A 144,179-nucleotide genomic window follows, 5' to 3' on the forward strand; every position below is an offset into this window, starting at 1 on the left:
TATCTTGGATAAATTCCAGATCATATATGTGTTTAATATCAGTAGAAACAAATGAACTTAAAGAACTTAGACAATTTAAAAATCAAAAGACATACACATGTTTCAAGTATTTAATTCCGCAAATGTCATATATAAGCTAGATCATTTATTTGTTTAACTGAGTGGGAGGTTCTTGTAAGCATAACAAGTTATCAAACCCCCATTTCAGATCAAGTGGTATCAGAGCAGGTTGCTTGATTAATAGAGCAGTAGGTTGCTTGTTTGACTTGAAAGGTGTTTAAATAATACAAAGAATTTGACTGTTTGACTATTTTTAAACTGACTGTTGCTTGAGTTTATGAAGGAATAAGGGCTGAAGGCATTCTCCTTACCCAAAGGACCTCAAGGAAACCCTTGAAGCACAAGAGGGTTTGTTTGCAAAAGGCTGCCTGAATAAGAGTTTGACTCTACGGCCATTATTTCTTTGAAAGCTTTGTGAATTTTCTTGAAGTTCTTTTGTTCATTTCTATATTGACAACTTCTACAAGTGAGTTTTCAAAATCCTCCTTCTTCACAAGATTCTTTGATGAAGACATGAACTGAGACTTGTTCATCATGATGGATAAGATGAAACAAATGAATGAAGATGAAAGGAAGTGCAACAAACTTCGAGAGCAGTTGAATTCCATGAAGGAAGAGAAGCAGTAGCTTTTTGACAAGTTGCAGGAAATGGAGAGCCAAGTTCATGTTGCAAATATGAACCTAGAAAGGATGCATGAGTTGGAGACACAGCTCCTTATTTCCAAAGAAGCCTTAGTCAAGCATCAGTTTGAAGAAGAGGTAAACAATCCTAGTTTGTCTTCAATTTCCTCAAAGAATGTTTATGTTGGTTACTTTGAAAAACATACAAGAGGCATAGGGTCCAAGTTGATGTCAAAAATGGACTATGAAGGAAAAGGATCGGGAAAACGGGCACAGGGCATTGTTGAGCCAATAATGGTTGAGGAAAGGCCTAAGTATTTGGGTCTTGGCTCTGGACAATCTTATTGAGAAAGTTCCAAAGCAACTATGAAGGCAATTGAAAATGTTCCTAGAAGGAGTTTCATTTTAGGTTATCTACCTCAAGTCTGTAAAGATTGTATTCATGGGGAATGCAATTGTTTGAAACATACTTTGCAAGAATAAGGTGTTCATAAGCATGCACTCGAACAAGAGAGTTGTGAAAGCTCTAAAACCATTGAAGAGATTGATGGTGTTCCAAAAGGAGCCAATTCTTCATTCAATTCACCTTCTCATGAAGGCAACAAAGGTAAAAGAGAAAGGTATAAATCTGATTTCAATCATATTTCTTTTGATCATGTTAAGCATGGTAAATTTCCACGTAAGAATTGGAAAAAAAATTGCATTTTCCTTTTGTGGTTTGGTTAACGATAGTGTTCCTAGATGTTGGAAGAAAATGGCCACATACAGGAAACTTTGGAAGAAAAGGAGGCAAGAAGCCAAAGGTCCATTGGACAAGGAAAATTATGCTATAAAGAGGATGAACATGTGTTGCAATTATTTCCATAATCAAGGACATATTGCTGAAAAGTGTTGGATTTTGAATCCAACAATGCTTCCACGAAATTTGAAGAAGGTGGAAAAAGAAAATGGAAAGAATGGAAAGGAAGTTTCCATAATTGATGTCTTCCAGGATGATGCACATGTTGATGTCAATATGCAGTTAAAGGAAGCGCCTTTGATGTGGATTGGTAAGAAATGGTTAGAGTTCTTATCCAATTAAAGTTGCATGTCTTTTGATTTGATACATTTCTTTGCCAATGGAATGCAAGTTGCAGGGTTTTACCAAAAAGGTGAATGAAAAAGTTGAGTATGAGACTCGCTTTATTGCAACAAAATTATGTTCATTTCAGCTTTGTAAGTACATTTACATATGATTGAGGATCTTTTACTTTTGATTGTGCTTGAGAGAAAGTTGAAGAATGAAATATATGCATGAGAATGGTATGTATGAACAAAGGAATGTTGATGATTTCATTGTATTTGAACATGTATGTGTAATTGAATTGATAGTCGATTTCTTTGTTTAAACATGCATGCAATGTCATATCGACTTGGAAAAGTTGATTTTGTCTCCAAGATTGAAAAAGGGAGATAATGATGAAGTGTTTCACAAGAGGTGGAATTCTTGCTACTTTGAAAAGAGAATTGTCAAGTTCTTTTTGTACATGCTTGACTTGGAGAGTCAGTTGTTTGAAAAATATATGCTTTTTTGGCTTGTGATTTAGTTGAAAATTTGTACAAAAGATGTAAGGGACATGATAATGATTCAAATGATGTGAATTTATGTTGTCAAGTTGCTTCTTACATTATGTTGTCTTTGACAAGATGTCATAAGAAGATTTGCAGTAGCAAAAGTGACCATAGAAGTGGCTTGGTAAGAAGTGATTTGACTTCTTGACATAGAAAAACATACTTTCATTGGTACATATTGAAATTTTAGTTAAGTATGCATATATTTATGATGTAATCTCACGTTTGTTTGAGTCACCTTGGGTCGATGATTAAGGAAGCGATGTTCAACTACCTTTTGTAAACTTCTCATCAGAAATTCTGAATGAGTTCAAGGAAGACAGTGCTTGACAGGACGACAAGCGCATACAGGAAGGGAAGTGTCGACTACCTTCGAGTTTTGGTTCAAAGGCACTAGCCAAGAAAGGCAAGTGTATGGAGGCTGAAAGAAAAGGGTGTTGTAATCTCATCTACAATATATATTAGTATATTAGTCTTTTGGGGTCCAAAAGATTCCTAATGGGGAGGAGTGATCAGATATTGATTAATGACCTTAGTGGTAGCTTATATTTCAAAGTGTTTTAAAGAGTGTATAACCTAAGTTACTGGATAGATCTCGTGTTTCTGATTTTGGCACCATGAACGGTTCGAAAAACTGACATCATATGAAGGATTTATTGCAATTTGAAAAGTGCAGTAAACTGCAATTTTTGGACATTTGACCAAGAATAATTTGACTTTTGGAAATATTAAAAAAAGTATATTCCTTGGAATATTCCCTAGAATATTCCCTTTTTGGGACCAATCAAGGGCCGACACGTGGCAAGCCCAGAGGCCATCACATGGCCCTAGAATGGTTATGTAAAATTTTGTTGGGGTCTGTTATCGAGAAATCTAGTGTCCACTCGAAGCTGCTAGTCCCACTAAGACTAGTAGCTATATTAGAAACAAACAAACTAAAACTACTTTCATTTTCTTTTATGAGAAGTAGATAAGAGGGGAACAAAGGACACCAACCTCAGCCTTGCGCTTGGTTCCTTGCTTGGTTCCTCTCCCTCCTGACAGGTCTTTTCCACTCCTCCTTCATCTACCCAACTTCAAAGAGCACCTGTGGAATCAAAGCAGCATAACAGTATCCAAGAACAGAGATCTACAATCATAAACAATATAGGACCAGATATATATTGACCACACAAGTGCATATATCGTCAAACATACAAGAATGTGGAGGAAAACTTGAATAGCTTTATTAATATAGAAAAGAGGATTACAACCAATTGTTCTGACCCAGTGTCATCCTCCCAGCATGAAAGCCCTTCTTCACCTCATGAAAAGCTTAGATCACCCAACACTATGATTTTCACCAAGAAACCAACAACACTTCCTTACAAAATACAAGATTCCAGCCTCTGGATCTCTGTGATGAGGGATCCATATATAGATGTTTACAGGGGGGTGAGTCAGCTGATGGGTTTTTGATTAGTGTCCTCTCTCTGATAGTTCTTGGTTCCACTTGGAGATTCATGATCTCTTACTCATCCCTAGGCGAATTCAGAGAGGCAAGTGTCATTGGAGAAGTTTCTAGAAGATTCCCTGAGTATCCACCTTGCAAATTGTCTTTCCAGTATGCATCGCACCCTTTACACTGAGCAGGTGCGATGCATCACACCCTTTGCAATGAGCAACCTGTATGGTCCAGTTTTGACCAGTTCTGAGCAGTTTTTCGTGGAGAACTTCTGGGAGAAGATGTAACCAGCTAAACTTTTTCTTTTAGGGTGTGAAGCAACACTTTTAGGGACTTAGAAGCCCTTGGTTTATGGACATGTATGATTGGGGTTGCAGTGCCCAAAAATGTCTATAATAGTTGCCCCCTAAAGCATGAGGTCGTTAATCTTTTGATGTCGGGTGAAATGCTTTATCATGAGGATCTGAAGTCTTTTCGAGCTGGAAGGTGACCTGTAATAAGATACAATACAATAAATTATCTTCGTAATATTTTCATGATCTGGATGAGGCGGGCATTCCCATGCTCATCTTTATAAATTCATTTTCATGTACATAGGACAGACAATCGTCTGTGTAGCAGACTGATGATTCGGATGGAGCCATCATCCTTTGATTCGGATGATCATCTTTTCGGCAATGATGTACATTTGATGTCTTTATATTCCTAATATGTCGCATCCCGAATGGATGAAACTAGATCCGGGTTCTTCAAACTCGTTCAATCTTCACTCAGAGTACAAGTCGATCCATGTGAAGGATGTTCTGGAGTCGAACATGGAAAGACATCGCCTGATTACCAGCCAATGATGTAAGCTGTTAATAGGCGCAAGAGGAATCACCGATAATGGTGATGACCCTCAAGGTACTACAGTACAATTCACGTGGTGTGAAAAAGGGACTTGGCGTCGAATTTCACGTAAAATCTTTCAGTCGAAGGCCATTGATCTAAACCTGTCGCCAGAAGTGAGAAAATTTCCATTGAGGCATGCAAGCTTCAAAGTACTGAAAGGGTTGTTCCTAAGTCGACTTCTTGGATAATGAGCTGATGTCGACAAGAAGCGACTCGTCGTAGGAGGGCCTTAATGAATCGCACATCTACGACACGGAATGGAGCAAATGATTTTGGAGGTGAAAACAATCTGATGATACAAGGTTCAGGGTGGCGGTCATGAAAGAATGGAGCGTGAATGTATTGCAGTAGATGAGACACAAGTGAATTCTCTGAGTGACTTATCTTGAACATATTGGTGACACTGACATGGATTGGTAGCATTAACCCCAAAAATGGATGGTGTGATGGACCAATGGTGATATGACTGGTGAACGGAATAACCCAACTCGACTAGGACGTGGAGTGAAAGTGTCATGTTCAAGAGCGACTTGCTACCAATAAAGTTTCTTCAAGTTTTCTTCCCAATTTTTCCCCAGTCATTGCTGACCAGTACCTCTTTATTTTTTATCAAGCTTAAGGAGGATAACATATGCTTGTTCTATAATTTTCCCTTCGGGCGAACCCGTCACTATGTTTTAACGAGCCTAGCGACAGTGAAACTCGATCTCGTCTATGCGACGAGTTTGTCGCTATTGATTTTAACGAGTTTAACGACAATAATAACTCGGTCCTTTTTCAATTTTAGAGAGTCTAAAAAGGGACGGAAAGGAAACTCCAATAATCCTTTTTCGTCATATAATCCCATAAGTCTGAAAAAGTATAAAATGATACGAAAGGGCTGAATTTTCGATAGTTTTAACGAGCCGAACAAGACAAGCGCTCGATCTTTTTGTGTAATGATCCCTCAGGTCCAAAAAGATTAAAATCTAGAAGAGGGATAACACTTCTACGAGCTGGAGAGGCCAATTGCTTGGCAATCTTTTCATATTTTACGAGTCAGTTGAAGAGAGCTTAAAGGAGACTCATTTTTCGAGGAACGAGTGATAATTTCGGGTAGCAGTTGATTTCAGGTAAGGTTTAGAATTTTCCAATCACGGAAATGTCAAAATGATGGCTAGCAGATTCACTCATTGCAGTTGTTCCTCCAAAGGGTAAACAATCAAATGGAGGCATATGATCAGCTAAAACAAAGTGGAGGTGATGATGAGAACACGACCAAGGCTCAAAAGCTGATGATAATGCATTCACAATGGTTATTTACGGAAATTGGTTCATTTTTTAATGAGCTTAAACTCTAGGGGAACACTTTCTCATTGCTTAGGTTTAATTTTTAACGAGCTTGAACTTCACATAAAAACTTCTCGTGCCAGTCATATAATAATGACGTCTCATCTATAGATTCCATTTTTATGGAGCTTGCACCTTTCAAAACTTTGTCCCACATCCTTTCTTTATGCCAGCTAGGAACGACCAGTCCTACGAGTTTAAAGGGTTTGAGAATCTACAAACTAAGAAAATAAATGGTCACTCTTCGCTTGCACGCAAAAAGGTTCGCATGCCCCCAGGTATAGTGAAAGATTTCCAGGCTACCATATAGAAGTTCTCGTATTTGCAAGACAATTTCCATCCACACCGCAGATAGAAACACTTCCTGGCTTAGTTCATTTGGACAAAGGCTCCACCACCTAACCTTGACGAGGGAATCTTATTCTGGTCTAATTCCCACTTCCTATGCGGACTGGTATCGGACTAGTCATTTTCCTTTGTGGAAACCTACACTATACCTAGAGTTTTCCTGACGGAGCAGGTCAGGGTGCATGCCCCCTGGGTTTCAGTCATGTCCTCCCGAATTACTCACATTCTTCAGGTGGATAGACTGGAGATTGATGAGACATTCCTTGCATGAAAAGACCATTTAGGGATGGCATTTGACTATTAGCTATGTGTAAGTGGGGAACGAAAGCTGGTCTACGAACTGGACCACTCGGCCTTCGTGCGGAAAACACATTACTCTAAAGAGTGAGGAGACAATGGCTCCCATGCAATAAATATAGTCACATCCAAGGAGTAGATTATAATCTAGAGGTCCTTGGACTACCATTACGTTTATGTGAATGGTTTTCCTTCTCAACGTTATCGGCACATTGGGAAGGATCCCTAACGGTCGACTAGTTCCTTTGTCAAAGCCTGTCAGATTTCTCATCTCAGGCAAAAGCGATGGCGAACCAAGTGCTTTCCAAGCAGTCGAGGAAAGGATACTCACAGAAGCCCCTTCATCAATGATGGTACCGGCCATGACCATTCTATATACTTGTGCAATGATTTAGAATGGTACACTAGCCGGTAAACGGGGTCTGCCTAGAAGATTCCAATCGAAGGAAACGACTAGGTTGCTTGGAGGTGGGACCGAATATACGGCTGGATATGACTCTGACGAACTTCCTTCCTGCGGTAAAGGAACGGGGAGATTGCCCCCATGTCCATCAGAGTCTGTGTTTACGAAAAGAATTTGAACGGTGTCGTTCTCATTCCTTTCGGTGACTGCATCATCTAAAGATGGACCTTCTGAAAGCAAGACTGGGTCAACCGCCACCTCGACCTTTTGACTTTCGTCTGGCGTGGATTCAGAGGGTTCATCTTCAACGATGGATGCTTCGACCGAACACAATGGGGTGTCAGTCGGATTTTCAACTAGTGATGGACTTGGCAAGAGTTTCTTGTATCCAGGAGGGAACCGTAGCAGTGAAGGCGGATAGTTATCCAAAAATCTTTTAGCTTCATCTAGGAAGGGACAATGGTGGACGACGTGATCGCCTTCACACAGTTTACAAGGAAATTTACATTTCCTTTTCTGTCCAAAAACTTTGCTTTCACTAGTTGACGGTGTACTTTCAACATGATCTTCAGAGGTTGATGACACCAGATTGTGAAAACGACGAGACCAGTCCCTTAAGATCCGAGGGATGCAAGGACAATCTTGATGATAGTGGTCTCCTCTACAAATGACACATGGAGATTTAGGCTTAGACGGTGCAGTGTGTGGATTTTCGCTAGACGATGCATGGTTGCCCCCTTTTGCTTTTAGCTCCTTCTTCTTCTTTTCCTTCTTCTCCTTCCGCTTCTTCTTCTTCTCAGTCACTTGATTTTTTTCTTTACCAGCTTCATCAAGCGAAGAAGAATGAGGGGAGGGAGAAACGGACGAAGTGGAAGGTTGCGGGGTAACTCTAGCATCATCTAGTTGTTGACTTGATTGTTTAGGAATCACGGTGTTCTGAACGACAGAGGTCGAGAAGAGCCATATGGGCAAGCCAATCGTCAATCCTGGCAGTGACAATGTGGCCATATGGGGTGCAACAACATCTCCCCAAGAGGAGAAAGGACTAGGATTCCCTCCAAGGGGAAATCCTTGGTTGGTGGACTCCATTTTTCTCAACCTAAGACCAACGCAGGAATAGTGATGTTATTCCAATTAAAATAAATTTTAGATGCTTTGACACAACTTGTTTTTTCAATTTTTAAGAGTTGAGAAAAAGCAAAAGATGACTCTAGTCGCCTTCGATTTTTAATGAGCCTGAAGTGACAAGTGCTTAGATGGACCTTTTCCTTTAAGGAGTCTGAAAAGAAACGAAAGAGACTACTCTGGAAATCTAGACAGAGGGATTACCAAACCAATCACAAAACTGCAGAATACTTTTTACGGTACGGCAGTCAATCTTCCCGAATGTTGTGTTCATTGCATTGCGATCGATAGGGCGGCAGACACGGCTTCCTAAGGTTAAAGGATATATCCTATTGTGGTCTCCCAATATATACTCGATGATACATGGGAGCACAAGTCTGTACTGGCACTTGTTGTCTCAAAGAGGAGGAATCACCCAACCAGCAATGAAAGCGATAGTTACCAGGCTTTACGACGTCAGAATACGTCTCTAGCCTAAACTTCTAAATGTTGTGCGTTAGGTTCCAAAGCATTTTTATGTTCATTAAATTTATTTTACAATTGATCTTGCTTAAGAAATTTCACTTTCAAGTTCACCACGTGATGTAGATGTATAATTCCTAAAATGCAATCTAAGATGATAAACAATCGTTTAATCTTCTTTTTGCAATAAAAATCCTAGCTACTAAGGAAATAGGACTGAGATTCTTTCAACATAGAGCATATAGCACACACTAGATGCACTGTCCTAAATCAAACCAACAAGAAGTCTAAATTCAAATGCACATGCATGTATTTGTTTTCCGCCTTCTTAATGTGTGAATGATAGAAAGAAAGCTAAGCACAAATCTAAATTATCTTTTCAAAGCAACAGTACTAACAAATTTCTCTTCAAAACGAAAGGAAGATAATGACGACACTTTGCGATTTCGAATTGAAAATTGCTTTCAACACTTGAAAAACTACTAATTCAAATCAAATACAAGAGTAACTGTTTAATCAACCATCAAGAACAATATGGTTCTCTTCTATGACTGAAAACAACACTTATGACACTTTCAGATCAAGAAACGACAGTTCGATTATGCTACTTCTTTGTAAAAGAGAACTGCAAATGGCACACAATACACAAAAACACTCACAGTTCTTTGCACAATGGAGGCAGAATGATGGAAAGGAAGAGGGTTTCCACAGTGATATACTGATCATAGACAACAAAACCCCTTAATAGAGCTGAAGAGAGTGAAAAAAAACCAAAAATATGAAGGCAAACTTAGCCTTTTCTAACCATCGCACCTGTTACACAGGGAATCCAGTATGCATCCCACCTACTGCACACGGGAGGTGCGATGCATACTGACTGCCTTGAAGAGAGGGTGCGATGGTACAGTGCGAGACTTTTACTTGGTCTTTGGTCACAGTTTGCAGCTCAGTTCAGGGATTTAGGCCGAGCAAGTGATGTTCAGTAAATATAAATCACAAGGGTCGATCTAAAGAGGTTACTAGAGCCACCACCAGGGAAATTAGAATGTTTGCAAATCAATTGTTCAGTTTATAAACAAAACCCGGCAATAGACTGAAGCAGCATTGATCTACTTTGCACTTGCATAGCAAATGCAGTTCGAAGGCTAGCTGGCTTGACTTCAGGCTCTGTCTGTAAGTTTATAAAACAAACAAATATAAGAAAACAAGCTATTCATTCCCCAGCAGAGTCGCCATTTTGTTATCGGGAAATCTAGTGTCCACTCGGAGCTACTAGTCCCACTAAGACTGGTAGCTATATTAGAAACAAACAAAATAAAACTACTTTCGTTTTCCTTTATGAGAAGTAGATAAGAGGGGAACAAAGGACACCAACCTCAGTCTTGCGCTTGGTTCCTTGCTTGGTTCCTCTCCCTCCTGACAGGTCTTTTCCGCTCCTCCTTCGTCTACCTAGCTTCAAAGAGCACATGTGGAATCAAAGCAGCATAACAATATCCAAGAACAAAGATCTACAATCATAAGCAATATAGGACCAGATATATATTGACCACACAAATACATATATCGTCAAACATACAAGAATGTCGAGGAAAACTTGAATAGCTTTATTAATATCAAGAATAGCAAAGAGGATTACAACCAATTGTTCTGACCCAGCGTCATCCTCCCAGCATGAAAGCCCTTCTTCACCTCATGAAAATCTTAGATCACCCAACACTATGATTTTCACCAAGAAACCAACAGCACTTCCTTACAAAGTACAAGATTCCAGCCTCTGGATCTCTGTGATGAGGGATTCATATATAGATGTTTGCAGGGGGGTGAGTCAGCTACTGGGTTTTTGATTACTGCCCTCTCTCTGATAGTTCTTGGTTCCACTTGGAGATTCATGATCTCTTACTCATCCCTGGGTGAATTCAGAGAGGCAAGTGTCATTGGAGAAGTTTCTAGAAGATTCCCTGAGTATCCACCTTGCAAACTGTCTCTGCCATTTGTCCACTCTCACTCATCGCACCCTATAGAAGGGCTTTCTAGTATGCATCATACCCTTTACACTGAGTAGGTGGGATGCATCGCACCCTTTGCACTGAGAAACCTGTATGGTCCAGTTTTGACCAGTTCTGAGTAGTTTTTCATGGAGAACTTCTGGGAGAAGATGTAACCTACTCACCTTGTTCTTTTAGGGTGTGAAGCAACACTTTTAGGGACTTAGAAGCCCTTGGTTTATGGACATGTATGATTGGTGTTGCAGTGCCCAAAAATTTCTATAACAGGGTCCGACGGAATCGAACCCATGACCTCCGGAAAGACAAGACATCACTCTACCACCTCCACCCGACAATGTTCCTTGAGCTGTTATGGTTGTGGTGTATATTTGTTTCATAACGGTTTGAGGTTTTGGGGTTAGGACCACCAATGGTCTTACCCACCATCGGTCCCCCGAAAAACAGTTCACATGTCACGACTTAACCACCGATTGTAGCACCCAAAACATAGTTTCATTTACCATGACAGCCAACATTATCCCTAACTATCCCTTGAAATGTAGTCACATGCGAGTGCATGCTACCCAATCGCCAGATGTATGCAACATTCTCCCTAACCACTAGGGTTATACCACTGCATATGCATGCTAAACAGTTAATGTAATAGTCACCTCTAACGATTTAGTTTGGTGGAGCAGCTAAAAAGGTGGTTATGCTAAATTTAACTGGAGTTAAGTACAGTTCATCAAATTTGGTGGAGTATCCCTAGGGGATATTGCCTAAATGCACTCCAGGAGAAGTTTTCGACCAGAGAGAGTGAAACAAGATGCTAGCTAGGCTAATTGGAGCCTTCTGAAGCCAATGGAATGGTCCAGAGAAGCTGAAGAAGTCATATTCATAGTTATTTTCATCCAGGGAGATTATGGAGCTCAGGGCCACCAAGAGTTGGAGGCAATTGTAGGAGCTACCAGTACTCATTATCAATGAACCAATAGTCATTATTAACTATAATGAGCATTATGAATCCATTGTAGGGATTTGCATAAGAATTTGAAGACTTCTAAAGGACGAGATGCTACAGAAAAGTTTCAGGCAGCCGAGTGCCAACCGTGGAGGAAGGCCTATTTTGGGGATGCAGTGCTCATTTTGAGAAAATGATCAGTCTATTTTTGGTGTCTGATATGTGACAGAGATAGTAGATGAGGTTTCAGTGACATTTGGAGAATTCTGAAGGAGTTAGTGCCATCAAGAAGTTCAGGGTAGCTCAGAGAATTGATGGAAGGAATCAAGTCTAAGGGAGCTTAGATCTATTTGCAAAGTGATGATAGCCATGACAGGGATACAGATGGTATTCTAAGCCCATTGGTTCAGTTCAGTAACCTTTAGAGTTAAGTGTGGAACTTTTAAAAGAAACTTTGCCATAATCCCAAAGAGCCAAGTCAAGATGACAAAAGCTCAAGGAGACGTAGCCCACGATATTCGAGTGAACTCCTAGATTAAATTTGTTGTTATGTGTAGATGTTTATTTGCTGCATTATATGGCTGTTATATGTGTTTAATATCAGCAGAAACAAATGGACTTAAAGCACTTAAACAGTTTAAAAATCAAAATACATACACATGTTTCAAGTATTTAATTCCACAAATGTCATATATAATCTAGATCATTTATTTGTTTAACTGAGTGGGAGGTTCTTGTAAGCATAAAAAGTTATCAAACCCCCATTTCAGATCAATGTATGTATGGATGGAACTTTCACTCAATAATATAACTGAGCCAACAGGTTTTCATGCATATGTTGTTATTGTAGTTGGACTATTCTGGTTTCTTTAGCAATGTATGTTGCTTAACTTAAACATTTGTGTATGAACTATTTTATATGCAATTGCATGAATCTTGTTGAAGGCATGTTATTGGATTAACCTGTCATTTTGGTTTGTGGACTATTTCACTTCTAGCTTGTGATGTTATTCCGCTCGTGTGTTACTTTCAGGCTGCGTACTAGTACAGACTTCTAAGGGGCACACTTCCTTTCCCTTTCGTGTGTTAGAACCCCCATTCATCTCACTTTACTTGTTGCAAGGTCACACACTTGCTTCAAACCAAAGCTATCATACTTACCTCTGCATGCTACCACGATCAAGGAACTACATTACCACCCACTGTTGGGGCTCCTACTTGTTGGGCACAACCCAACTTGACCTAGTTTTTTATGAAGACTCCACATTTTGTGGAGCATAGTGCCTAGTGGAGAAGCGGAGTGTGAAGTGGACCACGCAGTGGAGCAGTTAGAGTATATTGTGTGGTATAAGGGCTTCGGATGAGGTGAAGCGCCTCCTTTTTGTAAAATGTATAAGAATCAATGGTTTTTAGTTGCTCGTATTAGGGAGCCCATCGTATATGGAACATGGTATTGTAATGATGGACCTTCGATGTAATAGTATAAAATAGGGTCAAATCGAAAAGAGAAAAATCATCTTATGATCCAGATCTACGTTTATGGTTATATCTTTGTGATTTGTGGTTTGTGGCAAAGGAAGAGGCTCTGTAGCTGAGTGCGCAGAAGCCTGCATTTGCAGCTGAGTGCATAGACGGCCTGCAATTGAGTGCGTAGGTCAAGAACTATTTATTATATAATGATTATTATTATAAGAAACAATTCTTATGGATGTAGTCCCACATTAGGATGAACCACGGTAAAAATTGTGTATTCACGTGTTCATTTGCTTATTATATGTTATATCATATCAGTTTATTTTAGTTTCATTTTATTACAGCACAATGATGGTTTATGAGTTTATATGGTATGTTTAAGTGATTGGATGAATGTAGAAAAGTAATTTATGAATGTTAAGTATAAAAGAACCTAAAAATACCACATCGCATTATCCCTCAAGGCTACAGAAACCTGGTTCTGTATCCTCCCATAGTCACTTCGGGTGAGACTATGATCTACTTGCGGTTCATTGCCGAAAGGGCGAGTGATTAAGAGTTTTGTTGGTGTGCATTATAGATTGAACCTCGGTCAGCCCAACCTTACCCAACACTACTCCAAACAGTCTGAGTTCTAGTTGGGGCTTCTTACTAGGGAGATCCCCTTGACATGCTAGTGGGTCTAGCACCATCAACATTTATGGTGCTAGAAGGAGGGCCAGATGGCAAGCTAAGCCCTCAAAGTATTAATTCATCACCAGTTTATGGAGAGGGAGCAGAGACAAAGACAGAGCCTGTTTCAAAGACATAAGGAGAAGCAATAGGGGCGGAAGCATCAAAGGCAAAGGCGTTATAGTAAGCATAAGAGGCAGAGCCAATTCCAGGCGTAGTCCAGTAGTGGCTTCATCAGCACCGCCATCTCGCTTGCGTACTGAAAGAGAAAGCACACAGAAACGGTGCGTAGGAGGAAATAGTCGAACTTGGGGCGGTTAGAACACTTGGAAGTAGGTAGGGTACATTGATTGACCGTTAATGTAGAGCGCTTAGGGAATACTATATGTGGAACATATTTATACCCGTGAATGCTACTGATTGATGATACCACGCTATCTGTCCAATGCCAATGGGCGAGGTGCTTCTTTGACTTGGTACTTCAGGATATCTACACATTATTCATGACTTACATCACAATCTCAGCTCCGACATGTTTTTCTCATGCACATGATTTCGAAGTGTCAAAGGATGTCATCGATGACTTGTCATGACTCAAATACGATGGTGAAGGTGGAATAGCCTTGTTAAGACACAAAGTTTCCTTTTTGGGCTTCTGTGAGAGAAATGAAATGCCCTCGAACGACATTGCATGTGGGTTGTTCGCTTGTACGTTCGAAAGGCGCATTAAGCTATGGTGTCTCAGATTGACCACAACCTCTATTCACTCTTTTAATCACATGATCAAAGAGTTAGGTAATGCTTTCTTCCGTTATGACTGTAAAGCACTTAATAAAAAAATTATGGAGTTAAAAAAAGTGCCTAATGAATCTATTGTGAAATTTTGGGAATGCTTCCATAATATTTCTTTTCAAATCCCTAAAGATGAAGTTGATTGGAAATTTATTAGAGAAATATTTCAGTATCTTCTTCATGTATCTGAAAATCCACATGAGTTAGAATCATTCGAACCCCTCCCAACATACCTTGGTGTTATAGCTTCCAAATCTAAGACAAGCAAGGTCGTTGTCACGAGTGAATATCCGTCCTTTTCTCATCAAATAGCTCTAGCTCTGCAGGACGAGTTGGGAGAAGTTATGAACCAATCTGTTGAACCGTCACCTCCTCCCATCCCACCTGTTATGGATATCTACGTAGATTTGGACTACAACCTTGATGGTTGTCACGTGATCTCGTTTTCTCAACCTCTATCCTCTAGTTCCTATGATCCTCTAGATTTTACTGTGTTGTGTTCATCCGTTCCAGACTCCAAATTTGTTGTTCAGTAGGATGAAGTTGTCGACGGAGTTGGTGTTGGGAAGCCAACCTACATTGTCATTTTTTATGATTATGCGTGGGAATTTGACGAGGAACCTGTGGTGAAGGATGACCTCCTTCTGTCCACACCTTATCCGCTCTATCCTGACATCTTCTGTGATCCAGTCATTTATGATTTTTCTTGTGAAAATTCATACCCAAATGTTTCTACTTCTGATCATTCACAAGACACACAGGATGTCAATCCGTCATTTGATTGTGGAGAGGACAAACCTTTATTTCCAAATCCACTCAATCTGCCATCTTTCATTTCTGGAAATTCAGAGGGTGAAAATTTTTGTTTCTCATCAACCCCTTTGTATGATTTGTCAAATCATGAGGATTTCGATGCACATGTATAATTTTCTGATCGCGATTGTCGTGATCTTTTTACTCATCCATTTATCATGATTCTGATTCACTTACTATTGATCTTTCTAAGCCACCAATCTTTGATGATACATCTTCTGAAGGAGTGGAGACCCCTCAAGCTCTCAAGGCACTTCAGCCCGAGATGATGGTTATGTCAGGTTCTCATAGTCCTCAGGATAGTTCCACTTCAAATAATAAATCTGTTGAATCACCCTAAGCTCCTCATCACTCTCTTGTTCGCATTGAAAATCAATCTAGTTTACAGATTTCACATCCTCCACCAGAATCACACAATCTGATCGCTCATGCATTGGAGGAGTCATACATAGCAAGTCATGTTGCAAAATGAAATTTTCTTCTTTTTGAATGTTTTCTCATTTTTCAAGGTCAAAAGAGTGTACATTATTGTCATCTACGCACAGTGTGATACAAAACCATGATACATCTGCAGAATTTTTTCCTTGTGCTTTCAATCATTTCTTTGTTGTAGACGCATTCAAGCTTCAAGCATGTTCGTTTTCATCGCTTTATCTTTTTTTTTTCTAGTTTGCCTAAATATCTTTCTTTTCAACCATACCATCACTTACATGGGCCAACCAATGTGTCGATGGTTGCATTGGAAATATCACTTCACGTGAGTAGGCCCATGCATTGTTTAGCTTAGGAGTAGGAGTAGTGTTTTCTTTCTTGTTTTTATTTTGCTTACTGGTTTTTTCTCTCCTTTTACTTCTTTCCTTTTCTTGTTTGTTTGCTTGAACATATATGGGATTAGTTTCCAATGAAACCATGTTTGGCACCTTGAGACAAGTAGGGTGAAATACAAGAGGACTTGTACAACTACAAACATTTTGTTATCTGCCTATTCCCTCTCTTTATGAATATTTTGTGTTTCTTTAGTCAATGATACCCCGATGGAAAATATGTTCCTTTCAGAGTGAGTCTTGGTGAAATCAAGACACTTTCACTTTTAACTAGTACTGCCTACTCTAATCAATTTTCTATATTCGGTTAAGCCTTGTCAACTCAGTCAAGTAGAGTAAGATGAGGGGGGAAACCTTAACAAGTATTTCAGAGGTATACATAAATCCTTCTCTGAAGGGACAACCTCTCCTGCTCCCAACAAGTCGGGATCCCTCTTCCGCCTCAAGAAATAAATAAGTGCCTACGCGTAGTTCTTTGAAAAAAAAAAATTAAAAAAATTAAAGGTGAAAGAAGAGAAAGGTTTCCTGCGCAGAGAAGTGAAGCAAGTACCTCTATCAAGGTGTTGTCTAGAATCACTGGTAGCAGAGCAATGTTTTTGTTCCTGAAGTGACTCCCTCGGGGTACTATCCAGGCCTGCTAGCAGAGGAGCAACACTAGAGATGAAACTAAAAATCCAATAGTCTATGTTACTTGTGCATCAATATACCCCTAATCCATAATAAAAACAACTCAGTTGACTTGGCTTGGTATGTGTGTTTCAGATAAAGAGAATGGTAGGGCCTACATATTTAACTCAATCTAGTGAAGAAGCCATGACGATCAAAGAATCAAACAATACTTCCAGAAGAGTTAGACTCACTTTACATGATACAAAGTCCACACAGAGAGATGGAGTGCTACCAGCATGCAACCAATGTTGTAGCGGTTACAACCACCCTCCAAAACTTTTCCTATGCTTTGTTTTGGAGCCTCCCTCACAAACTCACAACAACTCATCTTACGTTGACCCAGGTACTTGTGCTTTCATCGAGACTTATCTTTTACATGTTGGCTTGTGTTTTCTTACTTGCTTTACTGTCTAACCCACAAGCCGATCTCTTGACTTGGTTTCAACCTGGTTTTAGGATTACCTTAGTGAACTGCACAATCCTTGAGGGAAACCAGCCTTGCTCTCAGGAATTGTGCATTCCAAGCTAGCAGTGAGCCTTCAGCTCCATAATTGCGCAAAGCTAGTTGATAGCCACCTTTAGTTAGGAAACCACACAAATCATGAGAGGCATCTCAGAGTCACTCAACCCAGAAATTGCACAAAAGTCTTTCTGTTTAGAAGGTGATTAGTGCATAAGCCAGAAGGTTGCACAGTCCTTCCCAGAACTACAAAATCTCTTTGGGCAATGCATGGCAACTTTTCCCAGAAAATAAAGAGGCATCCCTAGAAAGCAAGGATCTATTATTAGTTTCCCAAAGGTTGCACATTGCCATCATTAGAAGTTTCCACCATGTCACTTTTCTCCTTGATCTCAGGCATACGCGTCATAAATTCCAATTGGCTAAATTCTATGTAATGGATGCCTCTAGAGCTCATTTGTACATTCGATCATCAAGATCTAGCATGCCTGAGGAGATAAAGGAACCTTCAGAGCATCGTTGTCACTTTTCTGGGTGTGTTTTTATTTTATCATCTTGTGCCACATTTTTTGTTGTTTTTTTCTTGTTTCATGTGTGAGAGTGTTGTTTCACTTGTTTTATTGAGTGACTACTAGAATTTTAACTTGTTTTAGCTTGTAGAAGTGTTGTTTCAAGTTTTTCATTTCCTTAACCAAGTGTCACATGCATTACACTATTTTTGCACTAACGGTCGTTGTTGCAGTGACTCCCTCCACATGCTTCGTTCTCCTTCTGTTTGATTGATCCCTGCACTTGTTTTACTTGCATGCATCATAAATCAATCATATATGCACTCAATATCACACCATTCTTCATATCTTATTTATTTCACACTCCCCTTGGGAAGATATGGGCTCCCCTTACCCAAATCTCACATTCACTTGCATGCACTACATAATCTGGTAGCTCAAGGCCTCTGCCTTGGCTTCTGGAATTTCACAGAGGTTTTCTTGGCCTGGCTCCAACTGTGTACTGTGCAGTTCAAGGATCTAGTCTCATAGCTGGGTCTCTGAGACTCCAGAATGCGCAGTCTCTCCTAAGCTCTGCCCCAGACTGAACTATGCATTACACAGTTCCAGTCATCAAGATTCCACATTAATTGTTGGGACTGCACGGTGCACAATTCCCACAGTCAGTCATTCACCCATGTTTGTCAAAATTGTGTAATCCCTCTCATTAAATTCCCTGATCGTTGCTTGATCATGCTGTGATATTAGATTTGTAAGTGCCAATGTTTTCTTGCCATGAGTTTCTTTTCTATCCCACATGTACCACACTTCTGAAGCACTTCTCTCCAATAGTAATTTTACCTTGACACCAAAGAGAGTTGCCTCAAGAAAGAACACTAGAAGCAGTACCAGGGAAGCAGTTGAGAAAGTGGCAATTAACTTGCCAATATATGTAGACACTCAATTTTCCATAGAAAATGAGTCAGCACTAACATGGTAGCAAGTCCAACAGCAGTAGCAGAAGGAAACAATTCACTAAAAGATCATGGAAAGAGGAAGTTGTTGACATAATACAGGGAGAACAAAGCTATAGAGTAAAAGTGTATTCCATATTCATGCAAGAAAATTTAGCAGTGGAAGCAAAAGGAAGCAGAGGACATTGACAACAAAGTGGAGGAAGAGAAAAAGAAGAGCTTGTAGGTAGCAGAACTTAAGTTGCAGGATACTAACAAGAATACAAAGGAGGAACAAGAGCTGAGAAGAAGAGAAAGAGAAGAAAATCATAAAAAAGAGGAAGAAGAAAGGCAAGGTGCAATGACAAAGCAAACAATGCCCATGCAGGTTGAGGAGTTAGAACAACTAGTAGATGAGGTAGATAGTGAATATATGCAAGATCGGGAAATTGATCAATAGATTGAGTAGATGGTTGAAGCAAAAAACATGGAGTTGGGATAACATCCACAAGACCAAGATACCGACCTCATGCCAAGAGCACCTGAGGTCGCCCCTCAGTCTCCACCACCTCCAGTGTCAGAACCAGTCTCAAGCGAGCAAGGAGAGACTATTCTCCTTGATGATGATTGGGTGATGGATGTGTATAATCTATCCTTTGACGAGTTGCAATAGAAGATTGTACAAGCATGGAGAAAGAATTTCCCAAATGATCATGTGTCACCTACATTTATGAAGGAAAGAATGATTGTACTAGATGTCAGAAAGAATCCAGTTGCCATGGTTGATGCCACTATGGCTCATGTATGAGCCATGAGCTAAAAGGTCAAGTTCCTATTAGCAGAGAATGAATAGATGGCAAGGGTCCTGAACTTCTGGAGCCGTTTTGAGGCCCTAAACGACATTTTTTGGGAAATCTGGGGGCCCATGGACCCATGTTGCCTCCCAAAGTGGTAGTGCTCGGATAGATCTTTCTAACGAGCTATTGTACGCATCAAACGGAGATCGTATGCCAAAGTTACAACCCCGGGAAATTGATGTAATAAATAGGCCTTCGAGCCTCCTTGTAACACAGTTTTAGAACAGTTCAGAGGCATGTAGCCGCCACATCTCTTCTCAGAGATAAGCTACCATCACCCTAGTTGGTTTATTTCCATTTATGGTTGTAAGCATATTTCAGTATTTTCCATTAATGAAATGAAGTATTCTTTCCGTTGCATATCTGTGTTTATGGTTATCTCTGTAATTTGTTGCGTTCCTGTTTCAGTCCGAATCGGTGGTATCAGAGCAGTCTGCTTTTTCGCTGTTTTTCTTTGCATGTCCCCAACGAGGTCGGGATATAAGGAGTTAGGGCTTGAATTGGTTGAACCTTTGCAAGACCAGCCTCACAAATCTCGACGACCTCTCATGGCAGATGAGAAGAAAGACAAGGGGGCAGGAGATCCTATCAAAATCTTGCTCGAAGAAGCCCTCGAGTGGCAAAGGAATGCGATGATGGATAGCTTTGCGCAGATCCTTCAGCGGCTACCCAGAGGCGACGCATCGGCTTCCAACAGCTACTCTAGAAACGCCACAATGTTTAAGGTACAAGTTAATTTTGAAATCCCCATCTTCGAGGGTCAAATAGACACAGATGTCGTAGATAAATGGTTAAATCTGCTAGATGGGTATTTTTCTGTTCATGAATTTTCAAAGCGGGAAAAGATTGTTTTCGCTCTTCTCAAAGCAGCCCCCACGTCAAGGACTGGTGGGAAACCTACTGCAAGCAGAAGGATGAAAGTATAGGCTCACTATTTTCAACTGCACCCACTTGGAATGACTTCCGGGATGCCATCAAGGAGCAGTACTACCCTGTCAAAAGCTACGAGGACAAATACATCAAATGGACCACACTGTGGCAGGGACGAGACCAAGATGTGCCAGAGTTCACAAACATGTTTCATACCCTTCGCACACAGTTGGGTATCAAAGATTTTGAGCTGCATCTGGTACTCAAATACCGTGGTTGCCTGCACAGATACATCCAAGAAGAGATGGTGTTCTTGAACATCTCCTCGCTCGGCACGGCGTACCGATACGCTGTCAAAATCGATCAAAAGTTCAAACAAAAGAAGCGAGACTTTGGATCTGCAAATCCGAAGCCCAAAGGACAAAGCCAAGGCAGGGTGACCCAAGACAACCCGTCGAAGCCGCAAGAAAAGAACAACACCATGAAGCCGAAGAGGGACACAGGGAAGTGGTGTGAGTTCCACAAGAGTCCCACTCATAACACAAGTGAGTGTCGTACCAAGCAGTCATTGGTGGCTAAGTTGAAGGCTTCCGAATCAGATGCATGTTCCGACCCTGAGCCAGAACCCGACAAGGGGAATGGCAAAGGGAAGCACATCATTGATGTGGATCCCAGTGCCACTATTGCCACCACCAAGATCCAAAAAGATGAGCCCAAAAATCCAGAGGAAGGGGAGCGTATTTTCCACTCACAAATGTGGGTGAAGGGTTCGCCGCTACAATTCATTGTCAACAGTGGCAGCCAAAAGAACCTCATTTCAGCAGAGGTCGTGAAGCGGTTGGGCCTACCGACTACACCGCACCCGCAGCCGTACAGTATCGGGTGGCTTCATGAAGGACGAGATCTCAAAATTCGCCAGTAGTTCCGCCTTCCCTACAACATCAAGCCCTTCACAAACGAGGTATTGTGTGATGTTACACCTCTGGATGTTTGTGATGTATTATTAGGCCAACCATACTTGTGGAGGCGACATGTTGTGTATGAGTCAAGGCCTCGTGCTGTAATTATTTCTTTAAATAATTCATTATACAGGATACCGGAGGTAGCCCCACCTACTGCCACATCTTTGATCACTGCTAAGAAAGGCAGCAAGCTCATCTCCCAGACCAGGAAATTCATCTGTCTGGTTCACTCCCAAAGTAAGGGGAAGATCGTTGCTACATCCATGACCCCCACAAAGGGTTCGTCCACGCAGCAGCAGCAGCAAAGGAATACGGTCATGACAGAACACAGGAACAACTTCTCCTCACCCACAGGGGGACCACACAAGTTTCAGGTGGGCGACAAAGTTTGGTTACATCTGCAGAGAGAACGCCTTACCAGAACCCATCAGAAACTCAGACCACTCCGACATGGTCCTTACACCAGTACCAAGGCTATGGGAAACAATGCTTTGAAGCACAGAGTTTGTCCATTCCTTCGCTTGCACCGAGTGTTCAACGTGGACTATCGTCGACCATGCTTCCCACCATTTCTGGACACATCAGAGATTACAGAACAACTCACCAGAGACCCAGATCAGCAAAAGCTTCCTCATCTCAGGGAGGAACTCAACGCAATGGGGACCATTGCTTCCTAAGGGGGGAGGAATGATCCAGGTGGATGTTGGTGGCCACCCACCTATCCCATTTGGACCCCCACAACTGTCTATTTCAGCTTTTTCAGTTTCCTAAATTGTAGCACAATTTACTATTTTTAGCAGTTTTTCGGGTCTTGAACTTCCGAAGTCGTTTTGAGGCCCTAAACGACGTTTTTTGGGAAATTTGGGACAACATGGGTCCATGGACCCATTTTGGTCCATGGACCCATGTTGGTCCATGGACCCATTTTGTCTCTCAAAGTGGTAGTGCTCGGATAGATCTTTCTAACGAGCTATTGTACACGTCAAACAGAGATCGTATGCCAAAGTTACGACCCTGGGAAATTGATGTACCAATTTACCTAAACGGGGCCCACAATTTGGCGTTTCATCTTCTAGGGTTAGGTTTTGGGATGTGAAGGGTTTTCCATTGTTTCTCAACAATAAATAGGCCTTCGAGCCTCCTTGTAACATAGTTTTAGAACAGTTTAGAGGCATGTAGCCGCCACATCTCTTCTCTGAGATAAGCTACCATCGCCCTAGCTGGTTTATTTCCATTTCTGGTTGTAAGCATATTTCGGTATTTTCCATTAATGAAATGAAGCATTATTTATGCTGCATCGCTATGTTTATGGTTATTTCATCTCTGTATTTATGGTTATCTCTGTAATCTATTGCGTTCCTGTTTAAATCCGGATCAACCCAGAAGCCATGGAGGCAAGAGTCTGCATTCAACAAGAAAATATTAGGCAATTTGGGGGCACCATCATGCAATACCAATCTTGGAATGTGATCAAGAAGCACCAAGTGGAGGTTATCGAGTTGGTCTTTCCCCAAAATTCAGAGATAGTGTTTTTGTCTTGGTAGGTTGTCTCTAGCCTATTTTTTCTTACATGGGTACATGTGAAAAATGTATATTATTTGTACATATGTTGTAAGTGAAATTCCAGGTGTCATTAGTTGAATGTGAGAAAACACTATGTAATGTAATGAGTTATTTGTAAAGGAAGTTGAGGAGTCATGAGGGTAGTCAAAGAGTCACAAAGGGGAATGTCAAGAGTCACGCCACCCTTTGTTATAAATAGAACCTCATAAATCATACAAGGGGCTTTTGGGAGCCAAGATTTTGGCTAGGATTTGGCTTAGAAAAGTCTTGGAGAGTATTGTTAAGAGCCTTGAATTATTCACAACGTAGAGAGAATACACTTCTTTGCAGGAGCAGGTGGTGTTGACTGTAATGTTCCACTACTGGGGCTAATGGCTATGAATGGTGTATGTATGGATGGAAATTTCACTTAATAATATAACTGAGCCAACATGTTTTCATGCATATGTTGTTATTATAGTTGGACTATTCTGGTTCCTTTAGCAATGTATGTCGTTTAACTTCCACATTTGTGTATGAATTATTTTGTATGAAATTTTATGAATCTTGTTGAAGGCATATTGTTGGATTAACCCGTCACTTTGGGTTGTGGACTATTCCACTTCCAACTTGTGATGTCATTTTTCTTGTGTGTTCCTTTCAGGCTACTTATTCTTACAGGCTTCTAAGGGGCATACTTCCTTTCCCTTACGCATGTTAGAACCCCCATGCATCTCACTTGACTTGCTGCAAGGTCACACACTTGCTTCTGACCAAAGCTATCATACTTACCTCTGCACATTACCGTGGTCAAGGCACTACATTACCACCCACTACTAGGACTCCTACTCCAAATGGTTTGAGTTCTAGTTGGGACTTCTTACGGGGGAGATCCCCTTGACATGTTAGTGGGTCCAACACCGTCAACATACCCATATATGTTATATTATTTGTGTAAGTTTAGGGATAGTGTATGATGCATTGAAACAACCAATTTAAATATAGCATTAGGCCATTATCTAGTCTCTCCTAGATATAAAGCCACCATTTTTATTCACATCATCGAATTTACTAAGGGATATTTAAAGACTAAGAAACCAACTTAAATGAGTTATTGTATTTCACTCCATCATATTTTATAGTATGATTCTGAACAAAAATCAAGACAAGTGACTCTTAAATATTCCATGTACATCTCTTGCCTGCCCTTGCTGAGGGACTACTCCAGTTCATTGGCATACGACTTTGTTTTTCCTATTGAGAAATCTAGGGGCAACTTAATTAGGTGAGTTCTCTTACCTTGATAACTCTTTGTTACGTTCTTTTACTTAAATTGTTGTAATTGTTATTATATTCTTCTTCCAATTGATTATTATTGTGTCCTTATCATCAAACAACTACCAAAATATGAATATCAAGAGGACACAAAAGGTAGGTTGCTAGTTAGGGCCAAAACCTCTCTTCTTGAGAGGAGACCCATACGAATTATTATCTTCTTATAGAATCTTCAAACGATGAATTCTAATACCTATGAACTAAAATAAAGATACCTCCAAGATCAAGTCAACCTCTCCTTTGATGATCCTTCTCTTCCACAAAGTCAACACTAATCAAACTTGCTCCAATGCTTCAGATTTCATCCTTACTTTAGAATTTTGCCTTGTTGCTTCATGACTGCAATTTTTGGGCTCTATTAGTAGAAACCTTAATTGGCACATGTGAGAGGAATGATGGTGAATTGGGCCTCCTTTATTCTTCACTTATCTATCCTTCTCTTCCTTGAATACTTGACTTCCTAAATTAATTTGAATGACACCAAAATTTGACTTCTTTTAGAGGTCTAAAACTTCAAATATGTAGCTGCAATATGTGCCCTAAAACTTCGCACATGTGGAATGTGTAGCCCAAAACAAGCTTATAAAAACTTCATTTCTTTCTTCTCTTCTTCATTCCTTCTAGGTATCCTTTTCTTGTCCTTTAATGAATTTCTTGGATCCTATCCAATTGAGGTTTAGTACTTCTTATATATATATATGCTTCTTCATGGTGGTTGAATGGCCCTAATGATGCTGACTTCACTACTTTGTAGGCCGACTTGTCTTTTGTAGGTTGATTAGGTATTGGAGGGTATTTATGACACTTTAATGACTCAAATAAATTCTCTTGACATAATGCAAGATTCCAAATGGGGTCTTTCATATATGACAATGACTCAATCTACTTCTTGACTCTATGACAAATCATAGAAGCAATCAATGGGTGCTTAACCTACAAATAAAATTGACCTTGAGCATGAAACCCATGCTACAAAAGTAATAATATCAACTTTTCTTTCTTTTAACAATATACAAGAATGAAGAGTATATTTCATATTTATGAAGGCCTAACTTAGTTACATACTGCAACACTCCCTCTTAACTAGGGATGTATTCATAATACATACAAGGTACTTGGACATTACTGAAGAATTATCATAAGAAGAGTCGGATAGGTAATCCATCTCAAAAGCTATCATATCATCTTATATAAGTCCATCTCATCATATCAACTAGTATTGTCACATAGCAAGGCCTTGACTAATAAATCTATCTCTCCACAATATTAGAGCATAATGTTGGCGAGACAATGAATTTTAGACACCTTCATAATTTTCTCTCAAGGAACATACCCCATCCGGATGTTCACAAGGTATGTCCTTCTAGGACTATTCCTGTCTTGAATTAACACATCCTAAAGGAATTTCTTCTTTGACTACTCTTACCTATTAGATTCCCTACCTCATCCTCAAATAGTATCAAAATTTAGATGCTTACCCAATCCTCCTTTCTTCTTCACAAAGTACACAAGAATGATGTTTCTATCTCTCCCTCTCAACTAGGGAGGATCCATACATTCCTATTAAAAGGAATATACCTAAGCTCCCTCTTACCTATGGACTTTCCCAAGCTCCCTCTTAACCAGGGACTTGTCATCAACAATAACTATCTACTCTTCGGTGGAGGTCATTGTACTATCAATTGCTTATAGAGTTCCTTCTTTCAAAATCATGTCATGAACTTCAACTTATTTATCATGGAGACTTATTCTTCTAGAAATTATTCATAGGGCATCAATCATATTCTCCATCACTTCCCTTCAACGAAACATAATGCAATCCTTCATACAACTACCTCTTCCAAGTCATGTTTCTTTTAGGATCTTCCATCCATTCTCATGAGTACTATTTGTAGGTGACTTTCTACAACCCTCTTTCAATATCCCTGTTACAACCCAACCATATGATTTCTCAAAAATTAAAATGAACATTAAATCAAACTTACCTCTTTATGATGGCCTTTTGTCATGACATCAACTTCTAGCAGCATCAACATCCTGCACATGTATGAATCTATCTCCAAGACCAACATTCTCTTTTTCTAGCATACATATCAGGGTCTTCATACCTTCTTCATGGAGATGTCACAACTAATCCTTCTTGTTATCAGATGTTGATCACTTATATTTTCTTACGTGACTATATATACATCTTTCACAAACTCTTCTTTCACCTTCTTTTCATAAAGATTCCTTAGGATATTCTATACATAGCTCCTTCATCATAGGAACCATAGTTTCCAACTTCCTCATGTTATTCATGAGGTCATATTATGTTGATTTCATCTTGTCAATATGTAGAATAGTTCAAGGCATATTGTCTACATTCCTTCATGCATCTTTCTAAAGGAAGATTTTTACTCATCATGCTCGTGAGATAGAGCATTCTACCCATTCTATCTACAACCTTATGATCACATGACTTTCTCTATATATTACCAAATATATGCATACCTCTTCCTTCATGTGGCCATCTAGACTTCCTTCAGACAAATTCGTTTTCTTGCTTGAAGATGAAAGCACTTCAACCATCTTAACATTTTGTACATCTTGTCATCATACCACCATTCTTCTAAATTGTGGATCCCACATGTGGAATGTAGGCTATCTATGTGACAACTACTTCTTCAAACAATGATGAACCCTTCTAACAAGGATTCCAATGAAGGATCTTGATAATCCTTGTTCTGCAAATGATCCTTAATGATGATGACGTATAATGATATTTCTATATTCTATCTTGATAGATGATTTTCTCCAACAATATAGAGTACTACTTTGGTTTTCCTTCTATGAACTACTTCCTTTCTATCACGAACTTTGACTGCTTCAACCACATAAAATTTTTACTTTGGCTATCCTTTCATGCCTCTGTCATAATGTCATTTCTATATCTTCTATAATGCATCCTATAATGTTGGTGATGCTTTCGATCTTCTACAAACTGAAAGAAACTAAATATATGATGATATCTTAGTCACAATAGAAGTCTTTTACTTCCTCCTTCTTTTAATTCTTCTTTTTTGGTTCTTCTACTTCTTCGGTAACATGGGATTTATTTTTTTCCTTTCTCTTCTTGTTGTCCTTCTTAAGTTTAGGAAAATTCCTTTTGAAATTCCCGTATTAATTACATCCATAACATTGGATCTTTGAAATATCTATCTTCTTTTGAATCCCTTTCTTCTTTGCCATAGCTACAAATGCTTGAGTTTGTTCACTTGATCCAACATTTTTCCTCACTTTTAATCTAGTTCCCCAAATATTTCATAATGAACATAGATCATTGAATGGAGTCTTTTCCTTCTTCCCATAGATGCTTGATACAAAAGCACCCCATTCATCAGGTAGTGAACTAAGCATGATGGTGTTCATTTCTCGATCAAACATTATTTCTCCTAGTATTTGTATTTGGTATCTTATTTGAGATACCCTCATAAGGTATGAAGCTACCCCTTCATCCTTTGGTACCTTGCCCTTGTATATTTCTATTATTAATGACATGATTTCTCCCGCGGTGCTAACAGAGAATAATTCTACCAGCTTTTCATTGATCTCTTTCTTCAATTTTTCCACATAAGGGATGAGAAAATCCTTTATTGAATCTATGAGGATCCTTTGAGCCCTTCTTTCTCATTTCATGTACTTTGATTGAGCTTGAGATTTCTCTTGAGGCAGTTTGGTGATTGATCCCATGACATATTCACTAACTTCATTCTCTATGAGGATCAAATCTATTCTCTTCTTCCATGGAAGGTAATTTGATGACCCAACTAGTTTGTTGTTCTCCTTGCAAAAAGAATTCATTGTATATTGAGACATAAAATATAAAATACTTACTTTTCAAGTGAATATGCTCCTTTTGATGATGATATCTTCAACTTGATGCCTTTTTGATGATGTTGACTTCCACTACTCCTTTGACAATGGAAGGTTCCTCCCTGATGATGATTTCTTTATGATCCTTTTCAAGCATGAATTAGTTGTTGTAGAAATTAATGTGTAGATTCTAAACTACTCATGAAATTTACTAAATAATAAGACTAGAAGCTACTCTACTGATCCACAGAACAAAATTAATGATCGAGAACACAAATCATTAACATGCAAGAAAAAAAATCACACATGCACAAATATTTATCTAGGGGAAATCATCTACTCAAAACCTCTTACAATTTGTATTTCATTAATCAAAAAATCTAGATGAATACAATACGCTTGCTCAAGCTTGAGCAAAACCTGAACCTGTATCTTCTATCCTCTTCCCATTGAACCTGACCAATACTTGGAAAAAATTTCAAGCCTCCAAGCTCTTATTTCCTTGCTCTATTCCCTTGGGAAATTTCCCAGGCTATTTTTTACAAATTTCACACCAAGGAATTGCACAATTACCTTAGGTCAATTATCTGACTACATGCACCACCTGTAAAACTTGGATTAGTTTACACTTGATAGTACACTTCCCTTGAACTCCAATATCAACTAGGTAACTTGAATTCTCTACATGCATCAGTTATTGTGGGTTGATTGATCAGTTAACTGGTTGATCACTCAGTGTGGTTGAAGTTCCACTTCCACAACTTGACCTCCACTAGTTCTTCTGACAGATAGAACTAGTTAAACTAACAATAACTCAAATTAACTGAAATATATTTCTACAAATTAGTAATCAATCATGTAGAACGAAACTCAAGTGTCTCCATTTTGAATTAAATGAGTTAACTAAGTGATAAGAACCATGTCACCTCGGTTAACTACCTCCAAGTATTATGCTAAAATTGAAATTCAAATTTTAATATAGTTTGACCAAGGCAAAGTCAAAACTAGATTTTCTTGCTGCATTTTCAACATTCTCTCTCAAAAAGAAATGGATTATATGCCACCCCAATCCTGCCTCTATGGAACTCAAATTTACCTCTTGAAAAGGCTTTTGTAAAAATCTCTACATCTTGTTCCTCTGTCAGAATGTATTGTAACAACATGATCTGCCTCTGCACACAATCTCGTAGATGGTAGTACAGATATCTATTTTCTTGGATTTATCATGAAAAATAATATTTGTAGAGAGGTTGATGCAACTATTATTATCACAATAAATAACCCTAGGATCCATCATCTGATAAAATAAACCATGTACTATGCTTCTGCTGAGCTGAGTGCCACATATCTCTTCTTCCTATTGTACCAAGAAACCATTGTAGACAAAACACTAAAAATTCCTCCTGATGTGCTCTTCCAGTCTGATGGACTCGCCACCCAATCTACATCTGTGAAGCCACATAGCTTCACTTCATCTATCTGTCTGTACCATAGTATAAACTAAGTTGCCTCTGAGGTACTGTAGAACATAATTAGCGACCCTACAAAAAAATTTGCTTAGTCAAACCATGGCTTAGTTCAACTGATTGACTGCAAAACACATGTTTGGTTGTATGTTCACAAGGTAAATGAGTGAACCCACCAATTGCTTGTGCATGGTATCATCCAATTCCTCACCTGAAGTGACATCCTCTTTCCTCCAGTTGGTCACTAGAGGAGTCTCCATGAGTTTGCTTCTGTCCATGCAGAACTTCTAAAGTATATCCTTGGCATACTTGCCTTCAGAGAAAAACATTTCCCCTTCTCTTATCCATACTTCCAAACCGAAGAAATAGTGCATGAGACCCATGTCCTTCATTTCGAACTCTCTTTCAAGGTCCTCCTTGATTTGGCCAATAAGATCCTTCGTGCTTTGACCACATCCTTCTTCCAATGAGAAAGATTACGGGCATCAAATGCTTGGTGTTTTTCTACACCTTACTTGATTTATTATAGCAGGCCATTGTCATCTAATACTACCTCCATGTGGTCCTTCCATGCGACAAAGTTTGAGGTGCCTTCCAAAGCATACTCAAGCCTGAGTCCAATGAAAGCCATCTTCTCAATCCTAGAGAAAACCTGTAACTTTGATCTTCAAATTCGAATCTCCTGCAAAGAAAACTTCAAAATATCCTCTACTGTGAATCTAACTATGATACCATGTAGAAATTAATGTGTAGATTCTAAACTGCTCATGAAATTTACTAAATAACAAGACTAAAATCTACTCTACTGATCTGTGGAAGCAAATTCACAATCAAGAAAAAAAATCATTAATATGCAAGAATAAACATCACACATACACAAATATTTATCTAGGTGAAAGAAACTGCTCAAAACCCCTTACTATTTGTATTGCATTAATCAAAGAATCTAGATGAATACAATATGCTTGCTCAATCTTGAGCATAACCTGCACCTGTATCTTCTATCCTCTTCCTACCTGACTAAACCTAAACAATACTTGGCCAAATTTTCAAGCCTCCAAGATCTTATTTCCTTGCACTCTTCCCTTGTTAAACTGCCCCTATTTTTTTAGTAATTTCATGCCAAGGAATTACGCAATTACCATAGGTCAATTCTCTAACTGCATGCACCATCTATACAACTCATATTAGTTTAAAACTGATACTACACTACCCTTAAACTCCAATCTCAACTAGGTAACTAAAATTATCTGCATACATAAATTATTTTTGGTTGATTGATCAGTTAATTGGTTAATCACTCAGTGTGGTTGAAGTTCCACTTCCACAACTTGACCTCCCCTAGCTCTTTTGACATATGGAACTAGTTAAACTGACAATAACTCAAATTAACTGAAATAGATTGCTGCAAATTAGAAATCAATCATGCATAACTGAACTCAAGTGTCTCCAACTCGAATTAACTTATTTAACTGAGTGACAAGATCCATGTCACGTCAGTTAACTACCTCCAAGTATTCTGTTGAAATCGAAATTCAAATTTTAATCTAGTTTGACCAAGGCAAAGTCAAAACTAAATTTCTTATTTCATTTTCAACAGATGTGATCCTTTCTTCAATGAGAGGGAGATCACTTTGATTTGGTGATGAATTTCTCTTTCTTGATTCCTTTGATTGATGATTGTAGGATGTGTAAGCTTCCCAATAATGCTTCAAATGTAGAGTCCTTTGAGTGGAGGTAGGGTATTTGAGGTCTTCTCCTTCTTCCAAGAGTTGCTTCCTTCAAGATGATGTGTAGATGATATGATCCTTGAGATGGATAGTGATCCTTGATGATCTCCTTATGCTCGGTCCTTGTGTATCCTTCTTCAAATGGATAATCTTCAAGCTACATTTCCTTGTTGTTATCACCTTAGCTCTAATACCGTGTTGAGAAATGTAGGGGCAACTTAATTAAGTGATTCCTCTTACTTTGATGACTATTTGTGATGTTCTTTTACTTGACTTGATGTACTAGTTATTAGCTTATTATTCCACATGATTATTATTGTGTTATTATCATCAAACAACTGCCAAACTATGAAGATCAAGATAACACAAAATGTATGCTACTAGCCAGGGCCAAAACCTCTCTTCTTGAGAGGAAAACTCACATGAACTGTTCTCTTCTTATAGAATCTTCAAATGATGAATTCCAAGACCTATGACCAAAGAAAAACATCCCTCCAAGACCAAGTCATCCTCTCCTTTGATGATCTTTCTCTTCCACAAAGTCAATGGTAATCAAACTTGCTCCAATGCTTCATATTTCAGCCTTACTTCATAATTTCAACTTTCTACTTCAGGACTACAATTTTCAGCCTCTACTTGCAGAAACCCTAGTTGGAACGTATGAGAGGAATGATGGTGAATTTTCCTCCTTTCTTATTCACTTATCTAGCCTTCTCTTCCATGAATATTCGACTTGCTAACTTGATTTGAATGACACAAAAATTCAGCTTCTTTTAGAGGTCTGAAACTTTGGATCTGTAGTTGCAATATTTTCCCTAAAACTTCACACATGTGGAATGTGTAGCTGAAAACAAGATTCCAAAAACTTCTTCTCTTTCTTCTCTTATTCATTCCTTCTAGGTTTCATTTTCTTGTCCTTTAACAAGTTTCTTGGATCCTCTCCAAATGAGTTCGAGTACCTCTTATATATATGCTTCTTCATGGTGGTTGAATGGCCCCAGTGAGGCCGACTTCACTGCTTTGTAGGCCGACTTGTCTTTTGTAGATTGAATAGGTATTGGAGGGTATTTATGACACTTCAAGGACTCAAATAAATTCTCTTAACATAATACAAGATTCCCAATGGGGTATTTTATATATGACAATGACTCATTTTACTTCTTGACTCTATGAAAAATCCTTGAAGCACTCAATGGGTGCTTGACCTACAAATAAAATTGATCTTGAGCATGAAAGCCATGCTATAAAATAAAATAAATAAATAAATAAATAAAATAAATAAATAAAACTTTCTTTATACAATATACAAGAATCAATATTATATTTCATATTTATGAAGACCAAATCTAGTTACATCCTTCAACACTTCCAATCTAATTAGGTCTCTCCTCTCCTTTTGTTCCATGATGACACCCCATTTCTTGTCTTCTTGAGTAGTCCATTTTTGTTTCATATTTTCCATGAATTCTATAATATGTTTGTTCTGGATCATCATCAATCTTCCCAAAATACTTCAACCCATCAGTGAATTCATGATAGCATATATATTTCACAGTAAAATACCTCAAATTCACTCAGAAATGTAACGTATATTAGGGTGAGAATGATATTGATTCTCTTGCATCATGCAAATTAGATATTGAAATGATGATAAATTTTGAGTGTTACAGTTCCAGTTAATTGTGAGTCATCTTTACATGTAACCAACTCATAATTATCTCAATACAGGTTTATAGCTCTTTAGAGTCATGTTATGCCTAGTGTCATTGGTTCTTCATCCAAAACCCAATGATTACATAAACTTGAACTCCATTGAGGCCAATTGTTTGATGTGATTAAAAAAAAATGATATGACCGAACTCATGTTTCCACATTGGCAAACTACAAATTAAGAAAAATAACTAAATAAAATCAAGATGATCCAACATAGTTTTCCTCCATGATTTTGCATTTTAGAATCAAATCTCTTTGATTATTTAATTGCCTTCATATTCCTTCAATTTTTTCTTTTGGCCACATGAAGTCATAGTATCACTATGCCCTACAAAAGTGTTCAATAATTATAGGCATTTCTGAAATGGTCTTGTTAACTTATTAACTAGCATATTTGAATGCTAATCTCGAACTTCGCCTTCAACTGCATCTGTCAATCCCTCCATCAAGCATAAGAGATGCAACCGAGAAGCTAATTATTGGTTTTGTTGAATTTGAAGATAGTTTTGGCTTTGATTATATCACTAACTCTACATCCCTATCCAAACCATAATTGAATACAACCCGCTACCACATTCACTACTGTGATCCAATAACATGTGAAAAGAAATGTTGATAAGAGAAGAGAAAAAATAAGACCATATATGTATATATATGTATATATATATATGTGTGTGTGTGTGTGTGTGTGTGTGTGTGTGTGTGTGTGTGTGTGTGTGTGTAGAGAGAGAGAAAGAGAGAGAGAGGTATGTTTAATAACGTACAAAAGTGTTTTTTTTTCCATGGAAAAAATTGTAATTTTATTATCATAAGTTCATACATAACAATTGACTAACATATGGAGAGAAAAGTTAAACTTTTCTCCATTTCTTATTTTTCAACCTCTTTCCATTCTCCTTGAGATGGCGTGGATGAAACAATAGCTAGCTGGTTTCCTTCTATTCTTGAAGTTTCCTTGTCTGAATTTGAACTATTAGATGCATTATGATGTTTTTTTCCTCCAGTGTCCTTTGCTTCAAGTATCATCATAATATGTGCCTTAGTGATTTGTAATTCTGATGGTTCTTGAGATATGTCCCCCTTCCCTTCTTTTTCTTGTATAATTTGTTCTTCCACATTTGGGATGGGATCATTTTTTGCTTCTTCCTCTTCCTCCTCTAGCTCATTTGGGGGAAATTTCCATCCTTTGGATTGCTTCCCTGGTTTCTTCTTTCCTCACTGCTCTTTCTTGTCTTCATGACACATATTTTGTAGATGACCTGTTTACCGACATATTCAACATCTGAAGGTTGTGTTCTCGAAATCTAGGAATTAATTCCAACTCTGGTTGTTGTGTGACAATTGAATGTGATCCGATAGGCGTTTACTGAGGTCCACCTCCACACATATTTGTGCAAAAGTATAGATCCATTCTTCCATCCTTTGTATCTATGTCTTTATGAATCATCCTAAGATATTCCCAATGCCTTATAGAACTTGATTATGCCAGAAATGAAGGGGAAGGCTATGTAGCCCAACCCAAACCGGCATTCTTGATACAATCATGGTATTAACATCGAAATCTGGGAACCATGGACTAATGAAAAGTCTCGTCGATCCCCAAAACCATGGGCCTTCCTAAAGGATAATTTCTCGTTCCTCTGAGCACAAAATTTACAATGAAGAAACCTTTAGAGAAAACGTGTATTCAACAAGTTGTTTTCCAATTGATGAAGATCTAATGGAAAAGATCCATTGGTTTTGGACAAAAGATGTTGAATCTACAAATTATGGCTTGTGCTTCATAGGAAATGCGAAGATCATTTTTTCTAGAATATCTAAGATCGGATCTAGGAGATAATTTGCTTGCTCCACTATGTAGGGGCTGGGAATATTATGTGTTTGTTCTAATTTTTCTATAGATGATGGTTTCCCTTGGGGGATGTTTTTGAAGGAGATACCATCATTTATGCATTCCTGATTCAGTTTTGTACCTTTGGGTAAGCTAGATCCAGCAATACCTCTTGATCCCTTTGATTTACTTGATCTCATTGCTCCTCCTCTCAATCTCAGATTGAGGATGATGGTGGTTGCAGGTAAAATTTTGTATTCATGTAGACTGTGATCATCCTACAGTGATCTGCCACCATAGATACATTGTTGCAAGTGTGATGGATAACGTAGATTTTGCATAATATTTTTCTTCAATTGAAAGACCTTGTTAGAATCTTGTACCCATAGTAATGATGAGTTACCAGCAAGGGATTTTAAGAAAATTTGGAAGGATTTTTGTTCTTTCTTCTCTCAGATATAAGATGTTTCAGGATTCAAATCGGTGTCGTATGATGTTTCGATTCTCTCTAGTAGGGATTGCATTGTAGGTACACTCGTCGACTGCAAGATCCTTGCTGTTCTATGATCTATTAAGTTTGAGGGCAGATCCGATGAGAAGCATTCAAGAGACCTCATATTAGGGCCCAATCTGTCTTGTTTATAATTAGATACGCCCAGGATGAGTGTATATCCTAGATACGATATGGTAGCTCTAAGGTTTGTATATTGTTTGTCAATTTAATTGTCTTAAATTGATTACATAAATTATCGATCGGAGTTGGTAAACTTATGAAGTGAAAGTGCACAATATATGCTAGAAGCCTATTTATTAAGTTGGATTTATTAATTGATTGAGTTATTGGAAATGTGTTTTTAAGTTTTGTATTCCTATTTCAAAATATTTTTATCTAATGAAAATAAAATGATTGTGAATTTAAAGCTATATTTCTTACTTGAAAAATGAAACCATAAAGAACTCACACTTGCAAAATGAAAACTATATTAACTCACACTTGCAGAATGAAAACTAAATTAACTCACACTTGTTGAATGAAAACTAAATTAACTCTTACTTGATCAATGTATATTATATTAACTCACTCTTGCTTCAAAATTGAAAGTTCAAGAAAGTAACTTGCAAACAAACCACTCTTCTTCTGAATTTAAACTAAGAAAAACTTTTGAATACAAATGCTCTGATCATAAAGCTGAAAGAAATCTATATACCCAAATATATAAAGAGAAACATCCTATGCTATGAAGTTGAAATTCTTTTAATGAAATTCCAAAGACATCACAGGGAATTAGCTGGTATTTTGATGATTTAAATCAGCTTCAGAAACTACAAAAGATAACTGTAAAACTACCATAAGAAGATCAAAATTATAAATGGCTATGATTAATATTTCTATTTGATGATTAAAAAAAAACACTAATAGAGAACTTCGCTACAACTTTTATAATCAAAAGAAATATCATTTCTTCTATCCAATCTAAAATTAGACTAAGAATTATGAAATAAACATATACGAAAATACTACATCAAATAATAACAGAAAGAGAAATCTATAAGTTAAGAAACACTCATTGTTTGCAAGGGCCCTCCGCAAACAAGTGGTCTCAAGCTCCAATGAACGATTAATTGTGCATCAATTCTTCAAAGGTGCTTCCATTAAATAAAAGCACACAATTTTAAATGATAACAGTCTCCAAATATTCATTCATGTCATCCCTTGTTTTGTCCTACCTTACGGTATTTATAAAATCCATTTAATAAATGTTTGATGCTTTCATGCCTACTTTCATCTAACAATGTTCTAATTTAACTATCAAAATGAGAAATAGATAACGATTCTCTCGCGATTTTCTATTCGGAAAAGTAAACCATAAGGCATTTTCATCTCGGACTCTCGCTCATCTCGGAATCTTGCTCACTTGCTCCAACCTTTGACCACATGATTCGGGCTTTATTCTAACGATTTGGTGCAGATGAATAGGAGGAGATCATTGAGGGGATCAACCTCTTTCTTCCCATATCTCTCTTTCCTTGAATGGCGCCTTGGACCCTGTTCAACAATGGAGTTGGCTACAAAAACGGATGTTAGCTACAGAATTGCACGAATCCAGTAGCCAATGCAAAATTTAACTTAATAATAAGGAACATTTAGGAAATATGAAAAATAGGATAATTACTACCTTACCTATGTCAAAAACCTACAATTTGATGCCTATCAAGTTAAAATAAATGGTCAAGGAGAAGGAAAATGAGTGAAGAAGAGTGTCAAGATGAAGCATTCATGAGGCTCTACATTCCCCCACATGGAGGTCATTGCATGTCCTCATGAAAAAATGCAAAAATTAGTGCCCTTGTCAGCTACTGCATCTCCTTTGAAACTTGAGCTAGCACATCCAAATTTGTCTTTTTCACCTTTTTCCTCGCCACTGCCATCCTTGGCTTCTTCATCAGAATTTTGTATTTCAGATTTATCACTTTTCTTTTAAGGACCTTATTCTTTTGTTTCAGCTTCTTATTTTTCTTATACCACATGCTCAAATGTAAGAGAATATTGTCATTTTGGGTCCTTTGGATTTCATTGGCATCTTCAAGGATTCATATTCCCTTTGTATGTGTCTATTTAGCGTCTCCAGCTCAAAAATTTATTGTTTTAAAATATTTATGATTGGAGGTTCATGTGGGCTACTAGATTGATCTTCTTTTTCATGCACTATTGAGCCAGATATCTTTTCTACAACTTTCATTTCCAGAGATTCGATATAATCATATATATCTTGTTGTACTATATATATCTCTGGTGTTCTTCGGTCTGGGCTTTGAATGGGTGAAATGACAGTAGATGAGGGAGTCCTTTGTTTCTTTGTTTCCTCTTAATAATATTCTATGTCTTTTAGACATGGTTCCTTCAGTGTTATATTAAGCCTGGAACTTCTTCTCACAATTCATGGAGGAGGGCTTTTAATTCTTTTCTTTTATTTTCTATTTTGATCTCTTCTCTTTCCTTGGATGTGTTTTCTTCTTCTTTGTTGACTTTCTTTCTTTTAATAGTTTTCTTTATAATGATTCCTAAAAATTTTGCAATACAAATTTCATCCTTTGATTGTTCCTGGGATTGTTGTTGAGGTAATTTTTTTATAGGGCTTTCATACGCTCTTTTCTCCCTCTTTTTCCTTTACTACTACTGAATTTTTCTTCTTCTTCCTCCTTAAAATGGTTTCTAAGTAAGAAGTTTTCCCAATCATATCCTAAACCCTTAAGGTGGAATTCAATAATAATTTTGATGAAGCCATGATGATACATAGTGGTTTCTATAAATTGAATCTTTTTCTGTACATTTCTTGACATTTTTTTTAAGCTATTCAACAAAACATATGGTAGATTGATCTCATTCCCTTCTAGAAAATGCATCATTAGGTGAATGTAATAAAATAACACGCATAAAACCTTCCTTCACAAGAGATAATTTTTTCAATAACCAATAATAAATTTATCCATTTAATTTTAAGTGCAGTGCTGGGGATTCCTTTCTTGAAAATGGATATGTCCATACCTAGATTCTCTAAGAAAATTCTCCATTCTTAACTTTCTATGCCTCTGTTTTTAAACCATCGTTCTCCTCCTCTATATAGGTCGGTAGCTTCAGCAATAAGGTACTTTATCACTACGAATTTGATATCTTCAATCTCAACTTCTATTCCATCAAAATCTCTAGCGAAGGATTTGGTCACCTCTTTGTTGAAACCATCAAATTTCTCCATGAAATGTAGCCACTGTGCTTTCTGCAGCATCTCCTTCACTTGTGGGTAACCTTCCATGAACTTTCTTCCATTCAACTCAGACCTCACAATGATTCCCATGAACGGAAATTTTTTCCTTTGACTTGCTTCTTAATAGAAAATGGACCAGGGTTTTAGAATGAGGGGTTTCGGCAAGGCTATCAATGAAAAATGAGGGCAAGAGAGGACTAAATGAAGTGACCGTTCTAGAGGAATTAATGAATGTAAGTTTTCAATTTTGACGATCTCTTCCATGAATTATAATTTGAGTTAGAAGTGATTGTGAAATGATTGGAGACAATGGTTGTGTTATGGTCATATGACCAAAATATTTTTCAACCTTAGGAAATGATGGTTTTTAACCGGCAGTACAATCATCATAAAATTCATATACTAAATGTTTTTTATCCTTATTACTAAATTAAATGTTTTCATACCTTTGAATACCTTTATATTGATATTTCTGACCTTCATTTTCTCCTTTCTTCATTGTCTTCAGGTGCTTTCAAGAATGAATTTGATCACTGCTTCAATTGCCCAATTGGTGGTTCCTGTCAAACATCAGCTGCAGAATTCTGTAAAAGCTGTAGATTTCTTGCTATTCTGTAGCTATTTTATTTTTGAAAAGAAAAGAGTGGGATATAAAGAAAATGGGTTTAGAACATGTATGAGGAAAATTTAAGGTGTCAAAAATTGATTTTCACCTTAGATTTTTTGTATAAACATGCCAACCATTGTTGGTTTTCAAGTTTATACATTTATTATTATCCTTTATATATATATATATATATATATATATATATATATATATATATATTTCTGAGAAAGAAAAATACTTTTGGAGATCAAGTTGGGGAAGAAGGAAAATCCTTCTTCACCAACTTTAAATTAGTATTATCTTGCAAATATTTGATAAATGACTTATGATAGATTCTCATTCGATGACCATTCATAAGAAAATTGGTCCTTTCTTCATCAATAATTCTGATCCTAACTACACCATTATCAAATACTGTTTCAATCTCATAAGGCCCAGGCCAATGAGTTTGAAATTTCCCTTGGAAATCTTTGAACAATAATGCCTAATATCCTAGATGGAACTTTCTCTTTTTGATATATTTGTCATTCCATCTAGATCTTCGTTGTTGAACCAGATTGGTTCTTTGGTTTACATCTTGTCTTATCTCATCAAGTTCATTTAGCTGCTCCATTATTATTTTTTGTGCCTTTGAAGGATCAAGACCCAATTTGATTGTTGTCTTGAAAGTTTTGACTTGAAACTCAATAGGAAACAAGACTTGTTTCCCATAAAAAAGCTCATAGGGAGTATGCCCTGTAGTATTTCTCCATGTGGTACGGTATGCCCATAAAGGTTCTGGAAGATTTCCTTCCTAGTCTCTTCTATGAAGATGCATAATTTTGGTGAGAATTTCCTCAATGAATTTATTGGTGGACTCCACCTGTTCATTTTCTTGAGGATGATATGGAGTAGACTTCTGATATTTGATTTTGTACTTCTCCATTATCTTTTGTACCAACTTGGATGTAAATTGAGTACCTTGATCTATTAAATTTTTTCTTGGGACACCAAAATGAAATGAAACTACAACATTTTCAATAGCAAAACGTGTAGAAATTTCTTTACAGATCAGCTAGCTCTGATACCATGTAGAAATTTTGACTGTAGATTAACCTAATAATGCAATATAACTAAAGCAAAATACTTAATCTACTTCTACAATCAAACTTGCGGAATCTTAATAGATTTGAGCAAGATCAAGCAGAACACATATAACCAGAAGAAGAATCAAAGCACATGAAACACAGAAGAATAATTAGGGGAAAGCCTCAGCTAAAACCTCACTATCTATATTATCATACAAGGTGGAAACACATCAAGATTACATAAAGCTTTAGCTCTCATAGCTAGCCAGCTCTCAATACAATCCTCCTCGATGCTCACAGGAAAACAAGGCTTCTCACAAACCTTCTCCTCTTCGCTCCAAGCCTCCTATTTCCTTGCATTGTCTCTCCTGGGTGATCCTACTGTTACCAAGTGTAACACTGATCACTCACACTGATCTCACACCCTGTAAAATTGTGCAATCCTCAAGGAACCTTATTCCTTCTGCATGGATGAGTTTCCTTTATAGGAAAACTCCTCCAACTGATAGTACATTTTCCCTGTCTTTAATCTCAACTGGGTCTTTGTCTGAACTGACATGGATGAGTTATTTATGAGAGAATATTCAGTTATCAGGAGTACACTAGTTTTATGCATACATCATTAACTGACTGAACTCACAATTAGTTCCTCGAACTGTTTTGAACTAATTTAACTAGACTTAACTCAGTTAACTGAGCTAACTAATTACAACTCAAATACAACTCATCCTTATCTCCTTAATTAAGGGATAATCTCCTTAATTTAAGGGATATCTGTTTCATGACTTCACAAATATTTCTAACTTGAATTTCTCCAACTAGTTAACTCAAGATGAATTAATTAATTAATTTTTCAAGAAGCTGGTGAGACTAAATTCGAATTTTATTTCAAGGATAAATTAAAATTGGAATATTATGAATGCTATTTTTATCATTTCTATTTTTAGCATTTATTATTGCTATTCTCAATACTCCCTCTCAACAAGAAAGTAATTCAACTCGATCCTAATCCTAAACCTTTTGAATGTTCTGCATGCAACACTTCTCTCTAGTGTTGTTGCTCTAGCAACTCCAGAAACAAAAAAAATATCCAACCAGAATCAGAATGATGCCTCTGTCATCAAAGTCTCTGACTGCTATTTCCTCTATCGACTGAAAACTCTTTGCTTCTGCTGACTCATCCTTTCTGCACTGTTATCAATACTTCTCTGCGCTCTTCAGCATCTGACTGCTCTAGCCTTTGTCACTTTGATCTTTGACTACATCAATCCCACTGAACCCTTCCTGCTACTATATACGATCCATGAGATAAAACCTCTCAATGGACCCTACCCATTTTCAGCCTTCTTGGGACTATCACTTCACATCACCCCACCTCACACCAGGAGGTATGGCTGCATGTGATCCCTCTGCTGACTCTAATTCTGGCTCCTCCACAATTTTCTAAGACTTCTTCTGGGACTGCATGTTGAGAGGTAATGTACTCTCACTCTCAACCACCAAGTCTCTAACATTTTCGTTGCTCCTCAAGGCTTTGCATGCATCTTGAACCTCAAGAGCATACAAGTTCTTGACTCGTGAACCGATCTGTTTCACTTGTCTCATGGTGATGTGTCTAAGGAAAACCTTTCCCTTACTAAAAACAACATCGTAGCCTTTGTCCTCCAACATTGCGATCGATACCAAATTCTTCTTCAGTCCAGGCACATACTCTTCACAGCTCCGATAAACTTGGCTCTGATACCATGTAGAAATTTCTTTACAGATTAGCTAGCTCTGATACCATGTAGAAATTCTGACTGTAGATTAACCTGATAATGCAATATAACTAAAGCAAAATAATTAATTTACTTTTACAATCGAACTTGTGGAAGCTTCATAGATTTGAGTAAGATCAAGCATAACACATATAACCAGAAGAAGAATCAATGCACATGAAACACATAAGAATACTCAAGGGAAAGCCTTAGCTAAAAACCACACTATCTATATTATCATACAAGGTGGAGATACATCAAGATTACACAAAGCATTAGCTCTCACAACTAGCCAGCTCTCAGTACAATCCTCTTGGATGCTCATAGGAAAACAAGGCTTCTCACAAACCTTCTCCTCTACCCTCAAAGCATCTTATTTCCTTGTGTTGTTTCTCCTGGTTGATCATATTGTTACCAAGTGTAACACTGATCACTCACACTGATCTCACACCCTGTAAAACTACACAATCCTCAAGGAACCTTATTCCTTCTGCATGGATGAGTTTCCTTTATAGGAAAACTCCTCCAACTGATAGTACATTGTCCCTGTCTTTAATCTTAACTAGGTATTTGTCTGAACTGACATGCATGAGTTATTTATGAGAGAATATTCAGTTATCTGGAGTACACTAGTTTCATGCATTCATGCATTAACTGACTGAACTCACAATTAGTTCCTCAAACTGTTTGGAACTAATTTAACTGGACTTAACTCAGTTAACTAAGCTAAATAATTACAACTCAAATACAACTCATCCTTATCTCCTTAATTTAAGGGATAATTGTTATATGACTTCACAAAGACTTCTAGCTTGAATTTCTCCAACTAATTAACTCAAGATGAATTAATTAATTATTTTTTCAAGCAGCTAGTGAGACTAAATTTGAATTTAATTCAAGGATAAATTAAAATTGGAATATTCTAAATTCTATTTTTAGCATTTCTTGTTTCTATTCTCAACAAAATGAAGTGCTTTAGCTTCTACCCATTTTGCAACATAATCAGTGCAAACAAGAATGCACCATTTTTGCCTCGGTGGTGGATTGATTGGACCAACAAAATCCAGGGCCCATTTTTCAAAAGGCTCAATAAGTACTTGAGGTTGTAGAAGTATCTCATCAGAAGGAACATGTTTCCCCATCCTTTGACAACTATCACATCTCTTAACATACTCCTTGGCATCCCTAAAAAGGGAAGGCCAATAGTATCCTAAGAGAAGGACTTTGTAATAATTTATTTTATCAACGAAGTGTCCTCCACATGGCTCATCATGACAAGTTTTCAATATCTCTGGTACTTCATATTCTCTAAAACACCTTCGGATGATCAGATCTAGCCCTGTTTTATACAATTCTTCATTTATCCATCAATAAGAGGCACTAATTTGAATTACCTTCTTTTTTTCTCGAGGAGACAAATGTGATGGTAATTTTCCTATAGCCAAATAATTATCAGGAAAAGATATTCGTCAAGAAAATTATCTTCTACAGGAATGTCATCGTTATCATTTTGAATCCTTAATAAAAATTCAGCAACTGTATTTTTTTTTCCAGGTCGATCCAAAATAGTAATGTTAAACTCTTATAATAACAAAAACCATCTAGTGATTCTGCCATTAGTGACTGGTTTATTCATTAAGTATCTGATTGCAAAATGATCAATATGTATAAAAGTTTCATAGACAGAAATATAATTTATGAATTTATTGATAGCATGAACAACAACTAAAAACTCCTTCTCTGTGACATTATAATTTAACTCTGCAAGAGTCAAATTTTTACTGGAGTAATAAATGGCATATGGAGTTAAGTATTTTTGTCCTAGTACAACTCCTAAAGTTGTATCTTAAGCATTAGTTGAAATGTGAAAAGGTAATTTTCAATTTAGTCCTATAAGAATGGGTGCTTCAGAGATTTTCTCATTTAATGACTCAAAGACCTTTTGGCAATCAAAATTTGAATTCACAGTGTTTTGTGAGCGGTTTGAAAAGTGGATATGCAATTTTTGTAAATTTTTCTATGGATCTTCTATAATAACCAATGAAGCCAAGAATACTTCTAACATCTCGTTGACAGGTTGGAATTGATAATTTAGAAATAACTTCTACTTAGATGCTTCCACTCTAATTCCATTTCCTAAAATATGGTGTCCTAAAACAATTCCCTCAATAAACATCATAAAACATTTTTCATGGCTTAATGAGAGATTTTCCTCTTTACATCTAATGAGAACTTTTTCCAATTTTTTAAGAGCTTCTTCAAAAGAATTTCCATAAACTGTAAAATCGTCCATATACACTTCCACTCAATCATGAATTAGTTAAGAAAAAAATGCCTAATACTTCTCTTTGGAATGTTGCAGGTGCATTACATAATCCAAAAGGAAGTACTCGGTAAGCATAAGTTCCCCATGGGCGGGTAAAGGTAGTTTTATCTTGGTCTTTTGGGGCTACTTGGATTTGATTATACCTACTAAATCCATCTAACAATGAAAAATATTTATTTCTTGCCAATGTATCTAAAACTTGATCTATGAAAGGAAGTGGAAAGTAATATTTTAAAGTGGATTTATTCAATTCCCTATAGTCAGTACACACTCTCAATTTTCCATTCTTTTTAGGAACAATTACTAAGTGTGAAACCCACTGACTATCTGATATTGGATAGATGAAATTGACATTCAACAGTTTTTGTAGTTCTTCCTTAACAATTTCCCTTAGATTTGGATTCATTCTTCTTTGAGGTTGTCGAATTGGTTTGGCATTTTCTTCAATGTAGATATGATGTATACAAGTATTAGGATAAATTCCCTTCATGTCAGTATATTCCCATGCATAAGCAGAGGAATGTTCTTGTAACATCTTTATTAATTCTTTCTTTTGAAATTCTTCCCAATTATTGTTCAAGGTTTTTCTTTGAAAGATTTCAATTGTAGAAGTGCCAAATATTTCCATAGAATGCAAGAATAGTTGACAAGATGATAAATATTCAATATTGCATTGTTCTTGAAAACTCTTACTAGATACACAATATGATGAAAATTCATTATTTTCCATTAAATTCAAAATTTGATCTTCCTCATCTATTTGTGAAGTAGAAAATATTGGTCTTATATCAATGTCATCATCTATCCATTCTTCATTTTCAACGTCTAATGTTGTTTTTTCTTATGGATATAGTGTGAATTTCTTTGTTGATCTCCCATCAAAAATGAACATATCACCAGATCTACAACTTATAAAAGCATCAGTTGTAGCTAGCCATGGTCTTCCTAGAATCAATGGATGTCCTCCTAAGTTATTCTTGGGTGTTAAAATCATAAAATCAACAGGGTATTCCCAAGAATATAAGGATACATATATGTCTTCTAATGCACCATCAGGTTTGATTACAGATATATCTGCAAATTGTAACAGTGTAGGTGTATATTCAAGATTAGAAAGTTTTAATTGATTCATAGTTTGTTTACTCATTATGTTTATGGTTGCTCCTAGATCAATCAATGTATTTGGGATATCTATACCATTGATGTGTGTTTTCACAATGGGACTTCCTGGATCAAGATATTTCTGAATTGTTGTCTTACCCATCATAATATCTACAATATTTCCAACCAGTTGGATTCTTTTGATTTCTTTTCTTTTTCTTCCTGGTCTTTTTATGCTCAAGTCCCTAATTGTATTTGCGAAAATTGGTATTTCCTTAATGGCTTGTAGCAAAAGAATATTTATGCAAACATTCTTCAGTTCATCTAACACGTCGTAATAAGACAATAAAATATGTTTTTCTACCCCTCCAATTTTTAATCTCTCAAGAAAAGGTGGTTTTGAAATAGATATTGAAGGTTGTTCCATAATAGGAGTTGAGATATTTGAATGTGTAGGAGTAACTTGTTTTTGAGTTTTTTCTTTTTCATTAAGAGACTTTTCTTCTTCAGAGATATTTTCTTTTTCACTTTCTTGAATAACAACTGATGGGGACTTCTTTTCTAATATTCTACCAGATTTAAGTTGAACATTGTTTAGATCTAGTGGAGTTATCATGTAAGTTTCAAAATTTTGTCCTTCCATATTGTAAATAGGTTGTGAATTTTTATTATTGTTTAGATTTGGGAGTAGTTGGGCAGGCAATTGGTTTGGTCTTTGAGGAAATGGTAATGAAATTTGTGGATTCAAATTGTGAGGTTGAGTTTGTTGAACTGGCTGAGGATAATATTATGGAGGAAAAGTAGGATATGATTGTTGAAATTGTGAAAAATGAGGATATTGAGGGTACTTTCCATAAGGATTTTTCCATCCTTGTGACCAAGGTTGTGTCCAAGATTGCCAAGGCATTGAGGTAGTGCAATTACTTTGTGATGATCGTGCAAATGGTTGAGTGTTAAAACCTTGAGTTGTATTTGGCTATGGATTCTGCCAAGGTCTTCTAGCAATAAAACAAAGAGGATATACCTGATTTGGTACTCCTTCTTCTTGATAGATAGCTTTAAGACCTTATATTCAGGAACTTTCTTTTGTATCTTGATTTTACGCACAAATAACACAATTTTCTACATGCTTTAAATCGAGAGGACATTCTCTCAAGGCATGTTTCTTTCTGCACTTAGAGCAAAAAATGGACAATGCAACATTTTCAATTTTTTTCTTGTTTTGTATTTTAAGGGTGCCAATTTTTTCACTAAGTCTTCGTAGAATATTTGTTTTAAAATTATCAAGCAGATTTCCTAATTTTTCTCTACTTACTGTCCCATCTGTAATTTATTAATCCTTGATAAAATAGGATCTCTTGGATTTTTTCTGATTCTTGCTTTACCTCTTAAAATGTGTATGCACAACTCACAAATTTCTCCTAGTGACCACTGAGAAATGTATCCCTTACCCATTAGATTGAGAAGTTCAATCCACTCATCTCTAATGGATTTCAATAGGAAAGCTTTCAAAGTTTCCTCATCTAGATTATTCATTTTTGGCATTTTAACATTATAACCAAATCTTTCAACGAAGTCTTCAATATTTTCATCTTCTTTCTATACCATTTTAAAGCCTTCATCCTTAATATTATGGGGCATATAGTATTTCCTTTTATTTTTCTAAGAATGTAGTTTTCATTTGTTTCCATGTTCTTATGGAGTTTATTCCTAAACTCATAAACCATTTTAATGCTGCATATTTAAGGGTTGTAGGGAATAATTTCATCTATTGAGAATCATGCAGATAATCATATGATCGGCAAAAGACTTCAAATTCAAAGAGAAATGTCTCAGGATCTTCACTCCTTAATCCATGAAAGTTTGGAAGGATACAGGGTGAGATATTTTTCATTGTCACAGTTGTATCTTCATCGAGGATAGGAAATCCAAAGCATTCTGGATTTATATTTTCTCTTCTTCCTCTTCCTCTTCCTCTTCCTCCACATCTTCCACCTCCTCTTCCCCCTCCAATACTAGGTTTTTCACCATTCAAATTATGTACCTCTCCTTCCCCTTCTCCGGCCATTGTAGATTATTCAGAACTAATATAGGGTTCTGGTTCAAAGATTGGTCTTTCAACTTCCTCTAGTTCCTCTGGTTCTTCTCTCAATGGTTTGAAATAGGTTTCTTCTTCCTCTTCTTCATTAGGAACTTCCAACTCTTGAACTAGAAGTTGTTCTCCAATCGAAGATAGGAAAATTACTCTTGTTTTTGGGGATATGGAATCTTCTTCTTCTATTATGCCTTTTGTTGATGAAGTTGGTGAATCTCTAGGTTGGATTTCAGATCTTAATACTCCAGGGAGTTTATGTTTGCCTGTTATGGATGGAATTCAAGTTTGTGTGGGTGGTGTGGCACTACGAGGTCGTGGTGGGGTAAGTGATGTTGTTGGAATTAAGATCTTTCCTCTACCTACAAATCTACACCTAGAGTCTCTTTCCCTATGCATATCATGTTTTTGTTTTTATTATTTGTTTTTTCTTATCCAAAAGAAATCAAGACTTCTATTTACAGCTCCCTGACAATGGCCCCAAAATGTCTGTCAATCTAATTGTCTTAAATTGATTACATAAATTATGGACTAGAGTTGGTAAACTTATGAAGTGCAAGTGCACAATATATGCTAGAAACCTATTTATTAAGTTGGATTTATTAATTGATTGAGTTATTAGAAATGTGTTTTTAAGTTTTGTATTCCTATTTCAAAATATTGCTATCTAATGAAAATAAAATGATTGTGAATTTAAAGCTATATTTCTTACTTGAAAAATGAAACCATAAAGAACTCACACTTGCAAAATGAAAACTATGTTAACTCACACTTGCAGAATGAAAACTATATTAACTCACACTTGCAAAATGAAAACTAAATTAACTAACACTTGTTGAATGAAAACTAAATTAACTCTTACTTGTTGAATGGAAACTATATTAACTCACTCTTGCTTCAAAATTGAAAGTTCAAGAAAGTAACTTGCAAAAAAACCACTCTTCTTCTAAATTTAAACTAAGAAAAAATTTGTATACAAATGCTCTGATCATAAAGCTAAAAGAAATCTATATACCCAAATCTATAAAGAGAAACATCCTATGCTATGAAGTTGAAATGTTTTTAATGAAATTCCAAAGACATCACAAGGAATTCGTTGGTATTTTGATGATTTAAATCAACTTTAGAAACTATAAAAGAGAACTGTAAAACTACCATAAGAAGATCAAAATTATAAATGGCTATGATTAATATTTCTATTTGATGATCCAAAAACAAATAATAGAGAAATTAGCTACTGCTTTTCTAATCAAAAGAAATATCATTGTTGTTATCCAATCTAAAATCAGACTAAGAATTATGAAATGAACATATGCAAAAATACCACAGTAAATAATAACAGAAAGGGAAATCTATAAGTTAAAAAACCATCATTGTTTGCAAGGGCCCTCCATAAACATGTGGTCTCAAGCTCCAACAAACAATTAATTGTGCATCAATTCTTCAAAGATGCTTCCATTAAATAAAAACATAGAGTTTTAAAATGATTAGAGTCACCAAATATTCATTCACATCGTCCCCTACTTTGTCCTACCTTACGGTATTTATAAATGCCATTTAATAAATGTTTGAGGATTTCATGCCTACTTTCGACTAACAAAGTTCTAATTTAACTATCAAAAGGAGGAGAAGGAGATGATGATCATTAAAACACGAGACGTTTATGTAGAAGAAGAAGAAGAAGTCATGTCAATTTACTTTGATGAGTACATAACCTCTAGCTAGATTAATTGCATCACAATTGTGATTGAGGAAATTGGATTAAACAATGTTATTATTGTACATATCAATAGTTGATAAACCAACATTTCATACACTGCTATAGAATTATTCCTAAAATTAATAATTCTCATCCATGTGAATCTTCCCTTAAATGTCATAAGGAGTAAAATATCTTATACTAGTAGTTCCATGTGATGATATTTTTACTTACAAAATAAAAGTTATAAAGTAAATCAAAACCTAAGGTAAAAACACTTTGTGATGATGTTTCATTGAATCCTTGACAAGTTGATTAGAGTTGTAAGTAAATCTGTGTTACATGTTGATATGAACATATGGTGGAAGTGAAACATTTCCAAGTATAGATAGGATGTTGGGTTCTTGCACGTGTTACAATAGGCCCTTAAACTATCGTCTCATTACAATTTAACTAAGGCAACTTGATTTTGATTTAAAACAGGTGTTATGGATATAAGAGGAGCCGCAAGGAGTAGGGATACTAGAGAGCGCAACATGGCACCACCACAATAACCAACTCTTGTCACCCCACCCAATGATGGGGAAAACATCTCAATGCAAGAACAGATACCTGTCGGAGAAGTGTTGAAATTAATAAGATCATTCCATCACATGTCAGAGGCATTAATAAACTGTCTGGAATGGGAGAAGGGAGGATATTTCACATAGAAAGAAGCGCCCAAAAACACCACAAGGAATGATGTGTGTCAATATTTGGAAATGGTAAAATTTCCAAAATTTTGGGGGTCCACAAATGGTTAAATTACAGAGGCATGGCTAGAGAACATGGCTATGTGCTTTAACTTAAGGGACTACACCTCAAATCTCAAGGCAAACATGAGTGTATTCTAGTTGAAGGGAAATGCATTATTTTAGTGGAAGACATTATTACCCTAGTTGGAGATGGATATATTTAAATAGGTAACTTGGGATTTATTCAAAGAAAGGTTTAGAGAATGCTACTTCTCAGAAGAGTTCAATGAAAGACAATTGAATGAATTAAATGCATTGAAGTAGGGAAGTCGATCAATGCCTGAGTATGAGGCTCACTTCAAGGACCTACTTTGTTATGCCCCTCACTTAAACATTATAAAAGCTCAGAGGGAACAAATTTGTGTATGGACTAAATTTTAACATTCATGCTAAGGTTAGGATATTGATGCAAGTAACTCTGCCAGGGTATTAACCAATATCGCTGGCAGCAGAGTGATGCTTGTGTTCCTACGTGACTTTGTCAGGGTACTATCCAGGCCTGTTGGCAGCGGAGAAACACTAGAGATGAAACTAAGACTCTACCAACTATACTACTTATGCATCAATATACCCCTCAACCCCAATTGAAACAATTGTGTTGAATTGGCCTGGAATGTGTGTTAATCGACTAAGATCTTGGCAGATGCTACATCTTACAATCAAGCTAGTGTGAACACCAAGACGAGATGAGAACTGAACAATACTTTCAAAGGTGTTAGACTTGCTTTTCGCAAACAAGGTCCATTCAGAGAGCTGGAGTTCTACTAGTTAGCAACATGTCTTGCCTTTCCAAGTACACAAGCTTTAGTGATTTTCTTGGAGATTGCAAGCCTGTGCATCAGAGCTTGTTGCATCCCTCTCATAGATTGTTTCTCCGCACTTGGTCCAGCTGCAGGCTGAGTAGCTCCCATGATAAATTATGCAATTCTAGAGGGGAACCAGCCTTCCCTCTAGAAATTGGACAATTCTATCTGGCATCCTATTAGGCTCTAGAATTGTGGAAATTTTTCTGTCAAGCTTCACTGAGAAAATTGCACAATTCCTCCCAACAGGGCTGCTCATCCCAAAAATTGCAAACCTTTTGGGCAGTCAGCCCAACTCCCTCCCAGAAATGCTCATTTTCTCCCCTCAGCTGAGTAGGTTGTTGCATGTTCATTGAGTTTACCGGTTCCACTTGGGACCGAGAGAACTTGACTTGCATGTATTGGCTAATTTTTCCCAGAATAGCAAAAAGAAACATGCAAAAAGCATCCCAAGATTTTAGGGAGCTATTTTTAGAAGCTGGAGGTTACATGCAAAGATCGTTTTAGAATCTTTCCTCCAGGTGTCACTTTTTCCTAGATTTGTGGCATGTGCGTCATGAGCCTCAAAATTATTTATTCAACACTTTAGAGCTCACTTATTCACATTGATCCTAGAGCTCTGACATCCCACAACACATCCAGGAGTCTTCGACACATCCAACTCAACTATTCATGGGTAAGTCATCTTAACTTGTCTTTTGCAGCATTTCTGTCGCTTTTTGTGTTTTGGCTTGTGTGAGTGTTGTTTGCTTGATTTCTATGAATGCTTGCTATCGTTTACATGCATACTAGCTTGTACTAGCACCATTTCAGTTTTCGTTAGCATCTCACTGCTATCACATGCATGAAATTGTTTTGCATGAACAGTCGTCGATTCGGTAACTCGCTTCACCCACATGCATGTTGTTCCATTTTCTGTATCTTTCATTTACTTTTTTCATGCACAACCATTCACTCCTGCTTACACTTAGTATCTCCATGCATTCACATTCATAATTTCTTTCAATTGCCCGTCGATGGGTCTGGGTAGCCTTGGCTCGGACTCTACCTCACCAAGACAAAATTGCACAATCCTGAGAGGGAAGGCTCTATATTCCTCCTAGGAAATGCACATTTCTACCCAGTGATTGTCCTCCAGTATTGCATTGCACAATTCTAAGGGACAATGATTGTTTGCCCAGAAAATTGCATAATGCAGCCATTGGGCTTGTAACCACTGCCAGTTGAAATTGCGCATTGAGCAGTTTCAATAGCTAGAAGGCTAGATTGGATTGTGCATTGCGCAAATCCAATAGATAGCCAACCTCCCCAGACAACCCAGACTACCTTTTATGTAGTTCTGGAAACCAGTCTCCCAACCTCCCAAGAAAAATTGCGTAATCCTTGCCAGTCAATCCCAGGTATGTTGCATGTCGTTCCTCAAGTTTGCTTTGGTTTTAGCTGATATATTTCTTGCCATGCATGTCACTTTGCCTCTACATCTAGCAGGTGATCATCTGCCTCTTAGTAGTTCCGGATCAATGGCTTCCAAGAGAGCAAGATCAAAGGACACTGATGAAAGTACAACTGGAGCAGCGGTTGAGCGAATGTCTACAAGTCTATCGATCTATGAAGATACCAAACTGATTGTAGACAAGGACATCAAGCTAAAATGTTAAGAGGTCAATGATGCATTTGCAGGCACATTTGGGGAATACCTCAAAGACCACCAAGTCTATGTGAACATCCACAAGTCTAGCTTGTATCGGATTACATGCAGGTATCCCATGCTCCCATGCGCAGACATGATACATTGGATCGTCTCACACACTGACCCCGAGATGATGACATTGAACAGTGTTAGCAGGACGAATATTTCTACCTTCAAGTCATAGGATTATGATGAAATGTATCAGATGTCAAAGCCCATGATCACCATGGAGAACCCTTCAACATACCCAGCAATAATGCCAACTCTAGAGATATCTTGAAGAACTGTGTAAAGGATCTGACCAAATTCAGGATGACATGCAACCAGGTCTACAAGACAAAGATATTACAGAAGGCGTATCAATACTTGGTCATCTTCGCATGTCATCTGTATGGCCAAGAAAGCACAGAAACCTTCGTACAGATTTCGGTGATCACGTTGGACCAACTCGCCAGAGAAGGCAAAGCATGCAACTAGTCTGACATGTTGGCTCATCAGCTGAAGGAACAGGTAACAAGGGCTTGACAACCACCCAAAGGTATGCAAACAAGAATCTACATGTCCATCTACATCTTGGATGCAATATGTGCCCACTAGAAGTTCCGGGGCTTGAATTGGGCATGGACACTGGCGGAGACCTCTGTGAACACTTATTGTAAGATGTTGTCCGAATGCAGCTTCAAAGGAGTTATCACACAGCTATCTGATCATTTTTTCACCCCAGTTTACAAGATGATATTTGAACAGGATCCACCCTCCATGTCGAAGGCAACAGTGGAGGCATTGATTGACATAGCTGATTGGTATGCCTCACTGTCTAGCACCTTCATACAGATGTATAGCGTGAAGAAGCCTTCGCATGTTCTACCGAGGTTTGCCTTGGACAAAATCGTCATGCAAGAAGTATCATATCACATGTCAGTAGGATTGACAGCTAGGCTACACCGGAAGAAGAAGGCACCTTGGCCCACTCTTCCGTTGTGGATCGGGTTATATGAGATACGAAGTTTCAAGCATGCAAATGTCGAAGTAGAGAAGATGAAGAAATATCCATTTGACCTCTAAAGTTACAATCTGATTGACCCGCATTATCTTGTGAAAGACCACTACACGATAGTATAGTTTAACTATATCCACGGGGCATGTCATTAGGTGGAGGAAGACCCATGGAGATATTGTGTTATGAAACCAGCTCAAAAAAAGATAGAAAAGAGAGATCCACGCCTTACTCTTCGAGGGGCCAACCTCCTTTACATTACATAAATGAACAATTCTTGGATGATACAAATGAAAATACCTCCTTTCTATATATAGGAGTCTAAGTGGTCCCAATACAATCAAAGCCTACATAACAATAATATTGTAGGGCACAACAGTAACAATGGTGGGCTTCTATGTGGCATAATAGTAACAATATGGGCACTACATGGGTACATCAATATAATAAGTGGGTTATACTAATAACAATAAGGGGTTACACTAGTAGTATAGGGGCCTAACATGGTGGCATAATAGTAACAATATGGGCACTACATGGGTACATCAATATAATAAGTGGGTTATACTAATAACAATAAGGGGTTACACTAGTAGTATAGGGGCCTAACATGCTCCTCTCCTTCAAAAAGCATTGTCCTCAACGCTTGAGTAGTTCTTGATGCTTCTATATAAAATTCTTGTCCTCCCATGTGGAATATTCAGCAGGTAAGTTCTTCCACTTGATGAGATACTCTGAAATTGATCGATTTCGTAGCTGTCGGGTTCTTGTTTCTGTGACTGCTCCAGGTTCCAATATGATTTTTCCTTCCTCTTCAATTTCTGGCAATATTGCTTGAATTGGGATCTTTTGCAACTTTTGAATAAGTGGCCATACTTCTTCATTCTTCTTCCATTCATCCGTTGCTTCGTTTATCCAATTTGGTTGGATAATATAAATAGCACAAAACAATGCTTCCACATCCTCATCCTTGAAGCATCTTCCCATTCGATAAGGTCGCCATTTTTTAAGTGCATGTAGTATTGCCAACATTTCCTTCTCATAAATAGCTTGCTTGAGATGTAGCAGTAAAAATATCAAATCACTCACATCAAAACATTTTTCACTACGATGTTGATCTACCTGTTGTTTCATTTGATTTTGCACCGAAGTGGCGTTATCCTTTAAAAGTTGGAGAACTTGTTGTTGATGCTCGATATGATCTTTCTCTACTTGAACCTTTTTCTTCTTGATATGTCCTTCTATCTTTTGAGGAATGGTAATTTCTTCCAGTCCTTTACAAGATATGGTCGGATTCATTTCTTGATGCTCGATGTGATCTTTCACTTCTTGAACATTTTTCTTCTTGATGTGTCCTTCTATCTTGATAGTTTGAGGAGTGGTAATTTCATCCATTGAATTACAAGATATGGTTGGATTCATTTCTTCTTTCTCGATGTGATCTTTCACTTCTTGCACCTTTTTCTTCTTGATATGTCGTTCTATCTTGAGAGTTTGAGGAGTGGTAATTCTTGCCAATGCTTTACAAGATATGGTCTGATTCATTTCTTCTTTCTCTGGGGTGGTGTCCTGACATATATCCTCTTCTTTTGATGTTTCTTGATCCTTTTCTTCCTCCTCTTCATATTCTATGTAAAATAATTTCTTCTCAGCACACCTATGACCTTTAGTGCATTTGCTATCACAATTGTAACAAAGCCCTTTTTCTCTTTTTTCTTCCAATTGTTGTGGTGTAACCCTTGTAGGCTGTGGAAGGTTGGGAGAAACAACACTTCCATCTTTATAGTTGTGAGGGGTATGCTTCCTGGTTTCCATAATTTTGCTTTCCATTATGTCACAAAGCCCTTTTACTCTTTCCAATTGTTGTGGTGTTGCTCTAAAGAAGGTGTTGCTCTTTATATCCTCATAATGTGCTATCATTACCTCCGTGAAAATTGACCACGTAACAAGTTTTTTACGAGAACAAAGCCCTTTGTACCATAAAAATTGATCTGGTTCTAAATATGAAGATGCAATACATACCTTTTGTAACAGTTGTACACCATGTATATCAAAATATTGCTCCATCTGAAGTATCCAATTTACCGGATCCTTGCCATCAAACTTCCTCATCTTGCTTTTTCTTGATTTTAGGAGCTCTACCTTGAAACGACTGTAACTCTGTACTTTCGGATCTTTAAGTTCTGAAATTGTGACCTATAGTAGCCCTCTGTGTCCTCTTTCCAATGCCACAAGTCTGATCCAAATTGGATTCTCCAAGAAAGAGTTATGCACAATCTCCCGCAGTGACCTGATTATAGACTAGTTCAGTAGAGCGAACTTGTATGAAGTTCCACGTGTCACTGTTTCAACTTTTGACTCTGAAAATATATATAAACAGAAACTGCAGTCCGTCCTCTTTCTGTACCTTCTTACTAAATTTCAATCTGATGCTCAGAAAGAAAGTTATGATGATTTTCCCCAGGTCACCTATTTTGAGTGTAATTCAGGAGTCTGCAAAAAGACCAAATTCCTCATATCATATCTCCGAAAATATCAAGTAAAAATATCTGAAATTTTAACCCAAGGTTCAGCACGATTTCTTCTCAAATGGGTTTTTTTTTCAACTTCTGAAACATCACAGAAAAAAAGTTATAGCGAAAATGTCACGATGACCTGTTTGGAGCAGCGAAACCCTAGAATCCAAAGCTCTGATACCAAATGTTATGAAACCAGCTCAAAAAAAGATAGAAAAGAGAGATCCACGCCTTAGAATTCAGCCTCTTCGAGGGGGCAAACTCCTTTACATTACATAAATGAACAATTCTTGGATGATACAAATGAAAATACCTCCTTTCTATATATAGGAGTCTAAGTGGTCCCAATACAATCAAAGCCTACATAACAATAATATTGTAGGGCACAACAGTAACAATGGTGGGCTTCTATGTGGCATAATAGTAACAATATGGGCACTACATGGGTACATCAATATAATAAGTGGGTTATACTAATAACAATAAGGGGTTACACTAGTAGTATAGGGGCCTAACATGGTGGCATAATAGTAACAATATGGGCACTACATGGGTACATCAATATAATAAGTGGGTTATACTAATAACAATAAGGGGTTACACTAGTAGTATAGGGGCCTAACATATTGGTACAACTCCTCCAGACTCAATGAACTGGTTGGCCTCGTTGTGGAATGGATAACGAAGCAGCGTGAAGCAGCATCCGAGAGAGCAGCAACAGCAGAGGTGAACATACCAGTGTGCGACAAGGGCAAGAGGAAGATTGTCGACAACATGGAGGAAGAGCAAAGCTGCAAGTTCCGAGTAGACCCACTTGTGCAGAAAACAGCTTTGGCAATAGAGGCAAAGAGGCAACAACGCGACAAGAGAAACACGCAAAGGTAGAGAGAGAAATGGAGAATGGAGGAAACAGAGAAGGAGTTGCATGAGTTGAAGGAGAAACTCCGGAAGGAACAAGAGTTGCACAGACAAGAGAAGGAAGTGCAATAGTAACAGGTACAACAAGGGGCGCAACTTGTAAAGACAGATGAAACTACATCCGTACAGATAGTAGACTCGTCAGAACAACTGGCATTAGGCAGACAAGGGGAACCATCACAGGAGCAGGACTTCTCTCAAGAGATAGAGCAAGCACTTGAACAGATGGATACAGAAGAAGAGAAAGTCCCAAGCGACCAAGGAGACACTGAAATCCTTGGAGACAATCCAAAGGAGGAGATGCACAACATGTCATTTGACGAGTCCCAACATAGAGTTGTGCAATCTCGTAGAGTGTCAACTTCGGAGGATAATACATCTCCTACGCAGTATGAGGAACGAGTTATTGTGTCTGGCATGCGCAAACATCCAGTATCATTGGCCGATTCTACCAGAGCATATGCCAAAGCCAAATTGTTCGCTTCCTGATAGCTAAGAACCAGCAATTTGGAAAATGAGCTAAAGACGACCAAGCAGGGAGGAGAATTGGTTACAACATTCGCTCAAGTAGAATTGAAGAAGGCAATACTGGATGAAGTATCGTCCCTTGACATAGTCATGTAGGCGTTGTATTCCAAGTTTGGTACCGTTCATAAGGTATTCGTCCATCTCAACGGTTGGCAGCAGCGATGTGCTAGAGGAGCACGTATCCCGTCGAAGGTGCATGTTGTTGTTGACCACATGCAAACATGGACGATGAGATACAAGGGGGCCTCACTTCACTTGCCTAAGATGATGAAGCCCATAGCGATCAAGCTAAAGGCACACATCTAGAGTCATATCTAGAACTATGGAGATCTCCCGCAGCTCATCACTAGTCTACAGGCTTCCCATGCATGTGTATTCAAGAGTATGTATGTTTTTGTGCACGCACATGTGATCCCATCTATTGGGGCACTCAACGAGGTGAAGATAAAGGCACAAATCCAACTAGAGCTTCACTCATATTTTGGCAAGTTAATGTGCATATCCACTAGTCCACACTTGTCAATCTGTGTAGACACCATGCACAAGTATGTTGTTGGTCTGGTCGCACTCAAGACAATGATGCGCATGCTATTAGACGAGTTGGACAGAGGAGCCTGAGCAGTGTACCCAGATTCTATGGAGGCAAGAGTTCATTTCCAAAAAGATGTCACCTTAGAGTACACGGACACCATCGCAGACTACCAATCTTGTCATCAGTTCACTACTGTCAACCACCGTGAGGATGTCGAAGAGCTAGTCTTCCAACAATTCTCTGAGTCATAGTGATGTCTTGCATGGCTCTCTCAAGCCATTTTGTCTCACATGGGTACATGTGCATTTTAATGTAACGTCTTGTCAAGTGTAAGTTCAAGTGTCAATAGTTGGATGTAACAGTCATAAAGTAGATGAAGAGTCATGAGGGTAGATGAACTATCACAAAGGGGAATGTCAAGGGCCACCCCACCCTTTTCTATTGTTGGGATGGGGTCCCCTGGTTCAGTTTTGGGGTAAAAGCCCAGGTTTTGATGTAAAAAGATGTGAAGTCTCCGCGAATTGTGGACGCGGAGCATGTAGTTAGTTAAGAGTCGAAAAGGGTTTTTACCCTCATTTATGTAAACTTGAGTCAGTTTGTGAGATCTACCCATGGTCTGTAGACCATGGGATGGCATAAATAGTTGTGTCTTAGTGACTCTAAGGCAAATCGATGTTTGGGTCTATGGGTGCAATGAAAGGAGTGTAGACAGTTACTATAGAGAATTAAGTCTTAGAGGGGGAAAAGGCTCTGCAACCGAGTGTGCAAAGGCCTAGATTAGTGTCTGCATCTGAGTGTGGAGACCCCTGTAGCTAAGTGTGCAACGAAGTTTTGAGTCTGTAACCCTATACTAAAGATCAATAAACAAGATTGTTGCAGAAATTCTTCTTTTTACTTGTTTACTTTTGTTGTTTATGTTTTCAACTCATGCTGTGATAAATGAATATATTTTTGAAATAGTAATGTATTAATGCGTGAATCTAGTGGATAAGTCTTGTTAATTGACCGCAATGCATGTTTAGTGTTTACACGAAGGTTAAAATACTCTTTGTTATGTTTATTAAGCACTTAAGCAAGTATGTGTGGAATCCGATATGAGATTAGTCTATGGTGTGCGTAATTAGATAACCTATCTATTAAAGGTCTGCAGAAGTCAATCGCAGACCATTGCAAAGGTCTAAGGGCCAATGGAAGGGAATTATAGCGCCAAGCCTTAAGGGCTTAGAGATCTGCGTGAAGGTAGATCTAAGAAATAAAAGAACATCACACTGATCTTTGGGTGTGGAAACTTGGTTCCAACACCCCCCCATACTGCTTCAGGTGAGCCTTCAGTCCGCACTCCATGGGTTGATGTCGAAAGGGCTAGTAGTGTAGGGTTTTTTTTGGCACAAATAACTCTGAACCTGGTTTGGGACGCACTAAGCCAAAAAATGGTTTTGTTACTAGGACCGGGATCTACATAAAGAGATGTGTGATGTCACATCACTGGAATCCAACCAAAAAGGAAATTGATAAGTGGTTGGATAGGAAGATCCACAAATTTGAGGTGCAGGAAAAAAAAAATCCATTCCTGAAAAAAGAGTAGAAGTTGGATAGATATTTGTACACATAAATACACGAAATTTTCTTTTGCACCTTCCAGATCGAACTATAGGAGTGGATCGCTAAGTTGGCAGACGACCAAGGAAGGTGGAAGCTTAACGGTTCGATAGTGTGGACCCCAGAGCTAGTGCAGAGGTTGGAAGCTTCTAAAGATAATATCAGCACCGTTGATCACTCACTTGATCAGGTTATATGAGTATTTGGTATAGAACTCAGAGTTGATACCTCAGTTAGTTACAACAAAGCAGAGCGACGCTTCTTCAAGGGGTCGCGAGGTAAGTATTTGAGATCTTTGAATACCTTGATTAAGATGCTCTTGTGTAAAAAGTGGGTTATGCCATTGCCTTGATGTTTGGATCTACGTGAAGTGGATGAAGCCTTAGAAAACAAGAAAAAGCAGGTCTTGAATATATCCTATTGATTGGACCTCCCTTGAGTGACGACGAAGGAGTGGTAAAGGCCTCAATGTGGAGCATTGTCCAATTTATAAGGTAAGGTTTTCTGTGAATACATATCCATCCACGCTCCTCCAACTTTGCCCACACCACCACCACCACCATCATTCAACATGTCGAATACGATGAAGTTTCCAGTTTTCAGGGGCCTAGGAAGTGAGGATGCAGATCAGTTTTTGTTTGTTGCGAAGGTTGCATGGACAACACAACAAATTATGGGTGATAATATAAAGAAGGCACAGTGGGTTACCGCTTTGCAGGATCGCGCACTGACATGGTCCATTAAGTACTGCACCGATAATCCATTGGCATCATTAGTAGACACTTAGACCATTTTGAACAAAGAATTCGGTAAGCCTAAGTCTGACTTGCAATCAGTAATTGGATTCAAGGAAATCACGATGAGGGCCAGTGAAATGCCGTGAGAGTTAGACCAAAGATTGAAGTGCATGATCCGTGAATCTTATATGCATCTCACAGAAAGTCAGCATCGCAAGTGGTTTATAGCTTCGCTTCCGCCCCACCTAAGGATTTCTTTATCGTAACAAAAGATAGGAACTCAGGAGAAAGCTCTAGAAATCACGATGAGAATGCATGAAACATCTATTCAGGATTCATCTTTGGAAGTCCAACAAATTCACTCACAGTTGTAGAACCTCTGCTTGGAATTGCAGAGCTTGAAGAAAGAAAAGGAGGCTAAGCCGAAGGTACGCAAGGATTTCTGGTGCCTCAAGTGTAAAATTCAAGGGCATGATAACAACCACTTCCCTGTCTTCGTGAATTACAATATAAGGGGAGGACCAATGCCCCTAAGGTAGAAAGCTCTAGCAAGCCCAAGTACGAGACCTGCACTATGGTGCACTATTTGTCAGGTGGCCACAAAAAACGTAACAGATAATTGTCATTTGCTACAAAATTTTGTGCAGACACCACAACAATTGTTGTGCTATTTCTGCAAATCGATGGGCCACAATTAGCACCAATGTCATAGCTATGAATTGATGATGGAAAGGACGCCCACGTACCAAATGCAAGCAAAAATTTTGCCTCTAGATTAGGGCGTTGGGGGAGTCCACGGAGCATATCACGGGTGCGGACGAGGCCTAGGAGGAGGAGGACCTGCAAGCGATCATGGACAAGTTACTTGATATAATTGCGGGACACCAAGACACTATGTGCAGGAGTGTTAGAATCAAATGCACTTGTCATGTCAGTACTACACTCAGTTTGACCACGCGATAGAATAATTCCATGTGTTGATATCTAAGATGCAGGAGAATAAGGCAAAACCTCAACACCCTACCCAGAATTTACAAATGATGAGGGCTCAGCAATGCAAAGAGGTTCCAAATGTGAATATTGTGTTTGTAGGTTTTAACCCCGTACAGAAATTACCTGCATACAAACAAAAAATAAACAAATGTGAGAGCATAACACATAAAACACATATACACAGATATTTTCCCCTGGATCCCAAAACTGGGACTACCAGCTTGATTTTTCATAATGTTCCTTTCAATGTTACAATACGTATTTATACATGCCGAAGCATCCAATACCATGGACCAAAAACCATCGCATCCAAAACCATGTGCAAAAACCATGCACAAAACCATAGGTAGGTCCACCCAACCTAATATAGGATCCAAAAAAAACATTCCCAGGGCACTGCCACGAACCCCATAAAGGGGGGCTACCCACCCCCCTCAAACCCCCCAGACAGGGGGGGCTGCTGCCCCCCCCCACAGCGCAATCGGCGCAACAAAGGTGGGCCTATTCCCCCCCTCTAACCCCCCTATTAACTACGTAGGCTAGTCATGGAAAGAATATAACACAACCCACCATTCTCCCATTTGTTGTTTTCTTTCCACAAGGGGCCACAGGAGAGCTTAGTCATTTATCCAACCGTGCAACACCCATTGTTTCTCTACACCAAGAGAACTTCTCAGAGCTCACAGATTTTTTCAATGCATCTACAGTATTCTTCAAAGTGTCCACCTTTACTAGCAACACCTTTTTGTCTTATATCATATCCCTCACAAAGTGATACTAAACATCAATGTTCTTTTCCTTTGAATGGTAAGCAGGGTTCTTTTCCAAGAAAATTTCACTTTGGCTGTCACATTCTATCCTTATAACTCCCTATACTAACCCCATACTTGAACACAATCTCTGCAACCAAACTACTTCCTTGCTTGTGGTGAGCACCAGTATTGCAGCAATAATGCTGCAACTCCTCGGGCTTCCTACTTTACTTTTATCAACCCAGTAGTTCGTAACAAACTTGGAAGTGACGGTGCTATATGCACAAGTACTAGTTCTTACTGTAGGCTGTCACTTGGTCAGCTGGCACAAGATCACTAAGAGCTCAAGCCAACTTCTATGAATTCTAGAAGAAGCTTTATATGTGATGGAAGAAAGAAAAGCTCACTCTACAAAGGCTACTCTACTTGCAAAAAGAGAAAGAAGATTAGAATGTAAAGTAAACCTTGCAAACCCTAATTCACCAACCAACCCTACTTTTACAGAAAGAGAGATGAAAACCTATGAAATGAATGCCATTACCTACTGAGGAAGTAAACAACATCTATTCAAGCTATTTCTAGGAGGAAATGAGAAAAAAACATCTTTTTGGATTTTTTATGTATTTTATGTGAAATTGTCATGCATGTAATTTATTTGTTTGTGGATGTGGTAGTGATTAGGTGGCAATGGAGAGTGACTTTGGGATTTGCAGAGGTCTAGGAAGGTGTGGATGGGTCCTAGGAGGCCTCTAATGGCCTTCTAGAGGTTTTCCCTGCAATCGGACTTCAAAAAGTCACCTACAGGAAAATCTAAAGGAGGTTGTAGGGGATCTACAGGAGGTCTACAGGGGGATCCCTAGAGCTATTTTAGAGGTTTTGAAGGTGGGAAAATGGGTGGAAAGGGTAGCTAATGGCTAGGATGATGTGTTAAGGTGTCTAAGGTTCATCAAGGATGATTAGGAGAGAGAGGAATGGTTGGACTTGTTCAAGGAAAGGGAGGAAAGTTCATGAGAAAAGTGCAGAAAATTAGGGCAGATTTATGAGGGACTATGGATGACCTGTGGAACATGGAGCAAAGAGATATGGTGATGGATGATTTATTGACTTATTGTTAGCAGAGATGTGCTACAAGATAACTGCAAATCAAACATTGAAACTAAGCAAGGAGAGAAACTAGCTACACCAAAAAAAACAGAATTGTTCATTAAGATAATCTAAGTTCTAATCTAGGGAAATAAGATGTTGAACAATGCTATATGGAAAGGAAATCATGGACGAATATTTATTGCAAAAATATAAATGAGCATGGCAAAATAGATCTGAAGCAAAGCATTAACCTCTAAATCAAACTACAACACTAGAAATCCCATGGAGAAGGCAAATTTGTGTTTTTGTGGTAGCAAGAGGGTCTTGGCCTCAGTTCATGGTCCCAAAGGGAGGAAAGGAGGCCAAGGCTCTGTTGATGGCCTTTTTGTATCTTTTTCCTATCACTATTTAACCTACTACAGCAAACTGAGATGGAAACAACTTTGTAAATCACCAAAAGCAACCTATTCTAACCAAGGAAGAAATCTATCTAACAGCAACTAATTCATAAACTAAAAAAAAACATATAAATACAAAACAAGAGGTGCTTGGCTACTTGGGTTGGGCCCTAACCCAAGAGCTTCAACCCTCTGAGGTAACTCAGTGCTGGCTCAGAAAAGATCTCATCTTCATTATCAAAATAATAATAACATTACATGAAACTGTCAACAAAAGTAAGCTCGAAATGAGCTGAGCAAAGCTGCAACAAAAGTGCGAAAATTTGACTAACATCCAACAACCTAATGAGGCCCTAGGCCTCTCTATTTATACAACTGGAGCTCCCAACAGCTCCCCTAAAATCAAGGAGGCTTGGCTCCCAAAACTTGAGATAGACAACAGTTATCCTCCACTTGCTCGACTTCCTTTTTGGTGCATTGATGTGGCTACGTGTGCTCCGAGCTTTCTGAAGGAGAATTCGAAGTAGGGAGTCATCAATGAGGGGGACACCCTCCTATAAATCCTCTCCCTTGTCTTCTTCGAATATTTTCTGCCAAATGTTCATTAAACCTTTGACTTTGTCTCCAAAATTGACCAAAAATTTGCATTAAGCACACATTAGACTTTATGGCATAATAACCAACCCAACTCTATTAGCATAAATATAATAAAAAACATGAAATAAACTAATGAAAATGGTGGATTAAGCTAAGTTAGGGGGCAAAATGAGCCCATATAATTACCCATTTATGGGGCTCGTCATCACCCCCTACTGAATGTGTTGCTCATCCTCTAAGCAACTAGTCCATCTCCTCATATTTGATGGCCCTGATGGCCTCCCTGACATCCCATGCTTCTGATGTGATATCGTCTTCTTTATCATGGAATCCTACCTTTTTGTCCACCTTTCTTTCTCCCACTGTTTTCACTCTTCTTCCTCTTTTGTGCCCTCTAGCAGTCCTAGCAGTAGTGGGGGACTCAATTTGAGGCCAATCTAGTTGACCCTCAAACTTTACATAGAGTGCTTGTACAGTGGCACTCTCCTTAATGCTTCTTTCATCCTGGTTGGGGAGTGATACTCCCTGATCTGCAAGCTATGTGGTAGTGTATTCCACCTCCTCATACAAGCATGAATGCAGTCATCTCCAAGCAATGTTTCCATGTCTTCAAAATGTGCAATGGTCTGAGCCTGATCATTGATATACTTAGGGGCACTTTGAGGATCATTTGCAAGTAGTTGGTGTGTGCTAATGAGAGCCATGGGGTCTGATGGCTCTACTCTAATCATTAGGGGTTCATTTTGCTCCTTTGCCATCAACTTTTTGATTTATGTTGCCCTTTTCTCCTCATGATTCATCCATGATGCCATGGCCATCAGTTGCAAGTCCCCTAGCCTAGCATTGGGGTCCCATAGGTTCATATCAGTGAGGGCCATGTTATGCAAATAGAACTCTGCTATCTTGGCCTTGTCTTCTGCTGAGCTTTGGTCACATAGTTCCATGAACTGTCTGTAATCCTGAAAAGGCATGGTGCCTCTCTGTGCCAAAGTCTTGATCTGAAACTGTAGCCACTGGTCTTTGAGGTATACTCCATATGATTTTGTTGGTGTTCTGCACTATAGTGCCTCCATAGACCAGCTGGCCATGCATGCCAATTGTGTTTCTTTTTCCTGCAGTTGTCTTCTTAACATTTCATTTTCTGCTTCCAAGTGTGTTCTGGTGATTTCCTCTCTATGTCTCACAGTGCTTAACTCCTTACCCATTTCTCTAAGCTTGTTCTCCATGTGGCCAATATCTTCCGCCCCCTTGGACTTGGCGATTTGCATCCATCTATGGCTCCTTATTCTTTCTTTTTCCAACTCAAAGAAAAGTGGGACTGCAAATTTCTATGGAATGATTTTTCCTCCTTCAAGAAGATTGTAGTAAGAGCCCAAACTAGGCTGGGGGTCAGGTTATTGTGCCTCTATTGTTTCAACCTTCCCCTTTTTCTTTTCTTCTACCCTTTTCTCAAGTTTTTCGGTCTCCTGTAGCTTTGTTAGGGTCTCCTGTAGAGTAGTATGTGCCTCCTGTAGGACTATTTTTGAGTCCTATAGTTGTATTCTTTCCTTCCAAGTGGAATATCTAGGACTTCCTCTTTCATGTGTGATGGGGGTTTTGGAGGGAGATTCTTCCCTTTTGATAGTATGGGAATCTTCAATTATGATAGGCTCTGTTGAGGATGGCTATGGCTTCCCCGTTTTTATCCTTGTGCTTTTTTGAGCCCTGAAATACATTGATGGTTGTCTTTTCCTCTTTTGTTTGGGTTTAACTGGGGTGCTAAGGGTAGCAAGAACAGTTGTTGCCTCCCTTTCTAGTGTCTCAGGAGACACTTATGTCTTCTCTACGCCTTTTTCCTCTTCCTTTGTCTTCTCTACCTCTACTAGCTTTGTTTCCTCTAGCTCTGTTTTGGTTTCTCCCTCCTCTGGTTTAGTTTCTTCCTTCTCTATTTTGGTCTCTTCCTTCTCTGTTTTAGTTTCTTCCTTCTCTGTTTTGGTGTCTTCTTCCTCTATTTTGGTTTCCTCCTCATCTTCCCATTTTTTCTCTTCCCCCTCACTTTCAGAAGGACTACGGTCATATGTGAGGGCCTTTATATCATCTTCTCCTGTCATATTTCTAAATATTTCCCAGGTTATGGGGATTATGAAGGTGTGGAGGGATTCTTCCACTAATAGTTTAACTATTCCATGGTGAGCCAACTGATTTGGACCTCCTACCTTCAACTTAATGTTGGATTCTATAAGGGACTACAGGAGAAAATAGGGGATGCTGAGTTTTTGGGGTGTGGGAGTATCCATGCCATATCTCAGCTCACGAAGAAGTCTAAAATGGTAGCCATAAACTATGTTATACCTCCTTTAACAGGAAATGTACTTGATGATTTGGTAACTAACCTCATCCCAAGGGTAAGGTATGCTTATTCTTCTAATGCCATTTTTTTCTTCTACGGGATGTTCATTTGGTTGGAAGAAGGTTTTCTTGGCAACTTGACCCATTGGCTTTTCATCTTTGCTCCGAGGTAATCCAAGTGGAAGATTGGTAGCCCTACTGATAAATTTTGGGTTGATTTCCATGGTGAGACCTCTGAAAGTAACAGTGGCATGGGTCTTTGAGTGGGGTATTAAAGAAAGGGAAAACTCCTTAGCCACTTCTTCATCAAACCCCCGAAATTTTTCGAAAAATGGCATCCAATTTGCTCTAGTGAAAATGGCTACTACCTCGGAATGTTCATGGAGCCTGACTGAATTTGTGGGTTCCTTCCTCATAAATCTCCCTGTCATTTTGTTTATACCCTTTTGGAACACCCACAGTAGAAATAGAGACACAAATTTTTGAAGAAATAGGAAACAGAGAAAAACTGTGTGTTTTTAAGAAACAGGCAGAAATGTTTTTATGGACTTCCCTTCCTTCTATAGGCTCAATTCCTTCTTAAAACTATGTCATTCCTTACACATATTAATATTCAAGGCGGGTTTGTATAGATCCTACCTCTTCAAGCTAGAATTTGAGTGAAAACCCTGTGTTTTCTCCTGAAAAACTGCTTACTGCCCCTCCTGTAGAATTGGTTGTAGGTTCTCTTGTAGAACCTGTTACTGCTCCTATAGAACTCGATAGTGCTCCTATAGAACGCCAATAGCAGGAGGAGGGCTGAAAACGACAGAGAACAATGGTTTCAAGGTTATGGAGGTGGTATAGAGCTTGTTGCAGCTAAGTGGACGAGGATGAAATGGAAGAAAAGGTGGTGAAGGAGTTTCGAGGAGGAGTACTTATGTCTACTTTGAGATATTTCCGGCGACGATGTCAGTTGGAAAAAAGGGTAGGTTGCCATATTCGGACTATTGGTCCCCACTACCATGTCATCATGACTACTCATGACCCATACCCGCAATCACTTCCCATCATTGCATCGGAGTTTATACACCCGCTACTACCTGTCCTTTGGATTTTCTGTGAGTTGACTAGGCACAAGTGTGGTGGTATCTCCGGATGAGCACAGTCGACTGGATGAGGGTGGCCAGTTAACTAGCCACCTTTCTTTTTCAACCCTAACCATCTCATTCGTTTATGCAGTTTTTGAATTACACAGATGCAATAGAGGAGAGGGTTAGATACTTACCTGCAAGTCGAATGTTCGTGCTGTGGTGCTTCTTGGTTCTTTTGTTGCTGCATGCTCGTATTTTAGTTGTTGCATGCATGTGTCCCTTCTGCTGTATGTTTTTTGCTCCTTGATATGTGGCTTGTTTGCTTTGTGTAGGTACCCTTTGACTGAATCTTGCTTCGGACATCCTCTTCGTTGCTGTGGTTGTACCTATTTTGCTGCTAGAGCTTGATTTTAAGGGAATCATCTGCTACAGGAAATCCTACAGGAGCTCTTGTAGCTGCTTCTCCCTTTAAAAATTTTAGTTGATTCTTGTGCTGGGAGCTGTGAGGATGCTACCAGAGATGCTGATGGCGATGGAGAGTTATTTGGTAAGATGCAAGTGAGATTTGGAGGTGATATTCCTTTCATTTCCTTTTTTCTAAAACTGGTTTCTGTGTTTTTTCTTTTAGCAGGGAGGAAAGAAATCAATGATGATGAGGTGGTGCAGGTGTGGGATGGATGGCTAGGAGAGTGGATAGTTGTAGGAGGGCCTACATGCTCTTCATGAAACTTCTTAGCACCTCAAACTATTTTTTTAAAACCATTTCGAGCTCTCTGTGATTTCTACAGGAGCCTCCTGTAGAACACACAGGGCCTCCTGTAGGATACACAGTCTTCAGAAAAAAACACAGTGAGGTGGAAGAAAAGGTCAAAAATGATGGAGAAGAGTGTAGAAGAGGTGAAATAGACTTTGTGGCATATTCTCTTGCTTCTTGTGGTCTACCTGTAACCTGCAATGCATTTTAAAAATCATTTCCTCTTCCTTCTTGTCTCTGTTTTTTCTTTTTTTTTAAAGACAACTAGGGTGCCTCCAGGAGGTTTTCACCCTACTTGCTTGCCCTGGGCGCCCCTAAGGGAGGCTTTCACCTAGGGAGATTATTCCCTCTCTTTTTTGTCTTTGTAATCACTGGGCCGCCTCAAAAGAGGTTTTCAACTGAATGATGGGACTCAAGTGCCTCATAGAGGTTTTCACTTGAGTCCTTATTATTTTTTCTCTTTTTTCTTTAGTGAGTGGGTGGAGTGGAGGCTGAGACCTACTCCACTACCAAAACTTTCTTATTCAGATCTTCAATGAACTCTCGCTTGGAGAGGGGCTTCTTGTAAATTTTCAACCTATTTCCATTGACAAGCATGGGGATGGCTTCCTCATCCATGGTTCTGATCAAAACTGAACCATTGTCGTTGCATTTTTCCACAGTGTAGGGTCCTAGCCATATTGTCCTCAGCTTGCCTTTAAAGTCTTTATACCTTGAGTCATAGAGCAATGCCCAATATCCTTCTTGGAATTGCTTCTCCTTGATATTTTTGTCATGCCATGTCTTCCTTTGTAGTTGGGTTACCTCTGTGTGGAGAAGGGCCTGCAATCTCTGTTCATCCAATCCATTGAGCTGGAGTAGCCTTTCCCTCTATGCATGGCTAAGGTCTAGGTCTAGCTGAATTTCCATCCTTAGTGTGTTGTATTCAAATTCTATTGACAGCAAAGCCTTCTTCCCATAGACCAGTTCATAGGGTGTGAACCTGGTGGTGGTCTTCCATGTGGTGTTGTAGGCCCAGGTGGCCTCAACCAATCTATCTTCCCAATCTTTTCTACTGCTACTCACTACCTTGGTTAGGATTCGTTCTAAAGCTCTGTTAGTGACTTCCACCTGCACATTGGCTTGTGGATGGTAAGGGGTGGAAGTCCTGTGCTTGATTTATGATGTGTGAGAAGGTCTTCAATCAAATTGGAAGTGAACTGACTGCCTTGATCTATAACCAGTTCTCTTGGATACCCGAACTTATAGAATATGTTTTCTCTTAAAAACTCAGCTAATTTTTCTTATGTTGCTACCTTGATTTCTTTTTTCACTGCCCATTTTGTCAAGAATCGGTGCACACAATGATGTATTGTTTCTATTTTGAAGGAAGGTGGATAGGATCCACAAAGTCAGTGCCCCACTTCTCAAATGGCTCAAAAATCACTTGAGGTTGCATGGGCATCTCATCCTTTGGAGTAGGTTTCCCCATCCTTTGGCACTGATCACATTGGCTGGTATATCTCTTCACATCTTGATGAAGAGTGAGCCAATAGTAACCTGCTTCCAAAATTTTGAAGGCAGTCCTCTTTGCTGCAAAATGGCCTCCACAATGCCCATCATGACAAGTTAGGAGAATGTCAAAAAATTCCTCCTCCCTGACACATATTCTCAAGATCTGATCTGGGCCAAGTTTGAAGAGATTGCCCCTAATCTAGGTGAAAGGGGCACTTTTCCTCACGATCTTGCTCTTCTCTTTTGAGGATAGGTGTGGTGGGAACTGTGTTGAAACCAAGTAATTTTCTATATCAGCAAACCATGAAGAGAGTACTAAGATAGAAAATAGGTGCTCATCTGGCATTTGATCATCCACCATTCCTTCCTCACCTGTAGGCAAATCTACTCTAGACAAAAAGTCAGCAACAACATTCTCTTTACCAGGATTATCAGCAATGATTAAATCAAACTGCTGCAATAAAAGCAACCACCTAATAATGTGAGCATTTACATCTGGTTTGTTCATTAAATACCTAATTAGAGCATGATCAGGGTGTACAAAGGTTTGATAGCCTGTGATGTAATGTAGGAATTTATGTAAGGAGTGCACTACAACTAGGAATTCCTTCTTGGTTACCGTGTAGTTTAACTCTGCCTTTGACAAATTTTTACTTATAAAGTATATGGAATAAGGTAGTTTTTCATCAAATTTCCCTAAGGCTGCTCCTATTGCTTTGTTAGAGGCATCTGTGTGAATGTGGAAAGGTAGAGCCCAGTTTGGGCCTCTCAAAATTAAGCCAGTCACAAGTTTGCTTTTCAAGGTATCTAGGGCTTCTTGACAGTTTTTGATTCATATGAACTCAACATCTTTTCCCAAAAGATCAAACAACGGAGAAGCTAACTTACTGAAATCTTTAATGAATCTTTTATAATATCCCGCTAAGCCTAGGAGACTTTGGACATCTCTCACCTTTTGAGGAGGTGGGACCCTTTGGATGATGGCAATTTTGTCGGGGTCCACCTGCAATCCTTGTTCCGATATTGCATGACCTTGCACAGTCCCTTCAGTCATCAAAAATTCACATTTTTCCAGACTGAGAGACAGGTTCATTTAAATACACTTGTCCAAAACTTTTCCTAGGTTTGATAAAGCATCCTGAAAGTTAGAACCATAAGGAGTAAAATCATCCATATATATTTCCAAGGCATCATGAACCAGTTCAGAAAATATACTCAATACTACTCTCTGGAAAGTGGTTGGAGCATTGCACAAACCAAAAGGAAGGACCCGATATGCAAAGGTACCCCAAGGACAAGTGAAAGTGGTCTTATCTTGGTCTTCCAGGCTGATTTGAATCTGATTGTACCCGCTAAACCCATCTAGGAAGGAGAAAAACTTTTTCCTCGCCAAACCATCTAACACTTGATCTATGAAAGGCAAAGGAAAATGGTCCTTTTTAGTGGCCTTGCTTAGTTCCTGATAATCAACACAGATTCTCCACTTACCATTTTTCTTTGGCACTAGCACCAAAGGAGAGACCCATTCACTATCAAAGATGGGGTAGATGAATCCTGCATCCGGCAACTTTTGCAATTCTTCCTTGACAATGTCTTTAAGGGCTGGATTCATCCTCCTTTGAGGCTGCCTAACAGGTTTTCAATCTTCTTTAATGTAAATGTGATGAGTATAGACTGAAGGGTGCACTCCCTTCATCTCCTTATAACTCCAGGTGAAGGCATCTAAATGTTTTCTCAATAAGCTGCATAGTTCCTTTTCCTGAGAGGTGGATAGGGATGAATTAATTTTCAGGGTTCTTTCTAGGCCAAACTCCACATTCTTAACATGGAGAGAGGTCGGGTCGGCCACAAAGAGATCAGTCGAGGGATTGTCCTGGGTTTCTTTCACTAGATTTTCTAAGGGCAAACTATTGGGGGGTGTATTCTGAATTAAACCTTCAATGATATCGTCCTCATTTTGCGGTTCCCCCCCATGACAGTTTCTACTGCACACACTGGTGCAAAATAGACTTCATCCTCATCCTCCTCCTCCAACCATAGAGGTAGATCATGTTCTAGCAAGGGTTGGGCAGGAGGGTATAGGATTAGCTGCTTGGACATATGCCCGTTCTTGATTATCATGTTCCCAGCTCGATAGCTGATGTAGGCATCTACAGTAGCCAACCACGGTCTTCCCAAGATGAGAGGATACCCAATGAGCTTTGCCTTCGGCTGGAGAACTAGTAAATTGGCAGGGTACTCCCAAGAATCAATGGAGACCATCACATCCTCCACAATCCCTTCAGGGGTCACAGTGGAGCGGTCTGCTAGCTACAATATTGTCATGGTCTTTCTCAAGGAGCCCTGGAGGTTGAGTTTGAGCATGGTGTCCTTTGTCATCACATTAATGGCAAACCCCAGATCAATCAGGGTATGGGGGATCATGGTGCCATTGATGTGGACATCAACTACTGGGCTTCCAAGGTCTAGATATTTCGGACAGATTACCTGCCCCAACATTAGGTCGGACAATTGTCCTATGGAATTGATGGTTGGGGCATCTCTCTTGCGTCTGCATGGACGCCTGAAGCACTTCTTTAATCATCTTATTGTATATAGGCACATCCTTTATGGCTTGGAGAAGTGGTATCTTTACACATAACTATTTCAATTCTCCCAGAAGTTCAGTTTCTTCTGGGGTGGGTTGTGTTGTCCCGGATAATCTCTCAGGAAAGGTTGGAATTTCTTTTGGTTCACTTTCCTCTTTATCTTCCTCAACCTCCTTAGGGGGAGGCTTGTTATCTGGGAGAACCTTCCCAGATCGCAGTTTAATCTCCTGAATATCCACAGCATAAGTTGGGCATGATGGTTCCCCACTATATACTTGTTGGGCCTGTCTATTGTTCAGGTTCGGGTTTGGTTGAGCAGGCATTTGGGGTTGCCTTGGTGGAGCAGGAGGTAATGGTTGTGGTTGAGTAGGTGGTGGAGGCAAAAGTGCAGGAGGAGAGTTGTACTGGGGCCTCCACCCCTGATGAGATGTATTCAACTGAGGTTGTGGCTGAGCATAGGAGTGAAATGAATGAGCGGCTAGTTGAGTATGATATTGAGATGGATAAGACCAAGGAGGAGGTGTGGACCAGGAAAGATGAGTAGGAGGGCCCCAAGAAAGTATGGAAGTGACTTGGTTGGGGTTGTAGTATGCTTGAGATGTCCCTTGCATCCCTTGCTAGTATGGTCTAGGTCCATGCGGTCTCCTTTGGTTCATGAAATAGAGTGGTTCAGTGGCTCCTTCGGCCCCTTGGTATACAGCTTTAAGTCCGGCAAGGAAAGGCATTTATCTGTAGAATGATCTTCTTCACAGATTGAACAAACCTCTATAGAGTTCAATGGACATTTTTTCCTAGGATGCCTTCTGGTGCACCTAGGACAAAAAATGGCCAAAGCCCTCTCTGCTTCCTCTTGTTTCCTTTGATATGCAAGGTATCCATTTGCATGCCAAGTGTATACAGCATCTCACTCTTGAAGTCTTCCATCATGTTTCCAAGTTCACCTTTTAGGGATGAACTAGATGAGGAGGTACTGGCTATGGGTTGACTCCCCCTACTTCTCTTTCTGGTTGCCCTAGAATGGTTTCTAAAAATAGTTTTTATGTCTTCATAAGGTAGTTGGTAGATGTCTCCCCCAGCCAGTAAATGGAGGGTGTCTAGAAGGTCTTTCGAAATTCCCCTGAGCAGGACCATCTTCAGAGATTTTGGGTCAAGTGTGCACCTAGCCCTTTTATAACTAAGCTAAAACCTTTCTTCATAATCTTCCAAAGACTCATCACTCCCCGTGGTCATTCGGAAGATCTCTTCCTTGGTGTCTTTTGACCTACAGTAGTCTCGATATTTGTTATTAAAGGCTTGATGCATCTAAGCCTAAGTTGTGATGTTGTTACCAGGTAACCCCATGAACTAGCGCAATGTTGCATCCTTGAGGGTAGAAGAAAACAGTTTCAACTTTTACTCATCTTCTGCATAGTCATAAGTTCGACAGATAACAGCAAACTCAAACAAAAATGTGTCAGGATACTTTGTAGTCAATCCATGGAAGTGAGGTAGGGCTGAAGGGATTATGTTCTTCATCTTAGTGTCCTCATTGGTCTCTCGGATGGGAAAGGTGTTAGAGCCTAGATTTACCTCAGGTTGAAAAAGGTAGGATCTAGGTCCACATCAAACCACGCTTGGCCTGGTAGCTAGCCCTACCCGGTCAGGAGAGGGCTCTCTCCTGGTCAATCTTAGCAAAATATAATCAATAAGGTCCTGAGATGACTTGATATGCTGGCTGATTTTAGGCTAGGTATGTGTGTGCAAGAGTTTGATTGAATAAAATTATGATTTGTTGGCTCAGATAAAAAGGCAGATTTCGGGGTGCGGGGAATGAGGCTCAGTCTTGCAGAGATCTCAATGGGGCAAGGTAGGAAATAGTTTTTGGCACTTCAATTTGAATGAAATGGAAGGATTAGACAGGTGAGGAGCTCAATAGGGCAAGGAAATTCATGGATCCTCTCCAAATAGCTGAAAACATCAAGAAATTGAAGCAAACCTCAAGTAGAGCACTGCAATTTCAATGGATTCAACTTACACTCTTGTTTGTTTAGTTAAGAAGAAACAAGATAGAGAATGACATACATAACACAAATTCACAATTACAAAAGAAATCATTGTACCAAGACAAATTGCCACATGGATCCCAAAGAGTGCTGCAAACCCTGGTCTCAATTCCTTAGCCAAAATGCTAATATGAGTGTACAATGAAGCTCAAGGCTTTCTCAAAAGTCCAACCCTGGTAATGACTGAAAAACTACATAATATAGACAAAGCATAGCTCATCCTAGCCTCTAGGGGTCGAGCTCACATGTTTAGGAGCTGATCCAACTGATTCTAAACTAGGAACTAGAAATCAGGCAGTGGAACAACATGCCTCTAGAAACTAGGGAACTGATCCATTCAGTTTCAAACAACATTTTAACTGATGAATCTACCTTACTAAGTGAAAATTTGACATATTTACATCATGATCCATCAATGTACATGAAATTACATCACAATTTTCCATTAAGAAAGTGAAAAAGTCAAACTAGCCAAAACTGGGCGAAAAACAGAGCAATACTTGGTCAAACTGGCAATTTTTCCTCTATGCGCCGCGCCTGATTCTCTATGCGTAGCACCTATTTGGACCCACTTTTGGAGGCCTTCCATATTGTTATAGCTCCAAATCTCACTCTTATGGTTTGTGATGCTGCACTCATGACCTAGGGCAACCCCTCCTTCTAGACCTGGTCCAAAATTTTGAAAAACAGTGTTTTATCCCTTATACGCGACATTGACCTGAGTTAAACGCATGTATACGCAGGTAGGAATATACCCAACACGCGTATATGTATTAAAACACTTAAAAAAATATAAAACTCCTTAATTTTGGGCGGAGATCACGGGTTTTACCTATTGATCACCTGTTAGTGCCTGTGGCCCAACTGTTCCCAACCAACTCCCAACTAAAAAACGACTTTGGGAGAAGTATAAAAAGGCTTCAATGGGAAGGCCTAAGGGAGGACAGAAGAGAGAGAAAGGTTATTATGCTGAGATTTCCCTGACCAGGTCTGAATATCCTTGTGCCTCCTGCACTTCCCCCATTTGTACAGGAAACTCCAAGAAGGGTTTGGACCCTAAAGGACCTTCTCAAATGTAGGACCTCAGGTACGCCCCCAATCATAGAATTTGCTTATAATAGCATAATGGCTGTGTGAATGTGTGTTTCTCTGTATAGAAAACTTTCAGTCTGCTATGGTTTCAACCCAAAAGCCCTAGGGGAACATTTCCCTTAACAGAATTGGCGACTCCACTGGGGACAACACTGTTGTCGTTCCTAGTTTGGGTGTTTTCAAGCCAATCAAGGCTCAACTGCCTATTCGCTTGGTGTTGTTGTGTGGTCTGTTCTTGTATTCTAAGTTTTGCCAGTTTCTTCAGACTTTTTTTTATTTTTCTTGAAATCTTTTATATACATGTTTTTCTTGCTTACATAAGTGTATATACGCATGTTTCCTTAAGTAAACCCGCGTATACGCAGGTTTCCTTAGGCACAGTCGTGTATATACGCAATCTGTACATCAGTACAGTCGCGTATATCTTGCAATTTTCAAGATTTTTAAATCGTTTTGCCTTTGAAGGTCTATCTGTTGGTTTGATTCAGTCTTAAATAGTCACTTTCTAATATCAGTTGTTAGTTTTACAGCAAGCATCTTGTTCCAAATTCTCTTTGATTGTAAGAAGTATTGGTCTTTTTTTGTTGTTGTAAGCGTCATCATTTTTTGCTTAAGCGAGCAAGATTTCTTGCTGGGAATCTTGGCTGCTCTGATTCATCAGGGCAGGAAGATTGATCTCAATCTTTGTGTTAAATCTTGCTTTTGGTGACTTTTTGTTTGCTTGACAAAACCGCTTTTTGTCACCATCCACTTCTTTATTTCATGAAACTTGTTGATTGATACTTTCTTGAAATATGTCTTTTTGATCTTTTTGGTCTTTGTTGCCAAAGCTTTCATTGCTACTTTTGATTGTTAAGAGCATCTTTAAACACATTTCTTTTTGTTGAGTTTTCATCCATTGTGTGGTGTCAACTTACAAAAGTGTTTGTTGCCCATTCAATCACAAAGTTTCAGTCTTGTTGAGAGCATTTTTTAAAAGACTCTTTTGTTGTTGCTTTTGAAGAAAACTTTTTGAAAAACTTAGTTTTGCTTTCTTGAACTTTGTTTTGATTCGGTTTCCTTTTAGAGAATGAAAGTGCTTTTTGTTTGTCTTGAAACTTGTTTTTAGTGTTTAGACGAAATGAATGATAGCATCTCATATTCCATCTAAACATTTTAAGTGGAAAAATAGAAATTGATAAGCAAGCAACTTTCATTTCTTGATTTTAGAGTAGTTTTGAGTCTTGCATCAGCATATACTTGTTTCATTAGGATAGATTTGCATATCTTTTTAGGCATCCATACCTTTGTTAACTTTTGTGAGTGTGAAGCTTGAATTAACGAAAAGAAAAGAAAAATTTGTTTTATTTGAAGTTCCTCTGAACCCTGTAGAGATTTCTTTTCATTGAAAAACGAAAACAAGTGCATTTGCATGTAGTTTGGTTTTTATTAATTTCTTTTGCGTCAAAACACCACTAGTTTCACTTCTGTTTATCCCGTGACTTAAAGAACAGCCTATTTTAAAATCAAGCGCTAAGTAAAATTCACTAAAACTTTTTTTTATGAAGTTAGATACACCAACAACTTTTAGGATTTTAGGGCCTTGGATTAGACGAGTGGAGAGTTAACTCTCCAAGGCCATTTAAATTGTCAAACATAGGAGTTTGAATAGTGAGTGAAATCCAATAGCGTTAGGAAGATCAGGAAAGATCCGAATCTGGGAGTTAAGCACGAGGGTCTGTGAAGACAAGGAAGAGAGATACCCCCTCTCCTACTTGTCTGAACTTACCTCACGACTGTTCCACCTGGCTTCTGCGACGAGTTGGTATCCATAGTTGCTACTCCTATGGATCTACACAGGTGGCTGCGGAGGGGAATCCCATGGCACCTGAGGTCGACGTTGCATCACTCTCAATGGTACTACTGGAGGGCACCCTTGTGAAGCTTGGGGGCTTGCACCGGCGCAGGCTATTGTTAGGAGGTCAGTGTAACTTCCTCTTTTACCTTCGCTGATAGGACTGGGCCCTCATCATCCTAGAATATCTTCGGAAGGCCCCTTAATTCACTTTCTTTTATTTTGGTGTCCGGTCCTAATCACCCGGAGTGGAAATACTTGGAAGTTGTTTGACTGGCTGATATCTTTAGGGACTTTATAGTGTGTGCTCTGTGCTCTTAGTTGGCCTAGCTTTCAATTTTTTGAGTCTTTAGTTAGATCTTAACAAAAAATTCAAAGTGGCTGACCGATCACCTAGACAGTCTCGAAGACTTCGTGGTCTTTCACCACCAAGTTTAGAGCCTTCTCCTAGAAGGCGCGGAGGTAATACTGCTGGTGGGTTTCGTCCCACGGCAGTTGACAGATCGGGGACTGATCCTCCTCTCAAGGGCATTAGTGTTCAAGAAAGGCCTGGAACTTCCGCAGAATAAGAGAGGAACACTCTAGTTCTTTCTTGAGTTCTCTTTCAAACAGAGAATAACATAGAGGTAGAAGAACTCTCAGAGTCGTTAGCGGCTCTGAATTCTCCCCTACCATCTAGCCATTCGAACGTATTACAATATGTTGGGACTCCAACGCATAGACCATCAAGTCCAGGTTACATTACGCGCTTATCGTCGATGACCACTACTGGAAGCATGGCTACTACTACAAGTGCTACAACTATGCAGACTCCAACATCGGTACAAGGGGGAGGAACAATTTCCATTTCATCTGCTTCTTTGTTTGGAACTTTTGCTAGCACATCTTTAGTTGGGTCTACCTCCATTCTGTCCACGAGTGGAAATTCCCAAACCAATGCTTTTAGTTATGGATTCTTCCCATTTGGCACCCATTCACAGGGTATTCCATCAGTTCCGTTTAGTGCTGCCACGTCCATGATGGGTGGATCGGCTTCATTCCAGGGTTTTCCTTTCGAAAGTGGTCATATACCACATTCCAACCCGACAATAGGATCCATGCCTTTTTATTCTATAAGACAAAGCAGCAATCCTTTCCAAGGTTGGACTAACCCTGGGGTTAGTGGCGCGGGAACTGGGAATCTATTTTTCGGCCAACAAGGGAATAGGCCGCACTCCACAGTTAGTTCGTTTCAAAGTATTCCTCCCTTAGCTTCGACTTGGAATCCGTATCAGGGGTTATCAACTCCTTATAATCCTTTAGGAGGAAACTTTGTTGGTTATGGAGACTTTGCGGCCGGAGTTGATCAAACTCCAAATTTTGCTGGATCACAAGGCTTGCCTTTTGGTTCAGCCGGTTCTACTGGTTACTTCGGGAAGCTTGGTGCCTTCCAAAATCCAGGCCAATCTTTATATAACTTTGGGAGCTCCGCCCAGTTTGGGTGGAATCCCCAAGGTCCTCCTAGGCTTCCGTTTTTGGCAACTTTGAACTTGCCAGATCTCACTAAGTTAACAAATGATCCAATCAAATACAATCCGGCCTGGCCTCCGGTCCCAACCAAACTCCCTTCGAACATTCCAAAATTCGAAGGGAAGAGCGATGAAGACCGAGGCGACCATGTAACCACATTCCATTTGTGGTGCTCATCTAACTCCCTTATCGATGACTCGATTAGGTTGAGACTTTTTCAACGCACCTTGACTGGTAATGCGGCCAAATGGTATATAGAGTTGCCAGGGAGCATCTTTACATCTTTCGCTGACTTAGCTAATATTTTCCTAAATCATTTCCAGTTGCCTGTCCGTTATGACGCCGGAACTGAACTTCTGGCCACTTTTCGTCAGGATAAGGCAACCCACATTTCTGACCATATTCAGGAATGGAGACGGAGAAAGAGGCTCATTAAAGCCGAAATCCCTCCGGAGTACCGTCTTGAATGGTTTTTGAAATCGTTACAACCCGAGATCTCTAAGGATGTCTCCATGTCTGGAGTCTATTCTGAGGAGCAAGCCATTTTTAGGGCCCAACAATTAGAATTGATCTACTCTCAGTCTGGGATCCTACAAAAATACTTGCCAGATGCTCCTGGGTCTAAGGTTGACATATCCAAGTCGAAGCCAGGTCCCCATGCGGATGGTATCGTTAGGTCGATAGACACAAATGCAGTGAACTTGTTGAACCAATTGCAGCAGTTGTCTTTACAAACTGCTTCTAACAACCAAGTCACATCGTCTAACCCTCTAGCTTCCCAAACCTGTTCGATTAATGTCGTCCAATCTGATAACCCCAAAGGAAATCAAAATTCCAATGGGAAAAGGAAAGGACGAGGTAAGAAAAAGAACCAGGATGGGAAGGCCGACGCAAATAAATCCGCAATAATGTTGGTGGTGGTGGAAATGAGTCTAGAAAGAAATTCAAGTTTCCATGCAAGTTGTGTAGTGGATACCATTTAACTCATCTCTGCCCCAAGATTCAAGACGCTCAGCACTTGTTAGGGCAGCAAGGGACTTCTAGTTCTTAGGCTGTGTTAACCAACCCTTTCCCCCAAGGGCAGCAAATGCTTGCTGGCGCGAGTTCAAATCCTGGTACCTTCGCAGGGGGAAACCAGGAAGGGGACAAATCATCAAATATTTTCATGATGGGTTCTCATGCTAATGTGGCCACACGGTCACGTGAATATGGTGAAGGTGAAACTTCCATGGGTAAATCAGTTCCTGAAACTAACAACCCACTTCATATTGAGCGACCTTCTGTCAAGACTATACCACGGGTACCGAAAGGTTCCGCTAAATGCGCGACTATCAACCCTAATATTAGGGCAGCCCAGAATTACTCCATTGTTGAGGATCTAGCTCAGAGTCCATGTGCTATGTCCGCTTTAGAGGTTCTCCAGTCATGTCCTGCTCAAAGAAGTGCCTTGCTATCGGCAATGGGGGCAGTGGATCCAAGTAATTCCTTAGCTCTCACTTTTGATATGAATAATGTCAAAAAGAGACTTCCTCATCACATGGCTTTCCAGATAAAGTCTACCTACCAGAAAACAAATATTTTTTGGACGGTTATAGATGAGGGAGCTTCCACGTGTGTCATGTCTATGTCATGCTGGAAGGCCATTGGATCACCGTCGGTTGTTCCTTCACCTACCCTCTTGACAGCGTTTGATGGTCATTCTCATAGGCCATATGGGATTATCCCGGCCTTTCCTATATGTGTTGGAGGGAAGGTCATTAATATTGAAGTAGAAGTCATTGATGCTAACCTAGACTACAATCTCCTCTTAGGAAGGAACTGGGTATACGAAATGGAAGCCGTTGTTTCGACTCTGTTTCGTGTCGTTTGCTTTCCTCATGAAGGGAAAATTGTTAAGGTTGATCAATTGGACTATTCTCCAGTTGATCCTCGAGCGACTTCTGACTCTACTGTCCCGTTAGTGGGTAACCCCCGTCCGCCTACTGAGAATCTAGGAGTCGGGATGTACTCTTCATTGATGGGTACGTTTGATCTCCCCCCTCCTATGGCTAGAATAGATACAATTTCATCCTCGAGGGACCTTTTACGGAAAGATTTTTCTCAAGCTCGTCATTTTTTGGATCCTGGAACCTTACCTTCACCTGTGATCACATCAGATGACGACAAGGCAAGTGGAATAAAATCTCTTATGACTGTAGTAGAACCTAGATGTGAATCTATCGATAACTTTGCAGATGATCATCCTAATCCTTCCTCAGAGAACGAGTTAGATGATAATGTGGCTCATATTCGGACCCTTGATTCCACTTCTGTGTCGGATTTCTTGGATATTGTTTTTCCATCTAACGAAGCGATATTTGAAGCAATGACGACTGTAGATCAACCTTTGGAAGATTTGCGTCGTTCTTCATATTTTCGTCCTCCTTCACACGAAGTCGAATCTAGGTCCTCCAGTCTGACTAGCGATGTTTGTATGGCTCCTTTGGCTCCAACACAGTTATTCGCTGAAGGAAGTATATTGATTGGTTCGATAATTGTACCTATAAACATCCCTAGGAGCAAGTTGGCAGATCCCCCTGACGGGCTCTACCTCGGGAAGTACTTTGCTTAGTTTTTGCCAAGCAATGGCTTCTTTGTACATTTTGTATATTTGTACGTATATCATCGAGAGTTTTTTGATATCAACACTTTTTGGTCTGCTGTGACAGGTGTTGATGGATGACTTGGTCTATTTTGGATTCGCCGATGGTGCTAGTCGGCACACTCGGAATCTCGCTTCCGCAGCTTGGGTACTCTATTATCCAACTGGTCAATTGATGGTATCAAGAGGCGTATGCATCGGCCCTGCTTCAAACAATATGGCTAAGTATACTGCCATTATTAACTTACTATCCGAAGCAATTTCTCACGAGATCGACTCATTGGTAGTTTATCTTGATTCTCAATTGATAGTGTCACAATTAAACAACATTTATCGGGTAAGGGATCCATGTTTATATCGCCAATATTTAAGGGTGAGGTTGTTGCAAATATCATTTACTTATATTAATTATTTGCACATTCGAAGATCTCATAATTGGTTAGCTAATTCTATCGCTAATCAAGCATCAGACTAGCACATCAATCATTCATCACAATAAAATCAAGCATCAAAAAGTCGAACTGTAGATATATATATATATATATATATATATATATATATATATATATATATATAAAAGCATATCGAGTGTACATATGTTTGTCCAAAAATATACAAAATTGGGACTCAAATGCCCATAATCATGTCCGGCATATCTAATGCCCCGGCTCAAGATGAGCGGCTAAGTAGGTAACTATCACATTGGCCACACGCCGAAAAGTGCGAACCTAGTCACGTGGCATGCCAACCACATGACGCTACATATCCTCAGGAAGGTCCTCTACAACAGCCAGTGGTACTTGGTGACTCAGCCTCGCCAATTTTCGTTGGGCGTTATGTAGAACTCGTTCTGTATCAGCAGTCACCTCTTCGGCTCTTCGGTCGTGCTGTCCATGCCGCGGGAACCCATCTGGTCGTACCGGCCCAATATCTGGAACATGATCATCATATTAGTCATTTGAATCCCATCAAAAATGTTTTTCAAAATTCATCATTATATTTGATAAATCCAAAAAATCATAAAATCAAAAATACTTACCAATGTCGCCCCATGTTGCATTCGGTGGTAATGCTAGATCAGGATCTCCTCGGAAATCCAACCCAGCATAGGGGTAGTCATCTATGGCAATGATCTGTTGATCCCACTAGGTAAAGAAGTCATCGTCAAATGTAGTCCATGGGACCTCCCCACCCCTTAAAAATTTCGTCAGGTCAGCCCACCAGCCCATGTGTGGATCTCGTGGGGTGCTAATGGAAACTGCTACCCTAGGGTGGAGTGCGGGGACCTTCTCAAAAAAGAAAGAACACAGGATAGTCCCATATCCAAAGTTTTTGGTCTGTCCCCTCTTGATAGAAGTGAGTTGGCTCTTCATGTTGGCCAGAAGAGGAGTACACCAGTCAAATACAGTGGTGAGACAATCAACTGCCACGCTCATGGTTAGCCGTGATGCTTGATGCAGAGAGGCTGATCCGTTCACTCGAGCTATGGTGAACAGGATTATCCTCAGTGATAAACTCGCCACATGTGTGATGGAAATCTGACTCCCAACCTTCTTGGGATGTCTCGGGCAATATATTTGTACGTAGTCCTCGATCGTGAGACTGCTCCGTGTCCTGCCCCGGGAATGTACTACCTCTCCCCTTCGGGAAAGGCCCGTGATGAAATAGATATCTTCCACTTCTATCCTAAGTGGCATCTGGTCAATCATAAAGGCATCCTCCTCGATATCCCAAAAATCAATGAGCATCTCAAGCAGATGTGTCTTTGCTTTCATATTCAGCAGTTTGAAGAATTTAAGCAAACCACATCCCTGTAGGGCTTCCAAAGCATCATGATCGTTCATGACTTCATTATCCACCGTGGCACGCTCTCTTTCTCGCCAGGTGACCGACATTCTAAGCAAAAAATGATTTTCAACCGTTAGTTTTTTGTTTAAAAATGTTTGCGGTGTATACGCGGGTCCCTGTGCACACAATCGCGTATAGGGCCCGCGTATACGCGGGTCCCTGTGCACACAATCGCGTATAGGGCCCGCGTATACGCGGGTTTCATATTACCAACCCGCATATACGCAACGGTGAAATTTTTGGCAAAAAATTCAACAGTAAAACATTAATTAAAAATCTTAAAACTAGTCACAATTAATTGCAAGACAACTATAAGAGTTACCTGGAGGTTTTTGAAGAATCTGAACGGTTGAATTTGGCGTATGGGAAGTTTGCTCCTCTTGCTCCAATTCTTTGTTCTCAAACTCAAATGGTGAAAATGGTGAGTCCAAAAGCTCTTTTATAGGTTTTGAAAATGCAAAAAATTTTCAAAATTTTATTTTGTTTGGCCTCATGTGACTTTTAACTTGGGAGCTTGGAATGTCGAGAATGGTATGATTTTCAGGACATTTTGGATGTTTTTTCGACAGTTTCAAGACGGTTCCATGACTGCTGACCCGTCATGGCAGGTATTGTTTTGTCACTGTCATATAGGTTAGGGACACCATTTTTTCGTTGCATTATGCATACTAGCCTCCATTTGTCGATACATCTGCCATAGGGTTGACCCCATCGTGTTATGGTTCGTAAGCCATCTTCACTCGCCGTTTCTTTAAATCATGACATGATGGTAGAGCCATCCTTTACATGGGCATCATAGTTAGCACCTCACTGACATTTTTTGCCCATACTGCTCCGATTTGAGTAGGCTCGGGAGTCCTCTGTAATCCCGCCATGACTTATGCGTTGAAGACTCATTCCTCTTAGCTTCTTCGCTTCGTTCTGGCGTTATACCCTAGAGGCTCCTTTGTGTTGAGTTGTACTACTGCATTGCATGTTGACTACTTGCACCTTTTGGCCTAGAGCTGGCTTCACTTGGACTCGTGTTTAAGCCAACGTGTGACCATGACGACTGCAAAATCAACCATGCATACCTTTGACTTCTGCAACTTGACACACCTTGACCCGTGGAAGGAACGCACCTTTGAGTGTCACTGACACCTTGGTTTCCATTTGACCCTATTGGTGATACCTCGCCACTGTGTCAGCTTTCATTATTGGTTGGTTCAAAGGGTTTCTGTCGTGCGCTAGCCACATCTTGTGTACACCAGAAACATACTTTATTTGGGTTACTACATCTCTTTCGTCTAATTCCTTCCACATTATTGGCCTACGGGTTACACTCACGCTAGATTGATGAAGATGCCTTAATGCCTTCCTTCTAGCGGATCTTTCCCTATCGACTCTGACTCATTGCTCTGGGGCAAAGATCTAGAGTCCATTTGGCAGTACCTTGGGGTTTTCAGTCATTAGTGGCAGATCCTTCGCCATCGACAGTGTTAAACCATCATTGTCTCCTGATCAATAGATTCTTACAGGTGTTCGACTCCAGCTCATCTATTCACACTTGTTGGATTGTACTAGGTACCTTGACGCTCATTATCATTATCGATGAGTAGTCTCGCGTTTGTTAACGGTATACATCAATGACTGGTAATCAAACAATTTCTCACATGGTCGACTTCAGATCATTTATTCCCATGGTGTAGATATGTACCACGGCGGTTGGTGAAGACCTCAGGTTGTATCAGCATTCATTGGTTCACTTGACAGTTGCTCCTGTTGCTGCTAGTTGATACCACTCCACCTTATATGTTGCAGTCAGTCATGGCAACATTCTATATGCTGGCACCTGAGTTTGAAGTGTAGTACCATCCTATTGCATCATGTTCAGTTGGTACCTTTTGGGATCAGTCTTTGATATCAGTGACCTGTTTCATCTTTCAGCATCATTGACAGTCTTATATGTGATATTCAGGCATGTACTTGTTCGATCATGATCGGATGATCCATTATGTATTTTCCAGTCATTTATACTTGTATACTTAGTGGATCCACTTGTACTTTTTCTGAGCATGGGTATGCCCGCCTCAGACAGTGTTTCTTTCTGAACTCCTTTTGTGGCTTGGCAGGCTGAATTCTGGTGAAGTCCTTCTCGGCTTTTCACAGATTTCCTTTCCATGTACTTGCTTAATACATTTCGGCCATCATGTACCCCTTCTGACCTCATATATTATGGGGCATCTATTATAGTTCCAATCTCACTCTTATGGTTTGTGATGCTGCACTCATGGCCTAGGGAAACCCCTCCTTCCAGACCTGGTCCAAAAATTTTAAAAACAATGTTTTATCCCTTATACGCGACATTACCCTGATTTAAACGCGTGTATATGTGGGTAGGCATATACCCAACTCGCGCATATGTATTAAAATAGCTAAAAAAATATAAAACTCCTTAATTTCGGGCAGAGATCGCGGGTTTTACTTGCTGATCACCTGTTAGTGCCCGTGGCCCAACTGTTCCCAACCAACTCCCAACTAAAAAACTACTTTGGGAGAAGTATAAAAAGGCTTCAACTGGAAGGCCTAAGGGAGGAGAGAAGAGAGAGAAAGGTTATTATGCTGAGATTTCCCTGACCAGGTCTGAAGATCCTTGTGCCTCCTGCACTTCCCCCATTTGTACAAGAAACCCTTGTTTCCTTGTGTGTTGATGTTCATCCACTACTTGTGACATCATGGAGTAAGTCATGGAAGGAGTTTGTTAAAGGCTTGAGGCTGGACGAATCCGGAAGAAGGATTTGCGTGGAGCCTGCGAAAGGACGATTCAGGTGAAATTATTCCTTTTCTGTACTTCACTTGTCTATAATAAAAGAAACACATGTCTTGGTTCCTAATATAAATCTTCTTCATGTTTATGATATACATGTTAGAATTCATATGTGAATGGTTGTTTAAATTTCATAACTAACTACCTTTCTTTATAATATGAAGATGGTTTCCTTATAAGGTTTAGTCCATATATTGTTGTACTCTCCGGAATTGGTTGTTTTGCAGGTCAAAGGAGAAAAAGGAACTCCAAGAATGGTTTGGACCCTAAAGGACCTTCTCAAACATAGGACCTCAAGTATGCCCCTAATCATAGAATTTTCTAATAATAGCATAATGGTTGTGTGAATGTGTGTTTCTCTGTATAGACAACTTTCAGTCTGCTAGGGTATCAACCCAAAACCCCTAGGGGAACATTTCCCTTAACACAGATGTCTAAATTAGCTCCACGTGTGCTTGTTGGAAAGGTATGCATGTCTACTTTCCAACCCAAGTCGAATTTTTCAATTTTGCCTTCATTTTCCCTATCAAAAATCAAATCTCCCAAGACTGCTTCCTATGTGTCAAAATAGGGGCAGTAAGGTATTGAGTGTTTTTTACCTTTTTGGGGGCTCAAAACCTGCCCAAATTTCTTGGCCATATGTAGGCAAGCATAAATTTTCATGCCAAATCCAAAAATGTTGAGGTTTTTTTATTTGGGCCTCCTAGTAAAATCAAGCGCCACGTGGCGCGGCACATAGGGTAGAAAATCCTATTTTTGTGCCAAAAAATTTCCAAAATGCAAAAATTACTCCAAATTTTTTGAAATTTGGGTTGAGTCTTATTTATCAAGAGCTATGTTGGGCCAAGGAAGCCTCAGCCAATATCCGAAGTCGATCATGCTCATTTTGCCTCTTTGATGCCTTCTTCAATTTTGCTTTTAAGCTCTTTATCCTTGCCTTGCAAACTTTGTTCCTCACCATGTAATGAATAGCCATCTATCTCAACAAGTTTTTCTCCTTTTGGCCTTCTCCAACAATCTCTCTAAGTGGATGTTGGCTCTCTCAAGCCAAGACTCTCGATCGGCATTGATCTCTTGCTCCAGTGAAGTGAACTCCACCCTCCTCCTTTGGGCAGCTTGGCGATTCTCTCGAATGTTTTGTAACTCCATGATTGTTTGATGATCTTCAAGCTACTTATTTCTCTACTCCAAATAATTTATAATCCACTTAGCCCTCTCCAAGTTGAGGGAAAAGGCATCAATGTCTGGCTGCTTCTCTTGTATGGTTTCCTTGAGATTTGCACTTTGCGGGCCCACATCTGTATCATCATTCTCAATGAGAATGAAGTCAGTCTCTCGCTCACCTGAAGGCCCCTCACCCTGCATTGGCCTCTTGCCTTTGTCCTGAACCTGTTGTGCTGATGACGGAAGCAAGACCCCTTCCATTCCAGGTGGAGATAATACTCACTTTACTGCCGCAAACAACTGTCTAATGCCCTTCTAATAAGTGATAAACACCGGCATAGTAGCAGCCTGTGTCTCATGACCCTCATGCTGATAAGAAGGTCCACCTGTCTCATGCAAAGTCTCTGAAGGTCCCTGAGGAGCTCTGAAAAACTCACGAGAGATGAAGTCATCCCAAGTGATGCCCTGTAAACCAAGCTGATGGACGACCACAATTTTAATGAGAGAAAAATGGTAAATATTGTTAAACTACTGCTGAGGAGTCTTATGCTGCACTAGTGTGGTCATCTTCTCGATATTTCGGCACATGAAGTAAGGAATGTTCATCATCTGTACTCGAGTAAAATGCATTAGCAGCCTGATATGATAAGCATATAAATGGGAGAACTGGCCCTCACAGCTGAAATACTTTATGATCAGTTTCATTAAAGGAGCATATTCATCTTTGAGGTACCGAAAAGGAAACACTCTCTTGAGCTGTCTCAAAAAGCCGGGCTTGATGTACGGTTCATAATGCTGTCGGTCAATTTGTTGCCTCTTGTTCCATTGTTCTCCAATGTTAGGTATGCCAGTTGCTAGTGAAATGGATTCTAGTGTTAATGTGAAAGTGACACCAGCTAGAGTAGCTTGACCATCATGTAAATGCAACACAAATAAGCGGGCCAACTCATGGTGAAACTGAATGCTAGCAGCCTTTTCACAAAATTCATAGCAGGACTGGTGTTGGAAACAAGATATGGCAAGTGGGCAGGCCTGTAACTCAGCAAGGGTAGTTGGTTCTTCTCTAATATGTTTGCCACCTCTATGAGGCCTCCTGGGTGCATGTACCTCTGTTGGTGAGTCACTGTGTGTCTCCTCTTCATACTCATATGAAGGATCAAATGCCATCACTACTAGTGAATGAACTGTTTTGGAGCTGCCTTGATGAAAAATAGGTGGACTGTGATGTGTTGAACTTTCTTGATGATGTGTTTTGATTTTTTGCTACCAAGGGAAGGGTGATATAAGGGACTATGGAGAGGAAAAACAATGAGGGATTTAGGGACTGTTGGGGAAGGTTTTAGTTAAGGAAATGGGGAATTGGGGTATGATTTAGGAATTTTTAGTATGGGTTAGGGTTTGAAAGTTTGCATTTGGGATTTTGGGAAAGGGAACTTGGGATGGGGGATTAGTGAATTTAGGGAATAAGGAAATCAATGGAAAAAATGGGGTATGGGAGTGATTGAGGAATTTGAAGGATGGACTTGGTAGAAAAACAGTCAATACAAAACCCTAGCACTGTTTGCTTTGGAGAGAGAGGTAGGGTTTGATTTTTTATCCATCCATAAGACAACCACCATCAAAAAAGCACCAACATGGAATGAAAAACTATGATAGAAGCTCCACCTACTTGTAAAAGAGAAGACCCACGCGTTTTGAGTGATTTGGAGCAAGCTTTGGCAGTTTTCGGGCTTTCTGGCTGTGTGCGTCGCACATCCAACCCAATGCGCCACGCCCAGTGTATGCGCCGCGCCTGTGCAAAATTAAACTGAAGGTTGAGGTCCAGTGCACCGCGCCGGTTGTATGCGCCACGCCATCTACTCAATGCGCCGTGCACCTATTTTTTGACCGATTTTCTCTAACTTCGCCTTGCTCACCCCAAAATGACTTTGCTTTGGTTCCACTTTGCAAATGAAATTTTCAAATGAAGAAATGGCTTATAAACAAGGAGCTTTTAAATTTTTGGCTCATAAAACCCATTTTACAATGTTTTGAAATGACTTTATTTTCAAACTATGTTTTTTGGACTTTTTCACTTCTTTTGAGCTTTGTGATGAACTAATGGCCTGTGCTTTGTTTGTTTTGTAGGTGGCTAAAGCTACTGGGGCTAGGGAAAGTGACCAGGGCTGCAGGAGAAGTAATTTACATATGGGGGAAATCAAATTACATAAATTTATACAATGAAAGCAAAAATACTCTGTTTCATTTTCAACACTTGATGATAAAATTTATTGATGCTGGAACCTCCTCATGTGCCTGCTGGTGGTTATTGGACATTTTGAAACAGTTTTTATGAAACCCTAGACCTAATGAAACTGAAACCCTAGAAAAATCTTTTGCAAATTTGAAGACAAAAATGACTGCAGATGATTTTGATGAATGAAAATGGGCCAGCAGGTAAAAGAAATGAGGGAAAATGTACAACAAGCCGCTACCGTCAGATGATCCATGCTCCTAATGGAATGCAGCTAACTGAGCAAGACACCTAATATGCAATGCAACAAAAGAATTTGATCTCTAACGGAGGGATGAAGATACCGACACTAACATTGGCTCCAATGGGGATGGTAGCTCCTTGGAGGTGCCAAGAACTACAGATCTCTGGGAAAGCAAGCAGTGCCTTCGTCCATTGGGCTATGGAGTCAATAACTTCGACAAACCAAAACCAAACTTTTGACTCAAGACTCATAGTTGAACCGACTAATCCAAAACTGAAACAAGACTCTCAAAAGCTGAAACTAGACACTCAGCTGAAACTATCTTTAAACTGACTGAAACAAAAAATGACTCAAGACTGACTTAACTAAAACAAGTACTTACAAAGCTTTTAAATGGTAGCAGACCATCGAGATTTGAGAGCTTCAAATCATGATGACAACCACCTGCCTACTGATGAAATATGTATAATCATGTGTAGTGAGCCTTCCAATGTAACCAATCCAGTAGATGGCTACATACTGAAATTATGCTCTCACTTTTCCCAAGCAGGCAGAACGATGTACATGTAGGCAACTCACAATAACAACTGAAACCAAGGCTTATGCTAACAAACCAGGCAACATTTATCTTCTCTAATGCTTGCAAAAGAATGCCGAAGGGATCTTGAAAATCCTGAAGCACTAGCTTGTCTTGAGATCCAACAACAAAAATACAAGTACGCCCTTCAATCTGATCTGAAAGAACAATTGATTGTGGAGTGATAGGAAGGCACAAAGAGGTATAAGATTCTTCCATCTGAGTGTTAGCTGTAAATTCCTTGACCATGATAAATTCTGGCATATTGTCTCTCTCATACTCATATTTCTCAATTTCATGGTCTAGGTCATTCTTAAATAGAAAACAATCTTCAAGATTATCAAACATGACAGCCTTATCATCTTCATGAAAGAAAATAGTATTTGTTCACTGATCTATAAATCTAATTTCAAGACTGTCATCATTTTCAAAAGAAGAAGAAGTTCCACCATCACCTTCTTGACCATGTGCACACTGCAGTTCTACGTTAACTTGAGCTGTAACATGACCTTTCAGGAGTTGATCTATCTCATCTTCAAATAGAGGAGATAAGAGTTTTTGTTTCCTTTTGCTCAAGCAAGTATTGTCTTCTTGAAATAACATTTATAAACATCAAAAACCTTAATGATAGTCCTCAATTCCCTGGTCTTATGAAATTTGAAAACATTGTTGATCATCTTCATATGACATCGCAATCAAATTATCCAAATTATCCTTTACCACTGAGTTATCAAAAGAAAATTTTTCACTTACTTGAACAAATATCCCATCTTGTTTTCCATGAAATGATTGGATTACCTCCTCATGAAAGCTTGGGTCAGTAACTTTGTCTTCTTCATTCCATATGATCTCAACAGCAGAGCTCTCCTTCATGGGATTCAAAACAAGGTAGTCTTGATCATCACGATCTGAATTCAGATCTGAAATAACCGACTTGAATGTATCACATTCTGAAATTGAAACTTGACTTTCCTGCATACTATCTTCATCTATGGACAGATCTAAAATAAAACCTTCTCCTTCATCATTTTCCACGGTAGTAAGATCTCGATCCAACTGCAAATTTTCCTGTGCATCTTGATAAATATCCTCTTTATGCTGCTGAAATGGATTTTCGTACAGAGCCTCCATGATCTCATCATCCATGAAGTCATCATCTTCATAAACTTTCTCAAGATTTTCAATAAAACTATAAGCATGTTTGCAACAGTTCTGAACTAAATTTAATGATGGATAAGATTCTTTATACCTTTCAAAGAACATGGTATGAAAATATTTCAAACAGTAAATACAAGCAAGTGACAAACTTTCATACCAAGATCGAGCTTCACCTTCTAGAGTGGCCATGAATATCTTCATCAAGCAATCTTCAGGAAAATCAACCTTCAACTTGCGAATATGTATGTGAAATCTAACCAGATGTAAAGCAGCATCCTTCCTATCATCATCTTTAAACGTAGGCAAATTCCTTTGCCAATCTACCTTAGGAATTTTATTTGGAAAACCTAGAATGTGATCTTAGCTCATGGGAGCATACCTTCGATCTAGCAAAACCATTTTGATAACAATGAATTGACCAAGAAATTCTTCAAGCTACTAGTTCTTGAAGAGTAGAGTCGCCATAACAATTCTGAACCTTGGGATTCTTCGACACTGGAGTCGCCAGGTGAATGATTTCAGCCTTCATATGTGTCTGACTGTTGTCCACCATCAACAATCAGATCTAACTTGATTCATGTACTGGGGAAATTTGTAGGCCAGATGTTCCATTTATAAGACTAGACCGGAGATTGACTGAAGTAGCTTTTATCTACTTGTGCTAATGCAAAGCAAAAGCATTTCAAAGGCTACCTGGCTAATCTTCAGACTCCGTCTGTAATTTATAAAACAAAGAACACTAACAATTTCTTCCCTAGTATGGTCGCCACTATGTTAGAGCCTAGATTTACCTCAGGCTGAAAAAGGTAGGATCTAGGTCCACATCAAACCACGCTTGGCCTGGTAGCTAGCCCTACCAGGTTGGGAGAGGGCTCTCTCCTGGTCAATCTCAGCAAAATATAATCGATAAGGGCCTGAGATGGCTTGATATGCTGGCTGATTTTAGGCTACGTATGTGTGTGCAAGAGTTTGACTGAATAAAATGATGATTTGTTGGCTCAGATGAAAAGGCAAATTTTGGGGTGCGGGGAATGAGGCTCAGTCTTGCAGAGATCTCAATGGGGCAAGGTAGGCAATAGTTTTTGGCACTTCAATTTGAATGAAATGGAAGGATTAGATAGCTGGGGAGCTAAAGAGGGCAAGGAAATTCATGGATCCTCTCCAAACAGCTGAAAACATCAAGAAACTAAAGCAAACCTCAAGTAGAGCACTGCAATTTCAATGGATTCTACTTACACTCTTGTTTGTTTAGTTAAGAAGAAACAAGATAGAGAATTGCATACATAACACAAATTCAAAATTACAAAAGAAAGCACTATACCAAGACAAATTGCCACATGGATCCCAAAGAGTGCTACAAACCCTGGTCTCAATTCCTTAGCCAAAATGTTGATATGAGTGTGCAATGAAGCTCAAGGCTTTCTCAAAAGTCCAACCCTGGTAAAGGCTAAAACACTAAATAATATAGACAAACCATAGCTCATCCTAGCCTCTAGGGGTCGAGCTCACATGTTTAGGAGCTGATCCAACTGATTCTAAACTAGGAACTACAAATCAGGCAGTGGAACAGCATGCCTCTAGAAACTAGCGAACTGATCCATTCAGTTTCAAAGAACATTTTAACTAATGAATCTACCTTACTAAGTGAATTTTGACATAGTTACATCATGATCCATCAATGTACATGAAATTACATCACAATTTTCCATTAAGAAAGTGAAAAAGTCAAACTAGCCAAAACTGGCCGAAAAACATAGCAATACTTGGTCAAACTGGCAATTTTTCCTCTATGCACCGCGCCTGATTCTCTATGCGTAGCGCACGTTTGGACCCACTTTTGGAGGCCTTTCCAATGTCAAAATTATCTCCAAGTGTGCTTGTTGGAAAGGTCTACCTGTCTACTTTCCAACCCAAGTCGAATTTTTCAATTTGGCCTTCATTTGCCCTGTCAAAAATCAAATCTCCCAAGACTGCTTCTTGTGTGTCAAAATAGGGGCAGTAAGGTCATTTTTTGAGTTTTTTTTACCTTTTTGGGGGCTCAAAACCTGCCCAAATTTCTTGGCCATAGGTAGGCAAGCATAACTTTTCATGCCAAATCCAAAAATGCTGAGTTTTTATGATTTGGAGCCTCCTAGTAAAAGCGAGCGCCACGTGGCACGACACATAGGGCAAAAAATCCTATTTTTGTGCCAAAAAATTTCCAAAATGCGAAAATTACTCCAAATTTTTTGAAATTTGGGTTGATTCTTCTTTATCAAGAGCTATGTTGGGCCAAGGAAGCCTCAGCCAATATCTGAAGTCGATCATGCTCATTTTGCCTCTTTGATGCCTTCTTCAATTTTTCTTTTAAGCTTTTTATCCTTGCCTTGGAAACTTTGTTCCTCACCATGTAATGAACAACCATGTGTCTCAACAAGTTTTTCTCCTTTTTGGCCTTCTCCAATAATCTCTCTAAGTGGATGTTGGTTCTCTCAAGCCAAGACTCTCGATCGGCATTGATCTCTTGCTCCAGTGAAGTGAACTCCACCCTCCTCCTTTGGGCAGCTTGGCGATTCTCCCAAATGTTTTGTAACTCCATGACTGTTTGTTGATCTTCAAGCTTCTTATTTCTCTACTCCAAATACTTTATAATCCACATAGCCCTCTCCAAGTTGAGGGACAAGGCATCAATGTTCGACTGCTTCTCTTGTATGGTTTCCTTGAGATTTTCACTTTGCAGGCCCACATCTGTATCATCATCCTCAATGAGAATGAAGTCAGTATCTCGCTCACCTGAAGGCCCCTCATCCTGCATTGGCCTCTTGCCTTTGTCTTGAACCTGTTGTGCTGATGACGGAAGCGAGACCCCTTCCACCCCAGGTGGAGATAATACTCGCTTTGCTGCTGCGAACAACTGTCTAGTGCCCTTCTAATAAGTGATAAACACAGGCATAGTAGCAGTCTGTGTCTCATGACCCTCATGCTGATTAGAAGGTCCACCTGTCTCATGCAAAGTCTCTGAAAGTCCCTGAGGAGCTCTGAAAAACTCACGAGAGATGAAGTCATTCCAAGTGATGCCCTATAAACCAAGCTGATGTATAGCCACAATTTTAATGAGAGAAAAATGGTAAGTATTGTTAAACCGCTGCTGAGGAGTCTTGTGCTGCACTAGTCTGGTCATCTTCTCGATATTTTGGCACATGAAGTAAGGAATGTTCATCATCTGTACCCAGGTAAAATGCATTAGCAGCCTGACATGATAAGCATATAAACGGGAGAACCGACCCTCACAGCTGAAATACTTTATGATTAGTTTCATTAAAGGAGCATATTCATCTTTGAGGTACCGAAAAGGAAACACTCTCTTGATCTGTCTCAAAAAGCCGGGTTTGATGTACGGTTCATAATGCTGTCAGTCAATTTGCTGCCTCTTGTTCCATTTTTCTCCAATGTTAGGTATGTTGGTTGCTAGTGAAATGGATTCTCGTGTTAATGTGAAAGTGACACCAACTAGGGTGGCCTGACCATCATGTAAATGTAGCACAAACAAGTGGGCTAACTCATGGTGAAACTAAATGCTAGCAACCTTTTCACAAAATTCATAGCAGGACTGGTGTTAGAAACAAAATATGGCAAGTGGGCAGGCCTGTAACTCAACAAGGGTGGTTGGTTCTTCTCTAATATATTTGCCACCTCTATGAGGCCTCCTGGGTGCATGTACCTATGTTGGTGAGTCATTGTGTGTCTCCTTTTCATACTCATATGAAGAATCAGATGCCATCATTGCTAGTGAATGAACTGTTTTGGAGCTGCCTGGAGGAGAAATAGGTGGACTGTGATATGTTTGAACTTTCTTGATGACATTTTTTTATTTTTTGCTACCAAGGGAAGGGTGATATAAGGGAATGTAGGGGGAGGAAAAATAATGAGGGATTTAGGGACTGTTGGGGTAGGTTTTAGTTAGGAAAATGGGGAATGGGGTATGATTTAGGAATTTTTAGTATAGGGTTAGGGTTTGGGAGTTTGCATTTGGGATTTTGGGAAAGGGAACTTGGGATAGGGGATTAGTGAATTTAGGGGGTAGGGAAATCAATGGGAAAATGGGGTAAGGGAGTGATTGAGGAATTTGAAGGATGGACTTGGTAGCAAAACAGTCAATACAAAACCCTAGCACTGTTTGCTTTGGAGAGAGAGGTAGGGTTTGATTTTTTATCCAACCATAAGACATCCACCATCAAATAAGCACCAACATGGGATGAAAAACTATGATAGAAGCTCCACCTACTTGTAAAAGAGAAGACCCACGCGTTTTGAGAAATTTGGAGCAAGCTTTGGCAATTTTCAGGCTTTCTGGTTGTGTGCGCCGCGCATCCAACCCAATGCGCCACGCCCAGTGTATGCATCGCACCTGTGCAAAATCAAACTGGAGGTTGAGGCCCAGTGCACCGTGCCGATTGTATGCGCCGCGCCACCTGCTCAATGTGCCGCGCACCTGTTTTTTGACCGCTTTTCTCCAACTTCGCCTTGCTCACCCCAAAATGACTTTGCTTTGGTTTCACTTTGCAAATGAACTTTTCAAATGAATAAATGGCTTATAAACAAGGAGCTTTTAAATTTTTGGCTCATAAAACCCATTTTACAATGTTTTGAAATGACTTTATTTTCAAACTCTGTTTTTTGGACTTTTTCACTTCTTTTGAGCTTTGTGATGAACTAAATGGTCTATGCTTTGTTTGTTTTACAGGTGGTTGAAGCTACTGGGGCTAGGGAAAGTGACTAGGGTTGCAGGGGAAGTAATTTACATATGTGGGAAATCAAATTACATAAATTTATACAATGAAAGCAAAAATACTTTGTTTTTCCTCAAAACAAAGTTTTGAGGAAAGACACATTTTCAACACTTGATGATAAAATTTATTGATGTTGGAACCTCCTCATGTGCCTACTGGTGGTTATTGGACATTTTGAAACACTTTTTGATGAAACCCTAGACCTAATGAAACTGAAACCCTAGAAAAAACTTTTGCAAATTTGAAGACAAAAATGACTGCAGATGATTTTGATGAATGAAAATGGGCCAGCAGGTAAAAGACATGAGGGAAAATGTACAACAAGCCATTACTGTCAGATGATCCATGCTCCTAATGGAATGCAACTGAGTGAGCGAGACACCTAATATGCAATGCAACAAGAGAATTTGATCTCTGATGGAGGGATGAAGATACCGACACTAACAAAAGGTACCCTCTACTCTTTCTCCATTCCCCCTAGCATTTCTGTTTTCAGCCATTGTCTCACGAGGGATGTTTTCTTCCTCTTCTTCTCCTATAGGTTCTTCAAATATCTCTGGTTGCTCGCCTAGAGGTTCTTCTTGATCACTGCCACCGAAGAAGAGAGAAGGGTGGCTATGTGATATGGTGGGGGAATTGGGTAGGAATTTTCATGAATTATCTCTGTTCGTACGAGGCATGAAAGGAAATCTCTTTTTGGGTGGTTTTTTTTATTTTTTCTACTTGTACCTCCAAAACTGAAGTTGATTGAATAAACAAATTGCAACTATTGAAATTAACTTTCTGAACGAAAATTGCAAAATTGAAATGAAAGCAAGGAAATGACTAACCTACTTTTGCTGAAATGGAAATTGCAGAAATGAAATGAAAGCAGGGAAATGACTAACCTACTTTTGCTGAAATGGAAATTTCAAAATTAAAATGAAAGCAGGGAAATGACTAATATACTTTTGCTGGAATGGAAATTTCATAATTGAAATGAAAGCAAGGAAATGCAGAATTTGAAAGAAACAACTACTCTACTTTTGTTGAAATAAACTACTTAGCAGAATGTTGTAGTAGAAAATAGAAGAAGGCAGTAATCACAAAATACTCTGATGCTTCCCCGGAAACGATACCAAAAAGTGGTGAGCACCAATATTGTAGCAATAATGTTGCAACTCCTAGGGCTTCCTACTTTACTTTTATCAACCTGATAGTTCGTAACAAACTTGGAAGTGACAGTGCTGTATGCACAAGTACTAGTTCTTACTATAAGCTGTCACTTGGTCAACTGGTGCAAGATCACCAAGAGCTCAAGAAAACTTCTATGAATTCTAGAAGAAGCTTTATATGTGATGGAAGAAAGAAAAGCTCACTCTACAAAGGCTACTCTACTTGTAGAAAGAGAAAGAAGACTGGAACGTTAAGTAAACCTAGCAAACCCTAATTCACCAACTAACCCTACTTTTGCAGAAAGAGAGATGAAACCTATGAAATGATTTCCATTACCTACTGAGGAGGTAAAAAACATCTATTCAAGCTATTTCTAGGAGGAAATGAGAAAAAAAAAAACATCTTTTTGGATTTTTTTATGTGTTTTATGTGAAATTGTCATGCATGTAATTTATTTGTTTGTGGATGTGGCAGCAATTAGGTGGCAATGGAGAGCGACTTTGGGGTTTGAAGAGGTGTAGGAAGGTGTGGATGGGTCCTAGGAGGCCTCTGGTGGCCTTCTGAAGGCTTTCCCTGCAATCGAACTTCAAAAAGTCACCTACAAGAAAATCCACAGGAGGCTGCAGGGGATCTACAGGAGGTCTACAGGAGGATCTACATGAGGATGTCGAAAGTTTTTTTTGAGGTTTTTAAGGTGGGAAAATGGGTGGAAATGGTAGCTGATGGCTAGGATGATGTGTTCAAGTGTCTAGGGTTCATCAAGGATGATTAGGAGAGAGAGGAATGGTTGGACTTGTTCAAGGAAAGTGACGAAAGTTCATGAGAAAAGTGCAGAAAATTAGGGCAGATTTATGAGGGACTATGGATGACTTGTGGAACATGGAGAAAAGAGAGATGGTGATGGCTGATTTATTGACTTATTGTGAGCAGAGATGTACTGCAAGATAACTACAAATCAAACAATGAAACTAAGCAAGCAGAGAAACTAGCTACACCAAAAAAAACAAAATTGTTCATCAAGCTACTCTAAGTTTTAATCTAGGGAAATAAGATGTTGAACAATGCTATATGGAAAGAAAAGCATGGAAGGATATTTATTGCAAAAACGGAAATGGGCATGGAAAAATAGATCTGAAGCAAAGCATTAACCTCTAAATCAAACTACAACACTAGAAATCCCATGGAGAAGGAAAATCTGTGTTTTTGTGGCAACAAGAGGGTATTGGCCTCAGTTCATGGTCCCAAAGGGAGGAAAGGAGTTCAAGGCTCTGTTGATGGCCTTTTTTAATCTTTTTCCTATCACTTTTTAACCTACTACAAAAAACTGAGATGGAAACAACTATGTAAATCACCAAAAGCAACCTATTCTAACCAAGAAAGAAATCTATCTAACATCAACTAATTCATAAACTGAAACAAAACATATAAATACAAAACAAGAGGTGCTTGGCTACTTGGGTTGGGCCCTAACCCAAGAGATTCAGCCCTCTGATGTAACTCAGTGCTGGCTCAGAAAAGATCTCATCTTCATTCTCAAAATAATAATAGCATTACATGAAACTATCAACAAAAGTAAGCTCGAAATGAGCTGAGAAAAGCTGCAACAAAAGTGTGAAAATTTGACTAACATCCAACAACCTAATGAGGCCCTAGACCTCTCTATTTATACAACTGGAGCTCCCAACAGCTCCCCTAAAATCAAGGAGGCTTGGCTCCCAACACTTGAGATAAACAGCAGTTATCCTCCACTTGCTCAGCTGCCTTTTTGGTGCATTGATGTGGCTACTTGTGCTCCGAGCTTTCTGATGGATAATTAGAAGTAGGGAGTCATCAATGAGGGGGAAACCCTCCTATAAATCCTCTCCCTTGTCTTCTTCGAATATTTGCTGCCAAATGTTCATTAAACCTTTGAATTTGTCTCCAAAATTTACCAAAAATTTGCATTAAGCACACATTAGACTTTATGGCATAATGACCAACCCAAATCACTCTATTAGCATAAATATAATAAAAAACATGCAATAAACTAATGAGAATGTTGGATTAAGCTAAGTTAGGAGGCAAAATGAGCCCATATAATTACCCATTTATGGGGCTCATCAGCTTGCATGAGTGGTTGCCATGTATTCTGCCTTTGTAGTTGATAGTTCCACTACAGATTGTTTCTTACTCATCCAGCTGACTGCACCTCCAAATAGGTTAAACACATACCCACTTGTAGATCTTCTCTAATCCATATCTTCAACCTAGTCCACATCAACAAATCCACGTATATCTAAAACTCTATCCAATCCTGGTCTTCCTTGGTAGCACAAACCATAATCGCTAGTGCCACGCAAATACCTAAAAACCCACTTCACTGCTATCCAATGCTCCTTCCCTGGTTTTGACATAAACATGCTCAATACTCCCACTGCATGTGCAATGTTTGGTCTAGTACAGACCATCGCATACATCAGGTTACCCACTGCACTTGCATATGGAACACAGGACATATCCTCTTCCTCTTCTTGTGTCTTGGGACACAGTTCAGCAGATAACTTTACACCTACATGAATAGGAATCTTCACCAGTTTACTATCCTGCATATTAAACCTCTGCAGTATTGTCTCAACATACTTCCTTCGGTTTAACCAGAGCTTCCTCTTTGCCCGATCTCTTTTAATTTCCATGCCCAAAATATAATTTACAGCACCAAGATCTTTCATGTCGAATTTGGAGGACAATTGAGTCTTCAAATCCTGGATAATTTCTTTATCATTTCCAACCAGCAACATATCATCCACGTATAAGACCAGATAAATAAAACGGTCACCAATTAATTTAAAATAGACACAGTGATCTACCTTGCTTCTGGTGAAGCCAAGTCCCTGTATAAATGTATCAAATTTCTGATACCACATCCTTGGTGACTGTTTTAAGCCATACAAAGACTTCTTTAACTTTCATACCAGTTCTTTCTTACCCTTCACCGCAAAGCCTTCAGGTTGCTTCATGTAGATCTCCTCTTCCATATCCCTGTGAAGAAATGTTTTCTTCACATCCATCCATTCTACGTCAAAATCAAAAGTAGCAGCAACAGATAAAAGTAATCTAATAAAAGCTACCTTGGCAACAGGAAAAAAAATATCACCAAAATCAATTCTCGGCACCTGGAAATAACCTTTTGCTACCAACCGAGCTTTGTATTTCTCCACCTTTCCTTCTGCATTTGTCTTCTTCTTGAACACCCATTTGCTGCCAATAGGTTTCATTCCAGCTGGCAACTCCACCAAATCCCAAGCCTCATTTTTTGTGCAAAGATGTCATTTCATCAACCATGGCCTCTTTCTAGAGTTTTCCATCCTCTGAATCTATTACTTCCTTCACAGTTCTGGGATCATCATCAGTAACAGATAAAGAAAAATTTAAACGAAAAGTAGATGGACTATACCTTTCTGGCTGCCTTCTTTCTCGAACTGATCTTCTCACACCCAGAGTTTGTGTCTCTTCACCTTTTGATTCCTCCTCTGCTGTAGAGTATGATTCTTGCTCCTTAAGCTCAAACTCTATCTTCTCAGGTTCCTTTGGTTGGAATTCATGTTTAATAACATCTCTCACTTCTCTAAACACCACATCTCGGCTATACATAACCTTCCTTGTTACTGGGTTCCAAAGCTTATAACCCTTTAAACCATCCTTATACCCAATAAGATGCACTTTTCAGATTTACTATCCAACTTGGTTCTTTTCTCCTTTGGAACATGTACATATGCATCACATCCAAATACCCTCAGATGTGAAAGAGAGGGTTTCTTACAAGTCCTCTTGTGGAGTCTTATCCTCCAACGCTGATGAAGGTGATCTGTTGACTAGGTAACATTTTGTATCCATCGCCTCTGCCCAGAATTCCTGTCCTAACCTGGCACCACTGAGCATGCTTCTTGCCATTTCCATCAATGTCTTGTTCATTCTTTCTGCAACTCCATTTTTCTCAAGTGTGTATGAAGTAGTCTTCTATCGTGCTATACCACACTTCTTACAAAATTCTTAAAATTCCTTGCAGCAAAACTCTCCACCATTATCTGACCTCAACACCTTTATCTTCTTCCCTATTTGGTTTTCCACCAGAGCCTTAAATTATTTAAACTTGTCAAAGACTTTAGATTTCTTCTTAAGGAAATATATCCATGTATTCCTTGAGAAGTCATCTATAAATGATACATAGTACGCAGACTTACCCAGTGACGGAACTTTCACAGGTCCAAACACATCACTATGCACAAGCTCTAATATATGTTTTGCCCTCTTACCACCAGAGGGGAAAGTCACCCGATTCTGCTTACCATATACACAATTTTCACAGAAATCAAAATCTAGAGAGCTATTACTCATACCTTCTACCATACCTTTACCATGAAGTATTCAAAGGCCCTTCTCTCCAATATGTTCAAGCATTTGATGCCATAGCATGGTCTTCTCTCCAGAGACCACTAGATTTTCTGCTCCACTTTCAGGAACCACATAACTGTTGCACCCATCAACAACAGTGATACCTTGCAGCTTGTACAGAGTTCCAATCTAAACTCCCCGCATCAATACCAGTGCTCCCTAAACCATCTTATAGGTATCCTTCTCGAACATTGTTTTTACACCTGCATCATCCATCTTGCTTATAGAAATCAGATTTCTTCCCAATGTAGGAATATGCAGAACACCAAGAAGTGTTCTAACCCTTCCACCTTGCAACTTAAACTTTACTTTTCCGCGTCCAACAATTCTAACCTTCCTATCATCCCCTAAGAATAAATCACCACTATCATATTTCTCATACTCACAGAACCACTCTCTATGGGGAGTGAAGTGAAAGGATGCACTTGAGTCAATCAACCATGCCTCATGATCTACATGTGTACTTGAAGAAGCCAAGTACACATCTCCACCTTCATCTGAGGTGGTTTTCACCTCTGCAGAAGGAGCATCATCAAATCCCTTTCCTTTGTTAGGAGCTTTAGATTTACAGTCCCTTTTGTAGCTCCCTTCCTTTCCACATTTCCATCAAACCACCTTTATAGGTTTTCTTGGATATTTAGATCTCCCTCTAGATTTAGATCTCCCACTTGATGGCTTATTTTTGTTTATGTTTTGGGACTGTCCTCGTACAGACAAGGAATCACCATTCTAGCTCTCCATATTTTTCCGTCTCATCTCCTCCGTCAGCAAGGATGAGACTATTTCATCAAACTACAAGGAAATTGCATTGCTACCTATTGCAATAACCATACTGTCCCATGAATCTGGTAGAGAACACAACAAACTGATGCACTTATCTTCATCTGAAATTTTAATATCAACAGATAATAACTGACTTACCGCAGTATTAAATGCATTCAGATGCTCTGTTACCGAGTCTCCATCTTTCATCCTCAGGTTATACAGCTTTTTCTATAGGAACAATTTATTCACCAAAGACTTAGATTGGTACAAAGTCCCTAACTTGTCACACAAAGCCTTAGTCATAGCTTCCCCTGATACATTCAACAATACTGAATCTAAGACACAAAATTGTATTATGCTCTTTTCCTTCTAATCCAACTTCTTCCATTCTTTATCAGACACTCCCGTTGGTTTAGTACCTGGATCTACCGCTATCCAAGAATCTTTATCCACCAACAAATCCTCCATCTTGAGTTTCCATAACTCAAAACTCTGACCATTAAATTTCTCGATCTCTATCTTTCCACTGATCGCCATCTTCTTTCACCACCAAAATCGATCTCGCAGATCTCCCACTAAACAGGGTCTACCAAAGGCCCAAGCGAAACCCCTCAGCAACAAAGGCATCCCCTTGAAGCCAAAACAACTCTGAGACCAAATTTAGGTTTTAACCCCATACAAAAATTACCTGCATACGAATTCCAAGAACAGAAAATAAAGAAATGTGAGAGAATTACACATAAAACACATATACACAGATATTTTCCCCTGGATCCCAAAACCGGGACTACCAACTTGATTTTTCATTATGTTCCTTTTCAATGTTACAATACATATTTATACATGCTGAAGCATCCAATACCATGGACCGAAAACCATCACATCCAAAACCATGGACCGAAACCATCGTGTCCCAAAACCATGTGCGAAAACCATGCAGAAAACCATAGGTAGGTCCACCAACCTAATATAGGGTCCAAAAAAAATTCCCAGGGCACTGCCTCGGACCCCATAGAGGGGGACTACCCGCCCCCCTCAAACCCCCTATGACCCCCCCGCTATGGAATCAACGCAATGAAGGTGGGGCTCCACACACCCTCTAGCCCCCCGGTTAACTACATAGGCTAGTCATGGATAGAATATAACACAACCCAACAGAGTTGCGAAGTGGAATCACGACAGGTGATGATAAGTACAAACAACCTGAAGAGGGTGTATGGGTCCGTAAGGACCCAAAAAAGGAGATTGGTTTCGAGCTGGAGTGCGCAAAGGAAACGTTTATGGAAGCAAAGAAAAGCTTCACTAAGGCATCTACCTCAGTGTTCCAACGAAAGAGTTGGCAAGTGAACATTGGTACTGAAACAGAGCCAAAATTTGCGAAGATCAGAGATTACTGGTACGATGCCACAATGGATAAAGTTTCTAAGTTGCTCCGCAAATATCAGGACTTGTTTCCTACAAAATTTTTGGACCTGAAAGGCATCATAGGTGACTTGGGCATGATGAAAATTACCTTGAAGCCGGATGTGAAGCCCATCAAGCAGAGGCCTTATCACCTTAATCCCAAATACAAGGAAAAGGTCTGCTTGGAGTTGGACAAGATGCTTGAGACAGGCAATATCGAACCAGTGGAGGAATCTGATTGGGTGAGCCCAATGGTAGTCCAAGAAAAGAAAAAAAAGGGAGAGATACAAATTTTCATAGATCTTAGGAAGCTTAATGACGCCTGCGTCCATGATCCTTTTCCAACACGTTTACTGATGAGGTACTGGATAATGTTGGAGGGCAAGATGCCTACTCATCCATTGATGGATTCTCCAAATACCATCAGATTAAGATCGTGCCATAAGAAAAGAGTAAAACAACCTTCGTGACGGAAGCGGGTTGTCTCCAGTACACTAATTTCATTTGGACTCAAGAATGCATCGACGATATTCTCTCGTGTATTCATCGCGACGTTCAAAGAATTTATTCACAAGTTTTTTGAGGTATATTTCGATGACTAGACAGTGTTCGGGTTGTAAAGCACCATGTAGCAGAACTACGATTAATGTTAGATACATGCCGAAGGTATCAGATCGCACTGAACCTGAAGAAGTGCTTATTATGTGTCCCCTTTGGGATTTTGTTCGGTCATGTGGTATGCAAGCAAGCACTAATGGTGGACCCTACCAATATTGTGGTAATAGTCAATTTGGAGGCCCCGAGGAGTGTCAAACAGTTGCACGCAACGCTGGGCCATACAGGATGCTATCGAAAGTTCATCAAGGCTTATGCTCAAATTACTGCGCCTATGGAGAAGCTATGGAAGAAGTACGCTACATTTTGTTGGGATGAAGAATGTAAGTGTAGTCTGGATGTATTAAGGGAAAATATGGTCACCGCGCTGATCTCGGTCTTCCCGAATTAGAAGAAGGAATCCCATGTGCAGGTTGATGCCTTGTGTATTGCGTTGGGAGCAGTGCTGACACAAGCCGGTGAAGGAGAGATGGATCACCCTATAGCCTTTGCGAGTAGGAAATTACCAAAGGCTGAGAAGAATTACTCAATGACAGAATGCGAAGGATTGACTATGGTGTACGTGCTCCAAAAGTTCAGACAGTATCTGTTTGGCAGACATTTCAAGATGTACACTAACCATTCTACCTTGAAGTACTTGGTCAATAAGCCTGTGTTGGGGGGGAAGATATGCAAATTGTTGTTGCTATTTCAAGAATATGACTTTGAGGTGATTGTGAAGCCAGGAAGGCTGAATGCAAGACCTGACCATTTGTCGTGGATTGAAACAATAGAGGAGACTACTAATTTGAAGGAAGTGTTGCCTGATGCATAGCTCTTCGTGGTGCATGTAGCAGATAACTATTTTGCAGACATTATACACTTTTTTACTATAGGGATGGCTCTAGAAGGTACACTAGCCAGTAGAAGAAAGAGTTAGTAGTGTATGCGACATAATTCTCAGTAATTGCAGGACATTTATATAAGATGGGTTCAGATGAGATACTTCGATGGTATGTTCCCAATTTTGAATGAAATAACATCCTCGCTAAAGCTCATGGAGACATTATGCAGGAAAAGCGACATCATAGAAGATTTTGCATGCAGGGATATGGTGGCCTACACTACATAAGGATTCTAAAGCATATGGTAGGGCATGCAATGCATACCGAAGGATGGGCAAACCATCGCAAAGGGATGAGTTACCACTGAACCCTTAGGTGTCATTGTAGCCATTTGAGAAATGGGAAATTGATTTTGTAGGACCAATTTAGCCCCCTAGAAAGAAGATAGGTGCACACTATATCATCACCGTGATAGAGTATATGACTAGATGGGCGAAGGCACGACCTATGAAGGATTGTACAGGGGCCACAACAACCAAGTTCTTGTTTGAATATTTGTTAACCAGATTTGGCTACCCAAAAGTATTGATGAGTGATTGCAGTATGCACTTCCTAAATGAAATGATCAGCGCGCTGACTGAATAATTCTAGGTTTATTATCAGAAAATCACACCATATCATCCTCGAGCTAATGGAATAGTTGAGGCCTTTAACAAGATCCTGGAAAGCATGCTGACAAATATTTTCAATGCGCAGCAGAATGATTGGGATGTGCACGTATTGGCAGTACTATGGGCGTACAGGACTACTTGCAAAAATTTAACAGGTCATACACCTTTTAGATTGGTATATGGCATAGAAGTTGTGATGCCTATGGAATATATCATGCCTAGTCTACACATAACAACTTTCACAAGGATGGCGGACCGCGGAGCCTTGGAATAACAACTCGTTGAGCTAATGGAGCTCGAAGAAGACAAGTTCTTGGTTGGATTCCATCAGCAAGTACAGAAGGAATGTGAAAAAGCATGGCACGATCGACACATCAAGTTGTGCACGTTTAAGGTAAATGACTTGGTTTTATTATATGATAGTAAGTTCGCTAAGTTTCTAGGAAAGTTTCAGATGCACTGGCTGGGGCCATATGTTATCAAAGACATTACAGATGGAGGTGTAGTTCAGCTCACGAAGCTGAATGGAGAACCTTTTCCGGGAAGGGGGAATGGAAGCCGATTGAAGCCATATACAGCGGATCTAGCTCAATGACTATATGATGGTAGGATAGTCTTAGTGCTCCAAGCAGCTACAAGGGAGCGCAAATCTATAAACTACACTGCCCGGTTTGAGGAACTAAGCACAACTAGAGGCAAAGGTCCAAAAGCTAGTTGCAAGTGTTTGCGATGCAAAGTTAGAGGTGGAAAGAGTTCAATTCAAACTCAACATGAAAATCATGGAGCTGGAGCTCAAGTCATAGCCTTCGACTTTGCTTGGGCTCAGGGAATAGTGTGGAGCCGCCATCAAAGGAAGGGATGGCTATTGTGGATGTCACGGTCATTAACTACACAACTTTGTTTGAACAGACAACGGAGTTGGTGATGACCCTACAAGAAGACCCCCAACCTGCAGATATTGAGTATAGAGATCACGAGCTCGAAAGGCAGTATGACGAGGTTAGGGTGACGACGCATTCAATTGCTACAGAGAAGCACCTCGCCAAGTTGCAGGAGGGGAAGCAACTCCTTCCCCAAGTGGAAGCAGTGCTTAAGGTTAAGTTGGGTCCATGGTTGGAAGAAGCCTACAAATTCTCAACCAACATCCAGGAGAAACTGAAGAAATTGTAGCTCACATAGCATAAGATCAAGCTGGCCGGCGAAGGACCACCTACAGAGTAGCTTGTCGAACAAGTCCAATAGGAATCTACACAGAGCGTTGCTAAAGTATCAGTTGTGCTGGTGGAGCTAGTGGATCTTCGTAGCAAGATCACCGCGCTAGCCAAGTGACTCAAGGGCGAGTCATGACCTTTGTGTTGGGGGCCTATTGGGATGGGTTCACTTGGGTCATTTTTCAGGTAAAAGCCCAAGTTTTGATGTAAAAATAAGTAAAGTCTCCGTGAATTGTGGACACAAAGCGCGTAGTTAGTTAAGAGTAAAAAAAGGTCTTTACCCTCATTTATGTAAACTTGAGTCAGTTTGTGAGATCTACCCATGGTCTATTGACCATTGGATTGCATAAATAGGTGTGTCTTAGTAATTCTAAGGTATATCGATGTCTGGGTCTATGGGTGCAACGAAAGGAGTGTAGAGAGTTAGAACAGAGAAGTAAGTCTTAGAGGGGGGAAAGGCTCTGCATCTGAGTGCGAGCCTGGAGTAGTGTCCACAGCTGAGTGCGCAAATCCCTACAACTAAGTGCGCAGATCCCTACAACTAACTGCACATAGGCCTAGTGCAGTGTCCGCAGCTGAGTGCACCGACCCCTGCAGCTGATTGCATAGGGAAGTTTTGAGTCTATAACCTTATACTGAAGATCAATAAAGAAGACTGTTGCAGAAATTCTTGTGTTTACTTGTTTACTTATGTTGTTTATGTTTGAAACTCATGATGCGATAAATGAATATCTTTATTAAATAATAATGTATTGATGCGCGAATCTACTGGATAAGTCTTGTTAATTGACTGCAATGCATGTAAAGTGTTTACACAAAGGTTATAATACTCTCTGTTATGTTTATTAAGCACTTAAGCAAGTCTGTGTGGAATCTGATCTGAGATTAGTCTATGGTGCACGTAAGTAGATAACCTATCTGTTAAAGGTCCACAGAAGTCGATCGTAGACCTTCACGAAGGTCTAAGGGCCAATTGAAGGGAATTACAATGCTAAGCCCTAAGGGCTTAGAGATCTGCGAAAAAGCAAATATAAGACATAAAAGGACATCACATTAATCTTTGGGTGTGGAAACTTGGTTCCAACATCCACCCATACTGCTTCTAGTGAGACTTCAGTCCGCACTCCGTGGGTTGATGTCAAAAGGGTCAGTAGTGTAGGGTTTTTTTGGCACAACTAACTCTAAACTCGGGTTGGGACCCACTAAGCCAACAACTATAAATATTCCCTTATAACTCATTGTATAGGATTTTGGACAGCCAAGCTTGTAATAAGGCTATCTTAGAGAGATCTTGGATAGTACTATAATGAGCCTTGGCTTCTCCACTGCGCAGATCTAGTATATCTCTTTGGGGGAGTAGGCGGTTGTGGCTGTAATGTTTCGCTGTCAAAACTAGTGGTTGGAAATGGATGTATTGTATGAATGGAACTTACACTTCTTAATATAACAGAGTCAAAAAGTTTCATGCATATGTTTTATTGTATTTCAGTTATCTTGAGTACTCTAAATGATATATGTATATGTTTGCTTATGCATGCATGTGTAGCTATTTATGTATATGTATGTATGAATATTTCTTAAATTTCTTGTTGGTTTAACCATCACTTTGGATTGCTAGCTTACATTCCTTCCATGTTGTGATGCATCTTTGCTCGTGTGTTCGTTGCTTAACTCTTTGTTATCACAGCTTTCCAAGGGGCACACTCACCTCACCCTCCATGTGTTAGAACCGCTCATGCACCTTCCTTGACTTATTGCATATGTCACACCCTTGCTACCAATAGGGACATCTTACTTTCCTCTGTGCGAAACCGCGATCAAGGCATTACCGTATGACCCACTGCTGGGACTCCTACACCAAACGGTCTGAGGTCTAATTGGGACTTCTTACTGGGGAGATCCCCTGACATGTTGGTGGGTCCAGCACCATCAAAATTACTGGTGCTAGAAGGAGGGCCAGATGAAAAGTTGTGTCCTTTCATCCTCTTTTAAACCTTTGCTTATCTATCATTGAGTCTTGCACTGTCAACCCTCCATGATGTTTTTCGCATGCAGAACCTTTCACCATCTCGAGGAGTTTTTTGATATCTTGTCTACATACATGTATGATGGTGAAGGCGAAGTGGCCTAGCCTGAGTTCTTACATGACTTCCTTGCCATTCTTCACGAGGAAGATGGATGTTTTGATGAACAGGCCACTCTGCGGCTTGGATGCACACTTCGTGAATCCCTACATCGGTGGTTGTGCAACCTATCGGCTAACAACATGCACTCACTTGAGAACTTATGTGATCTCATTGAAGACACTTTCTATCATTTTGATCCAGAACATATTGACCAAAAATCTTTACAACAATGGAAGGCTTTGCATGAATTGCCTACGGATTTTTGGCAGCGCTTTCGTGATTTGCAGTTTCAAGATCTGAAGAGCCATATGAATTTTTATCTTTGGGATAGATTTTAGTATTGTCTTAACAAATATGTTCATCCAAAGAAGAAATATGAGCGCAAGCCTCGCTCAGCATTCTTCAGTGATGGAGCTACGCAATCACAGACAGATACGGTCATTGTCACAAGTGACTGTCTGTTGTCCCCTCATCAAACATCTCCACCACTGCAGAGTGATGTGGGAGATCATGCTCTCACATCGGTTCAGCTGTCACATCCTCCCAACATCACTTCACTTAATTTTCACACAGATTTGGTTGTGATTCCATCGATTTGTCATATGAATTTTGTACCACAACCTCCGTCTTCGTACTCGGATGATCCTCTGGATGATATTGTCTTGTGTTCTTCCATTACAGACTCTACACTTGTTTTGAACGAGGATCAAGCCACTGACGGAGTTGGTGTTACACAACCAACATGCGCTGTCATTCATGAAGAGTATGACTGGGAGCTTGAGCATCAACACTCGGTAAAGGATGACTCCCTTATGTCCGAGCCCCCTCCATTATTTCCTGATATCTTTGGTGAACCTGCCATCCATGATTTCGCATGTGTATCTTCATCTATGGATGCACCCATTGTTGATCACTCGCAGGACACATCGGATGTCAATCCATCATCCGACAATGGAGAGGATAAATTATTCATTGAAAATCCACTTGACCTTTCATCTGCCTTTTCCGGAAACACAGAGGATGAATTTGTTCACTTCTCATCTACCCCTCTATTTGATTTATCAGATCATGAGGATGCCGATGAAATCATTGATTTTTCTAATTGTGGTTGTCGTGATCCATTTACTCTCATATTCAATCATGATGGTGACTCTATCACAATTAATTTTTCGAAGCCACCTGTTTATGATAATCTATATGACGATGAAGTTGAAACACCTCATATTGTCAAGGCACTTCAGCCCGAGCTGATGGTTATGTCAAGCCTTCAGTGTCTCGATTCCAATCAGGAAATCATTGAATCACCCAAGGCTCCTCATCACTCATCTGTATGCATTTAAGATCAATCTCACACACAAATCATGCTTCCTCCACTCGAACTTCACGATCCCATCGCTCATGCATTGGAGGAATATTACATTGCAAGCACACGTGAACGATGCAAGTTGTCTTTGTTCTTTTCATTTTCTTGCAGTCAAGAGTATGTGTATGCTTCACAGCTACACGTTGTGTCGCCTAGCACCATGACAAGTCCATGGACCACATGTCATGTACCTACACTCACTTATGTCCTGTGGACACTTTGAAACATGAAGTGTGTTTGTCTTGATTGTTATATATTTCTTGTTTTCTGGTTCGCACAATCGGGTTGCTCACGCACCAAGCCTTAACCAACATGGATCAACCAATGGGCAGTGGCTACATTGGAAATATCACTTCACGTGATCAAGCCTATGCACCGTTAGCTTAGGAGTAGGAGTAGTGTTTGCTTTCAATTTGTTTGCTTGAATGCATGTTTGCTTTCTTGCTTTGCATGTTTGATTGTCTACTTGCTTGTTTGCTCACTCACTTTGCTTTCACATCTAATTTTTCTTCTACTTTTCTTATTTGTCTGTTTGCTTGTTTTTTTCATAGGTTAGTTGTACATGAAACTGTGAGTGACTCTTGAAACAAGATGGGTAAAGTACAAGAGGCATTGTGCAGCTATCACTACTTGGTTATCTACCATCATGCCTCTGTGTGAATAACTTGTTACCTTTGGTCCATGATACGTTGATAAAAATATGTATTGTTCGAAGTGAACCTTGGTGAAAACACAATGCTTGTGTGCTAAATAGTGTAACCTCTCTAGTCGGTTGTTTTTGGGTTAACCCTTAGTAGCTCAGTCAAGTAGAGTAAAGTGAGGGGGGAAAACTTAACAGGCACGTCAGAGGTATATAATAAAATAATTCTCTGAAGGAACAACCTCTTATACTCTCAATAAGTCGTGATCCCTCTTCCACCTCTGAAATGAATAGGTGTTATGCACAGTTTTGAAAATGAAAAATGAAAAGTGAAGAATTTCAAAAACGAAAAATGAATAATGCAAGAGAAGAGAAAGGCTTCCTGCGCAGAGAAGTGATGCAAGTAACTCCGCTGGGGTACTGACTAGGCTCGCTGGCAGCGGAGCGATGCTTGTGTTCCTGCATGACTCCACCGGGGTACTGGCCAAGCCTGCTCATAGCGGAGCAACACCAAAGATGAAAATAAGACTCTAACGACTATATTGGTTGTGCATCAACATATCCCTCAACCCCAATCAAAAAAATTGTGTTGACTTGGCTTGGAATGTGTGACAATCGACCAAGAGCTTGGCAGATGTTACATATTACAATCAAGCTACTGTGAACACCAAGACAAATTGAGAACTGAACAATACTTCCGGAGGTGTTAGACTTGCTTTTCACGAACAAGGTCCATTCAGAGAGCTAGAGTTCTACCAGTGTGTTGCCAAGTGTTTTAGCAACTATAACCACCCTCCAAAATTTTTCCTTAGCTTCGTTTTGGAGCCTCCCTACCAACCATCCTCAGCAACATGTCTTTCCTTGTCAAGTACACAAGCTTCAGTGGTTTTCTTGCAGATTCGAGCCTGTGCATCAGAGCTTGTTGCATCCCCCTCACAGGTTATTTCTTCAGACTTGGTCCAGCTATAGGTTGAGCAGCTCCCATAAGAAATTTCACAATTCTAGAAGGGGAACCAACCTTCCCTCCAGAAATTGCATCTGGCAGCGTGATCGGCTCCAGAATTGCGCAAATCTGCCTGCCAAGCTTCACTGAGAAAATTGTGCAATTCCTCCCAGAAGGGCTACTTAACCCTTAAATTGCGCAATTTTGGGCAGAAGTCAGCTGCTCAGCCCAGAAATTGTGCAAACCTTCTGGGAAATCAACCCAGCTCCCTCCCAGAAATGTTGATTTTTTCCCCTTGGCTAAGAAGGTTGTTGCACGTGCCATTGAGTTGACCGGTTCCTCTCGAGACCGCGAAAACTTGACTTGCAAGCATGGGCTGATTTTTCCTGGAATAGAAAAAAGCAACATGCAAAAAGCATCCCTAGATTTTAGGGACCTGTTTTTAGCAGCTAGAGGTTACATGAAAAGATCGTTTTAGAATCTTTCCTCCAAGTTTCACTTTTTCCTAGATTTGCGGCATGCACGTCATGAGCCTCAAACTTATTTATTCTACACTTCAGAGATCACTTATTCACATAGATATTTGAGCTCTGACATCCCACAACACATCCAGGAGTCTTCAACACATCCAACTTATCTATTCACGGGTAAGTCATCTTAACTTGTCTTTTGCAACATTTTTGTCGCTTCTTGTGTTTTGGCTTGTGTGAGCTATGTTTTCTTTATTTCTGTGAATGCTTGCTATAGTTTACATGCATATTATCTTGTACTAGCACCGTTTCAGTTTTCTTTAGCATCTCACTGTTGTCGCATGCATGAAACAGTTTTGCACAAACGGTCGCTAATTCAGCAACTCGCTTCACCCACATGCACATTGTTCCATTTTCTAAATCTTTCATTGAATATTTTAATGCACGATCATTCACTCCTACTTACACTCAGTATCGCCATGCATTCACATTCACATTTGCTTTTAGTTTCCCATCAGCGGGTCTGGGCAGCCTTGGCCTGGACTCTGCCTCACCAAGACAGCGTTGCGCAATCTTGAGAGGGAAGGCTCTGTCTTCCTCTCAGGAAATGCGCATTTATGCCCAGTGACTATCCTTCAGTCTTGCATTGCGCAATTTTGAGGGACAATGACTGCTGGCCCAGAAAATTGTGCAATGCAGTCACTAGGCCTGCAACCACCACCAACTGAAATTGTGCATTGTGCATTTCTAGCAGCTAGCAAGCCAACCTGGATTGCGCATTGCGCAAATCCAACAGCCAACCATCCTCCCCAGATAGCCCAAACTGCCTTTTACACAGTTTTGGAAACCAGTCTCCCAACCACCCAGGAAAAATTACGCAATCCTTGCCAGTCAATCCCCAGGTATGTGGCATGTATTTCATCAAGTTTCCTTTGGTTTTAGCTGACATATTTCTTGCCATGCATGTTGCTTTGCCTCCAGATCTAGCATGTGTTCATTCGCCTATTAACAGTTCTGGATCAATGGCCTCTAAGGGAGAAGGATCAAAGGACACTGATGGAGGTGCAACTGGCGCAACAGTTGAGCGAAGGTCTACAAGTCTGCCAATCTATGAAGATACCAAGTTGATTGTATACAAGAACATCAAGCTGAAATGGCAAGAGGTCAATGATGCATTTGCATGCACATTTGGGGAAGACCTCGAAGGCCACCAAGTCTATGTGAACATCCACAAGTCCGGCTTGTATCGGATTGCATGTAGGTATCATGTGCTCCCATGCACAGACATGATACATCGGATCGTCTCGCACACTGATCCCACGACAATGACATTGAGTAGTGTCATCGGGACAGAGATTTCTACCTTCAGGGCATAGGATTATGATGAGATGTATCAGATGTCGAAGCCTGTGATCACCATGGAGACACCCTTCAACATACCCAGCAACAATGCCAACTCTAGAGATATCTTGAAGAACTGTGTGAAGGATCTGGCTAAATTCAGGATGACACTCAACCAGATCTACAAGATGAAGATACTGCGGAAGGCGTATCAATACTTGGTCATCTTCGCATGTCGTCTGTATGGCCAAGAAAGAACGGATACCTTCACACAGAGTTCGGTGATCGCGTTGGACCAACTCGCCAGAGAAGGCAAAGCGTGAAACTAGTCCGACAAGTTGGCTCATCAGTTGAAGGAACAGGTAACAAGGGCTCGACAACTGCCCAAAGGTATGGAATCAGGAACATACATGTCCGCCTACATCTTGGATGCAATCTGTGCCCATTAGAAGTTCCCGTGCTTGAAGTGGGCATGGAAATTGGCGGAGACCTCTGTGAACACTTATTGTAAGATGTTTTCTGAATGCAGCTTCAAAGCAGTTATCACACAGTTATCTGATGATTTTTTCACCCTGGTTTACAAGATGATATTCGAACAAGATCCACCCTGCATGTCGAAGGCAACAGTGGAGGCACTGATCGACATAGCTGATTGGTATGCCTCACCATATGGCACCTTCATATGGATGTACAGTGTAGAGAAGCCTCTACATTTTCTACCAAATTTTACCTTGGACAAACTCGTCATGTAGGAAGCATCATATCACATCTCGACAGGATTAACAGCTAGGCTACACTGGAAGAAGAAGACACCTTGGCCCGATCTTCCGTTATGGATTGGTTTATATGAGATACGAAGTTTCAAGCATGCAGATGTTGAAAAAGAGAAGATGAAGAAATATCCATTTGACCTTCGAAGTTACAATCCATATGACCCGCATTGTCTTGTGAAAGACCACTATACGAGAGTACAATTTAACTGGATCCACGGGGCATGTCATTGGGTGGAGGAAGACCCATGGAGATATTGTTACAACTCCTCTAGACTCAATGAACCAATCGGCCTCATTGTGGAATGGATAACGAAGTAGCGTGAAGCAGCATCCCGGAGAGCATCAGAAGCAGCATAGGTGAACATACTAATGCGAGACAAGGGAAATATTAAGATTGTCAACAACATGGAGGAAGAGAAAAGTTGCAAGTTCCGAGAAGACCCACTTGTGTAGAAAGAAGCTTTAGCCATAGAGGCAAAGAGGAAAGAGCACGATAAGAGAAACGTGCAAAGGCAGAGAGAGAAAAGGAGAAAGGAGGAAACAGAGAAGGAGTTGCATGAGTTGAAGGAGCAACTCCGGAAATAACAGGATTTGCGCATATAAGAGAAGGAAGAACAACAAGAACAGTTATAGCCAGGGGTGTAGCTTGTGTAGACAGATGAAATTGTGCTCATACAGATAGTAGACTCATGAGAAGAACTAGCATCAGGTAGACAGGGTGAACCATCGCAGGAGCAGGACTTCGGTCAAGAGATAGAGCAAGCACTTGAACAAATGGATATGGATATGGAGCAACTAGAGTGTTATGAACTTAAAATCATAACAATTAAATAAAATATTAAAATATTATTTAAATAAATAAATTATTAATTATAATCAATTAATTAGCAAATAATTAATTAAATGAAGAGACATCTGTCCCCAAGGGACATGTCTCTCTGATTAGGCATGGCCAGTCAACTCCTATTTAAGGAGCACCGCCTCAGCCTTGTAAACATCATTCAATTTTTATCAATATATATATATATATATAAACATATTACATTCAGAATTTATCTGATGTTTTATTATCAGTTATCAGCAAATTAGAAATTTATATTGCTAACAGTGGTATTAGAGCCAGCTTCTGACTGGTGACACCCACTACGTCCTGTTGGCCGTCAAGCCCTACGGCCTCCCATCCACAGCCTGCTCTATAGTTTCCACTGTCTACAAATCCATCTACGTATATTAGTGTGGATGAGCATCTGAAGACTGCAATTCTGGAACAATTGACCACGAATTCCGCCGTATGCATTATGTCTGCGTGGTTCAGCGTACAGAACAGCTGCAAATTAACAACCACCCCATGGAAGACATTGCACTCAGATTCCCTATTGCAATCTGTTCAAAAAATCCCATGACTACGATATTTTTGTGCAGATATACGGGTCACACTAGGGTCAACGGACGTGACCGGACTGCAGGGTGATGCCCAGTCACTCCTTTTAAAACAAAAATCCGATCATATGTCATTTAAAAATAAAACTTTATAATATAAACTAAAGTTAATTGATTAGTTAATTAATATATATATATATATATATATATATATATATATATATATATATATATATATATATATATATATATATATATATATATTATTAATATTTAAAAAAATGGGTCTTCAAGAAAAAAACAAAATAAAATGGCGGCCAACAACAATGACGATATGAAGAAGGTTCAAGAGGACATCAACAAGCTGAATAAACGCCTGGATAACGTCGAGAAGTCAATTAGTAAATAGGACCAGATGGTCGATGATATCTCTTTCTTAAGAAACTTGATGTGTTGGCATTTCGGAGAGACCGATCCACCTTCAGCTACAAAGAGTCCCAAGACTCCAGAAGGGGTGACTTCTCTAGAGCATGACTTCCTGAGGCGTGATAAGCAACAAATACCTTAAATTCACTTCGAAGGAAGCCAATATTATAATCATTCTTCTGGAAGGAACCATCTTAAAATCAAAAATGAATTACTGAAGTATAATGGTAAGAAATTTAAAGGCGTTATTGTATGGATAAACAAGATGGATGCAATTTTTTTAGCAAACCCTTTGCTCGGCGAACAAGAAAAAGTCGTGACTACATCTAACTACTTAGAAGAAAAAGTGTACGATTGGTTTTTGTGGTGATCGTCTAAATGCACTGGTTGCTCATTCAATTGGAAAAACCTTAAAAATTATTTGTTAAAAATGTTTCATGACGAGGAGGAGGATTGTCTACGAGAGATTTTTTCACCTAAAGAAAAAAAGGATCAGTGAGTGAATACACTCACAAATGGGAAGAATTAGCAGTAAGGCATAAAAGGCTTTCAGATGAGGAGCTTCTAAAAATGTATCATTGTGGCCTTAAAGATTACATTCGTGAAGAATTAAAATTGCATAAACCCAAAACTAATGAGGAGGCTAGACATGCAACCATAATTATCGAGTGAAAATATAAACTTCGCAAACCACTATATATCAATAACAACAGGACTAACAGCTATTCCAAGGGAAAGGTAGGTAAACCCTCGTTAGAGAATCCTAGTAAGTATGTTCCACCACCATTACGAAATGAAGGAAAACAACAATCTAATGTCAAAATAAAAAAGGATGGAAAATGTTGGAAGTGTGGAGACAAGTATTATGCAGGACACAAATGCGCAACACAAAAATTGTACAACTGTGAAGCTAAACAAGAAGAGGAATCCTCAGAAGATAGCTTTGACGAAGAGGACAATGAAGAAAATGCAAACCCTAGTCCAGAATCAGAAGACGATATGCCACGAATTTCCATAGCAGCCATCACAGGGATAGCTCAACCACAGACACTGAAGCTTAAAGGTTACATCAATAAGCAAAGAATTATTGTTATGGTGGACTCAGGAAGTACACACAACTTTGTAGATGTCAATGTCGCAAAACGGCTAAACATATTTACTTACCAGGTAGCAGACTTAAAATTTATGGTAGCAGATGGAAAATGTATAGATGGAGTTGGCAAGTGCCATAAAGTTAAGTTTCAATTAAGTGACTATGCAATGGAGTCTAGTTTTTATATGATTCCCCTAGGAAGAGTAGATGTCGTTTTAGGTGTAAAATGGTTAAGAACACTAGGCACATATTCAGCAAATCACATAAAACAATTCATTAGATTCAAATGGGATGGATGGAAATATCAGTTGTTCGGGTTTCAGGAACCACCAACACAAGTCATCTCTGCTCAACATATGAAGAAGTTTATTCGCAAGGGTGCACCAACATTTGTTGCACAATGTCAACACTTGGAATTATTATCGATAGAAGGGACTCATCAACCATTAGATATTTCATCCTTGATCCAGAAATATGAGAAGGTTTTCCAAGATCTACCAATGAAGTTACCCCCGGAAAGGAAAATTGAACACATTATCAAAGTAAAAATAAACTCAACACGAGTTAATGTTAAGCCATATCGTTATCCCCATCACCACAAGACAAAAATAAAATGCTTAATACAAGACCTGCTGAAGCATGGAATCATTACAAAGAGTAGAAGTCCATATGTTGCACCTATAGTAATAGTCAGAAAGAAGGACAGATCTTTCCTATTATGTATAGATTACAGAGGCTTAAACAAAATCAATATTAAGCATAAGTTTCTGATTCCATTCATTGATGAAATGCTAGATGAATTACACAATGCATAATATTTGTCCAAGTTAGATCTAATATCAGGCTACTACCAAATACGAGTAAGGTTAGAAGATGTCGAAAAGACAACATTCAAGACTCATGAAGGGCATTACGAGTTCAAGGTCATGCCATTTGGATTAACAAATGCACCAGCCACCTTCCAAGCAACCATGAATGATATTTTTCACCCTTATCTTAGAAAGTTCATATTAGTTTTCTTTGATGATATTTTAGTCTACAGTAAGACGTGGAAAGAACATCTCAAACATCTAGAAGAAGTGTTGTCTATTTTGGAAAAGAACCAGTTTTACTCCAAGCTATCAAAATGTACATTTGGGAACAAGGAAATTGAATACCTAGGTCATATTATATCAAACGAAGGAATCCAAGTGGATCCCAACAAAATCAAGGAAATCAAAGAATGGCCCAAACCCAAGAACATATCTAAGTTGAGGGGATTTTTGGGTTTAACAGGGTATTACATGAGCTTTATAAAAAACTACGCACATCTAACAACACCCCTGACGAATTTGTTAAAGAAAAATGAATTTAAGTGGGATAACCAAGTAGAAAAGTGTTTTGAGAAATTAAAGGAAGTGATGTCAACCGCACCAGTACTAGCAACTCCTGAATTCTCCAAACCGTACATGGTCGAATGTGATGCTTCTGGATTCGGAATTGGAGCTGTATTGATGCTGGACAACCACCCTATAGCATTTGAGAGCAAGAAAAACGAGAAGGCTTAAAACCAACATACCAAAAGAAGATGCTCGCTATCATGCACGCTTTGACGAAATGGCGCCAGTATTTGGTTGGAAGTAAATTTTCAATCCGAACCGACCACAACAGTCTTCAACTCTTACTTCAGCAAAAGACATTATCAATAGAACAACAGAAGTGGATGGAGAAGTTGTCAACTTTCAATTTAGAAATATTACACAAGAAGGGAAAGGAGAATGTCGTAGCTGATGCGCTCTCACGTAAAGATGACGATCACACAACAAGTGCCGCCATGATAGTTGTTCCGGAATGGTTGGACAAAATACGAGCCGAATACGCCAAGGATAAGGATTGTGACTCCATGATTAACAATATCAGTCAATATACCAACTTCAAGTGGAAAAATGACATCTTATGGTACAAGGGGATAATTTACCTAACACCCGCATCCAAATTTAAGGTGAAAATACTAAAGGAGTCTCACAATTCACCAGTAGCCGGACATGTCAAATTCTACAAGACTTACTACAACATCCGACAGTCATTCTACTAGAAGGGTATGCATCCGACAGTCATTCTACTGGAAGGGTATGAGCAAGGAAATTCAGAAATATGTTGCAGAATGTGATATTTGCAAAGAAGTAAGAGCGAAAATGTTCCAACTCCAGGATTGCTACATCCACTACATATTCCAAATCAAAAGTGGGAGGAGATTTTGATGGATTTTATTGAAGGACTACCTGCATCTGACGGAAAGGATAAAATATTTGTAGTAGTCGATAGGCTCACTAAATATGCCCACTTTATGGCTATTAAAAAGACTGACACAACTAAACAAATCGTTGATGTGTTTTGTAAAAATATTTACAAACTACACGAGTTTCCTAAGGTCATAGTCAGCTATAGAAATGTAAGGTTCAAAGGAAAATTTTGGAAGGAATTCTACCATCAAGCAAGAATATCCCTCAATACGAGTTCGGCTTATCACCCCCAAACAGATGGGAAAACCGAAATCATTAATAAATGCTTGGAAACATATCTTCGTTGTTTCGTTACAGATAAACAAAACAAATGGAAACAATGGCTACACCTGGCAGAATGGTGGTATAATACCGCGTACCACACGTCAGCTAAGATGACACCCTTCCAAGCCTTATATGGTTACAAGCCACCAGGTGGAAGGACTTTTCACTCCTTGATTCTAAGGTACCAGTAGTTAAAGACCACTTAGGAGAAAGTCAAAGGATCATCAAATTACTAAAAGAAAACCTAAGCATGACCTGTAATAGAATGAAACAACAAGCCGACCAACACCGTTCTAAAAGAGAGTTCGAGGAGGGAGATTGGGTCTTTGTTAGACTCCAACCTTATAAGCAACTATCACTAAAACAGTAAGGGAAGAATAAATTTTCACCTAAATATTATGGACTATACCAGATAATCAAAAAGATAAGTAGTGTAGCTTATGGGTTAAAGTTACCGGACAACTGTCGAATCCATAATACCTTTCACGTATCAAGTCTCAAAAGAGTATTAGGGCAAAACCAAATAGCACAAACAGAAATATCAGAGATCGATGAAGAAGGAAGAATAGTAGTTGAACCTGAAGGTATACTCGCTACCCAAGAAAAGGTTTTACGATCTAAGACAATAAAGGAATACCTCATAAAATGGAAGAGGCTACTACAGCAAGATTCATCTTGGGAATCATAACGTTTCGTGCATCAACACCCAGGCCTACCTATTCTTTGAGGAAAAAGCATCTTAAGGGGAAGGCAATGTTATGAACTTAAAATCATAACAATTAAATAAAATATTATTTAAATAAATAAATTATTAGTTATAATCAATTAATTAGCAAATAATTAAATGAAGAGACATATGTCCCCAAGGGACATGTCTCTCATATTAGGCATGGCCAGTCAATTCCTATTTAATGAGCATCACCTCAGCCTTGTAAACATCATTTAATTTTTATCAATATATATATATATATATATATATATATATATATATATATAAACATATTACACTCAGAATTTATCTAATGTTTTATTATCAGTTATCAGCAAATTAGATATTTATATTGCTAACACGGAGTTAAAGCAAGATATCGACCTCATGCCTCACCACCAAGAGGTCAACCCACCAGCTTCACCGCATCCAAAAGAAGAGAAAGTCCCAAGCGACCAAGGAGACACTGAAATCCTTGGAGACATTCCAAAGGAGGAGATGCACAACATCTCACTCGACTAGTCCCAACATAGAGTTGTGCAATCTGACAGAGTGTCAACTCTGGAGGATCATACATCTCCTGTACAGTTTGAGGAATGAGTGATTATGTCTGAAATGCACAAACATCCAATAGCATTGGTCGATGCTACCAAAGCATATGCCGAAGCCACTAGCTTGAGTGTTCGCTTCCTGATAACTGAGAATGAGCGAATGGCGAAGGAGCTACAGATGGCCAACGGGGAGGAGAATTGGTTACAACATCCACCCAAGAAGAATTGAAGAAGAAAATACTAGATGAAGTATTGTCCCTTAACACAATCATGCGGGTGTTGTATTCCAAGTTTGGTACCATGCATAAGGCATTCGTCCATCTCAACAGTTGGCAGCAGCGATGTGCTAGAAGAGCATGTATCCTATCGAACATGCATGTTGATGTTGATTACATGCAAACATGGACGATGAGATACAAGGGATCCCTACTTCACTTGACTAAGATGATGAAGCCCATAACGGTCGAGTTGTAGGAATGCATCCAGAGTCATATCTGGAACTATGAAGATCTTATGCAGCTCATCACTAGTCTACAGGCTTCCCATGCACGTGTATTCAAGAGTATGGATGTTGTTGTGCATGCACATGCGATCCCATCTATTGGGACACTCACCCTGGTGAAGACAAAGACATGGGCCTAACTAGAGCTTGACTCGTACTTTGACAAGTTGATGTGCATAGCCACCAACCCACACTTGTCAATCAGTGCAAACACCATGCACAATTATGTTGCTGGTCCAGCCACACTCAAGACACTGATGTGCATGTTATCAGACAAGTTGGACAGAGCAGCCTGAGCAATGTACCCAGATGTTATGGAGGCAAGAGTTTGTTTCCAGAAAGATGTCACATTAGAGTACACGGAAACCATTGCAGACTACCGATTTTGGCATTAATTCGCTACTGTCGACAACTGTGAGGATGTCAAAGAGCTCGTCTTCCAACAGTTGTCTGAGTCATAGTGATGTCTTGCATGGCTTTCTCAATCCATTTTGTCTCACATGGGTACATGTGCATTGTAATTTAACGTCTTGTCAAATGTAAGTTCAAGTGTCGATAGTTAGACGTAACAGTCATAGGGTAGATGAAGAGTCATCAGGGTAGATGAACTGTCACAAAGGGGAATGTCAAGGGCCACCCCACCCTTTGCTATAAATATTCCCTCATAAATCATTGTATAGGCTTTTGGTCAACCAAGCTTCTGATAAGACTATCTTAGAGAGAGCTTGGACAGTATTTAAACAAGCATTGGCTTCTCCATTGCACAGAGCTAGTATATTTCTTTGGGGGAGCAGGCAGTTGTGGCTATAACAGTCCACTGTCGGAACTAGTGGTTGGATATGGATGTATTGTATGACTAGAACTTACACTTCTTAATATAACAAAGTCAACACATTTCATGCATATGTTGTATTGTATTTCAGATATCTTGAGTTCTCTAAATGACATATGTATATGTTTTCTTACACATGCATGTGTAGCTATTTTTGTATATGTATGTATGAATCTTTCTCAAATGTCTTTTTGGTTTAACCATCACTTTGGATTGCTAGCTTACTTTCCTTCCATGTTGTGATGCATCTTTTCTCATGTGTTCCCTTCTTAACTCTGTGATATCACATGTTTCCAAGGGGCACACTCACCTCACCCTTCGTGTGTTAGAACCGCTCATGCACCTTCCTTGACTTACTGCATATGTTACACCCATGCTACCAACAGGGCCTTCTTACTTGCCTCTGTGTGAAACCATGGTCAAGGCATTACCATACAACACATTGTTGGGACTCCTACACCAAACTGTCTGAGGTCTAATAGGGACTTCTTACCAAGGAGATCCCCTAACATGTTGGCGGGTCCAGCACCGTCAACATAATGATATGGTGGTTTACTTGTAAATTTATGGTATATTGATGTATGTACCTTAAAATTTATGTGTTTCCAATGTTGGTGTATTTTAAGTAATATGTGACCTTCATAATGGATTGGCTAATGAATGACTAGTTTAAAATGAAATGTTTATCTGCTTATTATTTATAATATCATACCTTAGATCACATCACTTAGTGTTTAGTTAAATATGAGCTTGGTTTCTGTATTTAGAACTTATTGCTATTATCTTGATTCACTTCACCAACTATTTGCATTATGTTTAGTTGTTATGTGTAAGATGTGTTTTTGATTAATCAAAAGCTTTTTCCTCCATATGTTTGTATGAGTTATATGGATTTATTTTTTAAAAATTAAGATTGAGTATCACTTCTTCCTTTATATATTGTCTATTAAAACATCATAAGAAAATAAGGTTTATGTGAGATTAAATTTGTGTCTACCATACTTTCTTTCTTGATGCATGAGCATCACATGTTGAATTCATTAAATTCTAGACTAGGAAACTTCTTTTTCTAGAAAGCATACCCATAGAAAGAAAATATGTTATTTTCAAGCATGTAATCAGAACCATTATGCTAGTTTGGCATATATTTATGATAAAATATATACATTCAAGGGAGTTGATCTAAAATTTCCCCAAGATTGAGGGGAAGAAATATATCTATTTAGGATTCAATACTTTCCATGCTCATGTATAAATAAGTTTGTAAAATGCATCTTGGAAAAGAAATGAACATTAATCGAAATAATAAATGTATTAAGATGTGCATCCAATGCTCGGGTTTTTATTGAGTGTGTAGCCTTCCATTGTGGTGCTTTGCATTATTTCTTGTGAAATTATATGCAACACAATTCAAATATTCATCTTCAAACATATTATATAATTGTTGAAATATCTTTATGTGCATGTCTTCCTCATAGAGGGATTGGAATATTACTTTAATTTTTTGAGTCTCCCCTATTTATATTTCTTCGTCTTCATCCATCTCCATCAATATATGTATGTTTTAGTTGGAAAGTAGCCTAGTGACTGATCTTTGAAATCATATTTTAAAAATAAATTGGTGCCTTGGCATAGTTCCTAAGTAGGAACATCTCAATGAATAATAGGATCTATGTGAGAAAATAATAATAGCATTTCTCTTTATCTAAACATCCATTCACCCTAAAAAAATGGATTTTCTAATAAAGAATTATGTCACTTGTAAGCTACACACCTTTAAAACCTTAAGTTGGAGATGATCTAGATTGTTAATCTTTGTGTTGATATATGTTGGATGCTAGGTTTGTCTCCTACAAATCTCAACACTTAATTGTCAAACCAGGGGGTCGTATACTTCGAGGTGCAACACAATTAATTCCAATAGATCCAACAACTCTAAGAGATCACTCTTGCTTCTAGCTCAATCACAAACTTCAGATTCCAAATCTAGTAAATAATCACCAAACTAACTTCTTGTACTATTGGCAACTTTATTAAATCAATCAACTCAGATCCACCTTCACTCCTCAAACCATTCATCACTCTTATTTCAAGAGTTTAAAAATCACACAGTGCAGGTACAACCAATGCTAAACAAATTCTCTCAATCAAATTCACCAAATCCAAATTTAACCCGTATATTTAACCTCTATTTTAAAATGTGGTTATTGTAATTGTGGATTAATCGATGCAATCAATGTCAAAAAGGAGACACGCATTGTTCCTGTACTTTTAAAATCAAACTCAAAGATGTTCAGATTCACCAACCTTATTTATGCTGAAAAGAAAATTGTAAAGACTATAGATATAATAACATGAATATCATATGCGCAATTACAATAACTCAATCACTCTCCCTGTGCTCAACATCAATCTGAATAGTCTAGGCACAACAACTGTTTAAGGATGAAAATAGTACAAGCTCTGTGCATAAATAAACCAAATCATTATATATATATATATATATATATATATATATATATATATAGATATAGATATAAATCCAACTAACTTGCTTTGGGCTACAAATATTTTGGTGCAAGCAAGAAGCTTATCATATATATGTATATTTTTACTGTAGATTCAACTTATGTGATATGCTAAAACACAAGACAAGAATCTACTCTACTCTTCAGCAGAAACCAAAATTGATCAATGAAAACAATAAGTAGAAAAGGAAGAATTTCAATCGCACATAACACAATATTTGTGTGGGGAAAGAAACTGCTCAAAACCCCGACTATCTATATTGCATTAACTAGAAGATATGAGAAGAAAATACAATGCTTGTACAACTCGAACAATTCCTGCACAAGTACAATATATCTCTCTGCCTCACTCACAAACCAGCTCAAGCCAACACTTAGCCAAATTTATCGCTTGCCAAGCCCCTACTTCCTTGTGCAATTCCTGATAGAATTAGCCCATATTTAATTTGGAAATTCCTCATCACAACTGCGCAATCCATCATATGCCTTCTAGTGATTGCATGCACCATCTGTACAACTCAGAAAGTTATCCAACTAATAATACAATGTCCCTGAACTCTAATCTCAACTGGGTCTTCCTTTGAACTGACATGCATGAGTTATTTATGAGTGAATCTACACTGGTGCCCAATCCCCACTACTAGACCTCCTACTAGTTCCTCCAACAGTTGGAACTAGTTTAACTGACTATAACTCAATTAGAATGAGTTAATTAATTACAACTCGAAATAATGCAACCTGGGCCACTAAAATTTAGGGATCACTCTACATGACTCTAGATAGACTTCCAACTCAAATTTACTAAGCCAACTAAGTCAAATTAACTTAGTTAACTATTACAAGTTTCTATGAGAATAGAATTTCAATTTACTTCCTAATTTAATTCAAGGACAAATTAAATTAGGATTTCCTCTTACTATTTTGAACACTCCCTCTCAACAAGAAAAGGATTATCTGCTACCCCAATCCTGCCTCTGTGAAACTCGAATTTGCATCTTGACAAAGCCTTTGTCAAAATATTTGCATCCTACGCCTCTATGGGAATGTACTCCAACAATATAATTCTCCTCTACCCACAATCTCGAAGATGATGATACTGGATATCAATATGCTTGGGCCAATCATGAAATACTAGATTCCCAGAGAGTTTGCTACAACTCTGATTATCACAGTAAATCACAGTTCAATCCATCAATTGACCAAACAAAACAACAAGAATCAATAATTTGACCAAAAAAAAATCTACGAACTTTTGTTCACTACAAACAAGTATTTTCCATGATAGAATTCTTTCTCACATTATGAGTATTAAGGTGACAACAAAATGATGAACAAGGATATAGTAGAGGCAATGTGATTGTTTCACTACAAGTCATGTTATTTATGGTGCTCGTTCAAATAATTTTATAGAAAATAACATAAATATAGCACCTTAAGAAATGATGGATGTTCTAATTGGTCAATTTTTCACAGTTGGTCATTGTGTTGCTAATTAAATTCATCTGGAAGTAAATTGTGTAGAGATTTTAAAAACATTGGCATTTCGAGTGGACACTCTACCTATCATTAGGGACACAAAGTATAGGCCTTTAATCCAATTGTGTAGGATTTCATAGTTAGTCATCATGTTGTTAATGTAATTCTTCTAGAATTAAATTGTATTGAGTTTCCTAAACATCTAAAACTAAAAGTAGAGGTCTTGAATCTGATTGTGCAAGTTTTCATAGGTAGTCATCATTTTGTTGATGCAATTCTTGTGGAATTAAATTATGTATAGTTTCTAAAATGTTAGTTGTTTCAAGTGGACATGCCACCCTTCATCAAGGAAAAAAAGTAGATGTCTTGAATCTAATTGTTCATGTGTCCACTCAACATGTCAAAAGTTCCAAAGACTCTACAAAATTTACTTCTAGAAAAATTGAAAGAATTGGATCAACAACGTGATGGGTGATATTAAATAAGAAAAGGAGGTAGAATGAATGTTTCACTTTGATTCAATTAATTGTTGTTTTGAATTTTAAAATGGAATGAATTGAAAATTAGAATTTCTTCCTATAGCACTCAAATGTTATTGGACAAAGGTCCTTTATTTTTCCAATTACTTTTATGTTTTACTTGGAAATCCATGAATCCATGCTCTCGCGAGACAGTGACCTATTCCCCCATTAATTAAGAGTATATCCACAATGGTTTATTAAAATATATAATAAACATGAATTTAAAAATAAAAATTAAGCAAAAAATAATTGAATTTTATTTGAGTAATTGTGAGAATTGTAGTTATCTTTGTCCTTGAAAATCATTTTTTTACGAATAACATGTTGAATTTTAAATGAGTTAATTGTTATATTAGCAATGAACCCTTGAAAATATAATTTATCTTAAATACCATCTTCAAAATAAAAAATATATAAGTATTACTCTACTAGGGTTTTGTGCTAGTTGCATGTTTCTGCCAGCAGCAGGAAGTGATGACACTAGTGCCCAACCGATTGGCCACTAGAGATTTACGAAGCTTGACAAACAGTGCAGTTTATGAGTGGCCCCTCAAGGCGATGTCCCTCCTCCTACCAAAACATTGTGAATGGATCACAAAGGATGACGGGGGGAGCTTTGGCCCTATATTTGGTGGGAAGGAAGCAAAGGAAATCATGTGATGTTGGCCCAATGGAAAGTGAAATCTCGAGGGCATTGCTTGGAGAAAGCTTCCCAAAGCCCAAAATATATGACCCCTAATAATAGATTGGAAAAGACCAAACAATTTATGGAGGATCATGCCCTCATTTTCAAGTTCATGGGTATCTAGCCAAAAGGGCAAGATATTATGCAAAGCATCCAAACGAGGTGGAATCCAAAGGGGCTAGTAGAGCTGTGATTGAGAGCTAGATGCTTTTTTACAGTCACTTTTGCAGATATAATAGATAAAAAATGGGTCTTTTAGAATGGGTCATATGTCATGAACAATGTGGGGTTATTCATTCGTCTCTAGGAAGAATGCTATAACCCGAAGAAAGAGTAATTCCTCGAAGCTTCGGTTTGGGTTTACCGTTTTCTCTACCAGAATACTTTTGGGAGCTTGACATCTTGGAAAGTATAGGTAATGCCACGGGGGAATTTTGAAGATTTCCAAGATTAAAAATAGAAGTTGACATGTGTCTTATGCTCGTATATGTGCGCACATTAATATATATCATCCCTTGTTGGAGTCAATCTACTTGGAATACAATAATATGATCGAGTCCTAGTTGTCATGCTATGAACATGTGTCGTTTAAATGTTGTCGATGCCACAAATATGGAATGTATTCTGAGATTGTTCACTAACTATAGCTGAAGAGAAAAAGAAAAATTATATGAAATATGACAAGGGCTTCCAATCGATGGATCTTCCAAGAGGAAAATCCTCACGTAATAAATCGACCTATAGAACCACCCAGGCCTCTATGACCCCTTTGATTTATAATGTGGCATAAGCCCAAAAGCAGAAAGAATCAGATAGTAACCCTTTTATAGTATTAGATCAATAGAAATAGCTAGGTGACATGGAAAGCCAAATGGAGAGAATGGCCATCCAAATAATGGATGTAGATCAACAGAAAAATAAAGAATCTGAGAAGACGGATCCTAAATGTTAGAGGAGGATTAGAAGATGAAGGAGGTCCTACTCCATACCAATAAGATATTGGAAGTATAGGAGAATATAAATATATTGGGCATAGAAATTAAACTATGTTGGAATTCTTATGTGTCTGGGTCATAGAAGATGTCAAGGATATACCATCCAATCAATTGGTGCACTTCTAGAATTTTTTTCGTCAATGGTGCGCAAGATTAACCAAACTAGAAGGAGATCTAAGGATATAAAATACAAGTAAATATAGTGGCCACCAAATCCCATCACAATATGATCCTCCAGTGATTGAGAAAGGAAAGAAGGGGCTGAAGTATTAAAAGGAAGTGTTGAAGAAAGTAGGGGAATTCTTGTTGAACTCTAGCCAAATGACTGAGATCACAGAGTACTATCCTTGGACCCTCCATCTTACCCAATGAAAATAGTCTCATAGAATATTCAAGGTTTAAATAGCCAAGGAAATCTCTAATATATAAAAACAAAGATCAACAAGGAGAAACCAGAGCTAATTTTTCTACAAGAGACCAAAGTGTCTGGTGAAAATATTGAAGTTATACTGAGAAAGTGTTGGCAAGAAAGTGAGGCAAGGTTCATAGATGCTTGTGGCATAATAAGTGGACTCGCAATGCTTTGGGACCTAAATTTGGTTGTTTTCTAGGATTGGGTAGCCACAACCCACAACTTGACATGAAGATTTAGATGCATAGGAACATAGGATTGCAGTATATAGACCACTTATTTCGAGTCCGAAATAAAATCTCCTAGTGGATTTGTAGAAGACAAGAGAGTCCCTCTAGGATAATTATTGGATTTTGGGGGGAGAATTTAATAGTATTCGAATTTTACAGGAGAAACAAGAGGGGTTGAGAAGGTTAGATATGACAACTTCCCTATTCAATGAAACCATACAAGACCTGGGGCTTGCATATGTAAAGGCTTGTAATGGAATAACAAACGAGGAGGGAGACAACATGCAGCGAGCATAATTGATTAATTCCTCGTCTCAGAGGAGGTACTAGTTGGCGACATGTTTGTAGAAGCCATTATAATTCCAAGATTAGGGTATGATCACTGGCTAATTCAATTGGAAATAGATATGAAATTGGCACCTAGGAATAGACCCTTTAGTTTCGAGATATTTTGTCTCTATCATCCAGGTTTTGTGGAAAATATGGAACAATGGTGGAAGGAGATCTATGTCCAAAGGGGGACCTAAATGTAGATATTCTAGCGGAAACTGAAGGAGATGAAACTCAAAATTAAATATTGGAACAAAATGGAGTTCAGGGATATTTTTGTTGAAAAAAATAAATTAGAGGATAAAATGGAAGAGATAAAAAGCATAACCATAGTGGGGGGGCACTCTAAAACTCTCATGGAAGAGGAAGGAAATATTATTCACGATCTAGAGGAAAGATGAAAACCAAAGGACGTGTTATAGAGACATAAATCTTGTATAATATGGTTGAAGGAAGGGGAGAGGAACTCTTGATCCTTTCATCACTCCATGGTTAATCATAGACAAAATAATAGGATCTCCTCCCTCACATCAACAAGTGGAGACCAATTGGTGAGTCATGGAGAGATGGAGGAGGAGTTGACCTCCTTTTTCTAAGATATTCTATCGGGGACCAGGATCACACCGAATCCATCAATTGAGTGACAAGAAACATCCTCAAGTTGATCTTAGAAGAACAAAATATGACCCTGTTAAGGGAGATCTCATTTGAAGAAGTGGATATGCTAGTAAAGGAGATGCATAACAATAAATCATTAGATAAATTTTGAAGTCTAAAATGGGCCTAAAAACAAAAATGTACAACCAAAGAAAATTTATAAGAACCAATAGGATTCATGATGATGATGTCAACCACGGGGGATGATTCACTATTTTGGAGTAAAAAAGTAAAAAGATTAAAAAAAAACTAATTTTTCAACTCGTATTTTCAAATTATCTCCTTATGGTTTTACTCAAATTTATAGCAAGAGTACTTGCTTGATGCAGAATTTAATTCCTCTTCCAAGGAGTACCTATGTTGCATACTTTTGATGGACCATGCTACATGAAAAAGATAGGAATACATGTAAATTGTGATTGTAATAATGTTTTTTTCATGTATTTTTCATTTTTTGTGTAGTAGGGTCCATCGAAAGTATGCAACATGGGTACTAATTTAATGAGGAATTAAATTTTACATCCAATGAGTTCTCCCAATCGAAATTTGAGTAAAACCATAGTGATATAAGTTGAAAATACGAGTTGAAAAATTAGTTTTTTCTTTTTTCTCTCTAGAATTTGATGATGTAATCTAATCATATTTTAATATTTCCACTATTATTTTGTAATATTCCTTAGGAGGCCCATTTTAGACCTCAAAATTTTTTTAATGCACCAGGGCCAGATGGATTCACATCAGAGTTCTTCAAGGTTTGTTGGCATTTCCTTAGTGAAGACATACATCACTTGGTTGAGGAAACTCGGAGAACACAATAATTGTGGCCAGGGTTAAACACAACCTTCATCACATTGATCCTGAAATTGAATGTTGTCAGCGATCCAAGTGAGTTCAAACCCATTGCATTGTGCAATGTGATCTATAAGATCATATTATCCATGATATCTAAAAGGCACAAACCCCTGCTAAAGCACATCATCAATCCTGAGCAAAACGGATTTGTGGAGGGTAGACAAATTTTAGATGGAACAGTGGCAATGCACAAGATTATCCATTCCTTGAAAAATAGCAAAAATTCATTCATGCTTGTTAAACTGAATCTATCCAAGGCTTACGACTATTTGAGTTGGAGTTTCCTCGCCCAAACAATGGTGGATTTTGGATTTTCTAAATCCTGGATCAAGTGGATCATATCGTTGATCTCAACCCCCTTCTTTTCTTTCCCCTCAACATATCTCCAACAAGTACCTTTAGATCCACTAGAGGTCTCTATCAAGAGACCCACTCTCGCCTTTCCTATTCATTATAGAAGCAGAAGAGTTGGGTCATTCGATGCAAGCAGTGGCCCAATGGGAATATGTCAGGGGCATCAAGGTCTTGGGTTTAGATCTACCAATGATGCACCAATATTTCGTGGATGAAAACCTATTCTTTGGAGAGCCGACAATGCAAGAATCGCGAGCCATTAAATCGATATTTACGAAAATCCAATAAGCATTAGGTATGTTGATCAATAAAGAGAATTATAGTTTGTTTTTTTAACACTCCTAATCTAATTCAATGACATTTGGCATGCACTTTGGGTTTCTCAATTGTCTCATTGTCGACCAAGTATCTCAGGGTCCCTCTAATCTCTAAACCCCTTAGGGTCTTGTGTTGGAGGGAGGTTTGTACCAAGATCTCTAAAAGGATCTCAAATTGGATATTTTGAACAGTAAATTTGGTTGGCTGGGACACTTTATTGAAAGTAGTTCTGCAAGCGATCCCAATATACTAGTTTCCAGTGCCAGTATACCAGTTGTCAATACTTCCATTTTTTGAAAATTCCTATGGCAAGGAACTAATCGTAGAAAGAAGTGGGCTCTTGTATTATGGGAGAAGCTGTTTCTCCCAAAAAAATGTGGGGGACTAGGGATTCAAGACCCAAAAGTTCTCAATGGCGTGATGGGAGAAAATTTGTGGTAGCCTGGATCCAAGAAGGGTCAAAAATTTGGAAACGAATATGTGATAGGAAGTATGGCCAAGGGAAAAAACAAGAGGAGAATATTAGAACAGTAGAATCCCCCCTTTATTCTTTTCTATGGAATCTGGCCTGATGGAATAGCCATCTCATTAAGGATCACATTTTTTGGGAGATCCATGATCGAGATTTTGTGTGCTTCTAAGAAAAAATATGGCAACAGTTACCTAAACTAGATGGAATCATCAATCTAAAAACAATAAAGGCTCTTCTCAAGACTCTAAATGCCCTGAAGCTAGTTGATTATTAGAGGAACCCAAACCCTCAAGATGAATGGCAAGTATGGAAGTCAGAGATAGAGTGGATAGAGGTAGAGGTACTACAAAATTGGCTAATCTTTAAAACATGCTATGAGAGTACATAATCCCAATAGTTGAAGAAATGGATAGACTAACATGGGGATATCGGTCTTCAGGAATGTTCACAACCAAAGAAGCTTATAGATTAGTGGTCCACCATGAGAGCCTCCCGTAGGAGCCCCTATGGCGGAAAATATGGAGCTCAAATCTCTCACCAAAGGTATCACACTTCTTGTTGCTCATAGGACGTCAGTGACTCTTAACATAGGGCCATCTCCTTAGAAATGGATATAAGGGCCCTTCCTGGTGTCATGAATGTTAGATACATGAAAAACGTATGGAACATATGTTGAATTCATGTTCAGAAGTAGAGGTACTTTGGGGGAAAGTGAGAAGTACTTTTGGGCATCTGTATCGCTCAAGGAACAACCGTATGGAAACCATAGAACAATAGAGGGTTGCCTTATTTAAAAATCCAAGAGTGAACAGAGATTGGGTATTGGTATTGAGCTTCCTCCTTTGGAATATGTAGAAGGGTTGCAATAGGATTATCTTTAAAGAGCAAAGAACCTCAATGCATGCAATCTGGAGCATCACTAAGGAAAATGTAAAGGAAACAATATTGGTACAAAAATGGGAAGCAGATGTCTAGAAGGCAGAAAGGGAGTAAGTTGAGATCCTGACAAAATTATGTTTTTCCCTACGACAGTCAACCAATTACATCCTGCCCAAGCCCAAGCTCCTCCGCAGTTTGTGATTAACCAAGCAGTGTATGATTCTATCATAAGATTATTTTCACAGTGAGGCCCTTCTCAGCCATTCAGTTCAATCTGTGATCATCCGCATTGTTCTAAAACATTTTTCCAATTTTCTTCAGAACCACCAACACCACATGGTGAGTCATCAGACCATCATAGAATCAACATGATCAAATTTACTCCTCCGTCTGACTCTTCTTAAGAAAGTTACAAAAAAGTTGTATTTTTTAATCCGCAAGAAGAACTGCTTGTACATACAGTCTTTGGTTCTTCTACTTGTGGTTTAGGCTATGTTGACTGCTCACCTATTCCTGAATACACAAGGAATCCTATTGACAAGATTCCAAAGCATGTAGAAATTCCTTCTGATTCAGAGACAATTGCTTTTTTGAAAATCTCTAAAGGTATCAGTCCATATGATCCAGAAGATCAATGGAAAAAGAAAATGTTCAATTGGCACATGTTTACACATGAAAAAGAAAATTTGTACCTGGAATACGTGAGACTTATTCCAAAAGATGATCGCCCTGCCTTCAATAGACGGATGAAGGCAAAAAACCAATGGATATCATTCTATGAATGGTATTATCCTTCTTCAAATATAATAGAACAATCCTTGATTAAGCAATTCATAAATCAAGCCAAACAGAAAAGAATCAAGGACCTAGAGAAGTTTGTAGAAGAAAAATTAAAAGAGAATCCAGTAGTAATTCCTCCACCTCTAAAAGCCCATGTTTTCCAACCAAAAATTCAGAGCATGATGAATAAGCCAAATATTCCTAGATCTCTGATGGCTGTTCAAACAGAAGGTGAGAAATTACTAAGAAAGATTTGTTCCTAGCTCCATGTAAATATGATACGGACTGGAACTCCAAATAAACACAAGTGGGAACTCCTTGATGGTAATCTCTTGGAGAAAGATACAGAGTTTCCCCCTTGGAAGAATTTTGTGATAAGAGGACAAGATGGAAAATTGTACAAATTACTTCCATCACATTCTGATGATCCTACCTTAGCAGCAAGAGACTCGATTGTTGCTACCAACTGGACCAATCTAGCTCTATCCAATCTTGAAAAATTTGTCAGATCTAAATTTGAGAGTATTGAAACTGCTAATTCTGAAATGAAGACTATGCTTGAAAGTATTTTGCGAAAGCAAGATTATAATACAGTTTGTCTGAATAGCAGTGTAACTACTCTAGCAGAAAATGATAAGGCTCTTGCTAAAAGTCTTGACAGATTATCTTTACAGACAGAAAGGAAGATCCATGATGCTGCCTCTGCTCATGGAAAAGAAATAGACAAAATCAGCACTTCACTGGATATTGTTAAGAAACAGGTATGGGAAGTATCTAAAGGAGTAGAATCTCTGAAAAAGAAGCCCCGGGTAGAAGCATACAAGTCTGCAACCTTGTTCTCCAAACCCAAGACTTCTGTTCCTTATTCTATTACTCCTTCTGTGGAAAGCCTCATAAGAACGCCCAGTTCCATAACCTTTCCACCCCCTACTTCTACTCATCCCTATTCTTTATTTGCCAATCCCAGTTTCTTCAGTCCAAGCCAAGTCATCTCCAAAACTAAAGAACCTGAAGAAACCAGCAAAGAAACTTCTGATTTTGTATTTGGTTCATCTTCTAAAGATGAAGAAGAAAAAGAAGATTTTGATACAAGTATTCATAAAATAGATGTTGAACCAGAAATTGAAGACCTTGAAGCTTGTATCAACAATTTCTCTGTCTCAGACAAAGAACAGTCTGATGAAAATGAAGACCAGGTAAATGCTACCTCCTCTAGATCTCAATGGGATACCACCTGGAATCCTGCTCCTGATCGCAGAGACCTTATGAAATCTGAATATCATAAGGACTGGTCTGCTAATGCTACATATTCATGGAATATAGATAATTGCACTGAAGCTGAAATTATGTTTGTTCTGCATTCCATGCTTGTTTGTTATAGGACCTATCTTGCAGATGATATAGGTCCCATTAATGCCACCAGGAGGATTATTGGAGGATTTGAGGGTACTTTAGATTCTTGGCTAAAAGCAGAAACCCTCAAACACCCAAATCTTTTGACATCTTGGGAACAAACTGTTGTCCTCAATGAATATGGATCTACCCACATGGATCCCGTCACCCATATGCCTGTCAGCAATATGATAGGAAGTCTCCTCTATGGCATTACAGTCAATTTCATTGGTTTTCCCCAAATAACCAATGACATTACAACAATTACCTTGCTTGCCATGAAACTGCATAATATGCAGCATTTTGAAGAATACTTCAATGAATTTCTCCATAGGCTCCACACCTTGACTCCAGATCTCATCCTTGAGCCAAAATGGAAAGAAATTTTTGTAGCATATATTCCCCAGTGGGTCTCCTCTGCTATTGTTAATAAATTACCAGGGAAGGTTGGTGATTACAAATTTGGTATAATCAGGCAAGCTGTTAAAGCTATCATTGTTGAATTATGCTCACAAATGAAAATTGCGAGAGCAACTACTAATCCTAAAAATCCCCATGGCTATCAGTAGCTCTGTAAGCAATGGCACCTTAGCAAAGCTGGCAATTCTGAGGGGCATAAACATAGAAAGAAAAACCATTTCAAAAAGAATTCCCAGATTTCCCAAGAAGAAATAAAAATAAAACTTCACAAAGATAAACCTTATAAGCATACAAAGATGTTTTCTAAAGACAAAGAAATCATTTGTTACAATTGTAACAAGAAAGGCCATACAGCTCCAAATTGTCCAAACAAAAGAAAGACAAATCAAAGAAGAAGATCCAGTATAGAAATAAAAGGGGAAAAGTAAATTTCTTTGATTTACCAAGTAGTTGTGATGAACTAATATCTTCTGATTCAGAATCAGAACATGATTTGAATTTTGTTCATTCTGAAGATACTTATGAAGATGAATATTGCAGGGACCCTCATTCCACATAATGTAGGGATTGTGATTGCAGTGACCCTGATGTCTATAAATGTAATGCAGTTAGAATGATGAAATCTGACTATGATGAGACCAGCAGGAATATATTTGCACAGATGATGAATGCTACTGAGCCTCAGATAAAGAATATGTACAAATCTCTGTTAACAGAACATTTGAAGCAAGGACCTGCTGAATCAAAGAAGTCTCCTAATAAAGGGTATGTGCCTCCAGCCACCTTATTCTCAGTTGAAGCTTTGACTCGACAGTTTAGGAATGAAGATTTTGGCGAAGACCTGCCGCAAACATTGCCCACAGTTCATCAGGCAATAAAAGAACTGAGAAGAACAATTAAAGACAATAGGAGACTATGCATAGAAAAGCATGAAGAATTAAATGTCAGATTCTTGAATGCTCAATGGGCCTCTACTTCAACTTCACGAGGACCAAAGTTATCAGGAAAAATAGAAAATTGGACTTTTCATTCAGAACCAGTTATCACAAAAATTCACCAGCAAAATAGTCCAAAAGAAGAAGAGGGAGAGAAAGATAGAACAGATTTTGGATGCAATACCATGAGCCGAGATGTAATGTATTGTGTCAAAATGAAAGTAAAGGTTGGTGGACATTTTGAGTATTGGAAAGTATTGTTGGACACTGGCTCAAAATTAAATATCTTCAGCAATACAGTAGTGAGTATGTATCTACGGAGACCGACTGCCTGCCCCAGAGTCATTACTGCAAGTGGTGAAATTTCCACTAAACATGAAGCAGAGATAGATGTTTTCCTAACTGAAAATATTGGAGTACATCTAGTTTGTCCAATAGTTCCAGGTATAGATTGTGCTATGTATCTCGGAACTCCTTTTTTCCAGAATTTCAAGAAACATGGAGCAAAGCTTGATGAAAATAGCCAAAGGTATGGTTATTTTTTCAGCTTAGAAAATAAAGAAATCTTCTTTCCATTCATAAACTCCAATTCGCCTAATAGAATAAAAAGAATTGAGAGATTGGAAAACCTCTTGGCAAAAATGGAAGTGAAGAAAGAAATTTTAAAGATGGAAGAACATTTGGATAATGGAAAATATGCCTCTGAAATAGCAGATCTCACTGCTAAATTCAAAGAGTGTTGTTCAGATGACCCAAATGCCTTCTGGCATATCAAAAAGCAGGAAGTGGAACTTCCTCTTAAGAAGGATTTCAGCGGAAAGCTGAGGAGATCTAAAGCAGTGGCAATGAACGAAGATCAGATGAAGATGTGTAAAATAGAAATCAAAGATCTCCTAAAGAAAGGACTCATTAGAAAAAGTAAGAGCCCTATAGCATGTTTTGCATTCTATGTAAATAAACATGCTGAGATAGCCAGAGGTAAGCCAAGGTTGGTTGTTAACTACAAACCTCTTAATAGTATTCTGGATTATGACGCCTATCCTCTGCCTAAGCCATCTTCCATACTTGCCCAGATATCCAAGTCCAAAATATTTTCCAAATTTGATTTGAAGTCTGGTTTATGGCAAGTAGGAATCAAAGAAGAAGATAAATGGAAAACAGAATTCTCTGTACCTGAAGGACATTATGAATGGAATATCATGCCATTCAGTCTAATCAACGCCCCTTTAGCCTTTCAGAGAATAATGGACGAGACTTTTGAAGGAATGGAGGAATTCCTGAAAAAGTACATTGATGATTTATTGATTCACTCTGATAATATTGCTGACCATATCAAACATCTGAAAATCTTTCTGCGCAGAGTCAAAGAAATGGGCATAGTATTATCAGAATCCAAAATGAAGTTGTTCCAGCCAATAATAGATTTCTTGGGTTACAACATACAATATGGATCTTATACTATAATCCAAAGAAGTTTAAATTTTGTTGATCACTTCCCTGATGAAATTAAGGATAAAACTCAGTTGCAGAGATTTTTGGGAAGTTTGAATTACATTTCTAAGTTTCTGAAGCATTGTGCACAAGAAAGAAAGTTGTTAAATAAACGGCTTCAGAAGGATCCAATTCCATGGAATAATGACTGCACTCAGGCAATCAAGACAATAAAAGAAAAGGTCAGAAGCATCCAGCCACTCTCCCCTATTAGAGAAGAATGGGAGAAGATCATAATGACAGATGCTAGCCATGAAGGATGGGGGGCAGTTTTGTGTCAAAAGAACCCCAGCAGCAAAAATGAGACTGAAGTCTGCCAGTATGCATCTGGACTTTGGGCCAAGAATCAACTGAATTGGTCCAGCTTGAAAAAAGAGCTTAGAGCAGTTTGTTTGGGAATAGAAAAATTCAGAGATTTCGTCATCTACACCAAGTTCACTGTTAGAACAGATTGCCAAGCATTAAAATTTGCTATCCACAAATGTGACTTTGAAGATGCTGCTATGGTTAGATGGATTATGCAGCTCAGTCAGTATAATTTTGACATTGAATTTGTTAAAGGAGAGAAGAATAGTTTTGCAGACATGTTGAGTAGGGAATTCCTATCTGAACATTCAATACTAAGTCTACATTGCAATTATCTCAGGAGAAGAGAAAGTATTGTTGAAATTGAAACACCAAATGGATGGGCAAGCTATGAGCTTGAAATCCCAGTACTTATCCATGATGTAGATTGGTATCCAATCAAAGAGATCAAACACCGAGAAGATATTCCCTATCTATGGACAGAGACAATGCAAGATGAAATGAATCAAGAATCAGTGGAAGCTTTAGAGTATTTGGAACACATTGGTGGTATACTCTATACTCTTGAAAGAAATGATGAGGATGATGACAAAATGACAAGTTGCCACATCACACTTCGGAGGTTTGATAACCATCTTCATCGGGAAAATTATAACCCCGACAGACAAAAAGAATCCTTCTTTACAGCTATGAACCTCCAAAACTGTTCAGCCAATTTATTCTATTCTATACAGACCTCATTTCTATTTGAAGGAATGAAAACAGGGGCCTTAGAATGAGAAGACCCCACACCAGATTGGTTCGTCGAATGGTGGCAAATATATGGACTCTTAGCCTTGGTCATTAAGCCGTATACACTACACATGCTTAAAATTCCCGGTTTTAGTGAACCAAGGTCCCATATGAATGGTATAGTGTACAAGACTATCGAAGACATTGCTAACATAAGTAGTTTTTCTTTTTTACAAGGAATCCGACGCTATGGTAACATCAGATGGTTTTGTCACAAACCACTGCAAGGTAAGGACAATATCTCCCAGTACCAATTATGAAGATTTCCACCACCAGGTTGATATCTCATCAAATCCTTTCCAGCCCATCAACTTTTTGGAACCCCCTGACAGAAACAGTTTGCAAATGTGGGAATCAGAAAAAGAAATAAGAGTGCAGTACTTTAACAATTACCTGGTTGAACGGTTCAGGTATCAGCATTACACACATCCACAGATAGAATATTATACAATGGATTAAGTGTTGTCTTTCCAACCGACGATGGTGTTGGACAAGCTTTCGTGGATTCCCTTGATCTGGTAATATCCACTTTGTAATTTGTACAATAAAAGAGATTTTCATATCTTTTATCATGAAGCTTTCGTGGGTTCCCTCAGTTTGGAATCTCCACTTTGTAGTACCAATTGGTCAGTCAGTACTCTATGATTCGGTCCCCACATGCCTCTGGCTATCCGTAAAAGGAGAAGGGACGAGATAACATGGGACAGTCCTCCCATGCCCGAATCTAATTTTCGGTGATTTGATCAGAACAGATCAGCATCTTTCCTTGGAAGTCATTTGTCTGTACACACTCCATTCACGGATGCTTGTTCCCTTCCAGCCCTATAAATAAGAAGTGGCTGCGAAGTAAGATTCATTCGTTTTTTTTGGAGAGAATTTTAGTGCTTAGAAGTTTAAAGGTCTGAGTCTAGTTTTTCTCCTGCTCTGCATCTGTGGACTTTTAGTCTGAACTGCTTGCACCACAGGAAAAGATAAAGTCTTTAGGAGAATTGAGAAGCCTGCGCATTGGTGTTGGACGCCAGTGTGAACCTAAAGTGGCCGATTCTTAGATTATCTTGTGAGTCTGTAAGTCTGTTTTAATCTTGAGACTCAGTCTGCTTGTATGCCAGGTAGCCTGTAGATTTGTTACGCTTCGGCTAACTCATATCTACTAAACGCTGCAGTAGTCCATCTGAGGAAGAGATTTGTTCTTTGTAACATATGCATCCATATAATATAAAACTTGTTCAAAATTTCTGCAATCTTGTTGTTTTATCATATTTGTGTTGGAGATCATGTTTTAATGGTATCAAAGCCAAGTATTGTTTAAGTGGATTTTGTATGTGAGATATTGTTAGAGTGGATCGCAAATTCGCTTGAGTCCTGAATAGCGTTTGTAGCCCGTTGTTGCCGGAGTTGGCGTTGGAGGGTGTTGAAGACGTTGGACGAGAATTCGTACCTTGGTACACGAAGAAACCTCAATTTCTCCTACAGAAGAAAGTTGTAATTCTTTTTGGTATCATTCTGCAAGTCTTTGAACGGGTATTTATCTTTTCTACAACATTGAACAATGGATGCTTCCAGTAGTTCTGAGTCTATGGGGAAATTTGGTTCGAAATACTTTGATGCAATGCAAAATGAGCATGAAATAAAATCTGGAATGTATGATGTATGTCATAATGAGGAAAATTCTGGAAATGAAGCTTGAATTAATGAAGAAGAGGATAGTCCCACAGTAGATGGGAAACTTCCTTCTGTTTCACCTACTGATGTATTTAAAAATATTGGTCCTTTTAATTTCCGCGCTCTTAGTCAAATCAAAATAAAAGAGAAATCAGCCAAAACAGAGTTAAGCCTTAATGTCATGATGACTATTCCTCTGTTCAAACACAAACATATCCAAGCTGCTTTGAAATCAGGATACCAATATGCCCATCTCAGGATGGTAAGAGTCGGTCTGAATGCTCTTCACAGGAAAGGTCAAAAAGCCTTTGTCTTTTCAGCCCTCTTTGACAATCGATGGTCAACATGTGTTCAGGCCATGATCGGAGGCATTAAAACCAGTCTCTCAAATGGCCCTATACAGTATGATGTGTTCCCAGATTTCTATGTAGCTCTTGATGATCCAAATATTCTGAAATGTCTAACCCTTGGAATCCAAACCAAAGTTTATGAAAATTTTCATAGAAAATCAAAAAAATTGACAGAATTTTATATTACCTGTGTTAGATTCTATAACACCACTATACCTGCAGTCTTGCATTCCCCTGGAAAAGACTCTGGAAGGGTTACCCTTGTACAGTATGACTCTTCCTGCAATCCAGTGGCCCCTGTATATGTTTCCAGAAAGTATTTATGTCCTCCAGATGATTGGGTAACTAACTGGGGAAAACCTACAAAACTATCTATCGTTGTTGCTCAGTGTATTATTACCGAAACAGACGGTAAAGTTGTCACCAGATTCCCCAAAGTAAGCACAGTTCAGCGTGGTGGATCCTTCTACACAATAACTTCTACGACAGTCAACCAATTACATCCTGCCCAAGCCCAAGCTGCAATGTTGGGTCCACAACTGACATCCATTTTCAGATATCAGATTGAGTCCCCACCAGCTTCGTTCCCCCTCCTAATGGATTTGTGAAATGGAATTTTGATGGGGCAAAAAAAGGTAACCCCAACCCGACAAGTTTTGGGGGAATACGAAGAGATGCAAAAGGAAATTCATTGCGTCTCTATATAGGGTTATGTGGAACAATAACTTACAATGTTGTTGAGTTCATGTCATTGGTAAAAGTTACCATGTTAGCCCAGAGACTCGATGTAGCAAAGATCCAAATCACAGGGGACTCTTTCATGGTGATTTAGGCTACTTAAAAAATGATTAATGACACCCCCACATATAAAGTGTTCAAGATTTGGAGACTAGATTGTAAAGTGAATTGAATAAGGGATTTAATATTCTCCTTCCCTATGTGATTACTTCTCACACACATAAAATGAGAAACAAATTTTTTTATTGGTTAGCCAACTGGGGGATATAGGAAAAAACCTAGGAATTTTCCTCTCACTAGCCTCCTAATATATGCACACATGACTTGGATACAATAGCAATGATTGTGGATAATGATAAATATTCCTTGTTGGGGGTGGAAAATGATGGCATTGATGCCTAGGACACAAGAATTAAGAGCCCCTCCAAGCACCATGCATGACAAGGAAGCATGTTGGAAAAGAAAATATTGGTGCCCTATAAGAGAAGATTCTCGAGGTGATGCGGATTATAACTAAGGTGGTAATGGGGCTTGTTTTCATTTTCCAGATTTGGGAGATGAGGGATTAATCTGTAGGGGGGTTTTCTGCTCAGGAGTTATGGGAGTCCTAACAGGAGAGCAATCATGTTCCTTAACCAATGGTTTTGATCACTCGACGTTGGAGAGAGGAAGCATGTGGAGTGTGGACTCCAATGGGAACGCAAAATGTAATATGGGATATAGGCTCACAACTCTGGTATCGCTATTCACAGTGAGAGTGGTTCTTCGAGAGGCTCCTCTTTGGTGTTCGGCTACTCTTTGAAGTGGAAGTTGGAGCTTCAAATCACATTGCTTTCTAGGTAGATCCATTGCATTTATATTCTGTTGTGTTAGACGTATGGGGTAATCTATTCATGGGTTAAATTATCAACCTATAAGCTGGAGAAGAGGCCATTGGTATTTTGTTGGTGGTCTTGGTGGTCATATTCTTTCTTATACTCATATATTTATGGTTGGAATGCCTGTAATATATAGAGCCTACTGGAGAGTCGATGGTTGGTGACCTTTATGGCTTCCAACGATAGGAGGAGATAGAGTAAAAGGGTTGGTTTTAGCATAACCAATGCCACATCCTTGATCGATAGTATTCCCTTCGTAGAGGGGAAAAGAGGCTCCAGGACTAGATGGATAGCTTTGAGGGATGCATGGAACACATGAAATCTCATGTTCATGATGCATTCCGATGCCCTGATGAGGGTGGAAATGATGCGTAGGTTCCAAACAATGTGAAAGGGTAATGATGGGAGTGGGTTGTATGTTGTTTTTTACTCGGTTTCAGACCATTTGGGCCATTGCTATGTGATCTCATAGTTTTATATTGTTGTTATCGGTGTCCTTTCGTTTGTACTTGATGGACAACAAATCTAGTGTGAATGAGGCCTTTACATTTTTTAAGATGAGCACTCGATGTAATCTTATCAAGACTTAATAGAAACGGTGGAATT

This window comes from Pinus tabuliformis, chromosome 6 (assembly GCF_031772625.1).
Source record: "Pinus tabuliformis cultivar Carrire ecotype Pingquan chromosome 6, CPIR1, whole genome shotgun sequence".
In the NCBI taxonomy this organism is placed as follows: Eukaryota; Viridiplantae; Streptophyta; class Pinopsida; order Pinales; family Pinaceae; genus Pinus; species Pinus tabuliformis.